The sequence below is a fragment of the Cryptomeria japonica genome, chromosome 3, assembly GCF_030272615.1.
Source record: "Cryptomeria japonica chromosome 3, Sugi_1.0, whole genome shotgun sequence".
Lineage (NCBI taxonomy): Eukaryota > Viridiplantae > Streptophyta > Pinopsida > Cupressales > Cupressaceae > Cryptomeria > Cryptomeria japonica.
Window position 1 is genome coordinate 464,884,646 of NC_081407.1, and position 144,179 is coordinate 465,028,824.

The 144,179-nt window shown below is 37.5% G+C and overlaps 1 protein-coding gene across 2 annotated transcripts; it reads right to left on the reverse strand.

Moving 5' to 3' along the window:
* Window positions 1-3,911: 3,911 nt before the first annotated feature.
* LOC131078408 (uncharacterized) lies at window positions 3,912-69,334 on the reverse strand. Of its 2 annotated transcripts, none has more exons than XM_058016096.2 (4): window positions 68,885-69,334; window positions 4,984-5,169; window positions 4,671-4,779; window positions 3,912-4,410 (listed from the first exon to the last, which is right to left on the reverse strand). In XM_058016096.2, exons 1-4 carry the CDS (start codon window positions 69,177-69,179, stop codon window positions 4,383-4,385), a joined length of 618 nt encoding a protein of 205 aa, XP_057872079.2. In that variant the 5' UTR covers window positions 69,180-69,334; the 3' UTR covers window positions 3,912-4,382. The 2 variants fall into 2 exon arrangements, with proteins under 2 accessions (XP_057872079.2, XP_057872080.2); XM_058016097.2 differs by having other exon boundaries at window positions 4,651-4,779.
* Window positions 69,335-144,179: the final 74,845 nt, after the last annotated feature.

A 144,179-nucleotide genomic window follows, 5' to 3' on the forward strand; every position in this document is an offset into this window, starting at 1 on the left:
TGTTGGTTTTGAGCATATTGGAGTTATTCTTGAGTGACTTCATAATGTCTTAGCTCTATTTGATCACATCACTTTCTCTTGGTAACCTAATATCCTCTAGAATGAAATAACAAATCTTTAAACTTCAGGGACACAAGTCCATGAGTGACATCAATTTGATTATGGTAAGTGGTGTTGTAAGAGTGTTCCCCCAAATAGAGCCATTTAATCCAAGTTTTTTGCTAATCAAAACATAATTTCTCAAATAACCTTCCACCAATTTGTTCACAATCTCAATCTAGCCATCTATTTGTGGGTGGTAATTGGTCCTAGGGGTGATCTTTGTTCCCACCAAATGGAAAACAAATTGCTAAAACAAACTCATGAAGTGATTGTCTCTATCACCCATGATGCTCTTGGGAAGTCTACGAATTTTCATCACTTCCTTAAATAATAAAATAGACACTTATAACACCTTAAAATCTTAAGAGAAAAATGTGCACACTTTAGTTTAACCATAACAACATATACACAGTCCTTACCTTGGACTTAAGTCCCATGATGAAATCCATCAAGACATTTTTCTATTTCTATTTTGAGATGGGTAAGGGCTACAAAAGAAAAATTGGGAATATTTGTTTTATTATTTTTGAACAAATGATGCATTCTTTGATGTGGGTGAGAACATTATACTTGTTCAAGCCCAGGGGCATTCAACACCCCCCAACCCACAAGTATGGCTCCAACTATCTCAAAGAGGTGTACTTGATGGTACCTCAAGCCTAGGGGCACTCAACACCCCCTGGCCCATGAGCATAACATTCATCTTGAGGTGGCATGCTTGGGTTTTGTTTTTGGATTTCACTTCTTGATTGATGCTTTCACCAATGAATCAATCTCCCCTTTATATCTTCATTGCGAGAGAAAAAGAAAAACACATTTCTCTACTTTTATTCTCAATATATTTCTTTTTTAATTTTTTAGATTCCACTTCCTGATTGATGCCTTCACCAATGAATCAATCCCCCATTTATATCTTCATTGTGAGGGAAAAAGTCACATTCTTTCACTAACATTATCCCCTTTTCAACAAGTACATCACCACCTAATTGGCCATTGCTTTTGCATACCTTATTAAATTGTTAATAATCATTTTTTCCCACTAGTCAAATTTGACAAATGCTTATATGTGGTCAGCCTCCATTTTGTTGTTGCCACCCCAGTTTAATTTATTTTGAATGGGGTTGACCTCCTAAGTATTATTGTCTCAATTGATATAAATAGAAGCTGCAATCTAATTTGAGGGCATGACATTATGGAAAAAGGATAATTTGGAATCTTTCCTTAGGAGTAGCTATTGTTTAGGAATTATAAATAATCTCAAAATAAAAGCTAGCTCTAATTGAGTGACCCACATATCAACTTCTTTTTTTTAATTTTTAATTATTCAAAATAAGAATAAGATTAAAAATTCCAACTTGAAATAACCTAACCTAACTACCTAAGTGTAAGTAAATGACAAATGAGGAAGGAACCAACAAATGTAAAAGCAATTCACATTGCTTATCAAAGGTTCTTGTTTAGAAGACATTAAGAATATACAATTATTTTGAAAAAATATAAAAAAATCCCTCAATATAAAGATATTCTTATTTTGTCACCACCTATTTTTTCATAGAAATGCCCAAGTAAATTAATTATAAGAAGACTAGTGTGTTATAGCCATTAAGTTTGGAACCTTATCCCATGTCTCCATGTTGTTCCTTAAGTGTGTTTTTGCTTAAATTTGAGTAGCCGGAGTGTTCCCATACAAATTTTAATTATAGGAAAAAGGATAAATTTGAATCTCTTCTAAAAAAATAGCAACCCTAACGTTTTAGGACTGCAAATTTGAGAAGGGAAAAAGGTGGGTGGCTAGAAATTGCCCCACTAGCTTAGGCTTTTTTTCTCCCATATATCAATCATATGAAGTTTTTCCAATTTATATCAATTAGTATTGTTATTTTTCATATTTATTTACTAAAGTAAATTGAATATTCTAAATTGCAAAATTCATGAGACCACCTACTTTAAAATAATCTTAAAAACCCTCAACAACAACCACTAAATTGTTTTAGGTACCCCCACTCCATGGGACCCCAGCCTAAGGACAGGTCCATTAAAACAACTAAATATTCATAATCAATAGTTGTTCCATTAAAATATCTAAATATTCATAATCAATAGTTGTTACATTAAAATAGGGAAAGATTCCAAATTATCATAGGAACACTCTAATTGCTCAAATTTAAATGGAAAATACACTTAGGCACTCGCATGGGAACATGAAACATGAGGCAAGTAGTGTAAAAGAAGGGGTTGGAAATAAGTGGCAACTGCATATTGCCAAAAAGGCCACATGGCTCCACAACATTTTCCCTTTTATAATACTTTCAATTTGTTTTTTCTAAATTTTAGCTACACATTGTTATTAATACTATTAAGATAAATTTAAAATGTTTGCTTAAAAATTGAATATTCATTGGGGCACTAGCTCAAAAAAAATTCCTTAAAAAGTTGTGCAGAGACTGTTAGCCAAAATAAACTAAGCAGTTCAATGTGGACCTGCCCTTATCCCATGTCCCCATACAGCTGCTTAAGTGTATTTTCCACTTAAATTTAAGCAGCTATAGTGTTCCCTAGTGAATTTAAAATCGTGTAAAAAAGATAATTCACAATCTCTTTTTTTTAGTGAAGCAACTACTATTTAGGCATTGAAAATAGGCTGTGGCAAAAAATAGAGACTGGACAGCAACTGTATATTGAGAAAAATCCTAGGTGCCTCCATAATTTTCTTTCCCTCCTTTTCATTTCCCTCCAAATTTTAGCTACAAAAATTATCTAAGTTGCTGGTTCTGGTGCTGATCCTAGTTTGGGTTTGTGGATTCAGTGTGGCAGTAGATCTAGCAGACACATAACAACAATAATTTATGAAACCATTGCATATCCAAATGATATAACTGTTTTGGTAGCAAGGTACAACATAAACTCTCAATTATTAATAATATTCAACTTTGATTTTAATTTGCAGACCCTTGCTAGTATACAGAACCCTGCTGGGACCACTAGGCGAACCAGACTGGTTCTTGGATCTGGGTTTGGTTCCACTAAGCTAGTGCAAACTGAACCCAGATCCAGCCTGGCAGCAAGCAAATCCGGCAATGGAAATAAGCAGCAAATGCATATTTTTGAGATGACTGCTTGGAAATAAGCAATGAAATTAAAAATTGGGTCAGCAGCTCCACAAATTACTCCTAAAAAATTTGAGGAATGACTACTAATCAAAATAAGCTAAGCAGCCACATGAGAACCCACCCCTAGAAACTGGTTTCTCTTCTTTTACCCCAAATAAATCTTGGCATACCTTTATCTTAAAATGGTTTTCAGTTTAACACACATGGAAGAGGGCAAAGTGTTAAAGTAGCCATGTACAACCTGCTACAGTTCAAAATGACTACTAATCAAAATAAGCTAAGCAGCCACATGAGAACCCACCCCTAGAAACCGGTTTCTCTTCTTTTACCCCCAAATAAATCTTGGCATACCTTTATCTTAAAATGGTTTTCAGTTGAACGCACATGGAAGAGGGCAAAGTGTTAAAGTAGCCATGTACAACCTGCTACAGTTCATAAGGAGAATCATAACATATTGGTTGATAATCTCATACTGCAAAAGGTCAGGGGGCTTGGCCATAATTCTTTCCAAGTGGTAGTTTCTCATCAATTGTGCTAGAATCATAAATGATCTTTTTTTTTTTTGTAAATAACGATCCCTCTCAAATATACAGTCACAATATAAGAGATCCACCAGAGCAAATTATTCAGAACAGAACCCAAAACACTGAAAAGCAGAGGATTCCAAAAAAATTGTTGTGCAACAGATTGAATTAGATATTGAAGAATTCTAAAAAGGAAAATTTTATATTAAATCTTTCAACAATTCTAATATACAAGTACTGGAAAATAGATCATGCTTTTCACAGGAAATTTAACAGGCTATCACTTCTTTAAAATTAGGTTTCATCTTATATACAATTGAATTAGACAGGTCAGAAAAGTTGCCATGGACAACCACTGCACTGCATCAATGTGGAGTGGAATCTCATATTTGAGGAAGAACAAATGATTTTCCAAGCACTTGCACAATAGATTGTCTGATCGCAGCTTTCAATGAATGACAAACGCTTGTTGCATTCAAAAACATCTCATTTCCCAATAATTCACTTGACACAGAGAAATGCCAATGAATTGTGTCTAGTTATCTCAGTTTTTAACAAGGAAAAGCTGCTAAAACGTTTCTATATCAATTTTTCATCTCCATATTATACACTCAGAGAATTCCCACCATCCCATACTATTTTCTTCTCATCTGCACGAGATTTGGAGTGCACATCTGGAAAAAGATTACGCACACAAATTAACATTACAGAACAATTTTATCTTCTGTTAATACAATTTCAGAAGGGCAGAAGAATTTAGATTCAAAATTTCTGCTAATCTTGTTTATTTCAAAATGATCAAATTTATAAGCTGTTTATCATAGCAAGAAAAGAAGACAGCAAACAGCTAGTTTTGGGAACATGTTAAGAAGAAACAATGATGAAATCAATGGAGTTCAATTGTATTTCCGTACCACAAGAATATTGAGATCACCTCTTTTTCTCTTTTGCATGCATTTCCCCAAGATCTTCATCACGACCCCTTTTGGTATAGCAGTTATCATATTTCCCTCCAAAGTCTTGGGAATGCTTATCATTTGTCCCTGTTTTCAGACCTATATCATTAGTGCTCAAAACAACAATTTGAAAAAATAAAGTGAAACCTTAGCATCCAGGCAAATTCAGTTGCTAGATGCCATCTTTGGTCCCTTTGAAAAATCTTATGGGAATCGCCTATATAGCAAAACAACCCAGCCAAAAACAGAATCAACTATGCAAGTAACTAGAAGAAATCGTAAGTAACCCACCAATGTCTTCTATGGTCTTGCTTATCGTAAGTGACCCAACAACATTGTCTTCTATGGTCTTTCTTTTCTTCGGCATGTTGGCACTTGTGGAACCCTCCCACGACATTTTTCTTTTATCACCAATGGCCATTGCTTTAGAATTTGTAGGGTTCGAGTCCCCAGAGCAATTGAAATTGAAGCGTGATCCTTAACAAATATTCCTTGTCAGGTTCTATAAAGAGAGAAAAATGAAAGATGACGAAAAAGCTTGTTGAAATGCTTGCTTAAAAAGGAAAGATAAATATGTTAGTGATTGATCTGACAAAGGTACAATCACTGATATGAGATCCATTCTCATACTTTACTACTTTCCAATACTTCATTTACCAAAAAACCCAAGCAGATCAAATAAGATTTCACATATCATCTTGACATACTTAATCCACGTATATCACAACAATACGAATGTCATGATTCATCTAAGTAACCAAACTAAGTTTTATTCAGAAGGAAAATGTCTTTAAGGGCAGAACTGGACTAAAATTAATCATCTCCTAGAAAAATATGGAAATAGTGCAATGAAAAAGGTACCGCTGCAACGAAAAAGGTACCACTGCAACTGAAAACATGGTGTAAACATTTATTACAAAGAACAAAGCCTAAAAATATTTCATATCTATTACAATTGGCATGTGAAATAGTCATGCAAATATACATGAAAAAGAAAATTAAATGCTGGAAAGATTTTAAAAAGAAGAGAAAACTGAAAAGTTCTAAACAAACCTGTCTGAACAGCATAGAAAATGAAACAAAATATCAACTGAGATGTTTATTTCTTGCAACAGGGGAAGGGAATGAGAGATGGCATCTTTCTTTGATTGGTTTCTTGATTCCCTTGATTGATTTGGGAAAGGTGTAACCTTTTGGCTTTTAGTGGTGGTACTTACTGGTTTTTCAATTTCATGCTTATATCAAACCATCTTTGTAAAGGGATTGGTACTCAAGGACATGGCTTATATTTGGATTTGTCAGTTCTCTTCAGACTCCCTTCATTCTCTGATCTATAACCTGTGTTGGACCCAATTCCTCATTCTATTCAGGAGTCAATGGAGAAGTACTTAGTACTAATGAGTATCAAATAGTGTTAAGACAGCACAGGTAATTATTATGACAGAAATGTGACAAATGTTGTTCTTCCACAATGTAGTCACTAGTTCTGACTTAGATGATGAATGGTTACTAGAAGTTTCATATATATATGTGTGTGGGAATTTAATTTACTATAATTGTCATTTAGAAAGGGATTTTCTTACATTATCACAAAGCTCTAGACTTTGGCCTTAGGTATTCCTTTAGTATCGGTATCCTCAATTTGCAACCGCAGTAAAAAATAAATATTTTATCTCCAGAGTGCTCAAGGTTGACCACTGGGAATACAAAGTTATGATTAACTTTTAGCATTAGGATTAGGAGTGTTGCAACCTAGTAGAGACATATCCTTTCTCATGTCCAATCCTAGAGACTTCATCCCTCTCCCCCGACCTCCATCTTGTGGTTAATTTGTGGAGAGAAGCAGACTTCCCTTCCAGAAGTGTATTGAAGGCTACCCACATAAATGACATGCACCAGTCATCGAAGGAAGTAATGCTAAAAGGCAGAATGATTTTCCAAACAAATCTAATGAAGTTCCACTACCCTATTACTAATCATGTGCAAAGGCATACATAGTCAATCAAAGAAAGCCTTATCTGCAGATTCACAGATTAATACAGCTCCTGACCAACTTTGTTGGTGGCAATATTGTACATGAAAATAAAACTAGTTAATTAAGTTGTAATTGTCTTGGTTAGTTGGCAACCGCGGGGTGGTAGTTGCGGTGAGCCGGTTGGCGCTCGCACCCCCTTGGTACCTTTAAATACTTCCGAATGTAACTTGTGAGAAAACAATTATGAATGGAATAGCATCTCTTATACTTGTCTGATATCTATGGCGTTATTATTCTGCATTACGTGCTTTATGCTTTAAGTCATTCACCCGAGAGGGCAAACATTTGGCGCCGTTGCCTAGACGTACTCGGGAACGGAAAACGCGGATGGCGCACGGACACGATGGGCCTACCCGTCGGTGAGATTAACCTAGAGGCCGACGACGCGCAAACGGAACAATCGTCGTGGGACGCAGAGCATGATGGCAAGAGGCGAAGGGGAAATTGAACCCTGTAATAATCCCGGCACAATGTTGAGATAAATTGTGGCCGAAAGGAAAAATAATAAAAGTTTTTTTTGTGTACATGGCGTGTGCTTACTATGTACGGAAGTGATTTATGCCCAATATATTAAATAGAGATAGAAATAAAAAAGCAGAAACGGACGAGTGGGAGGCCGCATAGAGGGCCTTGATTCTGGAGCAGCAAGTAGAATGTAGACGGAGGCTGAGGCAACTTGCCGAAGGACGAACTGCCGAAGGGTGGCCCGAGGGGAACCAAGGAGGTGTCACGGAGGGTGCAGAAGCCGACGAAAATTTCTACGCGTCACCAGAACACCGTAGGGTGCGGAGCCACGAAGAGTTTCTAGAGGAAACAAGGTTACGGAGAGATCTAGTCGAAGAGACCCGGGATCGGTTCAGAAACTTATCCCTTACACCACAAAGTGAGGATCACCAAAGGGAGCCAGGAATGGGCGCGGGTGACAACGAAGGGGAGGATAACCGTACGGTAGGTGCCACACTTGGCAAGCAAAACACCGTACCTCCAGTCACCCACGTAGGACACACCACCGGCACCGGAGGGACTGGAGGGAGCGGCGCAAGGGCACAGACACAGCCACAGCCACCTCCAGGAAGACGACCCCCATCGATGGGGAGTAAACAGAAACTGCCAAAGTTCAATGGCGACGAGAAGGAAGATCCAGTCCGCCATTGTCGAACGTGCGAAACCATATGGTCAGCGAACGGTGTTACCGACCAAGACGAATGGGTAACACAGTTCCCAACAACTTTAAGGGGAGTGGCCATAGACCGATACTCAGATATGGATAAGGCCAAAGTCGGCACATGGCCCGACCTGAAGGAGTTTGGGATAGAGTTCCGCCTCCTAAGAGATGACAACGAAATAGTCGCCGAAATCTATGGAACAAAGCAGAACAAGAACGAGACTGTCCGAGCCTATAGTCGGCGGCTAAAGGAACTATTGGGAAAAAGGGAGAGTCAACCAGCAAATGGGTTGAAAAAGCGATGGTTCGTAGAGGGACTAAAGCATTCCCTCCGAAAGAAGATGAAAATCGTTCCACCTACATCGTACGAAGACGCATACAATAGAGCAATGGATCTCGAGAGCGAGACCAAGACATCGAAGAAAAAGAAGAAGAAGGATAGCTCGTCTGAGGAGGATGACTCGTCACAGGAAAGCAGCAACGACAGCGAGGCTGGCAAACGGGTGCAAGCACTCCAGAAAGACATGGAGCGAATGAGGAGGGAATTCAAAACAATGAGAAGCACCGGTTGGACCGAAGGGGACATATGGTGCACTGAGTGCAAAGAGGAGGGGCACACAAAGGGTACTTGCTCGAAGAAGGCATTCTGCGAGATTTGCCAAGTGATGGGACACTCCACCAAGGAGTGCCCATACAACATGAAAACCCGGAATACGCGAATGAACCAGGTGTTGTTCACGGAGCAGGCCACAACGTCCGCACCAGCGGGTACAGGCCAACAAGCGAACAACAATGCAACCTCGAGAGGCTACCGAGATAACCGGTGGGGAGGACGAAACAACAATAACAACAATAACAACACAAGGAGCCGGATTCAATACGACTCCAAAGGTCGAACGATGGTACAATGCAGAGCGTGCAGCCAGTGGGGGCACTTCGCCCGAGACTGCTCGAAGGGAGAGGCCACACAATATTTGTGCAAATGGTGCGGACCAGGAGACCACGAAGATGCCACCTGCCCGAAGTCCGGCGTCAACTTGCTCAATGTCGAGGAAACCAAAGAAGAGGAAGTGCTGGTCGTAACCCGTGCCCAAGCCAGACATGCAATGTGCCCAGACCTGGAGATGGAGAAGCGAAGGGCACGGGAAGCACGGGAACAAATTGAGAAAGAGATACGAGAAAGGGTGAAGGCAAAGGGTACGGCAAGTACTTCCAGCCGACTAGAGGCGGAGGATGCTATACTAAATCAAATTTTAAAATTAAAACTGGAGGTGCCTGTGAAGGTACACGACCTCCTCCAGACGATGCCTCAATTACGAACGCCGTTACTGAATAATCTCTCCCAACCACGCACCAATACCAACCATTGCACAGATGTTCTTGGGGCGTCTGCAATAGACCCCATGCTGCTGGCAGTTAACACTGGAAGGAACCCGACCATTGTGGAGATGAGTATCCTTGGCACCATTCTAACCGATACCATCGTCGATGGTGAATCAGGAGTGAATGTTCTTCTAGAAGAAACCTAGCGGAAGCTGGGGAAGCCGACGCTGTGGCCATCTACATTCAATCTGCTCGGAGCAGATCAGCATGGAATCAAACCCATCGAGACACTGATGGGCCAACAAGTTACCATCGGGATGCAACCCTTCATACTGGACTTCGTGGTAATCCCACTAAAGAAAAAAGGGTATGATGCGATCTTAGGGAGAGGGTGGCTGGTGGTAGCCAAGGCCACCCACAACTGGAAGAAGAACACTCTGTCTACGGAGAATGGAGGAAGGAAGTTTATCATAGACCTCGGGACACAGTTAGTTAGTGAAGAACTGGCATCATCTTCAGAATCGGAGGGTGAAGGAGAAGGCAAGCTGAGGAACGAAGGACGAGGCTGCAGGGAGCCCAACGACGAAGGGATTCTCAAACTAGGAGAGTGCTCCGAGGATGAGACAGGGTCATTGAACGGGCTCTTCCATTGGTAAATGGAGGATTATGAAATGTTCCAAAGCTACAGGCTCGAAGTAGAGGAACCAGAGCAGGTAACAGAGGAGGTGTACCTGCCAGAATACATAGAATATTGGAAGGGAGATGCCCCAAACCTCGGTTACGTAGATAATCCGAAGACCAATTGTGTCGGCAACAATTGGAACCCTGTGTGGAAGGCCCCAGCTTTCAAAATCTTTATTATTCTTCTTCTTCTTATGTACGGGAAGGAGACCGTGGTCCCTGTAGAATTGGTGGTTCCAGGTCTTCGGATGGCCATTGAAAATAGACTTGCCACCAACGGATCCAAATTGAAACCCTACCACGCGAAGTGCGCAGGGGACCCAAGAGGCCGGAAGGACACCCGAGAGGATGGAAGGGGACTCGAGAGGCCGGGCAGGCGACTTGAGAGGCACGGGACCAACGCGGGAGACTCTTGAGCGAGGAAAACCGAGAAGGATGAAGGGCGATCCCAGAGACAGGGACCCGAGCCGACGACTCTCTAGACAACTAAATTAGGAAATTGGAAAGAAAATAAAAAAAAACACCGTACGACTGGAAAAAAAAAGCAAAAAAAAAGCGCACGACCCCGCAAGGGGCGCCGCCCCTGGACCCTGCTGGGGCGCTGCCCCTCGACCCCACTGGAGCGCTGCCCCAGACCCCCAATTTATTTTTGAGCTACAATACACTTTTTGAGTCTAGCGAAGGGCATCAAAGAAAGCACAGTAAGTGTTGGGTTGTCCCGTACTGTGAGAAAGAAGCCTGCAGCTAAGCATTGGCATGGAAGCCATAAGCCGTAGAGGGAGACGGATTTGGAGGTTGCGAACAAACAAAATTTGAGGGAAGGCATTGCAAGAATGTGAAGTCATACGACACCAGAGAGTTATTCAGTTTAGTTATCAGCCTTTGGTGAGTGTGATGGAGGATTTGAGGCGTCTCCTAGCCGTTGTGCCAGAGGGTTGTGGCCACCTCCAAGCAGGAATGGTACGCTTTGAGGAACTTGGAGTATGTCTCGGCTGGACGTGAGGTTGCCTTGGTGGATGCAGAGAGGGCTCGAGAGGAGCTGACCACCAGGTTGGAGACAGTACTAGCGTGAGACATAGCTCAGCGTACCCAAGAGTTGGATGCTGAGAGGGCAGCGCGGGTGGCTATCGAGGACAAATTGGCTAGGGAAGACAGTATCGTTTGAGTAGCAGTTGGTGGAGGCTGAGACTAAAACGCATGTTTTGCAGACAAGTTTGGTTTAGGCACAGGAGGATTGTGATGTCAAAGGAAGCACTAATGGTGAAATCCGCACTTGAGCATAGGATGGTAGCAGAAAAAGGTTTTTAAGCGAGGACGCAGCAGGTGTATAAGTTCCGGGCTCGACTGGCGTCAGCAGTTCTGTTTAATGTCATCTCTATTTTGTATTAAGTCGTCCGGAGACGACTTCTTTTCTTTTGGGGGGGATGATGTTGGCGGCAATATTGTACATGAAAATAAAACTAGTTAGTTGTAATTGTCTTGGTTAGTTGGCAACCGCGGGGTGGTAGTTGCGGTGCGACGGTTGGCGCTCGCACCCCCTCGGTACCTTTAAATACTTCCGAATGTAACTTGTGAGAAAACAATTATGAATGGAATAACATCTCTTATACTTGTCTGATATCTATGGCGTTATTATTCTGCATTACGTGCTTTATGCTTTAAGTCATTCACCCGAGAGGGCAAACAAACTTTAAGTCTAGAGATAAAACGGAAGTACTGAGTTGACCAAGAATATTCCTCACAATTTATTTTCTTCAAAGAAAGACAAAAATATTAATGCTCACAGGTGACACAAAGGAGGCCAATGAGATTCAAAATGGCATTCCAATATATAAATCTCAGTGTGAAAAAGATCCAAGGTATAAAAATAACTAAGTAATACCAATTAAAGAAATATGAACACAATAAGAAATGTAACTCAAAAGTGTTCAAACCCTCACCTACAAGAACTAAATATCAATCAAACCAGTGCTATATGGGAAGGATTCCTCCATAAAGCATGGAGTTGATGAAGATCAAAGTAGGAGACTATAACGTGAGAGTGGGAATGTCATGTCTTTTGATCTAGGAGAACCAATGATATCATCTGTCCCTACAAAATGTCCAATGCAGAATCCGATATTGCTCATAGAGGAATGTCAGGACTAAGCAAGCCGTGCTGGTCAATCCTACGCCAAAGCCAAGTACTCACCCAAAAGAACTTTGGTTGCATAGAAATATCTAGTAATGTACATGTGCCTTTAGCAATCTGGGTTGGGGATAATGGGCAAGGCCCTTGATACAAAAATGAAGCAAATCCACTTTGAGGAGTTGGGAAGTTATAGTAATAATCATATTAACCAGACTTGGACTCGACACAGACTTGGAAAATGAAAAAGACCATGAAATATAGAGATATTTTAAGGATTTAAAGGTTTTTTCTATACATTCACTAAATCAACTTTAAAGACATAATAAACTAATTAACTAAAAGCTACTTAATCATACACAAGGATGCATTGAGAAAATGAGTACAAACACAAATTTGAGATTAAAAAACATGCTTAAAATATAAATATTCTCAAGTGCTATACATAGTCAAAACTCATGGATTATGATATATATGGCATCAAAACCAAAAATTGTAAGTACAAGTATGGTTGAGAGTATCCTACATCATGCAGGCCAACAATAGCAGCTCTACAGTGAGTCCTATGCTCACATCTTAGAAAGGTCCTTAATATTGTTGCAGCCATGATATATGCTTATGCCAACAACATCCAAGGAATTTGTTTGTGCTCCCTTCATTCACCATGGTTACTACCATAGCCTCAAGATCAACCTGATCATCTCATGCGATCATCCTCAATGAAGATAGGATCCTTAGCCTCGATGATCCAATTTGATTGTTTAGTGCACTTCTTGGAGTATATATACTCATACATACTTCAATTACACTAGCATCCTAATTTGCAATGTGGTTGCCTAAAGACACCAATAGCAATCCTTTGAAGTTTTGGCACCTTAGCTAGTTTGAAAATCTCAATCTCAAGACAATCCTCACTCTAAGTTCAGAATATGCTTCCATCCCTTATATGACTATGTAGAGCCCACTCAAAACCTCCTAGTTGACCTTGCAACCTGAGCGAAATTGAAAGTCTGAATTCAAGAAACAAACAATTGCATGTAAAGGTTTGTGAATGACCTTGAAACCTGAGCGAAATTGAAACTCCGGATTCAAGAAACAAACAATTGCATGTAAAGGCTTGTGAACTTGATGTTGCAATCACCAATCAATAATTTTCCCTATGTGAAGATATTTGTCCTCAGCCTCACCATAGGTGTGATCCATAAACTAAGGTGGATATTCCCCCAATGGTTTGTCAATAACGGATTTTATCTTTATTTAGGACAGCAAAAAAATTAAACTTATAGAAACAGTCAATGAACAAGGAAATAGAAATTACAAAGAACAAACCACAATATTTAAAAGACAATTTTACCCTAGAAAATCCTACTTTAAATAAGAACTCCAGCTGAAAGTTGAGCGCTCACTCACTTAAATACTCCAAATGGATTTTACAAGAGGTCTTAGCCTTATAGGTTTACTATCAAAGGTAGAAAACCTCAGACTCAGCTCAAAACAACCCATAAATATGCTCATATTACTTCCCCTAGCTTTGATTTTATAAGTCATGTAACTCGAAGAAACACCACAAGAATTCTTCAGCTACTATACCTTATCATGCTACCCAAGCATCTAGAATGATTATTCCATGTCCAAACCTGGTATAAATAACATTTTCAATGCATCTAATATCTGAAGAGGCCAAGAAAATACACCAAGAAGAGGAAAAACTATGAACTACACATCATTAGATGCACACTTTCAAGAATAATAAATTCATTGCTTTGCACAAAGGAGAAAACATTTTTGCCGTAGTCTAAACAAATTCATTGGGGAGAGAATGTTTTCACCACTTAGTGCAAGAAGAATTTGTCACTTCTATCACTTCTAACAGATTTTTGTCATCCTTTTGGGAGCCATAATTTTTTAATACAAACTTGATACAGGATGTTTTTTTGACATGGCATAATTATTTGAAAGGAATCCAAATATGTAGAGAGATCGAGGTTTGATATAATGTATAAGACCTACTTTTGACCTACAACACAATTTCTCACTTTTTCATGTAGTGAAATCGAATCCTTTCACAAATCACACCTCCCCAATACAAGGGATTTTGTTCCTCAAAGTCTTAGACAAAATAGATGAGGAAAAAATCCTCAAATCATCGAAATAGGCCACCTCATCTTGCAGAACAAAATGAACATGACCCAAAATTTAGAACATCTTTGTTCTCAATTATCTAGATGATGAATTGGTATATTGCCTGAACATAAAGAAACATGTTCAACATTGGTTTTTTCTAAAGAAATGAATCATGTGCTACCACTCATCTTTCCATGAAGATTCAAGACCTCTTTAGGTTGATCTTTGCCATGGTAAACATTCAACATGAAGCACTTTCTATTCTTGATGACATGGTAATTGTTTGCCGTACTACAGAAAATTATCTTTTGGTCACATAAATATGAGCTGCCAAACACAACACCACAAATATACATGGGAGTAAAATCCACCACTATTTCATCAACAAATTTGAAAACAACTAAAAACTTCAATTTACATTGCTTCCTAACAATCATATGAAAAGCTTCTTTGATCACCCCAATCCATAGGGCTTAGGGTGTTGAAAAATTTTACGGCCAATTTTATCAGCCAAATGTTGAATGTCAACTTGATGAGAACATGAATCAAATAATGCACCAACCTGAACACCATTTATATGAATTTTGATGTTAAACAATGTTTCTTTTGCCAACAAAGCAACCTTTCTAGTAGTGCAAGAAATTGTAGAATCCACTTCCAAAAAGCAGTTTCTTTACCCTATTCAATGGAAATATTAGAGTTCTTTTTACTCTTCTTAACTTTCTTGTGAGATTTCTTTTCTAGATGCAACTTCCAACAAGAGGACTCTTAATGATCATCCTTACTACAATTGTCACAATGACACAAATTTCTTCTTCGTAATATTGGAATTTACCTCTTGTCCTTGGTTTTGCCTACCTTATCCTAAAGAGAGGATGAAGGACTATCTAGCTCAAAGTAATGGGCACGGCCATACGCTTCATTTGTGCCCACAAGTTTGGAAACCAAAACAACTCTTCATATATCACCATAAGACCTCCTATGTGTTTCATTAGAACTTTTTCATCTTGTACATTCTTTGCCATATGAAAGCTCTTCGATTAAATTCACTAGTATGATCTTGTAACTTAATCCATCTTTTTGTTTTAAGAATTGTCATTCCATAAATTTTCCTCTCTATGACAAATAAGATAAAAATGTAACTTAAACTTTTTAAATTGTTTCTAGAAACTTATCGGAGCTTGATTCCTTAACACCATAGAATAAAAGAAACTCGGACCAAGTTAGTGCATGCTTTGCCATTCTTGATCTAGCAAGGAAGATTTTTTGTATTAAGGTCAAAGAATGGATGCTAAAATATGCTTCCAATTGAGCCAACCAATAGTCAAGTTTCTCCATATTCCACATCACCTTCAAACAGCAAAATCTCAACATTTGCCTCTACTTCGAATAGAGGTTTATTTAGAAGATTTCTCATCCTTTGGGGTCTCTTCTTCATTGGATTTGGAATTATCACCATGGAACATCTCCATCAAGATCTCCATTTGACCTTTCATGATCTCCAATGATTGAGAAAGGCATGCTATTGAATTCTCCATTTTATATAACTTTTTTAGCATCTCCATCTCCTTCAACTTATGCTTCTAAAATCTCTAATCCACCTAAAAGATTCAATGTCTCTTTGTAAAATTAATATTACCTTTCCAGTCAATTTTGTTGGGACTTGTGAGCATAAACATACAAAACACTTAGAACAACCACTTCCCAAAAGGAATGAAACTACTCTAATACCAACTTGATATGTATATTCCCCCAATAGTTCATCAACAATGGATTTTATCTTGGTTTAAGAGAGCAACAAACTGAACTTAAAAAGTAGTCAATCAGCAAGAAACTAGAAATCAAAGATAAAATATCATGATTGTTAAGAGCATAGTTTGAGGACTTGGCGAGTACTCTTTGGAATTCTCCGAACTCCCGAGTCCTATCTTGTCCAATCTTCAATTATTTTTTGTCCAATCTTGTCCAAAACAGGTCTAAACAGCAAAATAGGAAAGGAAGGAAAGGAGAAGAGGAGCATTTGAAATCCGAAAAGACAATGTTAAAGAAACAATTCATCATCATTTTAATACTATAGCACCTTTAGATAGAGGGCTGACAAATTGAGTCACATTAGGAGGGGAAAGCGGAAGATATAGATTGAATTTGGTTGTTTTTCTCATTTTGACATATCATTATATATAAATATAATAATATTTATAAATTTATGATGCTGTTATACATTTGAAAGTTTGAAATTATGAGCGCGAATTATGAAATTTCAAATACTGAGTGTTTAAAGTCATATGACATGTGTAATGTTTGAATTATGACAAATTGATAGTCAAATTAGGCTTTTATGTTCTCTAAATGCATTAATTTCTTTTTTTTGGGTAAAACTACCTGTTTTTTTTGTTGAGTCCTAGCTGAGTTTTTTGCCTAGTCCATACTGAGTACCAATCCAAGTCCTATTTTGGGCTGCCGAGTTCGAGTTTTCAAAACTTGATTTAAACTATGCCTCTTATTTGTTTAATAAGGTAAGCCTTATATCTAAGCTAATATAAGCTAAATAAATTGTACAATGAACCAAACATAAACAAGCATTATACTCTCGTACCCCTCACACGCTTAATGTAAATTTAGATGACATTGGAAAAAGAAGATCTTTAAATCTGAGCCAAATAAATTCTTCTGCCATATCATCAAGGAGGATATCTGTCACCCCAGACGTTTCAACAAACCCACATAAACATCAAAAACATGATATAAGATTCATAATCAGATGGTTACCACTTGCATAGAAGGGGAGTCTCATGGTCTAGCATCAGAATTACAGACCTAATTTAGACAGCCAATTTTTTATTTATCAGATTAACTAAAACACAGCCATAAATATCCACAAAAGTATTCATCTATATTTCACCTTTAGTTAAAACAAGATCATCTCCAAGTTCATATTTAAAGAAAAAGTCTTCCCAAGGCATCACTCTTCATTATATTTTCACAAGAAAACTCCACAAGGAAACAGGAACCAAAATGCCAACATAAAGCCTCAGTTCATGATTCTAAGTCTCCAATAAGAGTCACCGTTTCAGAAAAAGTCTTCCCGCTACTTTTTATTTGTGTATGTCGTCTTCAAATCTGCATCTGCACAGGGTTTGAATTTCCTCTATTCTCGCTCATGAATATTCTCTAATAGAGTCTGCTCTACTCTACCATTAGACAAGTCCTCGAAAGTGTAGAGGACCATATGATACAGCCACAATATGTATACATCATATCAAAAAAATTCCAATATAAACACTCAGGTATTCTGCAGAACAGTCCTCGGGGAATACAACACAGGACCAAAAATTATATCATGGTATGTAGACCTTATGACAACATAAAGATAATTAACATTAACCCTATCTCATGCAGGAATTTCATTATTGTCCATACACAGCAGATAATTCATGTTGAAAATAGTCCAAGGGATTTATGCCCACTTCCAACATGTAAACTGTCAATGATATTACAGTTCATTGACAAAAGAGGTCCCAATAAAACCTTGAGCAGTTTTAAATTTCTTTTCATTTCAACCAATACCCATATGCCCAACACATACAGAAAAAAACACGATGTCAAACAAAAAACACAATGTAATATCCCCACAATTATTTTCAACTTATTTCCAGTTACAATCATAACAATAACCCATTAAGCTTAGGAAATCAAGATACAATAATGCTGAAATTGTAACCCTTCCACTTTCTGAACACCAAGTGCCCAATATGGGAAGGTGAGAGCATACAGTGTTGAGGGGATCGTTAGCTTCAAATAACTGGAAATATTACAATGCTTGGGCGGCAAGCCAGTCCCTTCCGCTTATACAACGGGTGACAGAAAGACTAAGAAATCACTTGGCGGTAAACCAGCCAAGGACAAGCCAAGAAACTGAAATAACAATCACTCAACCACTTATCCAGCGGGAGGACTGGGAATGAAATTAACAATCAACTCTATTGCTTATGCAGTGGGAGGACAGTAATACAAAATAAGGCAAGCCAGCCTCTTCCACTTGTTCAGTGGGAAGTGAAGAGCAATTCCAGATATAACTTGCTGATAGTACTACTATTTAGCATTACAATAATTATCATGTCAGCAACAAAGGTAAATCACTAAACACAGTTGCACATATTGCTCAATCAGCTCCACAAGGTACAAGGGACTCTCCACACAAGAAAAACACTCCAAACTCATAAATCTCTAAACCTGATAAACTCTGAGCATGCCGAAAACACATAGACCAACAACACCATATGGGAAGGTGAGAGCATACAGTGTTGAGGGGATCGTTAGCTTCAAATAACTGGAAATATTACAATGCTTGGGCGGCAAGCCAGTCCCTTCCGCTTATACAACGGGTGACAGAAAGACTAAGAAATCACTTGGCGGTAAACCAACCAAGGACAAGCCAAGAAACTGAAATAACAATCACTCAACCACTTATCCAGCGGGAGGACTGGGAATGAAATTAACAATCAACTCTATTGCTTATGCAGTGGGAGGACAGTAATACAAAATAAGGCAAGCCAGCCTCTTCCACTTGTTCAGTGGGAAGTGAAGAGCAATTCCAGATATAACTTGCTGATAGTACTACTATTTAGCATTACAATAATTATCATGTCAGCAACAAAGGTAAATCACTAAACACAGTTGCACATATTGCTCAATCAGCTCCACAAGGTACAAGGGACTCTCCACACAAGAAAAACACTCCAAACTCATAAATCTCTAAACCTGATAAACTCTGAGCATGCCGAAAACACATAGACCAACAACACCATATCCCACTAAAACACTCACAACTCTCTCAATTCTTATCAGAATGATATGAGATTGAAAGCATGACTCCTAGGAGGTAGTCGATCAAGCCTAGAACAACAAACTGACCCAAATACATTATGCATGCATCCCAAAGCACTCAGCCACATGGTACGGCCAGCTAAGGGGGTGATTTGCTAAAATAAAATCCAAGACACCAATTTAAGCTCTATAAACTCACAAAATGTATTGTCCAAACCAAACAGAGAGATAGAGGAAATACCCAGAACGAGAAGAATAACACACAGTGACTTACGAACAGAAACCTTCTTCAACACACCACACGAACAACTTGAACACTCTAAAACTCTTCCAAAGATCAGAAAACAATACTAAAAACTATGACATTATCTTCAATCCACTCCTCTAAGATGAAGTGCAGGCTCTGGCTCGACTAGTTGCTATATTGCAAGCAAGAAATCAAGCAATGGCTAGGAGGTAAGTGTTCCCTGAAGCTTCACTCTGCATTTTGACAACACTTCGTTATAATATTTGCTCAAAGATCCCAAAACAAGAGCCCATCACTCTTACTTATAGCTTTTTGTGTCTCCAAATTCAAATTCACATTCCCTCCAAATGGACGCCAAACCCAAATGCACATTCACTTCATATTATTTTGAAATTTACATTTCATTCCCCAAATCGACCTTCAGGCAAATATACTTTATAAAATATCAATAAAGCATAATGTGGCATCAAAAGGTGATAAAGTGCATTTGGAAGGATTATACCACTAAACATGGGCATTGGAGTATATTTATCACAATGCCCATGTCTAGTGGTATAATGTGGCTTCAAAATATACTCCAATGCCCATGTCTAGGAAATATATTGCAATGTTTCTCCCTTAGGTATCCATTATGCCTTGGCTAATATTTCACTTAATAAAACATTTTTCCTCAACAAGGAATAGCCCAACATAAGCACTTGTTTACACATTTTTAAAGATTAAAATCTTTATAAAATATTTTTAAGATGGACGCCCCCAAAAAGCAGAAATAACTAAGTCATTTAATTAATAAATGACTAGGTCCATTTGATCATATAATCAAGCTGAAGAAGCTGAATTGAATTTGCCTGCCTAAAATAGAACTGAATCTCTGGATCATCATGCCAAGCTGGACTGCCATAAATAGCATGTGTTGCACTGGCTCAACCCAAAACCCTAAAAATAGTAGGTGTCTCCAAACTCCGTTAGGGCACAAACCGGGAAGCAACTGTCACTTACTAAAAATAACATACTACTAAAAATAGTGTGTCCAAATGCAATTTAACCACATATTGAGCAGCCGTCACGACTTACTAAAAATAGTAAGTCCGAAAAAGTTGCATGTCACACCATTGCGAGGCTCTCTGAAAACCCAAAAAAGTAAGATGTCCTTGCCCCCACTTACTAAAAATAGTAAGTTTACCAAACTCCATTGATTGCTATGCATGTATCATCATTGCAAAGCTTTCTGAAAACCTAGAAGGAATCTAGAATCAAAACTGTAAAACTCCAACATGCAAGCCAACAAAATTGCCAAAACATCCTCCTAGAAAATAGGAAACCCTAATTTTGCCTCTAACTGACCAAAGGGTCTCGGAATTGGCCAACAAATCCCAAAACAAACTAGAGCGGGAAAGGGGACATTACACAACCCATGTATCCTATTCACCATAGAAAATCATTCTAGGGCCAAAAATAATAGTCCATTTATCGTCACCCGCAATGACCATATATTTTCAATTTTGTTTTGAACTACAATGGAAATTCAAAAAGCCACAATAAAGATGACAAATTCAAGCACGGAAATAAAATCTTAAAATTAAAGAGTATCATTAAATGGTGTTACAGTGTTACCTTTTACCTTTTATTTCTAACTCATTCTTCAATCGTGTATTCTCAATTCAATTGATCAATGGAATCATCTAAAAATAGGCTCAAAAAGCTGAATATGCTACTTATATATCAAACCAAGCATGATATCAAGTTTTGTTCCAACAGAAAGATAGACTGTAGTTTTTCCATTTGTCATATGCATTTACTCTCTTGATTACATGTGGAAGTATATGCTATTTAATGATAAATGTTTATCAATTTCTGAAAACTAGACACTTTCAAAATTCAAATTCATCAAATTTGGACACTAGTGTTCATCTGAGGCACAAGTGTTCTAATTAAGAGGACCTCAGCACCAATCATGGGTGGTAGGGTCTATTTGGAAGGATTATACCACTAGACATGGGCATTGGAGTATATTTTGAATCTCTCTAACACTAGACATGGATGTTGGGGTTTAATACAAGATTCTAGCACCCATGTTAGGAATTGCAATCCACTACAGTTAGGACACAAGTGTCCCACTTCAATATTGGAGTCTTGGAAAACTCAAAATCAAGTTTTGTTTTCTTATAGATCCGTTTGATTGGGTTTTTTCAGTCTTTGTGTGAAGTCACAATTCAAGTATGGAAACACGATAGATAGGAACCAACTTATTAAGCTTTTAAGGTTGAATACAAATCTAATCTGTTGCAAATTGAGTAATCCGAAAGTGTTTTCTAACAATGCCAAGAGATATTCACTTTTCAATTTATTCACAACATGCATTCTAGACCTCCAATTGTTCCAAAAATCAAAATTAGGTTTTACCATACAAAAGTGTAAAATCCCATCCAATTTGTCTAATTGCAAGTGCATGAACGTATAGTTGAGATTCTACCACATCCTAAATCATTCTACTACCTAGTTAGACGTGTTTCCCACAGTCAATTTGGTGATAGTTATTAATCCTAGCTTCAATTTCACAATCTAGGGTTTAGGGATTACATATTTCTATATCTTTTCAATCTAGGGTTTCATGTGTGGACATAGTTACATAGTTTATTTAATGATAACACATCAATTACAGTTTCCAAACCCTCATATCTATGTATTCTTCTAATCTTCCAAGATCTCCATGGTTTCTAGATTTTTTAATCTTTCAATTTCAGTCAATTAAACATATCAATCCTTCAAAATTCAATTCTCAATTATCATAGACATTATGAATTCAATTTACACATATATTCACAAGACCATATCTCTCTGTTGGTTAACTGATTTGTCACTTCAGTTTTAAACTCTCTTGCCCATATCAATGACAATCTGACCAACAATTGAGTCACTTGCAATGGTATTTGCAAGTACTCTCTACTTATTTTACAAGGCACAACTACCTTCGAAAGATATGCAATGAATGAAAACAGGGTATGCTTTTCACTAGAAAGCAAAAAAGGTAAACTGACACCTACCCATAACCATGAAAGTAGATGCGAAAGATTAAACTCAAAATGAAGTGAATGTAGATAAATAACACAAAGTTTACTTATTCCACACCCACGAATGTTATCTAGGAAAAGAAAGAACAACAGACTCTTTTCAATAGATGATTTAATTTGAATTCAAAGCTCTAGAATTAAATATATATACAGTTCATTATGACAGAGTAACATTGAAGAGTAACCACAAAGAAACATAGTTCATTGCAATTTAAAGAAAACATTAAGAAATTCAAAGATTTTAAAAAATCTTCTTTATCTCTCCACTGTCAAAACATGAGTTGATAGACTCATCTCTCTATACAACAAAACTACATGAAAAGATCAGTTCCCGCCCCCCCCCCCCCCTCTCCCCTTCTTTTTGTTAAGCATTATAATATATAGATTTCCCAGAAAACCTTTCAGTTCTTGGTAACCATTTCTTGAAAACGGTTCTTGGTTCCAAAATTTTCTCCCTTTAATCCTTTCACCTTCTCGTGAATATAGTGATAATGCTTAGTTCTTTAATGAATCAAAGATATTATGGAGAGTTTTAAAATGAAAATAGTCCTTTGTTGCAAAAATGACTGGCAAATGTCTTGTCTAGAGCCACTGGAAATCCTTTGAAATTATTACCAATTGGTACCGTGCTGACGTCACCGCACAAGTTGTCGATCATGGGGCTGCTACCGTCAGAGCATTGGGCTATCGCGTTCTTTAGGAAACTTGGAACAATAGAATGTGTGTGCAAAAAGATCCTATCGTGCGATCGACCGATACACAACTCATGAGGGACCCATAGGCATTGTCCTATCGAGAGTCAGAGTATCGGATGAAAAGAGATCGATGACAGTGTGAAAAACGAAAGGAATGACTTCCACTAAGGGACGATAAACCGATAAAGTATGGTGGGGTCCCTTTTGGACATAAACAAGACTTGACATCTAAAGGCTTATATCGGCCGATCGGAGGTTTTGAGAACTACAAAAGGCAAAAGACTTGGGCGATAAAAATGGTATTCGCGACATAAGGCATTATCAATGGGTTTATTGCTAAGGCGGGTAACACCCTCCCACTTTCTAAAATTGAAAGAAAACCTTTGATGAATCTCTTGATATTCTTTCCAAAAGCTTGAATTCTCCAATTGTAATCATAAAACTTGCATTCTTTGCGTAGACAAACTAAATCTTTCCATGCTCTTTAAATAATAGTGAGTGATCCAATTTCAGAATTACTTCTTCAAGAAAAACAGCTTAAAATGATTATTTAATAATAATTTTTCACAATATTCTTTTAATTCCATTTAAAAAATTTCCATAGTTATTCAAATATTTGTTATAAGTCTACTATTGAATAATAAATAAATCCACTTTATTCAAATATAAATATACAATGATAAGTTTGTTTTTTCAAGGAATCCACTAAAATAATATTTGTGAATTCAAAACCTATTTATACTGTTGTGAGGATAATTATTCAATTTATAAAATTCACCCTCAAAAGAAAAGTCAACTATCAAGGATAATTGATCTTAAAATAACTGAATAAAAATTCTAAATATATTCTTGATAATTAATCCATCTAATTATTCTATTTCTAATTATTTATTCACCTAAATAATTAATTAATTCAAAAGAATTCCAATAATGCAATTATCTAATTATATTGATCCACTCGGATTCATCCTACACAATGAATTAATATAATCAAAGATTAATCTAAAATATCATCCAAGATATATAAATGACCATATAATAACTTATTTCCATGATAAATCAATTTAACTAATAAATCATACGATCAAAAGAAAAATATAAAGAATTGTCTAAGGTGTGGAATCACACAATGTAGGATGGAATGAGGTGGGAGTATATTGGACTATTCTAGGGCATTTGCAAATAAAAGTTTTAGTGAAAAGCTTAGCTGTGATATATTGGTTAGTATTGACCCAATCTTTGTAAAGGTTTCCATTTTATTAATGCATGATAGAGTATTAATCCCATCATTGGTAATGATTTAGGCATTAGAAGTAATGCCAATGGTTGCTATGTAGGGCAATTATTGGTTAATTTTATATAGTTTGTAGATCTTGTTAGGAATTGAAGGTGTGGAGAATGTTTTCCATTTATGCTAGTATAGGGTGGGGGAAGGGGGAGGAAGATGATGACTAGGGTTATCAGGGTAAGTTGTTGAGTCTAGTGGTCATTTGCAACATTGTTTTTGTATTTGAAACATTTGGTTATTGGTTGTGATTTGCATTTGGCTGAGGTGATTCTAAGTGTTACTTTATTGTTTCGGGGGTATTTAAATCAATAGAGGTTGTATTTGGTGCTAAGGTAGGATGAAGAGTATAAGTGTTTGTATTGGCTTCTAAGATTGAATCAGGTACAAGTAATTCAGTTTCTTTCATGATGTTTTGGTATAGCTTTGGTCATGTTGCATGTAAGGGAGGAGTTAGTTCTTGCTTCAAGGAGGTCCGTCCATTTGATGTAATTGTCAACTGTATTATCATCTACACATTTTGAATGTTGGAATTTGGATGCAAGCCATAGGAAATATTTGAGGGATGCTTTGATGGAAAGAAAAGGAAAAGTGTAGCCCAATATATAAAAAAATTAACCTCAAGAAACTACAAAGGGAAATAAAAGAAAAAACGTAAATGATCCAACCAAAAGGAGGTTAAGATCATGTTAGGTATATCAATTTATATGCACTACTATATGGTCATTACTAAGTCAGCCTTTATGTAGGGAGAGGTAGAAAGCTTTTCTCAAGGACAAATAGTAGAATGGTTAAGCCAAAGGATGACAATGAAGTAATGACAATATCAAATGCAATAAGAAATATTGCAACAAACATGCAATATGATCAGATTGACATAAATTAAGGAGGTAGGGCAAAGAGATACTTACCTAGATTCAACCTGTTTGTGCTTTAATCTCCCCCTAGCTTTAACAGTTAAGAAAAGATTGTTATTGGAGGTTGAATTTTTTAATCTTAAGGGAGATTTGAAAACTTGGTGTACATTTGTGATGTCCCCATCCAAATTCTAATAAAACCAGTAGCAGAATCTTGTATGATCTATGGTGTGGCAAGCCAAGGACATTTCCAATTTAATCCAATTAGTTTGTCATTGATGACAAATGAGAATCAAGATTGTTAACATCAAATGTTATAGACAACTTTATGTCAAGAGTGGGAATATGTCATCAATGTCAATATGGAATGATGAAGAAGATTATCATTGACATGAATTGATCTACATATATTAATCTGGTTTGTTGTCCAAGACAAATGATAGATGATATAATTGTTGTCATTTAATGACACCCTTGGTCCATCAACAAGAACCGATTAGAGATACGATCCATGGACCAGCACTGCCCTAGTTGATCAAGGAGAAAGCAAAAGAATCATGAAGTGTGAAGTGTTGCCTTGTCCAGAGGAAGTTCTTCCCTTGGCCTTTTCTTCTTTCCCCGGAACCCCAAGGTTCTTTCCCTTTGCCTTCTCCTGTTTTCCTTCTCCGGAACTCCAGAACCACGAGGTTCCGAAGTTCCCTCTTCGTTTTCTTCCTCGGAACTCCGGAACCCCGAGGTTCCGAAGTTCCTTCCCTTTGTTGCCTCTCCTTTCTTTTCCAGGAACTCCGGAAACCCAAGTTTCTGAAGTTCCTCTCTTTCCTTTCTCTTCTTCTTCCCTTTCCTAGAACTTCGGGACCCCAAGGTTTCAAAGTTCCTTTCTCCTCTTCTTCCCTTCCCCGGAACCCCGAGGTTCCTTTGCTAAGTCTCGCCTTTTCCTTGCCTCCTTTTTAGTTCCCCGGAACTTCGAAACCTCGAGATTTCGAAGTTCCTTTCCCTTGCCTTCTCCAGGAACCCCGGAACCCCAAGGTTCCGAGGTTCCCTCCTAGCCTTTCTTCCTTTCTTTCTTCGGAACTCCGGAACCCTGAGGTTCCGAAGTTCTTTCCTTAGCCTTTTTTTTCAGTTCTCCGGAACCCCGAGGTTCCGAAGTTCCCTGCTTCTCTCCTTTCTCCTTCCCGGAACCCCGAGGTTCCGAAGTTCTTTCCTTGTCTTCCCACTTCGGGAACCCGAGTTTCTGAAGTCCTCGGACTTCTTTCTGACTGGCGACACTTCCGGATGGTGTGATCAACACTCAAAGCTTTAAATGCTCCGATAGCTTTTGTGACTTATGCACCTTCTTTTGTGGAGCCACAGGGGTGCATTTAATATTTTTGGCAGGATTTCCATCAAGGGAGGTACGGGGACATGCTTGTTGTGGTGACTTATGTCATGTCTACATACTCTGACTTTGGAAGGTTAGTCAATCCACCCTTCTCAGGGTTGCCTTTTCAAGGTATGGCTAGGTTGCTTGCATGTACAAAAGTCAAGTGCATGCACTTCCCTGCACTCCCAGACTGACATACAGGGGTCATGATCACTCTTGTAACCCATTTTCTATATAAAGGTTGTTAAGCCTCATTGTAAAGCGTTCTCTCCCTGTTGGCTTGAGCTATCCTATGCTCTCTCACTTCTCTTGTATTTTTCTGTATTTTGCAACTGTAAGTTGGCCATTGGCCTTATAATCAATTGAAATCACCATTCTTGCCTTCTTTCAACTTATGTATGCTGTGTATGTTTTCTTACCTTCATTATAGGTGTATGTTTTGTGGCTCTTCTCTCATTTATACTGTGTTAACTTATTTATGAGTGTGACTTGTGGGAAACCTTCTCCCCTCTTGGCATTCAATGAATTCTAACCTCCATATATGCATTGAGGTCACTCATACAACTGAAGTTTGTGCATCTCCTGGGTTTTTTAGTTGATTCTTTGTGTCATTTCGGGTAGGGAGAGGAACAATCTCTTCTTGGTGCATCACCTCCTTTTATTTCAAGCATTTCTCTCTTCCCTTTACCTCTGCAGTTTGTTAGGATAGGCCTAGGAGTTAGTTTTGAAGTGTTGAGTTGGTTCAACACCTGCACCTGGATTAAGAAGGAAGCCGACCTTCTCTGGAGATTCAACCCCCTTGCGCAAGGTCCCACACTTCGGGGTTGTTTCCATGTTTCACAAGGTTGCTGAGTTGATAGCTCAACAAGGGTGTGAGCTTTTGTGATAACGATAATCGACAAGCAATACTTACATGACAGCAATACTTACATGACAGCAATCCATAATAATTACTTAATATATGACAGGGCAAAATACCCTTATTGATATTTCCCTTCATCAATACTATTTCTGCAGTGACAGTTAATCTTCGACGAGTGTATAAAGCCATGATTTGTAAGAGGATAGAAAGCAGGGATCGGTACCAATATTAATCAGCAATAATCAAGAAGACATCAACAATTATAATATATTAATCATTAAGCAAATCTGATCAGATCAAATTAAGTAAGATGATCTTATCAAACAAAGATAGGTTAAGACTTTTAACAAATGATCAGCAATTAATAACTTGTGTTCATATTAAGGTGCAATTAGACAATAATAAATATTTATAAAGAGATACGATTAAGGGAAAGACATGACTATTCCCAATCAAAGGGGTGCAACAGTTCCATATCAAAGATATTTAAGGAGAATCAATACTCATTCCCAAGAAATCATCAAATCAGTTTCTCTTATTTCATCCAAATTGGATCACTCTAATTGAGCATTTGGCCTAAGTGTCAAAACTGGTTGCATATAGAACAAGTTCGTTATCAAAGAGAGCACCATCATTGTTGCAAGCATATAAAGTCAGATCAGGAACAACATCATGTCACTATAAGCGATACCATCATATATATTTGCATTGCATAACTATATCATTATATCAGGAATAGCAGATCAGCCATCGCTATAAGCAAAAGGAATACATACATACATATATATATTTCATTTTGTCATAGCAGAGACAACTACTGATCAGAACATCTTCTAGCATACTCTCCATTGTCGTATCAGAGAAGACTAAATTTGATATCAGAAACACATATTGATATTAAGATCCTCTTTGCATAGTTGTTATCAATCCTATAAGTGACAGCACAGATAATCTTATCATTGTTAGATTGTACTGAGTGCAGATATATAGACCAAATCATCTTGTATATGTCTAAGTGTTGAATCAGAGATAGCAGTGATATTGTTCTCATATATCATATCAATTGTATAACATAAGAACAATCTTTTAGAAGTGGTATTATAGACTAGTAATCTTCAATCATTATCATTTTAAGTATTATTAGAGACTTTAAGGAAAGAAGTCTCTTGCAATTGATTCTTTTGAAAGTTAACTGTCCCTATTTCTTAATTTTGAATATAAGGGGACATTACAGTTGTATCAGAGCTAATCATCCTACCAGCCAGTGGGAAAACATTTCAGATGAGCAGAAGATGAGGACAATTCAAGGGTTGGTACAAACTCAATAATTGATTGAATCCATCCATGGCTCAGTATAGGGTCACCTGAGAGAAACTGATTCAATTGTTGGGCATGCTAAAACAAGTAAATGATAATGGCAACAAAGGAGACAAGAAAACTCAATCTATCAATAATCAAACTCTAAATAAGCATATACCTATAGCAAGCTCAAAATCACTAACACCAAGATTTCCATCTAGAGTTGAATGTCAAGGCAATGAACCACCATTGGTGGATCTACATAAGCAATTTCGACAAGATTGGACATATGGAGGATTACAAAATGATATACCTCTAAGCAACTACATAGATCAAAGGATGAAGTACTCGCCTAAAGGAAGTAGAAAACAAAAGGACTATTCAGAGAGGAGAAACTAAAGGAAGAATCAATCACTTATCCAAACATCACCATTAAGGATGATGCTACTAAGGAGCTAACAACAAACCGTTATTTCATGCCAACATCTCAAGAAAGACAAGACAAGAAAGTAGTCTCCAACATCTCCAAAAATAAAATTTGTCTTCATATACCAATGAAATAACTCATGAGGATGATATAGCACTCACTCCATCCCAAGGATCGTGTATTGAGGATAACTTGTCTAGTGAATCTAGAAATCAGAATGGCACTCACGATTCTCCTTCATCTCTTGAAAAGTGCATGGCATCCATTGACAAGTCAATGGTTGTGGATGAGAAGGGTAACATTTCCAATGAGAGAATTAGAGGATACTTGATGTGTCGAATCTAATCACCTTAAAGAAGATAAAAGGAATATGACATGGAATGAAAGGGACAAACAAATGAGGAAACCCTTTTATGAAGCAATGGCAAACAAGGAACCCAGGAGATTAATGGTGTTGGTTGAAAATTTTGTACACCTAGGGGATGTGCAAAATTGTGGTTTCAACCACAGTGTGTGAGTATGATACTCTCCTAATTTAGGGAAGGCTCCCCCTATCTACAAACTAAACTAATCTAATATGGGTGGGACAACAGTCTTTCTTCTTCTTTCAAGAAAAACTATACTCTTTTCTCTTCATAGAAAAGTAATAGCAATTGGAAATAAATAACAGCAAATACCAAAATGAGACTTTTTTGTAGGATTTTTGGAACATGAAGGGAAGCAAAGTTTCCATGAAAGCACAAAGACCTCTATCACTTCCCCGAGACAGGAAAACAGAAATGAAAGCACAAAGTCTTCAACACTTCTACTGTCCTATCAACTTTCTCAAAATGATAACAATGTACAACACACAGCAGCTCAAAGTCTATCTATATGATGCACTTCACCTTACATGCACAAGTCTTAAAAATAGAAGCAACACAAAGTCCACAAGCTATCTTTCCACTTGAGCTTTCCACACTAGTTTCAAATATGATAAGCAACTCAAAGTATGCAAGACCAAATCTGAAAACTAAACATATAACTTTAAATACAATTAGTAGCTCAAAGTCTGCAAGATTGAATTTAAATCCCTCTTGAACAATAGAATCAAACTCACAATCAACTCCAGAAAATGTTGTCACATAGCAACTTGAATTGGCACAAAGTCTCAACACAACTTACCTCTTTTATTGAAAGCCATTTGATTTACATCTAAGCTCAAAGACTTAGAGTGCACATACAAACTTGCAGAATTTTGTTGCATTGCCAAAAGATAAAAATTACAATAGACCCCCTCAAGTATTTATAGGAGAGGAACCTTGAGAAAAAGGTAGGAGGATTCTAACTAACTTGAGAAATTCTCTCAACCACCATGACTTATTCCAATTACAGTCCTAATTGAATTCAACTTGTAGTTGCTTCACATGTAATTACAAAAGTGCAAGTGATGAGTTAACTTGCAATTACAAAGTTGTTTTTACATATAACTTGTCAAAACAAAATTACAAATGCATAATTGAAATTATTCTATGTGTCTAAAGACACGATTTCAACTGCATCATCCTTTGTCTATGATGATCTTCATGCTGCTTCAGGATGATAGAACTTGAAGTATTCTGGATCAGTGAAAACATCTTGAACCAGAACGGGAATTTGCATCCTTAATGATCTTTGTGTCCTTGGGCAACGAGCTTCAATCTTATCTTCTTGCTTGGGGTAGTACTGGCTTTTCAGGAGGGAAGTTCTTTGCAAGGCTGAAGTAAGAAACCTATCTCTATCTTGAAAGCATTATACGCTCTCAACCATGAATTGTTGTTGTATCTCTTCTTTGTATCATCCTCCAATCTTGAAATTTGCTTGCAAAATAAGGCCCATGCCTTAATCCATTGATTTGGTAGGTCGTGTGTGCAAACAAGACTGACAAGGGAAGGGATAAATTGATGCAAAAATGGGCTCACAAGTGAATTTCGGGTTCTGGAAGCTACATTACATGTGTGGAAAACCAAGAGCATTAACTTACAATTGTGGAGAACAAACATGCAACTTCATATGTGTAATGGGCAACTACAAGTTTGCACTTGTAATTGGACCTTTAAAACTCATTTTCAAGTGTTTTTTGAGTGCATTTTGGACCAATTTCGGGTTCTGGAAGGCTAATTGCAAGTAGACTTTAAATGGGAAAAACGAATGAAGGTGTGAAAAGAGTGGATGAAATGGTGGGAATAGGGATCTTGATAAGTGGGAAATGATGGGAATGAAGCTTGTGAACAAGGTTAATGAGTGCGGATGGATATGAATTGAATTTTGGCAGATCGTATTCATTTAAACCACATGGGAATGGGAAAAACCTTTACTTGTAATCAGGTTTTTAAAACCCGAAATTGGAAAGACAAGTTTTTTTACAACTTTGAAACTTGAAGTTTTGGCAAAAGAGGATTAAGTCTTTTCAACCAAAGGGGAAAAACTATCATTTCTATCCTACTTGCAATCGAATTTTAAAAACCCGAATGCAAGTAAAGAGGGAAAATTGTGAAGGGAAAGACAATACAATTCTCAAATTGCATTCAAGACTTGGGTAAAAATGGGAAGAACTCTCTCAAACCTTGCTTGATCAAGATGCCTTCCAAGAAGATGCAACAATCCTTGAAAGGAAGAATGTAGCTCTTAAAATAGACAACCACCAAACTCCAAAATCCTAGCCACGTCCAAAGAGAAACAAAATTGCAGCAAAAACGGCTTTCAATATGGAGGAAGGATAGGTCAAAACCTCATGGAAAACCTAGGTAGGAAGAATAGGAACCAAAACGCCTAAGTTGGAACTCCAAATCATGGCATTCCAAAAAACGGCTAATGAAGGAAAAAAATGCAGTCAAAGAACAACGCAATGGCAACCATACAAGCTGCAACGTGTTTCTAAAGCATGAAATCCGCCTTGAATTCAAAACGCCCCCTCGTCCCATAGATTCCTCCACCAAAATCGGTTAGAAGTTGTGGCAAAATCGAACTCTAAAGAGAGAAGAGCAAGTCGGGTTCTTGAGGAAAAGAAACAAGTTTAAAATGTTTTGTAATAGACATGTAATCGGGTTTCTAAAACCCTTTTACATGTTTTAATTTGCTCACTTTTTTCATCTCCCAAGCAAATTCGGGTTTGCAAGAACAAAAGACAAGGAGACGTCAAAATAACTTGTAATAGGGAAATAAAATCCCCTTTACAAGTTTTAATGACTTAACTAAAAGACTTGTAATAGGGAAATAACATCTAAAAATCACTTAAGTAGGAACTTTTAAAAGAAATTACAAGTTCTTTTTAAACTTATAATTTCTTAAATTCACTTGCAATTTGTCCAAAAAGTTCCTACAATGACTTAAAAGACATAAAAAGCAAGGGGGAAAATAAAAAGTAAGTTACAAGTGACAAGATTTAAATAGAGTGCACTTGTAATTGTTTTAAAATTTCCCTACAACACCAAAACAAGAGTAAAATAAAACTTGCAATCAAAAGAAAATTTCTCACCTGTAGTGACTGCTCTGAAACCCGAAATTGCACAAAAAGCTAGGAAAAAGAAGACCAAAACTCACCAAAATTTGGACAATGATGGCAAAGACACCCCCCAATGATTTGACACTAACAAATGTGAGTTTTGCACCTTGTAAAATGTGCCTTGGAGACGAAAATGACACATTTTGAGCAAAAAATTTGTATGGGTTGTCACATTTTTGAAAATTAAAAAAATGAGGACAACCAATGGATAGTGCTGAAGATGTGGAAAGAACTCTACAACTATGTGAATGGTGGAATGAGAAAGCTAAACATGCCAAGGTGATAGATTCTTGAGCAAGGGAGAACCTACAGCAGATCAAGAAAAGGCATGAACACCTAGATGAACAAGAGATAAATTTCCCAACTAAAAAGAGTGATTCAACTATTACTTTAAAAAATCTGCACATTCCAATCAAGAATCTCAATCAATAACCTTGAAGGATTTGAAGGAGGATTCACCGAAGGAAATAAGTTTGAAAGAAGGTAAAGTTGGTAATGGAAACAAGGACATCTGTCACCTTATTAGTAATCCCTTGTTTGAAGTTGAAGCAAATGAGGTTTATGACAACCCTCTCTTTGAACTGAATAAAGAAGCTCTTCATGAAGATCATGACATGATTGGAGACAATTGTAGATTTTGGGAGCCCGGAACATCTCCTTTTAATTAAGGGTTGAGAAAATATTGGAGTAGTGAGGCAAAACCTAGCGATGCTATCACCAATCACTCTCCAATCATATTACAAGAGATTGCAGTTCAGATCAGGTTCATAAAGAAGATTCCCTCCTTTGATCAAAGATTAAATGTTGAATGTTTGAGAAGAAGTAACACTTCTAGTATATATCCTACACAAAATAGTTAATGGTTATATAGTGATGACATCAATTAATGACCAAAGGATTATTGGACCATTGTTCACTTAATGGAAGCTAATTGTAAGAAATCCTAAAGTGTCATTCTGCTATTCATCTCCGCCACAATGAATGATAATTCCTATCATCATTTAAGGGATTGCTATACAATTCTTCCTAAAACATTGTGAAGGTTGCAATAGATTGGATAACTTGGAGGATTGAATCTCTGGATTTATACAATAAGCACTTTTTAAGGTTTCACCAAAGGCAAACACAGTTGGGACATGAGAATCAGATTGTTGTAATTAGAGTAGCGCAGCGTCATCATGATGGATCATCACTACAGTTAACTTGGAATCCCGAATCATTTGGAGTTCAATAGTTGTTAACAATAAGATAACTTATATTGCTTTTCATAAGCTTATGGTGATAACGTATAAGATAACTTATATTGCTTTTCATAAGCTTATGGTGATAACGTATATCCAAGAATATATACAATATTGGAGTGAACATCCTATTAGTAAACTTCAAGGGATCATTTTCACTAGTGTTCAACTAAAATGGTCCTACAGAACTTGGGATCATGAAAATTCTATAATGAATAAATTGGATGATATGGAATTGCCAAAGTCTAATAAACTTGGTGAGTTCAATAACATCAGCATGAAGTAAGGAATATAATTGAGGCATTCTACCAGATTATTTGGAACCCGGGTATCAACTTGACAATTTAAGAATGCTTGTGGGCAAGCATTTCCAAGGAGGGGAGACTGTGATGTCCCCATCCAAATTCTAATAAAACTAGTAGCAGAATCTTGTATGGTCCATGGTGTGGCAAGCCAAGGACATTTCCAATTTAATCCAATTAGTTTGTCATTGATGACAAATGAGAAAAGATGAATGAAGATTGTTAACATCAAATGTTATAGACAAGTTTATGTCAAGAGTGGGAATACTGTCATCAATGTCAGCATGCAATGATGGAATGACGTTGATGAAGAAGATTATCATTGACATGAATAGATCTACATATATTAATCTGGTTTGTTGTCCAAGACAAATGATATGATATAATCAACAAGCAAAACATACATGACAGCGATCCATAATAATCACTTCATATGACAGGGCAAAACATCCTTATTGATATTTCTCTTCATCGATACCACTTCTGCAGTGACAGTTAATCGTGGACGAGTGTATAAAGCCACAATTTGTAAGAGGATAGAAAGCAGCGATCAGCACCAATATTAATCAGCAATAATCAAGAAGACATCAACATTAATAAAATATTAATCATTAAGCAAATCCAATCAGGTAAGATTAAGCAAGATGATCTTATCAAACAAAGATTGGTTAAGACATTTAACAAATGATCAGCAATTAATAGCTTATGTTCATATTAAGGTGTGATTAGACAATAACAAATATTTATGAAGAGATACGATTAAGGGGAAGACCTGACTATTCCCAATCAAAGGGGTGCAACTGTTCCATATCAAAGATATTTAAGGAGAATCAATACTCATTCCCAAGAAATCATCGAATTAGTTTATCTCTTATTTCATCCTTATTGGATCGCTCTAATTGAGCATTTGGCCTAAGTGTCAAAACCAGTTGCATATAGAACAAGTTCAATATCAGAGAGCACCATCATAGTTGCAAGCATATAAAGTCAGAACAGGAACAGCTTTATAAGCGATACCATTATATACATTTTGCATAACTATATCGTTATATCAGGAACGACAGATCAACCATCGCTTTAAGCAATAGGAATACATATATATATAGTAGCATTTGATGTCCCCTTCTTGTTGACATTAGATATTCAGTGAGATTAGCCTATCATCCTGACCCTCGTAGGTTAATGAGTTTGGATAGAGGGTCTCCTGAGGATTGTATCATCTCCAACATGGTTGAAAAACTATGCGATTTTTTAGCAGACTCACGAGTACTCACGAGCCATATTCGGCCACGAGTCACTCGCTGCAAAACTCGCGGACGAGTTTTGCCCTAACTCGCAGCGAGTATAACAGAAAAAAGTTGCTAAAAATCGCAGGGTTTTGGGCGAAAATTGGCAGTAAAAACAAAACAAAAACGTTGACTCGCAAAACCTAAATTGCATTACTCATTTTGGACCCTTTCCCAGTCGCGTCGGAGGTGATTTTACAATTGCATTTCTAAACCCTAAAATTTATATGCCTTTTTTAGCGATTTACGCTGCGACAGGAGACATTTTTTTTAATGCAGAAATACTGCAGAGATACCAGGTGGAAAATGGCTCGACGGAAGGCCATGTCTATATAGTATATTTGTATTCGCAAAAAATTATTTCATTAATAAAATGATGAATTTGAATCGCGAATTAGAAAAGAGCTCAAAGGTAGACCGTAGACTCACAATGTATTTTAATTTTTATAATTAGGATGAATTTGTTTAAACGATTGGTAGTATAAATTTATAAAATATATTTTTTTATGATTAAAAGTTTGCAATATATTACTATTATAACTATGTGGAATTTGTTTCACGATTATGACTTATTAAATTATATATTAACAATTATATAATATGATTCCAAATTAAAATTAATATAAAATTTAAAAATTACAAATTAAAAAGTTGTATATTTATATATTATAACATTTTTAAAATGTAAATATACTTATTTTTAATTAATTTATAACATATATATTAAATTTTATATATATATATATATATATATATATGATTCTATATGTTTTCAAATGTTCGATAAAGTTGCCGAGTAATTGCCGAGTTTTTTCCCCGAGTTTTTGCGAGTCCCGAGTTATTTTAAAAATTTGGGCTTGTCGAGTCATTGTCGAGTCCGAGTTTTTCAACTATGATCTCCAATGTTCAATATACTTCAATTTGGTCTTCGTTTGGCATCATTCGAGCTTCATTTGCTATGGTAATTGCTATACTTACTATTTATAGTAAGTCTTGGGTTGTTCGAGAAGGACCCTTTCTATTTTTAGGGGGAGTGTATGGTCACATGGGGAAAAGCAGGGTGGACTCCCATTTTAGACGGCACAAAGAAATATTAAGTATTTTGAGAGTTATTAATGTTTATGTAGCCAAATTAATAATAAATCATCTAATAAAGCGAATATAAAGTTATAACTTGAGGGTCTAGGCATCATGAAAAGGGGGCCGAACTTTTAATTAATTGTGGGCACATAACCCAAGGTCATAATTACATTAAATGATGCCAACTTAATGTTATAACATTTAATGTCATTAAAATGATTTTTGGGAGGAATTCGAACTTTCTTGAGAGTTGTATATGCAATCAAGAAGAAGTTTGATTCATAGTTGTTTTGGCATTTATTTCATGACTTCGTGGAGAGCAGAGACCAAGGGTTTCAGTCTTCATCAACCATTGGAGAATGGGAAAATGTTCAGTGTTGCAACCATCTGAATTGGTGAAATATCCAGTGAATTTGGCTTACAATGGGGACTTCAATCAGAAGTTCTATTTGGGCTTATTTTGGTGTTGAATCAAAGGGTTTCAATGTATAAATCACTCAGAGGAATTCAGAGAGAGTGCAAATCATATTCAGGGGAGTTATTTAATTGTTTGCACACTTACTAGAGAGGGACGGATTGCTTTTTATCAGCAGCAATAACATCAGCCAAGACAGCCAGCTTGGGTAGGGCGAATTTTGTCAAGGAAGCCTTAAAAAATGTCAAAAATATTCTAGAAACGGCGCCTTGCTGTGGAGAAGCCTGCCATACATTAATTCCAATCAAATCTTCAACAAGCTTGCTGGTTCGAACTGTTCATTGGTTGCTTTTTGGTCTCCAACAGCCATTGATATCTCTATTTCCGGGTATGCATGTTGTAAAGGCTTATTATTCAATAAATGATTAAGTTGTGTGAATGAAGTTATCATTTCTTATACCTAGTTTTAGATTTTCAGTTGCAAATAGTTCAATCAGATTATATGCATTTGTTTTTTGCATTCAAACCCTTGCAAAACACAAAAAAATCACAAAATTACAAAACCAAAAACAAATACCACAGCGACATCAACGGTTGAGCCAATAGGGTTCTGACATTGGCATAAGAGCTTTGATCCTGTCATCCTAGAGAGTTAAAGATTTTGTATGTAGGCATTGGAAGTTGGTCCTCACAGATATTATAATACAAGCAAAAGGGCATTGTTGAACAGGGAACATAATTTTGATAACCAGCAGGACACCATTGGTGACAAAAGAGAGAACAGTCCACCACGTGATGAGGCTGCAAAAGTGAGGGCAACCATGAGGGGGTTACAGGATGGACAACAGCGGATACCTGATACGCCTCAGCAACTTACAACAGCCATTCAACAACTGGCTAATCCCCAAAGGCAGAACCTGGAACGGGCAAATAATAGGAGAAGGCAAAATCTGGAACCTGAAGATAATAGGAGTGCAGTTGGGACTCCCAGAAAACATCGAGAAGCTACCCGCATTGCGGATCGGCCTACAATACCTACCTTCTTGAGAGATGAACCAGAAGAAGAAGGAAGAGGAGATGGGGAAGTTGAGTTCGTAGACAATGTTATGACAGTGCATGATGAGTGGAGTTTGCTACCTCCTGATGTCAGAGAACATATGAACTTTGATCAATATATGAGGCAAAAGAGAGAGACTTCCAAAGCTAAGCAAGACAGAAGGCTTAGAGATCAGCACAGGGATTTGGAGTTTGCTACTAGCAAGCTCACTTTACCTTTCTTTAATGGGAGCGAAACAGTCATAGCACAGTCATGGATACATAAGCTGGACACCTACTTCACTTTGAGGCCTATGACAGAGGGAGACGCAATAAAATTTGCAACATTGCATCTAGATGGCGTGGCTCATGAGTGGTGGCATAACGAGATGGTTACTTTGCAACATAATCTCATATCAGGAGTTTGCTGGTTTGTTGGTAGAACAGTTTGATAAGAAGGATCTAGAATCTTACTTCAGGGACCTTGCTCAGCTTAGATAGGTGGGTAATTTGGAGACTTACATTGGAGAGTTCCAGAGGTTATCATGTTTGGTGACCAACATTTCAAATCAGAGGTTGGTAGTACTGTTTGTAGAAGGCCTATTGGAACCATTAAAGGGTTGGGTAAAAGCATTTGAGGCTCCTAAACTCCAAATTGCAATGAAGAAAGCGAGGAGTATGGAACTCGTAGCAACTCAAAGCAAGTTTTCATCCAAGGGATCCTCTTCCTATAAGGATAATAAATCTTTTCCTAAAACCAAAGACAAATCAGACTTTAATAAAGATAAAAAGGGAAAATCAGCAGCACCTCTAGATAGGGAAACATCGAATGATTTGAGGAAGAAGAAACTATGTTTTTATTGCAGAGGACCCTATGATGCAAACCATGATTGTCCCTTGAGGCCTAAGGGGAAAGCTAACCATGTTATGTGGGCATACTATGAAGATTCTGAATTTGAAAATTCATACCAACAATCTGATCCAGAGGAATCTAAGGTAGAAAAGGGTGAATTTGAACCTAGTAAACTGGAAAAACTTAATGCACATGAAGAGGATGTCAAACTTAAGGAAGCACGTCTCACCACTATTTAGCAAGAGAGCTCTTTCAAGATGTATGGAGTGTTGGCTAGACAAAAGGTTATCACTTTGTTGGATACAAGAGCCACGCACAATTTCATAGATGCCAAATTGGTGGATAGATGTGGGATACAAACTGAAGAATTTGAAGGCATAAGGGTGAGGGTAGCAGATGGTTACACCCTCAAATGTGATAGAATGATTTCATGACTCCCTCTACACATCAATAACTTTGAGTTCAAGGCAGATTTCTATGTTGTGATTATGGGAGATACGGACGTGGTTTTGGGAATGGGATGGCTTCATGACATAGGGATCTTCACTCTCAACCTTCGAGAGATGGAGATGAGATTCACAGTTGATGGCAGGACTCGTGTTGAAGGCCATCCGTGACAACAGTTTCAGGATGATATCCTTTGGGATGATGGAGAGACTCATGCGTCATGAAATGGTTTAGTGGGCAACAAAACGTAGATTGATGCCATCACCTGAGGGACAACAAAAATCAGAATATCATCCAGATATTCAGGAGTTGAGAATTAAGCATGGGAAAGTATTCAGTGACATTCCACCAAGCAGACCTCCAGATAGGGGTACTGAGCACATCATAGAGTTGGAGGGTGCAAAACCCATGATGATTACTCCTTACCGGCACCCAAAGCGATTGAAAGATGAGATAGAAAAAAACAATTAAGGAGTTCCTCGCTATAGGTAATATTAGGCTGAGTAAGTTACCATTTGCATCATCAATTGTATTAGTGAAGAAAAAAAAGATGGTACCTTGCGTATGTGTATTGATTACAGGGCCCTAAACAAGAGGACCATCAAATATAGATACCCTATTCTGCGGATTGATGAGCTGATAATTGAGCTCCATGGCACCTGTTATTTTTCAAAGATTGATTTGAGATCAGGTTACCATCAGATCAGGGTCATAGAGCAGGAAATAGAGAAGACTGCATTCAGATGTCACTGTGGACATTTCAAGTTCGTGGTTATGCCATTTGGGCTAACCAATACACCTGCCACCTTTTAGTCCACAATGAACAAGGTTTTTCAGGCGCAGTTGAGGCGGTATGCATTAGTCTTCTTTGATGATATTTTAGTATACAATAAATCATGGGATGAGCATTTGGTACACTTGGACACAGTATTGGGCATTCTGGATAAGGAGTCTTTGTATGCTAAGGAATTGAAATGTGATTTGGGTATGACAAAATTATTGTACTTGGGTCACATTATCACTGCAGAACGTGTACGTATGGATCCTGAAAAGATTTGTGCCATCATTGAGTGGCCCACTTCGGAGAACCTGACACAGCTGAGAGGATTCCTTGGTTTATGCGGTTTTTACCATAGATTTGTTAATGGGTATTCTCGACATGCAACATCTTTGACGGATTTGATGAAGAAGGGTGCGTTTATTTGGACTCCTTAAGCACAACGGTGCTTTGACAAATTCAAACAGATAATGACAACATGCCCAGTCTTAGCTTTGCCAGATTTCAATAAACCATTTGAGCTCCAATGTGATGCATCCGGTGAGGGAATTGGAGCAGTGCTTATGCAAGATAAGCACCCTATTGCGTTCGAGAGAAGGAAGCTCGAAGGACTGGAGCGCATTTTCAGTTTTTATGACAAGGAAATGTTGGCCATAATGCATGCATTGGCCAAGTTTAGACAATATCTTATTGGCAGCAAATTTTGCATAAAAACTGATCATAACAGCTTGCGGCATTTCCTTGGACAGCGGGATTTAAATGATAGACAACAGAAATGGGTAAGCAAGTTACAATCCTATGATTTTGACATTGCTTACGTCAAGGGAACTCAAAATGTGGTAGCTGATGCATTGTCCCGTAGACTTCACTTGAGCATAATGACAGATATTTCAGAAGACTGGAAGCATTTGATAATTGCAGAGTATGCGAAGGATTCATGGGCTTCTGGCATTGTTGATGGGTCTATTCAGGACAACAGGTATTCCCTTGTCAATGATCTTATCATTAAAGGGAGGATTCATTTGACCCCAGGGTCAGAGGTAAAGAATACAGTATTGAGGACTTTTCATGATATGCCTATGGCTGGTCATCCAGGTTACTTTAAGACCTATAGACAGATACGAGAGCGCTTCACATGGAAAGGGCTCAAAGCAAATGTGCTCTGATATGTTAGAGAGTGCCCTATATGCAAGCAGAATAAACAGGATCACACATACCCTACAAGCCTACTCCAGCCACTTCCGATTCTTGACAGGAAGTGGGAATGTTTATCCATGGACTTCATCACAAGCTTGCCGAAAGTCCAGGACAGAGATTGTATTTATGTAGTTGTTGATCGACTTACCAAATATGCCCACTTCTTCTCGATAACAACTACATACACAGCTACACAGGTAGCAGAGTTGTTTTTCCATGAGGTATTCAGATTACATGGCTTACCTCGGAGTATTGTCAGCGATAGAGGTAATCGGTTCATGAGCCACTTCTGGCAGGAGCTATTCAGATTGTGTGGAACCGAACTCACTCCGAGTACTAGCTACCACTCGCAAACAGACGAGCAAACTGAGATAGTAAACAAATGGGTGGAAGGGTACCTCAAAAATTATATTGCAGGGCACTAGAAGGCTTGGGTAAAGTGGATTTACCTATGTGAGTATTGTTATAACACCACTTTCCATATGTCGATACAGATGACACCCTTCTTGGCATTGTATGGATATGAGGCACCTAGTTTCCTGGATTACTGCTAAGTGATAGTAGAGTGCCTAGTTCTTGTGATTTACTACAAGAGAGTCAGGACATCATGAAGGCTCTCAAGGAGAATATTGCGAAAGCACAGAACTAGCAGAAGCAATATGCCCATCAAAAGAGGATTGAGTGATCATTCGAAGTTGGGGATATGGTGTATTTCATGCTGCAGTCCTATCATCAGTCCACTCTCAGGAAGAGTGGTATAGAGAAGCTTAAGCCACACTACTATGGTCCCTTCAGAGTTATCAGACGAGTAGGTGAAGTGGCTTACGAGCTAGAGTTACCAACGGATAGCAGAGTACATAATGTTTATCATGTATCACGCCTCAAGAAGGCGTTGGGCCATTGAGTTGTTCCTTCTGCAGTATTGCCACCCCTTGATGATGAGGGGAAATTGATTCTGATACCTGAGGCTACATTGGATGTCAGGGAGAGACAAATGCGAAGACAGGTTATCAGAGAATACTTGATTAAATGGAAAGATTTGCCGGTAGAAGATGCTACATGGGAGAGTGGAGAAATTTTACAGCATCCGGAGTTGAGATTGCTTGGGGGACAAGCAATTTTAGGGAGGGCGGACTGTGATGTCCCCTTCTCGTTGAGATCAGATATTCAGTGAGATTAGCCTTTCATCTTGACCCTCGTAGGCTAATGAATTTGGATAGAGGGTCTCCTCAAGATTGTATCATCTCCAGTGTTCAATATACTTCAGTTTGGTCTTCCTTTGGCATCATTTGCTATGGTAATTGCTATACTTACTATTTATAGTAAGTCTTGGGTTGTTCAAGAAGGACCCTTCCTATTTTTAGCAGGAGTGTATGGTCACATGGGGAAAAGCAAGGTGGACTCCCATTTCAAATGGCACAGAGAAATATTAAGTATTTTGAGAGTTATTAATATTTATGTGGCCAAATTAATAATAAATCATCTAATAAAGTAAATATAAAGTTATAACTTAACTTTATAACTTGAGGGTCTAGGCATCATGAAAAGGGGGCCAAATTTTTACTTAATTGTGGGCACATAACCCAAGGTCATAATTACATTAAATGATGCCAACTTAATGTTATAATATTTAATGTCATTAAAATGATTTTTGGGAGGAATTTGAACTTTCTTGAGAGTTATATATGCAATCAAGAAGAAGTTCGATTCATAGTTGTTTTGGCATTTATTTCATGACTTCGTGGAGAGCAGAGACCAAGGGTTTCAGTCTTCATCAGCCATTGGAGAACGGGAAAATTTTCAGTGTTGCAGCCATCTGAATTGGTGAAATATCCAGTGAACTTGGCTTACAGTGGGGACTTCAATCAGTCGTTCTATTTGGGCTTATTTTGGTGTTGAATCAAAGGGTTTCAGTGTATAAATCACTCAGAGGAATTCAGAGAGAGTGCAGATCATATTCAGGGGAGTTATTTAATTGTTTGCACACTTACTAGAGAGGGACAGCTTGCTTTTTATCAGCAGCAATAACATCAGCCAAGGCAGCCAGCTTGGGTAGGGCAAATTTTGTCAAGGAAGCCTTAAAAAATCTCAAAAATATTCTAGAAGGGGCGCCTTGCTGTGGAGAAGCCTGCCATACATTAATTCCAATCAAATCTTCAACAAGCTTGCTGGTTCGAACTGTTCATTGGTTGCTTTTTAGTCTCCAGAGGCCATTGATATCTCTATTTCTGGCTATGCATGTTGTAAAGGCTTATTATTCAATAAATGATGAAGTTGTGTGAATGAAGTTATCATTTCTTATAACTAGTTTTAGATTTTCAGTTGCAAATAGTTCAATTAGATTATATGCATTTGTTTTTTGCATTGAAACCCTTGCAAAACACAAAAAAATCACAAAATTACAAAACCAAAAACAAATACCACAGCAACATCAGCGGTTGATCCAATAGGGTTCTTACATAGCATATTTCATTTTGTCATAGCAGAGACAACTACCGATCAGAACATCTTCTAGCAAGCTCTCCATTGTCATATCAGGGAAGACTAATTTTGTTAGCAGAAACACATATTGATATTAACATCCTCTTTGCATAATTGTTATCAACCCTATCAGTGATAGCAGAGATAATCTTATCATTGTTAAATTGCACTAAGTGCAGATATATAGACCAAATCATCTTGCATATGTCTAAGTGTTCAATCAGAGATAGCAATGATATTGTTCTCATATATCATATCAATTATATAACATAAGAACAATCTTTTAGAAGTGGTATCATAGACTGGTAATCTTACTTCAATCATTATCATTTTAAGTGTTATTAGAGACTTTACGGAAAGAAATCTCTTGCAATTGATTCTTTTGAAAGTTAACTGTCCCTAATTCCTAAGTTTGAACATAAGGGGGCATTACAGTGGTATCAAAGCATTACAATTTGGGGGTTATATTGCATTGTTCCTAAAATGGGAGATTACAACATTGCTATTGGAGACCATATTTTTGAGACTCCAAAGCTTTTACCTGCAAATTATTTTCCTTTGGTGAAGCTTTCTTTCTCTAGAACCTTTAAAATCACTTAAGGAAAGTTATCTATTGAGAGCGAGAGAAAAGTAAATCATTAATTGTTCCTTTGAAAGTGATGATGGGATGCCTATAAATAAGAGTGTGATCCCTTAAACTATCTCTTCCATTTGATCAACCTCACTGACTCAAAATGACTATGGACAAGCTTATAAATATGGGTTTGATAACTAAAATTGTTATTTTCATTTAGCCTATGTTACTGGCTTAGTCTTGTGAGGTTGGTTGGAGCCATTGTTAAGGCAAGCAAAAATGAGCATTATCAAATGGGTAAGGTAATATCAAGTAGGGGAAGCTTGTTTGCAAAAAGGTTTCTTTAGGCCTTAAGTCAGTCCACAATATGGGGACATTAAGGGGTCAATAGAGGACTATAAACAGATTGAATGTAGACACACCGAGAGTATCATGGGGAAAGAAAAATATGGAAAACAAGGACTTGAGATACATCTATTGACAGGACATCTCAATCCAAACATACCCCATATAGAAAATGGGAGGTTAGGCTTAAGTACTCCACGATATGAGGACATTAAGGGGTCAATAGTAGGACTGGAAGCATATTGAATTTGGACACATTAAGGACATCATGGGGAATTATGAGAACAAAAAATATGGAAAGAAAGAATTTGTGATACATCTAATGACAAGACATCTCAGTCCAGCCAAATCCCATATCTAAAATGGGAGGTTTGTGTGGCAACATGTAATGTCCCCTTCCTAACTTGTTTAGTAGGTTGGATTGTTAGCCTATTTAGATGGGTTCCCATAGGCTAATGAGTTAGGGTTAAGGAACTTTGAAGGCAATTGATCCAACAAGATAGTAGTATCAAATGTTTATTTGGGCTCCAACAGTTATGATATGTCTAATGCCCTTTTCTGGAGTGAATTCAGATCAGTTTTTCCATACTATTTTTAGTAAGTCAATTTCAAGCACCAAGTGTGCCAGTTGCTTGAATTTCTATTTTTAGACATGTCGTGGGAGCAATGGATATCATTGGCTAAATATTTGGTATAATGTAAATTATTTTTTAATGTTAAATTAAATATTTAACTTTATCATTATTTAGTATTATTTGGGCACCAAGATTAAAGTGCAATGCAAATATTTGGGAGAGGCCGACCCCTTTTTCTTGGATGTTGAGTTTGATATTGTCATATAGCTTCTTGCTTTTGGAGGAGACTATTCTTCTCAATTTTGTGAGGATGAAACTCCTTGCAGGCGGCATTCTCCACATTGTTGAGACACAACTTGGAGAATATCTCGGTGATATCGTTTCAGAAATCACAAGTGAGCATATTTGTGGAGTTTTCATCTCAGTTTTAGAAGAGAGCATTGCATACTTGATTGAAAGAGATTGATAGGAGGTTTTGGGAGAGATTGTTTGCTGTTGTGACTTCCTTAGCTGGTCCTACCCTTCTTCCAGCTAGTCGTACCAGTTTGGGTGTGATGTTGGTTTTCTAGAGCCTCCAATAAAGGGTTTGGCATTGTTGGTTTGCCTTGGGAGTGGCACCTTATTGATGCATTGTATTTCAGTTTTAACAAAAAAAGAACTCATTTTTGGTTGTGGCATCCATTTCTGGGAGCTTACAAGAGTTGGTTTCAAGTACAAAAAATGATCAAAGTCTATCAAATGTTCTAGGTATGTTTTAAAAGATATGTAATGCTATTTAATGATTTGGGTTGCTCTTACATTTGAGAAAATATGTAATTTTCAGATCAGAAATAAAATTTGGAATTTTCAGCTATTTGTATTTCTGAAAATTGTCATATTTTTGAGTTATTTATTTGCTGCAAGTTACTTTATTATCTGCACTCTATTTGCCATCTCAAAACACATTCCAAACACACAGAAAAAAAATAAAAAATCTAAGGCAAACAAGGCAGCATATTACAGTGGTATTAGAGCAGTGTATCCTGCCATCCTAGAGTGTACAATATGACAAGAGCAGTGATATGATAGATTGGGATCAATCACCTTTTTCATTACATTATCAAAGAAATAGGTTTTTTCCACAATTAGTTGTAGAAGAATAGAGGACTTTAGAGAGAGAAACCATTGAAAATATGGGTGCCATGAATCCAAGAGATCCAAGAGGAGAAAGATTTCTGAATTTGTTGGATCCTTTGGTTAGAGGGCAACAAGCTGCAGAGAAAAGAGCACACCAACAAAATCAGTGTTTGGTACTTTTAACAGAGTTAATGGCTTGATAGATGGAGATAAATATTGGTGCAAACAATGTCAATAATGGAGGCAATAATGGAGGCAATAATGGTGGCAACAATGGAGGTAACAACGAAGGCAATAATGGCCAAGGGGAGAACTCAATTCATGGTGGTAATCCAAATCGACAAACTAGAACCATCAACTCGAGGCCCCGTATGCCTACCTTTCCACCTAGTGTACTAGCACAAGTTGATAAAGAGCCTCAGATAACAGATTTGCAGGATCAGTTAAAACATGATTGGGAGAGTGGAGGTCCTAATTTCCAGGCTGCTATATTATTGAGGGACTATATTGATGTCTGAATGAAGCATAGACCCTGCACTGGTGATTGAGCACAAAACAATGATTTGGGGAAGAAGGTGGGAAAATGTAATGTCCCTTTTTTGGGACATTAGAAGTCAATTAAATAATTAAGTTTTAAGTTGCCAAATTCTATCAAATTTAATGACAACTTAATTTAATATTACTTAAGCAGTTTGAGTGACTTTTACGTCAACAAAGAATAATAAAAATAAGTCACTTTATTATTATTATTTCCCATTTGTAAAACCAAATATAAAAGTGAGGGAAATATGAAAGGGCTTCCTGGAAGCTTCTTGTGGAGTTTTTATAAAAAGGCAGTTTAGGGCTTCATTTGGAGCATGCTTATGGATTTTGGATATGATGAATTGTCTGATGCTTTGCATTAGCTGAATCTCTGAAGACGCAAACCTTCAGTACATTGATTGAAGGGCCGAAACCCTAGTTCTTTTTAGGGGTGGATTCACGATGGAGTCTACAACTGTGCCAAATTTGTGAAAGTCTCCGATGGAGACAAATTGGCAGCAATAAAGATATTTGCAAGCTTAAGGTATTGGTCTTTGTTTGAACATAAGGGATATTTGTATCTGTATTCAAAATAAAATAGGTGATTTTACCAAGAAAGTATAATATAAAACAGACAGCATTATTCTCTAAAGTTTAATATAGCGGGTTGACACATTATTCATCGGGCTTTCAGAAATCCCCAAGATTTGTGGCCGATTTTAGATGGGTGGTCTATGAAATACTTCTATTATTTTTACCGTTGCCGTAAATATCAAATAACTGAAATTATCACTAAAGGGCTTCTGGAGTTACTTTGTCATGTGGAGGTAAAGATCAAATATTTTAATTAATGGTTATTATTGGGCCCCATCTTTATTTTAGCAGACTATTCTAAGGTTCGCATTGGTATTAATTAAAGATTGTCATGAGAATATTTCATTCTCAATAGTCAGCGATTGAGATTGAAAAATTGGGCCTTGAAGACTATCATGGAATTATACATTTCATCGGTGAACTATGAGCAAATGATGTTAATATTTGAAACAAATACTTCATTGGCAAATGTCAACGGAAGTATACCAGTATTGTCGTGAATAATTTTACCGGGCATCGTGAGTCATTTGCTAAGGAAAAGAGCACTCCTTTATCAGCGTGGGTTCTGTTAAGTTTATCTAAATTATGTGATCAAGAGGCTAGAACAGATGAAGATATAGTCTTACTTCGAACTGTAGTAGTGTGAATGGAATGGAAGGACAACACTTATCAATTTCAGTATTGTCCTTCTCCCATTGTATGCATGTTATATATGTGAATGAGAGGGTTCGTAGAGAAGAGATATGTCTTCCCACGTGGGAAGACACATCTCTTCCCTACATACCACTCCTAATATCACCGCTCGTTAACAAACAATTTGCTTGCTTGACTGATCGCGATTTATTATAAATCGTTTAACCCCAGCCCGTTAACATGAAGGGGTGTAACCGGTGGCATAAGATAACATTTATTGTTTATCATATAAACTAATATGTTAACATGTAAGCATCGGAATTATGAAATTGTACGACTGACGTTACCAGAATTAACAGGTTCTCCTTTCCTCATAACTTGGCCGCTGGTCAGTGGGATACAAGATTGGAGACGGGTAGAGTGCTGTGAAGAATAGGCGATGCTATTGAAGATATGATCTTGAATCACTGTGGGAGGGTAAAGCCAAAGATATCAACAAGCAGCTACTGCAAGAGCATTGACAGAGGATGGAGAATTACTTCAGATAGATTATTAGCAGCGAATTCATTATAGACTCAGACTAGAGAAGCCGTGATTATTCAGAAATACCTTAACCCACCGAGAGCTACTTGTGGTGGAACACTTTCATATTGTGAAGGGTGAGATAATATGTTGGCGACTTACAATGCAAAACATCGATCTGTATCTATCCAGCCATTACTTGCAGATCATATTGAGACTATATTGATTGGAAGGTGCAAGTCTGTTCTAAATTTTGAAAGCCTATACTCCTGGGACAATTGGACTTGTAATTCTCTGGTAATGAAATGCTTGATTCTGAAGGTTATATTCCACCAAGTGTTTGATCAAATGTTTGTTCTCAGCAATGGACTTTTGTAAACAAGTTTTAGTTATGTTAGTTTAGTAAGAGAACTTTGCTTTTTAAGGAAGTCTGACAAGTGTTTGATGTAATGTCTTTGCATTCTAAGTGATTATTTCAGAATGCTATGATCATACAAGTGTTTGTTAGAATTACTTTCATGGATAAATAATAATTTTTGAATGTTACAACATACAAGTGTTTGACAAATTGCTCTGAGGAATCAGTGATAATTACTGAATGCTTATTACACACAATTGTTTAACCAAATGTCTATTTGTGAACTTGTGGAATTTTGTTAAGATTTGAGTTCAAAACTAGTAAGGATCCTTACAGAAAATTCACTCTTCTTATTATGATGGTTCACGAAAGACTTCAACTCGAGCTTGGGTTCAGAAGGTAGATATTTATTTCCAACTCAACCGTATGCTAGAGGAAGAGGCCATTAAGTATGCAGCGATACATCTCAATGGTATTGCACGAGTGGTGGCATCATGGGACGATCACCATGGGGGCATGACTGGATTACCTCTTATGAAGATTTTATAGAGAGGTTAATTGAGAGATTTGATAAGAAAGATCTAGAGCTGCATTTCAAGGAATTGACATAGTTGAAGAAATGGGGTTCAATAGAGACATATGTTGCTGATTTTAAGAGACTGGCATGTTAAGGAATTTAGATCAGAGATAGAGAATACAATAGTTTGGTAATATGTAGTGAGGATAGACTTTAATAAGATCACTGCAATGAATATGTTTTACCTCCGATGTATATATATATATATATATATATATAATTCTAACTATTAATCTTCTATGATAATATCGACAGCTTGCTGGTTCGTGAAACTGCCACAGTTATTGGTTTCAGTTCACAGCAAGTGTCGATGCCTATAAATAAAAAGATGAAGAGTCATGTCCAAGTAGGGGCATGACTTCTACGTGGCTTATGCCACGTAGAGTCATGACCCTACGGGGACATGACTCTTCGTTCAATGTCGTTATATATTACTTGCTTCAATCCGAATGAAGCTATATCCTTAACATTGCAGTGCTAGTCACAGATATTTTAGAGAGAAGACTCATGGTTCTTTTCATGGATGGGTTGACAAATCCATTGAGAGGGTGAATTAAGGCTCTCAATCCACCTACCTTATAGAAGGATATCACAAAGGATAGAGATATGGAGACTTCTACTTCTATAAGAAAATTTTAGTCTAAAGGATTCACATATAAGAAGGAGAAAGACAAGAAACAATTGCAAAGGGAACCACATCAGCCACGCAATGACACAAACAAGTTGGATAGTGAGCATCTAAATGACCTCTGGAGGAAGAAATTATGCTCCCATTGTAGAGAACCTTGGGACCCATCACATAAGTGCAATATGAAAGCCAAAGCCAAGCAACTAGAGCATTGTTTTGCCGAGGAATCAGCATTAGAAAAATCAAAACAACAATTTGATTCGGAGTGTACTGAAGAAGAAAATTCATTCGAAGAAGAGTCTAAGGATGATAGGATCATTGCACAACTCACTAGTACTCAAAAGGCAATCACATTTAAGGTGAGGTGTAATACAGGGGCAGCCAGTAGTTGCTTTGATTGATATGGGAGCTACACATAATTTCATAGATGAAAGATTTGTAACTAAGAGAAGATTGCAAATTGAAGAGCATGATGGGTTTAAGGTGATGGTAGCTAACAGGTCAAGCTTCCTTGTACTCTAAGATCTCTAATCTGAGTGTATAATTGGGTGACTATGAGCTAAAAGATAAATTCTATATAGTTGACATGGGGGACAATGATGTTATTTTGGTATGACATGGATATTCACAAACAAACCAGTTGGACATTTCATCACAGGCTAATGAAGATTGGGTGAGAGATTTGCCACCATGTCAACCGGTCAAGTTGGAAAGTATCTTGGACACCAAGGTGATAAAGAAGACAAGGAAAGGAGTCTACAAGCATTATCTTGTAAAGTGGGCAGGGCTACCTGAATCAGATGCTATGTGGATGTTATAATCAGATATACTTCAGCATGGTGTGGAAATTGCAGACCTCTTAACTCAAGGGACTTGAGTTCTTTGTCCCACGGGAGTATGGTGCAGGGCACACATCACTCCAAGCAAGCAATTTTGGTTTTGTTCTAAGTTTTGCGTTGTCTTTCAAGTTGTAATAATGGACCAACCATTGGAGACTCAGTCGAGCTATGGTTGAGTTGTCCAAGCTTTGATATGTTTCAGGATGTTCGTCTAGGAAGTTGTAATGTTGATGTTGATCACAGGTGTAGTACTCTAAATCAGAGTCACCATGTAATAGGGGTCTAATGTATTGTATTTAGGTCTCTTAGGATGCTTAGAGGCCTTTGGGAGCCTTGGCATGCACTAGAGTGCAAAGTTGCATCCTAAGTGACAAAAATGTAAAAGTTGTTGAGCAACATTTTGCATCATTTTGCAAAAGTTGCATTTTTGGATGTTGGTGTTGAAAAGTTGGTTCAACCAACTAAATCATGGGCATATAAGCCAAAATCAACTCCATTGTACAGTTAGAGGATCTGGAATGCAAAAGCAATTTTTTGAGTTGTAAAGAAATCTTGTCTTTTCACCGTTTTGACGGTTTTTCCTTGTTTTTGTTGCATTGTACGGTCCAGTACGGACTTGACAGTAGAATCTCATTGCAGGGCATGAGAGTTTGTTGAATAATCTTTCCAGCAAGGTAGATCAGCAATTATAAGTGTGTTTGGTTGCAGAGATCTAATTCATTCTCTGTGACTAGGTGTAAAACCCTTGCAAAGTAGGGTTTAAGGGCAAAATGGCTCTAACCTGAGCATCCAGTGATGGCACCAGTTGTAATCATGTGGAATGCTAGGTTAGGGTCTGTACATAAGTTTAGAGTAGGTGTTTTGGTTTTGCAAGCCTTGGTGATGATTGTGCAATGAAGCCCTAGGCTCACAACTAGGAGTTGGTGAGTTAGGACAGCAGAAGATGTGGAGTTTCAAAGCACAAGTGGATTGGTAGAAGACAAGATGACACATGGTTAGAAAGCCCTTTGAGTGCCCTTGAAGAATCCATGATTAGCTTTGGCAGATGTTTTGACTGGTGAACTTTTCGAAGAACAAATTTGTGAGTCACCCAGTAGGCCTAGAACCCTTGAAAATAGGACAGTTTTGGTTCCCATATGTGTACGGAAAACCTAGATGCAAATCTTCAGTATAGTTTGTAACTCTGAAAAGGGTACTCAAATCTGCAATTTATTTGTGACCTTGTGTGGGAAAATTTCAAACTAAGTCTTCAATACCGCCAATGGAGGGCTAATTGTATTAGGCCTATTTGAAGCCGGTAGAGACAAAGAGAGGTTAGGAAGCCTTGGCGATGGGTTTGAAGGTGCTCAAACCCCTAAAAGACTTCAAAAACACTATGTAAATGCATTTTGAACACAAAGAACAAATTGGTGTATTGTGATCCTTTGCAGAGGTTGTTGGAGCCTTAGGAGTGGTGTTAGGGATTGAGGTGGAAGCCTCAATAGGAAGTGTTGATTGACTAAGATCAGTGGCTATACCTTGGAAGCAAGCCAAAGTGGACTAGACCTTGAAGGTCTAACTAGCAAAACCCCTACCAAGTGCCATTGGATGGGCTTAAGGAGTTAGAGGGTTGAGTAAGACAAGTAAACCAAGAAGGTGAATAGGATTAGCTCCAAGACTCTTTGCATCAGCATTGAACAAAAAGACAATTAAGAACAGGTATCCTATTCCAAGGATTGATGAATTGCATGGTGCTCAATACTTTTCCAAGATAGATTTGAGGTTCAACTACGGATGAGAAAAGAGGATATAGAAAAGATTGCTTTCAGGGGCCATTTTAGTCATTTTGAGTTCTTGATGATGCCATTTGGATTGACAAATGCTCCAGCCACTTCCCAGAGCTGCATGAATCAAGTGTTCAAGAAACATTTGAGGAAAATAGTTTTGATATTTTTTGATGACATCCTGATTTTCAGTAAGACTCGGGAGGGGCATATGCAGCATATTAGGGAAGTCTTGTGCATCTTGGAGAGTCTCTTTATGCTAAGAAGTCTAATGTGACTTCGGTATGACAGAGTTTCTCTATCTTGGTCAAATCATTAGTGCAAAGGGATTGAGATCTAATTTTGAGAAGATCAAGGCTAATGTTGAATGGCCTACTCCTACAAATCTCCCTTAGCTTAAGGAATTCTTTGGTCTCTGTTGATTTTACAGGAGGTTTGTTAGGGGCTTTTCATAGATTGTAGATCCACTTACAAATTTGACTAAGAAGGGATCTTTTGAGTGGTCTGATTCAACACGAAAGTGTTTTGCAAACTTCAAGCAGGTGATGTCTAGATGCCCTGTGTTGGCAATACCAAACTTCTCCAAACCTTTTGAGTTGGAGTGTGATTCTTAAGGAGAGGGGATAGGAGCAGTTTTGATGCAAGAGAAGCACCCCATCACATTTGAGAGCAAGAAATTAAGAGGTGGGGAGAGGAGCTACTCTATTTATGATAAAGAGATGTTGGCCATTATCCATGTTTTGGTTAAATTAAAACCATACCTAGTTGGGGGTAAATTTATCATCAAAATTGACCACAATAGCCTCAAGTACTTCATGAATAAAAAAGACCTCAATGATAGGCAACAAAAGTGGATTAGTAGATTGCAAGCATATGATTTTGACATTGTATATGTCAAGGGGAAGAAGAATACAGTTGCTGATGCACTTTCAAGGAGGCCTCACATATGTTCTTTGGTGAATAAACTGATTGGAAGGAGTTAATTGTGACAAAGTATGCCAAAGATTTATAGGTAGAAGGAGTTATTGAGGGCACAATCCATGATGACAAGTACACGACGACTAATGAGTTGATTATTTATAAGGATAGAACTTATTTGTTGCCTTCTTCACAGCTTAAGGTGAAGATGCTGAAAACTTTTTATGATAAACTTATGGCTGGTCACCCAGGTTTCTTCAAGACCTACAAACAATTTCGAGAGAGGTTTACTTGGAAAGGAATTAAAAATGAAGTCCTTAAGTATGTCAGAGAGTGCCACACTTAACAATAGAATAAGAATGAACACACTTATTTAGCTAGTCTATTTGTAGCTCCTACCCATTCCTGATCAGAAATGGGAATGTATCTCCATGGATTTCATCACAAGGCTACCTAAGTTACAAGGCAAAGATTGTATTTATGTGGTGGTTGACAAGTTGACCAAATTTGCACACTTCTTTGTTATTTCAACGACATATACAGCCACATAGATAGCTGATTTGTTTTGTAAGGAGATCTTTAGATTGCATGGGATGCCCAAAAGTATTGTGAGTGATAGGGACAACAAGTTCCTATGTATCTTTTGGCAGAAGCTCTTTAGATTGAGTAGGATTGAGCTCACTCCTACGAGCTACCACCCACAACAAGATGGATAGACAAAGATTGTTAACAAATGAGTGGAAGGGTATCCCAGGAACTATGTTCTTGGATAGCAAAGAGTGTGGATCAAATGGTTGCACCTTGGTGAGTATTGCCATAATACTACCTATCAAATGTCCATTAGGATAACACCATTCATGGCTTTGTACGGATACAAGGCACCCAACTTCGTTGATTTACTTTTTGGGGATAGTAGAGTGTCTAATGTAGGAGCATCCCCGGTTCATAGCAATCCTACATAATCCAAAAACATTTTCCTTTCTATTTGCAGTTTCAGTTTTTCCTTTCTGTGTGTCCCGGTTTTGGCTCACCGGATCCTGTGGAGTTGGATTCTACTTGAAGACTTGATCATCTTTCTTGCTTCAGACCGCATCGCATTTGGATCATTTTCCGGCAAGATATCACTACCGGTCTCCATGACAATTTCCTGTTACCGGTTGACAGTCCTTTTTTACTGGTTGCCTGGACCTATTCCGATGATCTACCGGAACCCCTTCCGAAGCTTGCGGAGCCTTGGGAGTTGATTTCGATGTTCCTTGGCGTGTGGCCAACCTTTTCCCGCGATCTACGTTTCATCCTTTGGATTTTCTGAAGGAATCTCTTGGCGGAGGCCGACCTTGTTATTTTACATGTTAGGTCTTGTTCTTCAAGTTTTGATCCCTTTTGGGCCGACTGGATCCTTTGGATCAATATATATAATTGTAATTGTGCATTAGAGTGAATCAATCAAAGAATCAAGTAGCTAGACTGTGCGTAGAAGATAGATCATAAGATTCAAGGTCCAAGTTGTGACCTATTCTACCAGGCCTATGAGCCGGTGTGTTGTAACTCGGATGTTACCGGTTGGATGTAATCAAATTTCATGCAATAAGATAATTTGTTCTGCATTGCCTCCATCATATCTTTGTGTTTCCGTTGTGTTTACTCTTGCTGACCGGTCCGAATTGATCCCTTTGAGGTCCCTCCTCACCGGTAACTGCTTCAAGTGGTATCAAAGCGAAGTTTCGTTCCAGAGGTTGCGTGTCCTAAAATTTTGTTGCAGGGTGGCGGATTGCGGATCCGACCTACAACTGCAGAGGACTAGCGTGAACGATGGCGCGAAGAGGAGCTAGGAATGGTGGAGTGCGTGGGAATGCAGACCCTGTTGTGATGGAGATGTTGCGAGGTATAGCAACCCAGTTGGAAGCCGTGGAGACAACCCAGAGAAGAGGCTGACATATTAAAGGTGTGAGTGAAGATGAAGGAGAAGAAGCCCCGACAAAACAAGCAAACCTACCGGCGGTTGATCCAGATGAGGAAAGGTTTTTGAGGGTTTTGAGTAGGGCGAATACTAAACCTCATTTTACCCCACCGGAATATGATGGGAAGTTAGATTCGAATGAATTGATGGATTGGATCTCAGAGATGGAGAAGTATTTTGATTTTGAAAACACTGCAAAAGAGAGGAAGGTGAAATATGCCTGTACTCAGTTGAAAGGTCATGCATCTCTTTGGTGGGAACATTTGCAAGTTGATACACAAAGAAGAGGTAAAGAGAAGATTAAGACATGGGATCGGATGATTGCTAAGTTGAAGTCAAAGTTTGTGCCGGCGAATTATCAAGTGGATATGTTCCGGAAGTTGCTGAATTTGAGACAGAAGGAATCTAGTGTGGAGGAGTACACCGAAGCATTTTACAAGTTGAATATCAAATCCGGACATGTTGATGATGAAGTTGAACAAGTTGCAAGATATTTGAATGGATTGTGGATGTCTATACAGGATGAATTGAGTTTGATCAAATTGGAGAGTGTTGAAGAGGCTTACCAGTATGCCCTAAAGGCAGAAGAGAAGTTAAACAAAAGACATGAGCAGAGGCAGAGAGGCAGAGGTTGAAGGTTTATCGGAGGAAGATGTCAAGGAGGAAGAGGATATACTAGAGGAAGAGGAACATCTGTACGTCCCGGGGGACCGAACATCCCCCACGGTTGGGGCTACTTAAAAACATTAGAAAAATGTCATATTTTTAAATTTGTTTTCCTAATGTGGGCCCCAAATTATTTGCCCTAAATCGTTCCAATTATTAAAAATTTAAAAGGCAACGATATTATATTATTAAAATTTAATATAATCTGAAGATCAAGACTGCGATAAATAATTAATATAAGGCAACGATAAATATTTATGTTTCATATCGAGGCATATTATATGTTTGACTATATGATATATTTAAAACTTTAAAAGGGAATGATATAAATATTTCATCTCCTACCATATGATATTCATATACTTAATATTTAAAAGGGAAGGATATGCAATACGGGCAATAGAAACAATTATTTCCGACAATAATTGCTTGAGCAGAGCGATCAGATTTTCAGCAAATCAAACAAGTGTTGGCATATTGGCAATGAATTTTCAATTATGAATGCATATTGAGTATTAACAAGGAATTATGAACACAAATGTGGTATTTTAAGGTTCTATAATGTACCTATAGCTTCTTTATCCATGTTTTCGTATGAATATAATGTATATATACATGCTTTATCTATTTTTCATATGAAAATTTAAATTTCCCTATATATTTTAAATTTTCCCTATATTTTATATAGTCATCCCCTTTGCCGTCACCCCGTCGTCCCCAAAATTGGAAAAATATTTGCCGTCCTAGAAACTTGTTCCGCCATCCCTTGCAATCCCCATCCCGAAAACTTGGGGTAACATAGATAATATCCTATCAATGGTTATTGATGATATTGAGTTGAGATTTTAATAACCATTTGCGATTATTAATTAATTTATCAATAAAGTTAGCTATAAAGTTAAATTAAAATATTTAACTTTATTGATGTGGGAACTTAGGTTAAAAGAGAAGGTAATTTAAATATTAAAAGTTCCCTTTATTAAAGTATGTGGAGACATGAATGTTAAAGGGAAAAAGTATATCTTTTATCCAACATTGGTTGGAATGTGTGTGAGCTCTTCCAGGAAAGTTATAAAAGGTTTTTAAGAGCTCATTTATGGATATGCTTGGTTTATTATTTTCTCTTGGAGAATTTGGGAGCTTCTAGCTTTCAGTTTCATGCCCTAGGACAGAAACCCTTGGGTTCTTTTGGATTGGACGAAAACCCAATCCCATCTATCGATGGATTTATTTCAAAATTCACATTGTGCGTCAATGATCAATTTGAGGAGTTATTTGGGCTTCAAAGAGTTTAATTCTGCATGTTGGCATTGGAGGAGTTTGGGATTATTTTTAGCTGTTATTATCTTCAGACAAAGGGCAAAAAGTATCAGACCTACATAAGGAGTTTCAGACATTATCTTCAGCTATCCATGTCATCAAAATGTGCCTAAAGGACACATTGAACTTCGGGTATGTTGATGATCCATCTATGTAATGCATTTGCATGTTGTTGAAACATTTCTATAGGTTTATATGTCTCAAAATTACTGTAACAGACCTGATAAACATTGTACTCAGATTTGATATGACGATAATAAAATGAAGTTGATAGTGAGAAATTGTTGTTTTGGTTTACACACTCTATGTTATCAATTTTGTATGTTCTTCTATGTTTGGCATTGTAAACATACATCAAACACAATCAAAACTCAGAAATCAGACATCAGATAGCTAGCATGCCAAGTGTTTGACGAAATGTCAAATCTACTAAACGGAAAAAATCATACCAAAATTAGTTGGGGTTCTTACAGTGGTATCCTTTGCAATCTTGTTTGAGTAATTAAAGTTGTTATGTATGAATGAGAGACTTCTTAACAATCATATGAGCACATGTGCAAACAATCCCAATCAGCCAAAGACATTACTAAAAGCAGCAAACTGTGTGATAAATTGTCTAATCCACTAAGGTAGAATTGTTGCAAAAAAATTGGTTGCAAACAAGGGGTGGTCTTTACAATGGTATCAGAGCAAAAAATCATGTCATCCTGCGTTTGCATGTGAGCGAATAGTGCTTTCATGTGTGATTTACGGATACTCAATTGCTTGCATGTCAGTTTGGAGGTGACCCAAGGTCTTGCATGTTGTTTTCTATTAGTGCATGTCTTCTATTCAAATACCTAGATAGTTGCATGACAGTTTAGATCAATTTTATTAAGTGGATTTCTTTTGCATGCCATTTTTTAGCAGTATAGATTTGTGGGTTTGATTGCTTGGCAATTTTGATCAGTTCCAGAAGGTGGGTTTACTTTGCATGTTAGATTTGAGAATACCTAGATGTTTGCATGTCGTTTTGGAGCCTTGCATGTTAGCGGGTTGGCAATTTTCGAAAGTGAGTAACTCTTGCATGTCAGTTTGAAGCTATTTGTAGTGGGTTCACATTGCATGTTAGTTTCTAGCAGTTTTGAGCATGTTCTATGAGAGCTAGTGATGGGAAAAGGAATTACCAGGAGAGATTAAGGATAAGTGAAGTTGAATAGTGGTTAACATCTGACAATCATTATTAGAATTTTCTTATTAGTGCAGCAAGTTGTTTTGTATTATCATTTAGGAAGATGAAGACTTTTGAAGAAGAATTGATGGAATTGAGGCATAGATGTGAAAGATAGAATGAGTACAAACATGTGCAACAAAGTTATAGTGAGTGCTTGGAGCACTTACAGTATTTGCGTGAGCATCCTGGTTGGTTTAGATCCATCTTTAAAAAGAAATCAGAAACAAATGAAAAGGACTTCTTCAGTGACCAAATCCAGAAAGTTAGCGAAAATGAAGAAAGGAGAAAAGACATGATGAAGGATGGACTAACTACTTCAGAAGGTGATAAGGAGTTAGGCAAAAAGGTGTCTATTGCAAGAGAAAAGTTGGGACACTTATCTCCATCAAAAGAAGATATTCTCAACTCATTGGAGGAAGTGGTAGAGTATTTGCAATTGGTAAAACAATCACCCCCTCAGCAGATCAAAATAGCAATAGCTCCAATAGTGAACTCTTGAAGAGAACATAGATTGCTAAGACACCTAGATAAGGAGCTAAGACTAGTTGTTTCTAATTGTCTAAGTGAAATTATAAGAATTACAGCTCCTGAAACTCCTTACAAAGATGATAAAGTGAAAAAGGTTTTTCAAGTAATCATTGAAAGTTTTGATGGGTTAGGAGAAATTAGTACTCCTTTTAGCAAAAGAGCTATGAATTTAGAATTGATGGCAAAGGTGAGATCATGTGTTGTCATGATTGACTGCAGTTGTGATGATCTTATTTTTCAAATGTTTCATCATTTTCTTTTTGCTATCAGTGAAGATCATGTCCAATTCATTCATGATTTCATGAGAATCATTATGGCTACAATTATTGATGAATATGATGTCATTTCCCGACTTCTTATAACTTTCCTATTGGCTGTATATAAACAAGAATTGGTTATATCTACTGCTGCTTACAATTTGGTCAATAGCGTATTCAGTCAATGTGATAAATTTAAACCTCTCATGGATAAAGAGAAAGCAAAGGAAATTGAAAAAGATTTCTTTAGTGTCAAATTCTGAAAGTGAGCAAGAATGAATTGAGGAGGCAAAACTTGTGCTTCTCTTGCAATAAGGATTGGAAGCCTAATCACCAATGCATGGGTGAAAAGGTATGGGAAGACATTCCATCTACTTCCAAATCTCTCTTGTCATCATTTGAAGAGAAAATACAGGTTGCCAATACAAGTTTGCTTTTGAATGATCATTTGAACAAGGAAGTTGATCCTAAGGATGAAGTTGATTCTCCATGTGCATCTATTGTTAAATATATTCCTGAAGATGAAGAAGTTTGGTCCAGCAATGAAGAGGATAGTTCTAAATATGATGAGTCAATTTTTGCTTCAAGTAATGGTTGCATGAACCTATTCGTGGGTGATTTAGAAATCATGCTTGACAATTCCGGAAAGGTAATGGCTTCTTTTGGTGATTCCATGACTCATGTTATTGCTGCCCCATTTTCTCCACATGAAAAAATTGGTCCAAACGTTGATGATGGTGATTCTATGTTTGATTCTAATGCTGCCTTAGTTCTAAATCAGCAAGAGTGCAAAGAAGATATCATAGAAGAAGTTTGCTATGAGAGTCAAATCCCTCAAGGTAAATCAGCTATTTCAACATATGAATCTAATGTTGTTAAGTCACACAAATTGGAGAACCAATTCAAGGTCAATGAAGATAAGATAGTTGCAGTGTTAACACATTTTGATGACATGCACAAGTTGGTTGAAAGTCACCTTTGGAAGGGACAACTTGACAGTAGAGAAAAAAGGGGTAAAGATGAATCTACTCAAGCTGATTTGCAGGTAATCAAAGAAGGTATAGAGACTATGAAGTCAAATTATTTGCACTTACTTTCAGATCATGACCACCTCCTTAATCTCACAGAAATTTATTGAGAATCATTGTATGGGAAAGAAGAAGTTGACAAACTCGCCTATGAGCTTGTGGATACTAAGGATATCTTGGAAGATACTCAAGAGGCTCTACAAAGAACAGAAAATCAGATTGACAAGCTTAACTTAGAGCTGAGTTTGGCACAATCTCAATCAGAAACTCAGTCTTCTATGGCAGCCACATTGGAAAGGACAACCACCATTGATGAATGACCGATGTTTGAAGAAGAATTGATTGAATGCTATGAAGATTCTATGAAAGAATTTGTATCAAATGATGATTTGTTGATGGTGAACAATAGTCTTTGTGCATTTGTTTGTCATAAGATGTCAAATATGAATTATCAGGTTGACATGGATTTGGAAAATCACTTTGCATATACTCAAGATTGCAAGCCTAAGCATGAGGATGTTTTCATTGTTTCAAGTTTCTCACAAGGTATGAACTTCCCTTGCTATTTAAAGATTTGCATTAAGGAGCATGAGGTATACCAAGTTCTTGTTTGTATGGATATACCAAGAAGCTTGAATGAACATGGGAGTCATAGCATTGAAGAGTTGACAGTTAAGGTTAGCAAATGATCACACTCTCTCTCTAACCAATAAGAAAGCATTATATTAGTTGAATGAACCATATTCTAGTAGCCTACAACCAATTGGGAATGAATTTTCAGATTTGGTTCCTTGGCCTCCATCTCACATTTCAATGTATAAAAGTTCTCCTATGATGCAAATCATTGAATAACAACTGATTGTATGGATTTGAGTGCACATAATGATCTCTACAACACTTGGGAATTGGATGTTGATGAGAATTTACCAATCCATGAGAGCAAGACATTAGGGAAGTGAGTATAAATTAGATTTTCAGACTTGTTGCCGCTGAAAATTGTGAAGAGATGTGCGTGATTACATTTGGAGATACGCTGAAAACTATTCTCTATTTCATGTTGAGTATGCTTAATGACATAAGAGATTCAGGTACATACATGGGTGACAGGCTTGCACATAATAGCAAAGTTTTAGTTTATGATTATATCAAAGTGGCACAACATCAACATGTTGGTTTCTTTTAGAGATTGATTTGGAACCCTGGGATCACTTGGGTTTGCAGTTCAACAATTGAGGATGAGGAAGCCAATGTTGGCTTACTGGGGTTTACTCCCATGGTGTTCAAATTTAATTTTTTCGGAGAGCGATTTCCTGAGGAGTTGACAGGGATGGTACAGTATTTGATTGCTCTACTTACTAGTTGTTATCAGGAGGTCTCTTGTGTTGGCATCCAATAAGGTAGTGCTTTCAGGGGTTGGTGCTATAGATCTCCTAGGTTGACTTGGGACACTAGGATCATACTCAGTTTCAGTTTGGTTCAACATAGTGATCTTGGGGCAGCATTGGAATTGCTCGAGGACAAGCAATTTTGGGAAGGGTCAACTATAATGTCCCCTTTTCTAGCACGCGTTGTATGATGTTGTCGTTAGCCTATTTCTCCATGGTCTCATAGGCTAACCAAGACTTTTAAAGAATCTTGATGCTATTTGGCCTAGGCAGTTTCAACTTCAAGCGATTTTGAGGTGTCTTGATGTGTTTTTGGGATACTTACTATTTATAGTAAGTCAATTGGACCAAGTCAAGATCATCAGCAGTTCATGAATAATCCATCAGGGTTGGATTAATTCTAATCCATTAAGGTAGAATTGTTTCAAAAAAAATGGTTGCAAAATTACTGACTTTAATTGTTGATTTAGATGTTGATTGTCTAATATTCATAAAAGATTGGAAAACATATAATCAATAATATTAGAAATCCTAATCCTTACATCACCATTGCAAATTACATGATTTGCATGTGGGATTCAATTAAAGACTTTCCCTAACAACCAATCCACACTATGGAAACCCTCAAGAAATCATATAAGACGCCGAGAGCCTATCCTTTCCAACCTGTTGTGATGTATTCACACATCGCCCCATTGCAAATGGGGACCCCTACTTTTTGCTTTCTAGGGTTTGTTTTCTAGGTCTTTTAGGGTTTTGTCTATTAGCCTTTGCATGATGAGTGTTGTCAGGGGGATCGCTGGATAGCAGGCTCTGCTTGAGCTAGGTTGAGTCAGTAGATGCTCCAGGTTAGGGTTTCTTTGAAAGTCTTCCTTGGGGCCTGGTTTTGCTCTTATTGCTAATTGTGTCTTGCTTTGGTGAGTAAGTATCATTCTTGAAGGTCCGAGCTAGGTCAAGTTGGTGAATGATGAAGTCTGGAATGTCATCTTGATCTTCAAATGCCCTGAAATTTGGCTAAGTTTGGAATGCCCTAATCCTGAAATTTGGCAAGTTTGGAATGTCCTGATCCTAAAATTTGACTAAGTCTGGAAAACTGAAGAACCCTCCAAAAACTAGATTTTGCAATATAACCCCTGGAGGTCCAAAACCACTCTCAAACATCCTGAAAGTATATATGGAATATAACTTAAAGTATAAGTGTACTTAAATGTTATATTCCATAAAATGATCCTGACGGAGAGACCAAAATGTCAAATTTCGCTCCTGACCCTTCCGAAGGGTCCAAAGCGAATTTCGCTCCTAACCCTTCCAAAGGGTCCAGAGCGAAATTCTCCATAAGACATTCTACTTTGACCAAAACCTAGAACTAACGCATTCCCAAGCTTGAATGAAGGTAAAAACGCTTGTTTGAATGAAGAAATGTGAAAATGAAGTTAAGGATCCAACCCAAAAAGTGATTTTTGCTCTTGACCCTTCCAAAGGGTCCAGAGCGAAAATCTTTGTAGCTCTCATTCCCTTTCAAATTTTGACTAAGTGTTGGTTTCTAGGGCATGTTGGAGAATGAATTGGTATGTTCTTGCCTTGAGATGGAGTTGGATGATTTTGAAGAGCAAGATTTTAGCCTAAAAGAGAATTTCGCTCCTGACCCTTCCAAAGGGTCTAGAGCGAAATTCACTATAAACCTCTTTTGCTACTTTGTTTGGGATCCAATCCTTGTTCCTTAGGTGGAGAATGATCTAAGTTTGCTTCTTGAGGTGGTTTGAAGTTGGAAAAATGAGTGATCAAGCCTAAACTAAGATTTTCGCTCCTGACCCTTCCAAAGGGTCCAGAGCGAAAATCTACCTAAGACTCATTTCTTCCATAGTTTGACCAAATTTTGATTTGCAAGGCATTTTGAAGGGAAGAGTAGACATGTTTGGACGTTGGAAATGTTTGAAAGCATTGAAAATGAAGGATTTTGGACCAAAAAGGAAATTTCGCTCCTGACCCTTCCAAAGGGTCCAGAGCGAAATTCCTAAAAACTCTTATTTTTGCATTGAAGAAGGTTAAGTTCTTGGTCTTTTATGAATTGAATGGAAGGGAGATAGCTTGTCTTTGCCTCTTGAAGATGTTTTGAATTGAAAAAATGAAGAATCTAGCCCAAGTCAAGATTTTCGCTCCTGACCCTTCCAAAGGGTCCAAAGCGAAAATCTCTCTAAGAGGCATTTCTTTCCTTGTTTGGCCAAATCTTGACGACCAAGGCATGCTGAAGGAGAGAATTGGCATGTTGGAATCCTTGGGGATGCTTGGAAGTTTTGAAAATGAAGGATTTTAGCCAAGAAAGGAAATTTCGCTCCTGACCCTTCCAAAGGGTCCAGAGCGAAATTCCTTATAAGCCTACTTTTTAACCTTTCTTGGACATGAAACCTTGTTCCTAGGGCAATGAAGGATGAGATTCTACCTTGCAAAGAAGTTTCAAGCTGAAAGAATGATGATTTTGGGTCAAGAATGAGATTTTCGCTCCTGACCCTTCCAAAGGGTCCAGAGCGAATTTTCTCAAAACCTCTCTTTGCTATCAATTTTTTGCTAGATCAAGTGTGGGCTAAGGTAAATTCAAGGAGAAGTTGCCCCTGAGAGTGACTTCAAGTTGCTAGAAACCATGAGAGATGAAGGAATTGAGCCTAGAAGTGATTTTCGCTCCTGACCCTTCCAAAGGGTCAGGACCGAAAATCCTTAAAACCATCTTTTTTCCAAAATTTGAGCAAAGCCAAGCTTGGACAAGGGTGTGAGAAGGCATTTGGATTGCCTTAGAGTGGATTTTGGTTGCCAAGAATGCAAATTTTGAAGCCTAATGAAAATTTCGCTCCTGACCCTTCCAAAGGGTCCAGAGCGAAATTTCTAAGATTCCCCTTTTTCTTTGCAAATCAAGACAAGATTTTGGTTTTTATACCCTAGAGAGGAGTGAGACAAGATGTCTATGCCTTGGAGGAGATTTGAAGTTGAAAGGATGTCAAAATAGCCCTAAAACAAGATTTTCGCTCCTGACCCTTCCAAAGGGTCCAAAGCGAAAATCCTAAAATCTACTTATTCCTTTCAAATTTATGCTAAGCTATGCCTAGACCAAGGTAAAAGATGCCCTTTTGATCGCCCTTAAGTTGATGGTTGTCTCCAAAAGTGATGATTTTAGGCCAGAAGAGGAAATTCCCTCCTGACCCTTCCAAAGGGTCCAGGGCGAAAATCCTTCAATCACCTATTTTGCCTTGCAAAATCAAGATAAACTTGGGTTGGATGAGAGAAGAAAAGTGTTTCCTTGCCTTGTGAGGTGGATTGAAGTTGAAATGATGAAAAAATGAGCTCCAAACAAGAAATTCGCTCCTGACCCTTCCAAAGGGTCCAGAGCGAAAAACACTAAAACCATCCTTTTCTCCAAATTTTGTGCTAAGTCAGGCCTGGACTAGGGTGAGAGAAGCTATTTAGAATGCCTTGGAAAGATGTTTCACCTTCAAAAATGTGAATTTTGAGCTAAAATTGGAATTTCGCTCCTGACCCTTCCAAAGGGTCCAAAGCGAAATTCTTAAAACCTCCATTTTTGCCTCAAATTTACATCAAGCGTGGTGTTGGTTCTGAATGAGGACGTCCTTAGGCATGTATCTAGGCAAGTACGGTTGCAAAGTGAGAACAATTTGAGCCAGGAATGCAAAATTCACTCCTGACCCTTCCACAGGGTCTAGGGCAAAATTCTTATAGGGCCTGTCCCTGGAAAGACTCTTGAACAAACTTAATTTTGATGTCTTCTTGTTGATGATTTAAGGTATAAAATGCTATGTTGAAATGAATTTATTATGTGTCCTTAATCATCTTTTTGTTTGTCTTGCAGTTAAAAGAAGACTAGGGCAAGACAAGGACGACCTTCTCCAATCCGGCATCAACAAGGACGACCTTCTCCAGTCTAGCATCATCAGGGACGACATCTTCCAGTCCAGTGTTCCAAGGAAAGGTGCACCATCCATCCTACACATCAAAGACAAAGGAGGTCAAAGCAAAGGTCCTTTGGAGAAGCAGACAGTTTCAGGAGAGTTAACTAAAGTTAGCTTCTCAGCATCATCAAATTGAATATCTACCAAGTTGCAAGTGTTAGACAAGGCGGCATCCCAGTCATCACTCCTCCAGTCGGATTGGTCCACCTCAACGTGTCCAGATTCAATGTACCTGACTCATCAAAGATGGCACAAACTTCGATGTACCTACCCCGGTTATCCATTGGTCGAATATTCCAAAGAAGACGTGTCCAAATAATGCAATTATTTCATTGACCAGAATTGAGTTTGTTGTAACAAACCCTAATTAGGGTTTTCATTGTAAAATCTCGGCCATTGATCTCAAGTTGAATCTGAGCCATCGAATTGTATTAAAGGCGCTATATAAGCCCTGGCTCCTCATTTTGTTAAGGCTAATAGTTAGTCAATAATTGATAGTAGGTGAATAGTAGCTAATAGTGAATAGTCAGTTGATAGAATAGCAATTAGAGTAGAATAGCAAGAGAAGGCAAAGATTGTTGCCAAGATGTTGTTGTAAAAGACTTGTAAAACTTCATTGAAGAAATGGTGAAATCTATGGGTCGATTCAACAATTTGCATGGTCTTTATACTTCTCAGATTTGATTTCATGTTGTTAGATGAGTGGAAGAAATGTGTTTGATTGATGGTGAAATTTGTATATCCATACTACTAGCAGTTTGTTGATTGCAGACTTGCCTTGTGTAGTCAACTGGAATCATTTAGCTTAAGCCTAACTTCAATTGTCACTTCTTCACTAATATGCATCAACCTGATGGTGTCTATACCTGTAGCGATGATCTGAACATCATAAAGCTTTCCTCCGAAGATTGCACTAATCTTGTGGAGATGGTCCTAGGATGTCAAAACAAGACTTAGTTAGAATTTCATCAAAGATCATTCATTGCTCCTACATTCTTAGTGTCAGAATTAGATCCTTCCCTCGCCCTCATCCTTTTTTTCCTTTTTTCAAAAATCTAGGCTAGTGAAATCCTATGATTCCAGCAAATCAGACGTTTAGGTCGTCAAGTGTAAGTCCCCTTGTGATTCCAGCAAAATCACATCATACCACAAAGAGCTTATCCACACGTAGAGATCCTACATAACAGAACCTTGGAGTTACTCTGACTGATCCTTCAGCGAGATCTTCAGCAGTCAGGAACTTTGTTCAAGAGAGGATAAGATACTTCGGTATTTTATTCAGTGTTTGGTCGTGTACAAAATACACATCAACACAACCAAACCCAAAAGAACGAAATGAACGCCCTATCAAGCTCAAGAGCATACAATGAACACCCAATCATTCAGCCTCTTGGCCCCACCTAGAGATTGGCATACTTGATGGGGAACTCAAAGCTGCTGCCTCCTTATCATGTATTTCATCCTTCACTCCACAATGGGATGGTTGATTTCTACAACAATCTGATTTGAGAGGAAATCGCAATAGGGTGCCCAGAAATCCTCCTTTCTAAGCCCAAGAGCAGACACTCACCCTCTTGGCCCCAAGTGGTAGGCACATTGGACATCCATCATGAGGTGGTCTACTTAAACAGTGATCTCATATCTGCTCCCCTTCCTTGCATTTCCTCCTCTTCTCTACAAGATTGCTTGTCAGTTATAAATAGATTAATGTTTTAGGATATGTATTTCACATTATTATTTATGCCTAACACATAAGAGATTACATGTTAGATGATATCTTCATAACACATACACTAGGCATACATCTCTTGCATAACAAATACTTGTTAATGCATACGCCTGCTATTTATATCTATCGAATCTGCTTCTTATACTCAGATATATGTGTAAGAGAATCCTCTCCTATTTGTTCATTCTATTCCTTTGCATTATGTATCCAAAATCAGACTTATAACATATTTTCAAGAATGTACTTACTAACTCTAGGCTGATGTAATTTACTCAGATTTCTGCTATAATTTAATTATTATCTGCTACTAATAAGTTCTGAACTTAATTCATTTTCACACTTCTCCGCTGCCCCCCTTATCCTTCCACTTGATGTCTTTTATACCTTCTTCATGCCTCTTCACAAGAGAGGCGATTCTTTACAAAGGTCGGCCTCAAAACAATATAGTTTTAAATTATTTTAATTCACCAAACAGGTCGGCCCCTACATATATTTAATTTTAATTCCGATTTCTTAAAAGGGGTGATTCCTCAAGGATTCGGCCATAATAGAAAGTGATAATTTCTTTTCGAACCGCCTTAAATTGTAGGCGGCTAGTAAATGGAAAAAAATTAATTTATTTAATTCTAAATTCTTGAAAGTGGCGATCCATACGAGGAGGGTCGCCCTAAGAAAGATGGAGATTCCTTAAAGGGGTCGGCCCCAACAAAATCCAATAATACATTATTTGTTTTCACCCATATTATACGCAATACTTTAGGTGTATTATCAGTGCCAGGCAATCCATAAATAACATGAAGTCGTCCATCATATAAATCTGCAAATCTATCAAAAACTGCGATCTCATACACTGGCAGGGGACATGACACCAATTTTGTCTATGACATTGCTTGTTTACTATATTAGGATTCAAATTGGTAACCTCTGTTCATTTATTTTCATCAAGTGAAGGATAGGAACCCATTCAACCCCTATTTCCTCATATAAAACAATTAATTGTATACATGTACATATACATATATATGGCAAATACATACATTGGCAATAAATAAAAACAAAGAAACATACTGCAAATGTATTTATAGGCAAGTAAGCGGCAATGACTGACTTAAGCAAAGATATGGATTTTATCTTACATGGGATAAAAAAGAAAAATGCGTACCTTGACAGGTATTGCCATCCACAATTATTGGGTGTTGATGGGAGATGCCAGTGGGGTAGCCCTTGTTGGCAAAGTAACGAAGAACATCGTTCCAGGTGAGGCAGGAGGAGATGAAATCAGGGCCCCTACTAATATAGAGGCCATTCAAATTAAGGCTGAGTGGGTTCAATCCAAAGGTGGCAGCAATACTGCCCATGTCCAATTTAGAATCTTGTGTGGCCACTAATTCTACCACCTTGCCAGAACCTGAACGCTGTAACTTAACTACTATTCCCTCTCTCATACCCATTGCCATTGAAGGAATTATTTCATGATATCTTCATTATATTAAGAATCTCTGTGCTTCACTCTGGTAACTTCTCTGAGTCAGGATCAACGAGTAGTTTCACTTTTCTGGTACCTTCCGGAAGTTCCCTTCTTACCTAGAGAAGTGCGTAGTTTGGAGCGGAACTGTTGTAAGCAGAATTACAATTTAATTTAACCAGATAATTTATTGATGAAAATATTTTAAAAATCAATTATTATGTATGTAATATAACTATTTTAAAAATCAATTATTATGTATGTAATAGAACTATAGCAATCATGCACTCATTATTAAAAGTTATATTTTCAACATATCAAATTTGTTTTTAATATTATTATTTTTACTTCAAAAATATTATTAGTTAGTATTATTGCAATATGTTACACCCAATTTTCATTAATTTGTGATTATTCAATTCTTTTTCTATCAATCATATTTATGAATTTTTTCATTCGATTCTTTTTCTAAATTTTTAAATAGTTAAGATACAAGATTTTTTAAGTTTTCAAATTACACAAATTGTTTTTCTCGAATTTTTTAGGCAAATTTTTAGATCATTAAAATAATGTTTAGTATAATTTAATTTTTTTTTCAAATTATTTAAACCTTTTAAAGCTTTATTTTAGTTATCCTCATAAAATTTGATAATATATTAATATATATTTTCTATATAGTATATAATTAAATTAAATATTAGATAAAAGATGTAAATAATTTTAATATTATAAATATTATTCATATATTTTTATTTTATTTTTTGCTCGATAATGGGGCGAGGCCATAAATTTTATTAATTAGGAGAAATTTTTACAAATTTGTACAAGTTCGGTTCGGTGTGGGCATCGGTAGGAAAGAACCGAACAAAGAAAACCTTCGGTCTTGCCCAAGGATAAATCCTAGAATAACTTACATATCCCTGAGAGCCAACTATCCAATGGGTGGCTACTCAGGGGATTACATAATCATAACTTTTGACTAAATTCCTCTAATCATCGATTTTAAACATGATCCTCTACGGTGAGGTACCAAAGCATAGGTCGGGACCCTCAGGTGGCAAGTGACGGTCGATAGTGTCTGAGAGATACTTTCAATCTGGTAACACTGATCAAGGAGAGGGGCTCCTAGTTATATTTGAAACCTGCAGAATCACAGAAACATGGTTCTCCTGCAAATTGAAAGATCAAGTTAATCCGAAAAATTTAACTAGAAATATATAAAGAATGACAAGCAAGGTAAGGTAATGACCCTGCCATCTTCAATTCAATCCAGAGACCCAGAGCCAAGTATCCTGAGGGTTCCCAAAATTGGGTTACCCTGGAAGCAAGTCTGGAGCTGAAACCTGCATTGTCGCTTATCAAAAGGAGATTGAAACAAAATAATGTAAGTATAAAACAAACTAGGGCCATTACAGTCGTGGCCGATGGAACCTAGAGCGAAAAAAATGGAGAGTCGCTCGAGGTGAGCTAGCTTCTGAAATAGAACATGGGAAATCATTTGAGGGAAATCCACGAAGCAAGCACCAAAGGAAGGAAACCCAATGAATGATGCGAAACTAAGACAAATTAAGCTTAACCCTTGTTAAGGAAATAACTAGAAGTGGGTCCCCGTAAAGGAAATTTCATAAACGAGAAGGTGTTATATTAACCTTTGAGTATATAGTTCTTCATATATATATATATATATATATGCAGATGTGTATATATCTCTACGGAGTAGTATGTGTACACACCTATATCTATGTGTTTATACTTATAATGAAATAGATACTTCATTTATGAATCCTTTAACTGAGAAATTTGCGTCCGACCTGGTTCCTAATTAAAATGATATGATAATGTGAAAACAACTAGAAATAGGAGTATTAAACGTATAATAGTATATATCTTATATGAGCCTGATTGTATCCATATTGTTGCAAGAAACGTCTAGAGCTTCAAAACAAAAGTCAGCGACTAACTATAGATAGCTAGGTATAACAGAGTCTTTTAAAGTTTTAGCAGAGGATCATAATCAAAATTCTCGCTTAAGAGACGAACCCTTTCCCTTGGGGCCCTGCTTGGTCTGGTGGTGAGCTCTTCGACGAGGCAGGAAACTTTAGGTTAGAGTCTTCCAATACTTTTGACAAGCCCATGTTAATTCCTTCGTCCTGAAGGTATACAACTAGCCAATGCTTGTAGGGAGGGGATTTCACATGAAACCACCACATGAGGAAATTAATATTCCTCTGAATGATGGGGCGCCTGTTTGCAAACTTTGCAGGGTTGTTGATAATCGGAATTGGGAATCAAGGAACTTGGCGGTTATTCCACATTAGAATGTCATAGTGCCTGGGCTTAGGGGCCAGAAGATCATTGGTGACATTAACCATTACATAGTCAAGTTCTCCCAAAATATTGTGCTTAAAGACCTTTAAACAAAGCTTCCTGATAAACTCCCTGTTAGGCTCAAAATGAAACACTATAGCTAAAAACGTGGAGGAGATATCAGAGTTTGCTCTGGTTCTATCCTCATTGTTGATGAAATCTTCCCCTAAGATTTGTGAAATGCCATTAATGACCAGGTCATGAGGGGAATTTACAATACCTTTCAGTCGAGCTGCCTTAATCTCACCAGAAACTATCATTTGTCTCTTAGAGCATTTGAGCTTTAGAATAGTGTCCATATCGCCTGAATTACGCTCTCTGTCAAGAATAAATGCAAAATAAAGGGGGGGGGGGGGGGGGGGGGGGGGGCTATATAAAACCAGAGGGTTGGTTTAGGAAGTGGAAACTGGGAATGAAATTATATTATTTGAGATTGAGCTGAAATAATTATCCTTCATAATGAAGCATTGGGTTGAGGTACTTGATATCCTTGTCGAAGTAACAAATTGCGGAATAATGAATGCTATAGTTTCCTCGTAATTCCATCATCTGGCATCGCACATGCTTAGTGTCTAATTAATTCTTGCATGACTGGCATGTGTGAAGGGATGATTGATATAGCTCAGCCAATGAAATGAAAATCTCAAGTGCGGGTACGGTAGAGTATCAAAATTCAATACGAATAAATGTGTGGCAGCAAGATGAGGTTACCCGAGAACACCAGGGAAGGAGTAGTAAACGAGTTTGAAGGAAGCTAGATAGGGTTTGATAAAAGGGAGAGTAATTTCCTTAACAATCTTGGCTTGTTAGGTTATGCTCTAAGATGGGAGTGAGTGAGTGAGAGGATGGAAGAGTATTTTACAGAATAGAATGTCTAATTATCAATGTTTAATATAAATATATACATGTCCTTACCTACATATATATAATTACAGATGAGTACATATACTAACAATATATGTGTCAAATGTAAGTACATGTATATAATTACATGCATATAGATATATTAGTATATGTATAATTATATATTACATTTGTCTAAGGATAAGTGAATGAAAGTTTATATATAAAGGATGAATTGATTTGAGTATTGGTGAAAAAATAAAACTAGATGTTCGAGGGTGGAAGGATTAGAAGGGGTTGGGAGTGGAGAATGAGAGAGAATGAGGTTGTTCTTGTTGAAGAAGGGGAGCAGAGATTGTGTAGGAATGGTGACACATTCCTAATTAAATTTTTGCCTATGCATATAGATATACCTAAAGAGGGAGTCCTAAAATGAGATGTGGCTGCATATTGAAAATTGAAGACTCATAGTGTGACTGAAAATATGTTTATGCTTGAAGAGTGTGAAATCGTCTGACTATTTTCTGCTTTTGAGAGAGAAAGAGAGTGGGGAGAAATGAGGAAGTGAGCCTAGTTAACCGACCTATAGAGGTTGACATGTGTACAATTTGTGTGATATCTTAAGAGGATGAGGAGAGGTGGATAACTGAGTCAGTTGGGCTTCTAGCTTTGCCTTGAGTTTCGAGTTCCTTACCATCTACTCCTACATTGGCAAGTTCATCTGCTCTACGATTTCCTTCTCTATAGATATGATTGATGATTACAAAATTAAAATAAGGGAGTAGATCCCTGACCCTTTTGATTATATTGTTGATTCTCCAATTGCAAGAGTTTCCTGATCTAAGAGAGTTTATGATGATTGCAGAATCTCCTTCAATTTCCAAATTTTGAATTCCTAATTTGTGGCAGAGAAGCAGCCCCTCTACTACTGCATTGGATTCTGCCACATTGTTAGTGGTTGTCCCTATAGGTTTAGCGAGAGCAGCAACCTCTTCCCCTTCCCAAGAGTGGATAACACAACCTACATCTGCTATGCCAGGGTTGCCCTGGGAAGCTCCATCGAAATTGAGCTTGAACCAATCAAGGGGTGGGGGGGCCCAAAGACACTGCTTTCTGGCCAATAAATTGTGATTATCTCCTAGACCAACAAACATAGGAAGAATGATACCGTCCCATCTTTTCCTTATGGCATCGTCCCTAAGAGAAAATTTTGAGTTCTTCAGGGGGCATTTCCTGATAAAGTTATTGGTGATCTCAATGATAGATGCCTCAATTTTGATAAGCAAGGATTCCTTATTAAGGGATTTATCTTTAAAAATTATTCTGTTCTTTTCTTTCCAAACTTCCCAGAGGAGGATCAAGGGAGATATGATCCAAATATGCCCATAGTGGCCGAAATTTTGGGAGAGTGGCCAACTCTGAAGGAAGGAAAGAAGGTCCGTTGACATGCCAAACTTAAATTAAGTTTGTTGAAAAACTAGTGCCAACATGATAAAGTAAATTCACAATTGAGTAATAGTTGGTCCACATCTTCCTCCCTTTTGCAACACAATGAACACTTGAGGGGCCTGCAAAACCTAATTTCCAAAACCGCTCCTTTGTGAGGATCCTTTTTTATACAACAACCCAAAGAAAGGTCCCAGCTTTTGGGGAACGAGATTTGTGCCAACATAGGGACAGAGGGAGGTTGGAGTTCGGTCTGATTTCTAGCTTATGTGCCGACCTATAGCCCCATTTTACGTTGTATTCCCCATTCAGAGAACCTAGCCAAATTAATTTGTCTTGGCTTGAGTTGAAAGAGAGCTTCCTAGACTAGAGAATTGAGAGAAGGAGAGAACATCCTCTTTGATTGGGAGGAGATACTATAAGAGGCTTCTAGCTTGATCCTAAAGTAGGGTCCGATTTGGGGAAGGAAACATTGTCTCTGACTAGCTTACCTATAGAGTTTACCAGCTCCTGTTTTAGAGAGTCGTCATGAATTAGGCTGCTAAGAGGGGGATATCTACCCCAGGAATCCTCCCAAAATATTTCTTTGTGTCCTAATCCAATATTCCAAGAAATTTGTTCAGAGATAAATTCTCTACAATAGGAAATGAAGTTCCAAATTCTAGATCCTTTGGGTAGGGAAGGTATTCTGAAGATACTGGTTGGGGCGGAATTGCTTAGATACTTTCCCTTAATTATTTTGACCCATCTCAAATGTGGCTCTTTATAGATTCTCCATACTAGTTTGGCTCCAAGTGCCCTATTCTGACTATCTAGACTTCAGAAACCTAAACCTCCATTCAGTTTAGGTAGACAAAGAGTATCGCATGCAATTAATGCATTGTCTCCCAAACCTTGCCATAGAAAGGACCTCAAGATCCTTGTGAGTTTGTCCCTGATACATCTGGGCAGTTGTAGATAGGACATGTAATACTGAGGGATTGCCGAAAGGACAGAGCAAATCAAGACAATTCTACTTGCTAGCGACAACCATTTACCTTTCCAAGATTGCAATTTTGAGTCCATTTTAGACAGAACGTTGTCCCAAAGCTTGTTTGCTCTAGTCCCTCTATCCAAAGGGAGACCTAAATAAATACATGGAAGAGATCCTGAATGGAAGCCTAGAATACTAAGAATTTCCTTTTCTATATTCTCTTTAGTATTGAGGAAAAAGACCTTGGTTTTTGCTTTGTTTACCTCCTAGCCAGAAGCTTTCGCATACCAGTCCAGAATTGTTTTGAAGTTTCTAGCTTCAGAGGAGGATCTATTCCCTAGAAGAAGTGTGTCGTCTACAAATTGCTGGTGAGTTACTGGGTTGACAGTTCTTTTAACTCTAATCTCTTCTATGTTACTAAGCTCTTGAGATTTCTGAATGGTTCTGCCTAGGGCTTCTGCCATGATAATATAGAGGAAGGGGGATATAGGGTCCCCTTGTCTCAAACCTCGAGAGCTGGTGAAGAAACCATGGGGGAGCCGTTAACCAATATTGAGAATTGGGGAGTTGAGATGCATTCAAATATCAAGTTGACCTAACTTTTGTTGAAGCCAAAGGCTGCCATACAATTGCATAGGAACCTCCAGTCTACTTTATTGTAAGCCTTCTTGATATCTTGCTTGATGAGCATAGAGGGGCTGGATTTGGATTGAGAGGAATGGATTGCCTTGTGAGCGAGAATAACTTTGTCCAAGATAGATCTTCCAGGAACAAAACCAAATTGTTCTTCTGAGATGATAATTTGAAGGAGCGGTTTGAGTCTATTAGCTAGTGCTTTTGTAAAGATTTTATAGAGTGTATTACAGAGGGCGATCAGTCTAAACTCGTCCAAGGTGTCAGCATAATTTTTTTTTGGAATGAGGGTAATGAAGGTGTTGTTAATCTCTCGAAAGATCCTACCTGATTTTTTGGCGCCTTTGAGAGCGTCCACTAATTCCATCCCCAAAAAATGTCAGCATGAGTGAAAAAAGGCAGTTGGGAAGCCATCCGGCCCAGGTGCTTTTTTCGGGTGCAGTTCTATTACTGCTTTCTCAATTTCATCTACTATGAAGCTCTGATTAAGGGCCATATTATGTTCATGAGAGATTATTTTAGGGATATTCTGGAGGAGACTTTCCTGGGAAGTCAGATTGGAGGAATCCGAGTTGAGAAGAGATTGAAAAAAGTTAATAGTATGTTTGGCTACTCCTATGGGATCTTCTATCAAGCGGCCATTATCGTCAACGATTTTGGTTATTTTGTTTATGCTCCTTCTAGCTTTAGTACTAGGATGAAAAAATTTAGTGTTCTTGTCCCCTTCAGCTGACCAAGTATCTCTTGATTTTTGTTTCCAGAAGGTTTCCTCTTTGGACAGGATATCTTCATATTTTTTCATGAGTGTTTATTCTTTCAAATATCATTCTTGGTCCATCCCAAATTTGATCACAAATTCATTTAGCTCTTTTAATTATAACTCGATTTTGGCTTTGGCTTCAAAGATATTGGCAAATTTTTCCCGATTCCATGAGAGGAGAGATTGTTTGATCATTTTAAGCTTAGATACAAAGCATAAAAGTTTGGATCTAGAGACCTCAAATGAAGACCACCATTTTTATACCATACCAATGAAGTTTTCTTCTTTCGGCCACATGAACTCAAATTTGAATGGACATTTCATTGGCTTGAGGTCTTCGGCTATAGATAATTGGATCGGGAAGTGATCAGAGCCTGAGAAAGGGAGGATGGACGCCTTGACTAAGTTATTGTTGAGGGTGCCTAAGTTGTCCTTGATAAGGAACCTATCTAATCTCTCTGCTATCATACTGAACCCAAATCTTCTGTTGGTCCATGTGAAGACACTCATTGTCTATAGGAATATCCATGAGGTTATTCTGGAAGGTCCACTCTCTAAAATCTACTAAAGACTGAGGCTCTAGAAGCCACCTGATTTCTCAACTAGACTACCTATTGCATTAAAATCACCGCCTATTATGCAATTTCTATTCTTGTTCCTGTAGTCACATAAATTTGTCCACTTAATTAAATGAATATTTAGTATTTATTTGATTATTTAACCATCAATTAATGAATTAATTAAATTAATATTTAATTAATTCATCTTAACCCTCTTCTCCTATTAATTAAATAAATTATTCAATTTATTTGATTTAATTCACTTAACCAAATTCAGACCATTAATTAAATAAATAAATCATATTTATTTAATTAAATACTCTCTCACATTTAAATAAATTAATATTTATTTAAATCCCCCAAAATCCCACCTCTCACATTTAAATAAATTAACATTTATTTAAATCACCTTTATCCTCCACCCACTTGTATTTTCCTACAAAAGCAAGTTGCACAATTATTTTAAATAAATAATTTATTTAAATCACCTTTATCCTCCACCCACTTGTATTTTCCTACAAAAGCAAATTGCACAACTATTTTAAATAAATTATTTATTTAAAATCATATTTATCCTCACCCACTTGAAACCTTTAATGGTTTCCCTTAAAGTATTCAAACTTGATGGCTTTAAAGTCTTCAAACTTGATGGCTTCCTTCTATAGTCTTCTTAAGACTTTAATGGTTTTCCTTAAAGTCTTCAAGCCTTTAATGGTTTCCCTCAAAGTCTTCAAGCATTTTAATGCTTTATCTTCATTTTTCTCATTTAAATAAATTAATATTTATTTGAATATTTATCCAAATGCAAATTACACCACTTAATTGAAATAAATGATTTTATTTTAATTGAAAATACCAAAATTTCTCCCACTTGCATTTTCCTACAAAATCCACTTGCATGCCTAAACCCCTTCTAGAATTTTCTAATCACTTCTAAATAACCTAACCCCTTCTCTAAACTTTGTCACATTCCTAAGCAAAAGGGAAGTCACTTCTCAAACCCTCAAAGTCTTTGATAACCATTAAAGGCTTTCAACCTTCAACCACTAAATGGCTCAAAGTCTTTGATAACCATTGAAGGCTTTCAACCTTCAACCACTTAATCCCCAAAGTCTCCAATAACCATTAATGGTTACCTCAAACCCTCCCACATGGTTAAAACATTTGTTTTGACTCAATCTCTACCCAACCCAAAGGTCTCATCAGGCCATTAATGCTTTGACCATGATTATCTCTTAAACATTTGCACAAAGGTTTATCCTTGGATTAACTCTTAATCCAGTGGGTAATCTTAATTTGGACTTGACCCTTAGCCTCTAGATAACCATGAGGTCTTCTCAGGCCTTTAATGCCTCCAACCTCTTCTCTCAACCCAATCCTATGTTGACACTTGTCACCATTTTATTGGTGCCAATTGTGCACATGGATCCCCAACTTTCAAACTTGGCCCTTGATTAAACCATTCAATCTTAACCCTTCATTTCCCCATGTCTTCTATAAATAGAACCCTTCTCCTCAAGCAAAAAAGGAGCATTAGAGTATTGTTGTTATACTGGCATTAACATAGAGCTTTCTCATAGCATCACTATCTACACTTGCATAGCATTTGCTTATCATATTCAACCATCTTGAATCTCCATATGGCATCCATGGCTAGTGCTAAAAGCTTAGAGCTATACTCATGTGGAACTTGGAGAGGAGAGGAACAAGGGAGGAGCAACTATGAGCATCTTGATTAGCATTTGGAGGAGTATAGTTTATCTATTCTATGTTTGTATGCTTTCTATTTCATGCTTAATATCTCTCTTGATATGCCTGTTTAGGATAATCTTTTGTTGCTAACACTAACGTTTGTTTCTTGTGCTCTTGTGTGTGTTGCCATCAAACAGATTTTCTAATCCTTTTTGCAGAGCATCATTTGGTGAACCCGACGTGAATCGAAACACCAAAAAGATCAACTTTTTTTTTTAACCAATAACATGTTTGATTGTTGAAAATGTCACACAGGTTGCGTTTTTGACACTGTTTTGGTGCGTTTGACATTATTTTGGCGCTATTCACCCTGTTTCAGTGCTTTTGCCTTCTCTGTCTTTCCCTTTCTTTTAGTGTGTTTGTGTTAAATAGCGCCTCTGTTCAAACGCAGACTAGCGCTATTGTAACAAAACGTTGTACAAATCACCTTGTAACCAAAAAAAAAAAAAAAAAACCAAAAAACGAATTAGGCTTGTAGAAGCCCACCAAATAGGCGGATTTTACTAACTATTTTTCTCTTTTGTGCAGATTTAAATTAGATTAAAAAGTAGATTTATATTTCTTACTAACTTGTTTTTGAAGTTGGTTTTAAAAAAATGAATTCACTTTTTATTTTGGTTTAAAATTAACTTCACATTTCAAATTTGGGCTTTTAAAAAAAAGAATCACACATTTGTTTGGGGCTCTTAAAAAGAATTTCATTGTTCCAAGGTAAAAAGAACCACAAACTTATACAAAAACAACTTTATTTTTTTGCAAGTTAGGAAACAAACTTCGTTTTGGTGCTTAAAATCAACAAGGCAAATTTTATTTCTTGCATCAAGATAAAACTCACAATCCACACTTCCATTTTTGGTGCAAATAAAATTCACAATCAACTTGTCTCATTTTTAAAGCAATTTTACTTCATGCAAACGTGTTTTTCATTAAGTTGACCAGGATTTTCAAATTCTAGTTTACTCAAACAATTGCCTTTGAAAATTAAAAAGAACACCATGGTTGTTGGAGCAACATCTCCAAATAGTTAGATCACATTTGTAATGGTGGATTAAAAAGAACAATTGTCTTTCATACTTGGCACACTTGTGCAAAAAGTCAGTCGAGTGGTCCTACCTCTAACACACACTATCCTCTCCCTTGGCTTTCGTGGTCCTAGGTGCAAGAGAAAAGTATTAGTAACACTCAAAATTTTATCTTTTTAAGAGAGGCCTACCAAGGGATCGATACTCTTGGGAACGACCTCGAACGGTAAATCCTTCGAGCCGCTATAGAAATCAGGTGAGAGCGAAAGCTGTAGCCTTGGGTATAGCTGTTCCTACAGTGTAACTGGCCGAAAGGACAAATGGGCCCCACCACCAGTTACAAGGCTCTTAAGTGAGTCACTGCAGAATGAACTTATGTCCAAAAACATCGAACATGACTAAACACCTTTTAGTAGTAGCCCACCCGTTCTATTGATTGAGGATATTTGCGATATAATTTAGTGCAAGAGCATAGATGGTTTTGCTCCCAAGATACTCACCATACATATTTCCTTGAGTAGAAACATAAATTTTTGAAACGTCACTTGTGGCTTGATAAAAGTGGTGACTCCCCCATCATAGGGATCATCTATTTGTTATGCTCGTGCAAGACTTAGTATATCACATCCTTACCTACCACAGCGGGATTCATAAGGTATGTAGTACCAAAGTCGAAGAAATATCAAGATGTGGGCTAAATTTATCACAACTGGCCATTTGACCTTAGGGATAAAAAGTGTTTGAAATGTGTTCATTTTAAAGACCAAGTGCAAATTGAGCCGACTTCAGGCTTTGGAAATACACCTTAAAATACATCTAAAGGAAGGGTCATATACAAGTCCAAGGATTGGGTTGATCTAGACCCATACTCATTTGTGCCTTTGGGGCAACATTCTTGTGTTTGTGTGCTTGCTTTGTTTTCTTGTCAAAGAAAAATTAGAAAATCAATCCCAAAAACAAAGTATTCATCCAACATTTCTCAAAAACAAACAAAAATACTAAAAACAAAGTGCAAAACAAAAAAGAGTCAAAATTTTATGACCATTCTTCACATCTTGCGAAAGAAGAAGCGTCATCAGAATATCAACTTGAAAAGAAGACCATTAAGCTCAAAAGCTTTGATCAAAAGGAGGAAATTCTTCTATATAAATAGACAAATCTTTGTCTCACATATTGTCTTTCTGCGTCACATGCGTCTCTACCTTCAAGGAAAAACAAACGAATTTGATTCCGAATCATTGAACCGTAGAGCTTTTATGCAATATAGAGCTCTGAGTTATCACAAAAACTAAGGAGGAAAGATTAATCCCAACTTCTTCCCAAACGTCTGTATCACATACAACACAGCTCGAGAAATACCTCCAACACCTGAAAGGGAAGAGGTAGAGTTTGTCCCATTTGTGACGCAAAGTTTTTATTGAAGTTGAAAACATTTTCATCCATCATCTCACTCATACATCATCACTTCATCATCAATCCATTCCAACTCTCAAAACATTAAGAGGTTCTTGCTCCAAGTTCTCTTTTTAGATATTGCTTGAATCAAACGCATCACATCACTTTTTAGATTGTTTCTACATCTAGGATAAGCTCATCCTAAGAGACACATCTACGCAGGTTAAAACTAGTTCATGAGTGAATCCTCTCATTACTAGGTAGTTAAATTTGTAACACATCTCAGATTTCTCTACACCTTATCACATCCAACCTTATCAAAACAAGCAAGCAATTCAAAGAAGGAATTTCGGTTACATCTACCTTAAAAGTGCTAGAGATCCACATGCAACACAAATCACCAACCATCAATCTTTCATTTCATCAAACAACTCATCATCATCTTCAATCAATTTCAACAAAAGCTTGCAAGCAAAATGGCTCAAACCCGATCACAGTCAAGGCAACGAGAAATAGAAAGGGAAGAAGAAGAAGAGGAAAATCTCAATGAATTTCAAGAAGCACTTGGAGGAAATGCAAATGACGAAAACCCAAGTACTCCCACTCCTGCAACAATAGAAAGGGCTTAGCATAACCCTCTCTTTAACAGACTTTTTGACGAAATACTTAGGAGCAATGCGGATGCTCACTTCTTAAGACTCGCTCAAGAAGGAGCAAAACTCCCCTCTGACTTTGATCTTTCCCAATTAAGACAAGCATCAGAAAGAGCCATGAAGAGGAAAGAGGTAGAGATCCCATCAGATATAACATTTCTCGAGGTAACCCACCACCTCCTCCTCCAAATGAAATGGAGATGTTGCGGCAACAAGGCGAGAATCTCGCCCAACAGCTTCATAGTGGTGTTAAGACTAACCAATTCTCACTCAATGACATCTCTCCCTATCCTTTTGATAGGAATCTTTACATGCCACCATTTCCACGAGGATTCGAAACACCCAAATTTGAAAAATATAGAGGAAAGGGGGATCCCCGCGATCATGTCCGAGAATTTCATTCCACTTGCCTCGAAGTGGCATATGAAGACACCTACCTAATGTGCCTTTTTCCCCAAAGCTTGGGAGGAACAACCACATCATGGTTTTCCCGACTACCAGGTGGCATTAAAACATTTGAGGAACTTATCCAAAAATTCCTCACTCATTACTCTCATAACATTGAACGCGACATCACCATGGCTGATCTGTGCAACACCAAACAAAAACCAGGTGAACTATTCTCAGTATTCCTGCAACGATGGCGCCAAATGTCTAGCAGATGTTCTCTTCAGTTACCTGAATGAGAACTAGTGGAAATATTCATTTCCAACTTAAACGAAGAAATGGAATTTCACCTGGATGTCAAAGAAGACACAGACTCTTTTAATGATATGATTACTAAGGGTTTGAAATGTGAACGGGCACTTATCAAGAAAGGACTCATCAAAATCTATAATGAACCAAAGGATGGTCCTCGCCCATGCTTCAATAGTGATAAACCAAGCTTCTGGAATAAAAACAAGAATATCGTCAACGATGGGGTTGTGGATGCCCGGACTATCCAAAATGCACAACCTGTGGTTCGGTTTGCAGGACAAAATCCTCCACCTCAAAACAACACAAATGTTCCTTCTAATCAAGGTCGCATCACATCTCACGATGAACCTAGACCTCGTCAGCAAAAATAGAAACGCACATACACTCCCTTAGGGGAACCCATTGAAACAATATTGCGACAACTCATTTCTCAAAATTTGGTCACTCTACCTAAACTATCAAACTATGAGCCTCAGGTCAAACCGGCATGGTGGAGAGATACTGAACACTATGAATTCCATCAAGGAAGAGGGCACAAGACAAGTAATTGTCACCGATTGAAAGATCTCATTCAGGATCTTATTGATCGAGGAGAAATTGAAATTGAAGGACATAACCCAAAAACAACCAATAATGATCATCTGATGTTCAAAAATCCACTTCCATCACAAGATCAAAGGGATCCTTCCACTTCCAGACGAGGCACTGATACCACTGATTATACGCAGGCTACATATAATTACACTGTAAATCACCTGTATGATGCCAATGAACAAGTTGCAACAATAACCTTCAAAAATCCTAACTCAAATTGCAATGTTGTTACACGTCATGGCAAAGTCACCATAAAGGCAGCTCCACAAGGCACCACCTCCATCCCAAAGCAATACAATCTTGTGGAACAATTAGATAAAATGCCTGCGCTTATATCCATTTTAGAGCTTTTGCGTCTATCGCCATCTCATAAAACTATCTTGGATCAAGCACTCCAAGAAGCGTCAGTCCCCGCAAATCTAAATACGGACCAATTTCAAGCCATGGTTGGAAGTCTAAAGTCATCACCTTGTCTCACTTTTTCTGAAAGTGACAACTCTTCCTTCCAACAACCACATAATGCCTCACTCCACATCGAAGGATTTATTAACCAGCATAGGATCAAGCGAGTCTTGATAGATAATGGAGCAGGCCTGAACATTTGTACACTACAGTTGGTCACAGCATTGGGCTATGCGGTAGATTCAGTGGATCCTTGTCAGAAGATCACAATCAAAGCCTATGACGATGCAGAGCGTTCATCCAAAGGAGTTGTGGTACTACCAATCCGAGTGGGCCCCGTGGTAAAGCACATCATTTGTCAGGTTCTGGACCTTCCTCTGCCATACAATCTATTGTTAGGAAGACCTTGGATACATGCCATGCAAGCCGTTCCATCTACCTACCATCAATGTATCAAGTTCCCACATAACGGTGTAGAGATCACAATTCTGGGTGACGCAAATCCCTTTGCATATTGCCATAATATCAACCATCAACCAGAGATTACCGTTCCTAATAATAGAGAAGCCATTTCCTCCACATCATATATAAGTCCCGCCTCTCTTGCCCGTTCAAACACCACTATACCCAAGCAAGAAAAGCTTAAGATGAAGATCGCAGAGGAAGGTCCTGGGGAATACAACTTGAGTCAACTCTTTCGTGTGGGACAAATGCCCACTTCTCCCAGAACTCATGGTAAACCACAACAGGTACTCCAGCAACCACTAAACATACCAGCATGTGCTTTGACACCTTTCGTTCTTGGAAAGAGTCAAGAGGAAGAAACACAAGATGAGGACCTAGCGGAATGGATCTATAAAGATCCCATCGCCACTGATAAACCACGAGTTACACTTCCTATAGAACAATATGGCAAAAGTCTCCTCATTATGCAAAGAATGGGGTATGATGGTCAGAGTGCTTTAGGATATTGCAAACAAGGACGACATGAACCTCTGCTGCCAGAATTAAAGCCCAAAGGTAATACAGGCCTAGGCTTTGAGAAAGAAATCTTTCCTAAACTCAGATTCAAAGGAAAACCCAGCAAACCATTATGTCAACCTACTGCAAAAAGGAGACCTTTCATCATTAAAGCAGCCTCAAGCACCATCCCGACTGCCCCATCAAGGCTCACAACCCCAACACAACCATCTACAATACCAATCATCCCACCAATCAAACCAGTAATCCCATTCGCAACAGCCATTACATCCATAGTACCATTAGCAGTAGCAACTATATCAGAACCCGCAGCAGCATCTATGGTACCAGTAGTTCCCACAGAAGCCACTGAGTCAACACTGCCGATACTTCTTGTGCCAGATTCTTTTATCCCCATCAAACTTCCTGCAGCACTGATCATTACAAAGGTACATCAACCAATCACACCTGCAGTGTTTAACTCAAAAGACATCCCAGTATGGTATAGCAATCGGATGCTGGAAAGTGATTCAGAGACCGACTCACATGAATGGGAATTTGATTTGGTACAACTTAATACTTCAGATGAGGAAGATGCATCACTACCTCTGCCATGCAAAGATATCCCTATTTATGGAGAAGCACAGATAAAGACCACTTGGGTTCCTGAACTGGAAACATCTTCCACAGACCCTATGTCTCATCCTACGCCTGATTCTGACAGGGAGAGTACCATTAATGACCTTCACCATAACGTCTTAACCCTCACTGATACATCTCCTGCACTTAACATAATCGATGAAGTAATGCCCATTATCCACCCTGAACTCATCGAATGGAACCAACCAAATCCCCCATATCTTGACCTCTTCCAAAACGATGAGGCCATCATTGACTTTTTGGAATTAAGGGATAACCTACCAAGCGGGGATCACAAAGCTGGATTCGCCATTGAACTTAATAGCGCAGCATACTTTGGGGCGGATGCCAAACCTTTTAGCTGCAAAAATATAACAATAAAACATGGATCTTCCAGTGAAAACCACACCGTGGCACTGTTTGATCCGACAAAAGTAAAAAGAAAGAGCGTATCCAATGGTGAAAACCTCTCTGAGGTGCTTGAGGATGAAGGGTTTGACATTCTCCCTGATAGTACACAACAGGAACGATCAATGATTCTCATCGAGGAAACCAAAGAATACAATGTGGGGACTCCTGAAAATCCTCATCTCATACATCTGGCATCTCTTCTCACTCCAGAGGAACAGCCTAAATTTATAGAGTTCTTCCAGAAGCGTCAGATCAACTTCGCATGGTCATATGCAGACATGCCTGGGCTTGATCCTGATTTAGTCATGCATCACCTCACCGTAGTAGAAGGAGCCAAACCTGTCAAGCAGAAGCTTTGTAAGATGCATCCTCAGATTGCAGTGCTAGTCAAAACAGAACTCAAGAAACTCCTAGATGTTGGTTTCATTAGATCAATTGATTATGCAGAATGGATCTCCAATATTGTGCCAGTTGGCAAACCAAAAAGGGGCATCCGCATTTGTACTGAATTCAGAGATCTAAATAAGGTCTGTCCTAAGGATGACTTCCCCCTACCAAATATCGAAATCATAGTGGATCTAACAGCAGGACATGCCATGCTTTCACTCATGGATGGCTTTTCAGGATACAATCAAATAAAGATCGCACCAGAGGACCAACATAAGACAACCTTCACATGTCCATGGGGCACATATTGCTGGAATGTAATGCCCTTTTGTCTAAAGAATGCAGGAGCCACCTATCAAAGAGCAATGACCACCATCTTCCATGACATGATGCATACCATGATGGAAGATTATGTTGATGACTTACTAGCAAAATCACTCACCAGAGAAGGGCATCTCCACATCTTAGATAAAATCTTTGATAGACTGGAACAATACCATGTTCAACTCAACCCAAAGAAATGTGTCTTTGGAGTAACCTCCGGGAAACTTCTAGGATACATTGTCTCAAGCAAAGGTATTGAGGTCGATCCAGCAAAGGTTAAGGCAATCATGGACATGCCACCTCCAAAGAATATCAGTCAGCTAAGGACATTACAAGGGCAACTTCAATCCATCTGAAGATTCATTGCACAATTGGCCGATAAGTGTCACCCATTTACACATCTGCTACACAAGAACATCCGCTTTCAATGGGATGCCCGATGCCAGCAAGCATTTCAGATGCTTAAAGACTATCTCATGAATCCACCATTGTTGATGCCACCAGATCCAAGTAGACCATTGTTACTCTATATCTCGGCAACAAGTACAACATTAGGTGTATTACTGGCACAACATAATGCAGAAGGCAAAGAGTGTGTTGTATACTACATCTCTCGCACACTGGTTGGCTATGAACTCAATTACACACCTATTGAGCGAGCTTGCCTAGCAGTAATCTTAGCAGCCACTAAAATTGAGACACTATCTATTAACACACAAGGTACAACTCATTGCAAAGATTGATCCACTCAAGTATTTACTCAGCAAAGCAACATTGACAGGTCGCTTGGCCAAATGGGTGATGATTCTAAGTGAATTTGACATTGAGTATGTGGACCGAAAGACTATCAAAGGGCAGGTCATTGCAGATCAGTTGGCCGATGCACCTCTCATAGGTGATCATCCTCTCATTTCCAATTTTCCAGATGAAGAGATATTCATGATCACAACAACACAACCATGGAAACTATATTTTGATGGTTCATACACTAGGCACGGCTCGGGGGCAGGCATTCTATTTATCACACCTCAAGGTGATAGAATCCCGAAGTCTTACAGGCTCACATTTCCATGCACAAACAACATAGCAGAGTATGAGGCCTTGATCACAGGACTCAGGTTAGTCGTACAATGGAAATTACAAGAACTGCAAGTATATGGAAATTCCCAACTAGTCATTCGACAAGAAACAGATGAATATCAGACCAAAGATGATAAACTCATGCCATATAAGCAAATGGTGGACACTCTAAAGACATCATTTACTACTATCACTTTTGAGCAGATACCAAGAGATCAGAATCGAGCTGCTGACGCTATGGCTACCATCGCATCTCTCCTAGATCTTCCACAGAATTCAACACGCTATGAGTTCTTGGTAGAACAGCTTTGGATCCCCGCTTATGATATCCCTAAATCTGAAATGATATGTCACCTTGTCAGTTCTGAATCCCCATGGTACGATGAGTTCTACACCTATCTCCGCGATCACACCCTTCCTCCCAACCAATCAAATAACCAACGTAAAACCTTCATTCGCCAAACTGCTCGATATACCATTATTGTCGAAACCCTATACCGACGCGGTCTTGATGGTACTCTCCTTCGATGTCTGGAACAAGATGAGATAACAAAGGCTTTGGAAGAGGTACATGAAGGAATTTGCGGGACTCACTCAAGTGGTCCATCACTCGCCAAGAAACTCCTGCGCAATGGATACTATTGGCCATCTATGGAAAATGATTCCTACTACTTTGTTAGAAAATGCAAGAAATGTCAAGTTCATGGCGACCTGATACATGCACCAACCCAGGAACTGCAACCAATCACAACACCATGGCCTTTCTGTCAATGGGGCCTTGACCTTATGGGTAAGATTCATCCATCTTCATCCAATGGCCATAAATTCATTATTACTACCACTAAATATTTCACAAAGTGGATTGAAGCTGTTCCACTTACCCAAGTCACCGGCAAGCAGATCACCTCATTCATCCTTAATTACATCATCTGCCGGTATGGCGTACCCATGTCCATCATCACAGATAACGGTCTTCCTTTCAAAAATCAGGATGTCCGCGAACTTTGTGAGAAATTTCATATCCAACACTGCTTTTCCACTCCCTATTACCCACAAGGCAATGGTCAGGCCGAAGCATCCAATAAAAACATATTGAGGATCCTAAAGAAGACAGTCAATGATGCTGGTCGTGACTGGCATGTTCAACTAAATCCGGCACTATGGGCATATCGAACTAGCATTCGAACCCCTACAGGTGCAACTCCTTGTTCATTGGTCTATGGTGCAGAAGCTATCTTGCCTATTGAGGTCGAGATACCGTCACTACGGGTTTCCTTGCACAATCTCATTGATTATGAAGCTTACAGAGTCTCATGTCTTCAGGACTTAGAGTTACTTGATGAGAAACGACAAGCTACATACAATCACCTCAAAGCCTATCAGCAGCACATGAGAAAAAGCTACAATCACCGAGTTAGACCTCGTACATTTGAGGTAGGTGATCTTGTTCTACGAGAGAATCCTCGCAACCAACCAAACCGAGAACATCAGGGCAAGTTTGAATCAAACTGGCTGGGCCCATATGTTGTCACTGCTGTGTTCGGGTCCGGGGCATATCAATTGGCTACATCAGAAGGAGAACCACTTGCAAATCCAATCAACAGCATGCACCTAAAACGGTTTTATACCTAAGGTGTATAGAGCATCAGGCTCCCCTGCATATCAGAAAATACCAAAAACATTCAGAAAAATGTCTTGAAGAAAATACAAAAACATTTAAAAAAAGTAAAGAAAAATCATGCATCCAAACGGTGAACAACCACTCCGGTGGCACCTTGGGTAAGTACGGTGGTGAAAACCTGGCAAATAGGTGCCACTCGCAAAGGCTATGGCTCCATTGTCTTTCAGACTTGTTGCGATCACATCTACTTCATACATACATCCATCCATCCATCAACCATGGCTTTTTATTCCTCTGCAATTATGATAGTACTCCATACATCTTGCATCCCGCTTTTTCATAGTCATGTCTAAAACTGGGGGCAATGCCTTTAACCTATTGATGGAAGTGGATTCTACATTGTCTTATGATTCATTAAGTTCTTCATTCAAACAATCATCAAAAATCCAAAAACATTCAAAAATATCTCGCAAAAATACCAAAAACATTCAAAACAATTCAAAATCCACAAACATCGACAAAACCATTGAAAAATCACACAAAAACATGGCAACACCTTGTACATACCCATCCATGTAGATACCAAAATAAACATTGACAAACTACTCACACAATGACCATTTACCAATCAACATCAACAATCAAACTGTCTTCAAGAAGGATGCATCCTTCCTTACCAAAACAAAGACAAAAGTGACGTTTTCTTTGACAAGAAAATTATGTTAAGCTATCAAATACTTGGTTGATTTGTGAGTACAATCGTTTGTTTATCTGTATCAGGATCTTGCGGCATTGTTTGTGTATCTTCGACACATTATTCCGATGAAGTTTTGGGGCATGTACTAATGGTGTCTACGTGGGAAGTTCACTAAGCTATGTGATCATAGGCAAAAATACAGTCATAGATCACTACGGCTTGCTGACTACAGCGTATACCTCGACCATATGAGCATGAACCATTACCAAGGATCCATATTCTTTATTCTTTATGTATATATTGTTTGTTTGCAGGTACAATGCTCTTTCTTTGGTTCCTCCTACCTCATCCAAACTGGATAAAGGTTTTATCTCTTATTACGGTATGCACTTGTCTCAGGATATGATCAGTCTAAGATCAAGGAGGACGATCCAAGTCATGCATGAAAGGAGATAATCCTTGTCTGTTCCGCAAGCAATACTCAGGTCAACTTGATCCATTATATCAAGTTGCTTGTATTAACTTGCTATATCAAATCCATGTAAGAAATCCTCTGGTCATCTTGAATATTTATGTCAAGTTGCTTGTATTTTCTTACAACATTTTAAAGCTCAATGATGAAAAATAAAGCACCATGGATCATCATTCCATCTCATCTGTATATATTGCATTTCGTTGCATTCCACCCATCCCTACATTCATAATAGCTGCATATCATGCATACATAGTCATAATAATGCATACTCTATTTTACTCATCTTCTTCCATAGGACTCGGTCCTAGTCCTCCATATCTTCTATCTAACATCAAATCCCTCCTCACCCTCCCTATCTTGATCATCAACATCATCCTAATCCCTTCATCGCTTCCCATCCTCACTCATCCACAAAATTAAGCCAGTTACTCTGTCTACACAGATACATCAACTCCCACACACCTAGACTATCAACAGATACTCTGATCAAGTATCTTCGGGTCTCAATAGGTAATCGATCATGGTAATCCTAGACTACATCAAGCATTTATCATAATGACCTAGTCTCAACAGGGCTGCTATGATTCACCACAATCATCCATCCCACGCACACACTATCAATTGATCAACCAATCAAACACAATCCAATGGACAATTACATCAATTGTCTACGTCTCAATGAGTATTTTGCTTCATATACCTTGACTTCATCGGGCAATTATATCAATTGTCTAAGTCACATCAGGTCACTTTGATTCACTTACTCAGACTTTATCATGTCCAAGCGACCAACTGACATCAACTGTCACGCTTTGACTTGACTGGGGCAATTAAACTGATTGCACCAGATTGTCCAACCAATTTTGATCAATTGTATAGCATCAATCCAAACCCCACACTACATCTGCTATGGATCTCTTGCATGACCTCAGGGTACTCGCTGGCTTGTTGTTTCTTCATATTCACTCCATTTTCTCCCATTCTTTCATCATTAGTTCTAATTTCTTCTATTCTACATCCCCTCCACTTTTCATTCTTTTTCGAGAGACCGCTCGATTTTTCAAAAAAAAAAATAATAATAATAATAATAAAATTCGGCCCATCTCTCGAGGGGGCATACCACCCATTAAATTTACATTTTATGGGGCATTTCTTCACACCTATTTTTCTTTCTTTGAAACGATGCGATAAACCGCACCGTCTCAAAGAGGGGCAAATGTAGTCACATAAATTTGTCCACTTAATTAAATGAATATTTAGTATTTATTTGATTATTTAACCATCAATTAATGAATTAATTAAATTAATATTTAATTAATTCATCTTAACCCTCTTCTCCTATTAATTAAATAAATTATTCAATTTATTTGATTTAATTCACTTAACCAAATTCAGACCATTAATTAAATAAATAAATCATATTTATTTAATTAAATACTCTCTCACATTTAAATAAATTAATATTTATTTAAATCCCCCAAAATCCCACCTCTCACATTTAAATAAATTAACATTTATTTAAATCACCTTTATCCTCCACCCACTTTTATTTTCCTACAAAAGCAAGTTGCACAATTATTTTAAATAAATAATTTATTTAAATCACCTTTATCCTCCACCCACTTGTATTTTCCTACAAAAGCAAGTTGCACAACTATTTTAAATAAATTATTTATTTAAAATCCTATTTATCCTCACCCACTTGAAACCTTTAATGGTTTCCCTTAAAGTATTCAAACTTGATGGCTTTAAAGTCTTCAAACTTGATGGCTTCCTTCTATAGTCTTCTTAAGACTTTAATGGTTTTCCTTAAAGTCTTCAAGCCTTTAATGGTTTCCCTCAAAGTCTTCAAGCATTTTAATGCTTTATCTTCATTTTTCTCATTTAAATAAATTAATATTTATTTGAATATTTATCCAAATGCAAATTACACCACTTAATTGAAATAAATGATTTTATTTTAATTGAAAATACCAAAATTTCTCCCACTTGCATTTTCCTACAAAATCCACTTGCATGCCTAAACCCCTTTTAGAATTTTCTAATCACTTCTAAATAACCTAACCCCTTCTCTAAACTTTGTCACATTCCTAAGCAAAAGGGAAGTCACTTCTCAAACCCTCAAAGTCTTTGATAACCATTAAAGGCTTTCAACCTTCAACCACTAAATGGCTCAAAGTCTTTGATAACCATTGAAGGCTTTCAACCTTCAACCACTTAATCCCCAAAGTCTCCAATAACCATTAATGGTTACCTCAAACCCTCCCACATGGTTAAAACATTTGTTTTGACTCAACCTCTACCCAACCCAAAGGTCTCATCAGGCCATTAATGCTTTGACCATGATTATCTCTTAAACATTTGCACAAAGGTTTATCCTTGGATTAACTCTTAATCCAGTGGGTAATCTTAATTTGGACTTGACCCTTAGCCTCTAGATAACCATGAGGTCTTCTCAAGCCTTTAATGCCTCCAACCTCTTCTCTCAACCCAATCCTATGTTGACACTTGTCACCATTTTATTGGTGCCAATTGTGCACATGGATCCCCAACTTTCAAACTTGGCCCTTGATTAAACCATTCAATCTTAACCCTTCATTTCCCCATTTCTTCTATAAATAGAACCCTTCTCCTCAAGCAAAAAAGGAGCATTAGAGTATTGTTGTTATACTGGCATTAGCATAGAGCTTTCTCATAGCATCACTATCTACACTTGCATAGCATTTGCTTATCATATTCAACCATCTTGAATCTCCATATGGCATCCATGGCGAGTGCTAAAAGCTGAGAGCTACACTCATGTGGAACTTGGAGAGGAGAGGAACAAGGGAGGAGAAACTATGAGCATCTTGATTAGCATTTGGAGGAGTATAGTTTATCTATTCTATGTTTGTATGCTTTCTATTTCATGCTTAATATCTCTCTTGATATGCCTGTTTAGGATAATCTTTTGTTGCTAACACTAACGTTTGTTTCTTGTGCTCTTGTGTGTGTTGCCATCAAATAGATTTTCTAATCCTTTTTGCAGAGCATCAGTTCCTATTCATGAAGGAGGAGAGTTCCTCCTAGACTGCTCATTTTAAGTCATTTGGGGTGGGTCCATAGAGATTAATCAGATTAAAACTTAGGTTATTACTGATACATTTAATGTCTAGTCCCATCCAAAATTTGCTGGTCTCTATAATTTCTAGAGAGATACGAATGGGGTCCCACATAATACCTAAACCTCCAAAATCCCCAATCGCAAGACTACGTGACCAATTGTACCTTCCCAAATGTTTCCCAAAAGTTTCCCCTCCAAGACCGTCTAACTTAGTTTCCTGAATAATAGTAATTTTAGCTTTGACCTTAAAGATGCAGCGCTTTAGAACGTGCTGCTTGTTAGGGGTGTTGATGCCCCTAACATTCCACATTAATAACTTCATGGCGACATGGGAGGGAACTTCCCCCTCCCTACATTGAAGATGTTTGTAAGCTTGGTTTGGTCCAAATCCTTCCCATCCAATAGTCTTAACTCCGAATTTGATCTTCTCCCTCTCCACTTTTGGGAAGATCCACAATCCGGTTTATTCCTACCATCCATATTAAAGGATAAACCTAATGGGCTTGCTTCGAAAGGGTTTTCCTGACAAAGAGCAGGGGAAGCCTCTCCAGGAGTCTCTATCTTAGGAAATAGCTGAGGAGAAGGAGGAGGGAAAGAGGAGTTGATTACCGAGTCTAGTTGAGCCTCTTTGTGAATAAAATCCTTTGAGCCTCCCAGATCCGAGAAATGATCTAAGTCTCTGAGATCATCATCATCAGCCAGGCTGCATTCCACAATATCTATCTGATCAGCTATATCTTCTTTCAAGGAGTTGGTGAATTCAAGTAGGTCGCCTAAGGCTTCTTTGTTCAAGTAGATAGATTGCTTGTCCAATTTACTGTTGACCTGGACTAAATTGGGGGAGTGTTGCATGTTAGGAGAAGAGAGGCTTGAAATCCGCTTGTCCAAGGGGACATGAGATGGGTCTAAAATAGGATTCCTGAGAGGGGAAAATGATCTACTATGCCAGATGAAGTATATGGTGGGGTTTTGGCTTTCTTGGATGCTGAGACTGAGGTGTGAGAAGATGTGCCAGAAGTAGATAATGCGGCCTTGGTTTTATTGAGAGAGGGTGAACCTACTATGGTTGTAGTTATGAGAGGGATGAGATGAGTCTCAGGGCCTGAAGATGGCTGACTATTGTCGATATGTTGTTTGTTTTCAACAAAATTGGGGTTGATTATTGTCTCTTTGATATAATTGCTCTTGTGACAGATAAAAATTTCTGAAGTGTCAATGATGTCATCATAGATTGAAGGGATGATCTCCCACTTCCCTGTTGAGGAAATTAGATCAAGAGGGCTCAAATTAGGGTTAGTGGTTTTGAGATCAATTAGTATTTTTATATCTCTCTCAAAGTTCCTATCTCGAATTCCTCTAAAAACCAGTCATTTCCCTAGCCCTTCCGCAATTGATTCTATAATTTCTAGGGCATGAAATTTAGCAGGAAGAGGGTCGATATTGACCCAATATAGGGAGCTTATAAATGCAAAGATTTTAGGGTTAAAGTTGGGAATCCAATCAATGCAGTAAAAAATACAACTGTTAAGCAATTTCTCGTTGCATCTGAGAAGGTCCTTCTTTACACTAGAATTAATGCATGTAATTAAAAAGCACTGAGAGCCCAAATTGAAGGTACTTACTAGTTTGTGGAACTTTGACTCCCACCAACCTTTAACGTCTTCGAAGGAATGATAGGGCACTCTCCATTTGGCAATGAAACTATTGCTCTGATGAAAAATGGTGTTCTTCTTAAGAAAATTTGATTCCACCTTGATCATAAGTTTCCGATCTTTAGGGTTAGAAGGAGGCAAGCATGACCAATCTTTTTGCTTCACAGAGTGAGAGGAGGTTTCTCTTATGTTTTTGTTTGTTGTGGGATGCAAAGAAAAGCCTCGTGAAGCAAGATTTGCCTTAAGCCAACAATTGTTTAGCACCTTCTAAACTCCCTGGCTTGACCCACCGATTTTTTGAAATGGCCTTCGGGAGGAGGGAAGGAGGGGGGAAAATAGGCATATTTGGTGCCCCCGAGGAGCGGCCTTGAGGAAGAAGCAGAGTAGGTCATCGCCCCCAAGGGTAACGAATTAGGGTTTGACATAATGTGGTGGGCGTTCCTATGGCGTCTGGACTTCCTTCTTTCCACCACCTGCCAAGTCCCATCTTCTTCGCTCAAGGAATGCTTGCATTTAGGGGGAGAGAAGATAGTGAGTCACATGGTTTGTGACTGCTTGAGAATTTTGAGCATTCGCTGGAAGCCGAAAACTTGTAGAGTAATATTGATAGTAAAGGGTTAATGAGTAGAGTATATTGGGCAAATATTTTGTTATAATTGAATTTGTAGATATTATTCATATATTTACTTCTATATATATACAATTATATAATTAAAATTATTATATTAAGATTAAATATATTTTTGATATTAAAAGAAAATCAAAATTAAACATGTTAATTATATATAATCAATGAATAAATTATATATAATAATATATTAGTAAGGTTAAATATATTAAATTATTAAAATATAAGAAAATTTGTGATTAAGGTTTGAGATTAAGGTGTGAATAAATAATTTAATATTATGCATATTATTGACCAATATTATTAACATATTTAATTATAATCTAAAATATTGTATATAGATTAATATTACTAATTATAAGTAATTTATTATCTTCAGACATGTAGTATCGTGGTTTAAACACTCCGTTGGTGAAGCGGCCACTAAGGTTCAAATCCCTGTTGGGCCATTGTGCTCGCAAGGCCTTGTGCCTTCGCTGGGCCATTGTGCTCACGGATTTGAACAAGTGAATAGTGGGGAAGAGGTCCCCCGTTTGTGGCCTCGCCGGTTCATAGCTCCTCCGGGTCAAAAGCGTTCACGTGGAGCTGGAGGGCGTGTCGTGTCAACGTCACCGGTCATGTTAAAAAGTTTACCAAGCATATTTTTAAAAAAATTATAAATAATTTATTAATAGTAACATTACCCAAAATATAATAATAATAAATCTACTAATCTTATTTTTATTACTTAAAGTTATTAAATTTGTTAATTAGAATGAATAATAAAATAACACCCAAAAAATATTTTTAAAATATATATAAACTCAATCAACATAATACTTTAATTATTTTTAAATTTTTTAAAATTATCAAACTAAATTATTTTCAAATCAATACATTAATTATAACAAATATTACTTAAAAAATGAATTAAATTTATCACTTTATCATTAATCAAGACACTAGATTTCTTAGCCAACCAATATTGTTATCATATTAACCAAAAAATAAGATTTTTTTTACCATCAAATAACAAAATTGTCTTGAAAAGAAGATGGATATAGCTATCAAGTGAAACCTACTAAAAGTGAAGATGTGGTAGATAATGAGGATGTTGAAGATGACACATGGAAAGTTGAAAATTCTGTCAAATTTTCCAGTGAGGATTTTGTACATAGTGACAAAATGAACCCTTGGACCTAGCCTAGGATGTGATGCCAGAGGAGGTGGACAACAAAGGTGTGAGTGCGAGTATATGTGCCACGTGCAAGACAACTGTGAAGGAATTGGATGCCCTAAAAAAGCAAGTGATGGAGATTGAAAAGAAGATGGTGAGTGTGTCTAAATTTAACATGTGAGTCATGCATAGTTCAGCTACCTTAATGTGCCTAATGTAGAAAAGGGTTCTTGGCAAGGATGCTGAAACTGAGGAGAATTGCAAGGAACTTTTCAAGTTTGTTATTAAAGACTAGAGCAATGTGCTCAAGTAGTTTGTTTTGCTAGTTTTTTAAATATGATTTTTTTGTTGTATCTTTTCTAGTTATAAGACTCGGCTTTGTCTATATATGTTGCTAGGATTGTTTATGATATTAGGTTACTTTAAGTAAGTTTCTATTAGTTTACTATTAAAGTATTCTTCCTATTAATGTTGCCTATGGGTTGTTAGTGTAAAGGGCCAACACCCTTGTTTTTTTTTGTTTTTTTTAATATCAAAAATAAAATTGTATTGCCACAATTTGATAGAACTTTGTAGCAAGCAGCCTTGTGGATATTTTGGTTGGTTAAACAATTTCATTTTTATGAGTATTTTTATGTTGTTTAAAGTAGATAATAATAATAATGATTATATTATTTCAATTTGTTAGTATTCATAAAGAAATTTGATAATAATGATCTTTATATATTATAACTATTTTTCATATAAATTATACTCTCTAAAACATCATATTATCATATAATATTTGCTCAACATAGCATAATGAATCCTAAGCTAACAAAATACATGTAAGATTCCACATTTTCTATTAGCCAATCTCATGTTTTGAAATCAAGTTTAAATTTGCAAATAGATTTTTGTTTTCATTATGCACACAACATAATTGATTTTATTTTGGATTTTGCATTTTCTAGTTTTCAAGGAAGCAAAAATATGATGATTTGTAGAGAAGATAAGAGGAATCTAGATTTATGATACATTGTTTCAATACAAAAACTAGTGATTGTTGTTGTTTTTTTTTTCTTTTTTTTTCTTCGATTAATGTAATATTCATGTGGTTGTATGTAGTGGAAAGATTTACAATTTTTTATTTTTAGGAACTCAATCTATTACGAATTCAGGTACATTTTTAATATGAAACTATTGTTTTGTGTTCTTTTCTAGCCTTTTTATAATAATGTAATGCTCATGTGATTGTTCATGTTTGTAGAGGAGGGAGGTTAGTAGAATGAAAAAATCTACTTAAAAGCCTCTTTATATGTTTCTAGGCATTATATCTCAATCTATATTGTTATTGTCTTCTAGTTTGAGTTTTTATGTGCACCCTAGATCATTCCATGATCATCATTCCCTTGCTCCTAAATTTCTAAAAGAAAAACGATAAAAAAAATCATACAATCTTCATTTTTAAGACTTTTTTTTTCTTGCTTTTGTTTGTGTTGCTTTTCATAGCTCAACCTTAGCATGTGTTCTTTAAAGAATTCATTATTGATATTTTTATTGGTTAAAGAATTTTTTTATTATGTTTTTTTTATGTTCTTTAAAGTATTTAACAATAATGAGTTTTTTATATTTTTTAATTTATTACTATATATTTTAAAATAATTTAATAATAATAATCTTGATATATTCCAATACAACAAACATCGCTAGCTATTTTTCATATAAATTGCACTCTCTAAGACATCATGTCATCAAAATAATGTTTGTTCATGTTAAAATCTGAGAAACAGATTACAACCCAGAATTGAATTGAAAGAGATAGATCAAATAAATTGTAAATACAAATGAAATAAACAACATAACAATGATACCGAGAGAAAACTGATGTGAAGTTCTCCAAGGCAAAATAACATCAAATTACTATCTCCAACTATATGAAAATACAAGCAAGGTAGCATGTTTATATAGACTCAAGAGAGGGGTGGAGGTGGCAATACCGGCCAATGAGGAGAGACCACCATGATGGTCTAAACATAGTAAATGCACCTCATCATAGCATGTCGACACCTCAATGCCCACTTGTCTGAAGTAAATATGATTTATTAACCTAAGCAAGCTTAATTAAAGTGTAGGAAAAACTTAGGAAAAGGGAAAATAATAAACCCAACTAGGAAAATAAAAACCTACACTAACACCCCCCCTTAAGTATAGCTTAGATGGGTGAAAATATGGGTCCCGACAAATGAAGCCTGATGAGGTACCCATGTACATAGTCCTCCCCCCAAACAAAGAAGAAGCTCCCCCCAACAAAGGAGAGTACAACCCCTCTAGAATAGAGAGAGAGAAAGAGAGAGAGAGAGAGAGAGAGAGAGAGAGAGAGAGAGAGAGAGAGAGAGAGAGAGAGAGAGAGAGAGAGAGAGACTAAGAAGCCCCCCCAACAAAAGAGAACACCTGCCGCACCCCAAACAAATCTCTCAAATGAATGAACTTGCTTTTAGTGAAGGGTTTGGTGAAGATGTCTGCAGTTTGATCTGATGTCAGACAATATGGAAGATCAAGAACCTGCTCATGAATCAACTCTCGAATATAGTTCATGTGAATCTCAATGTGCTTGGTTCATTGATGATGGACTGAATTGCGAGAAATCTGCATAGCACTCTAGTTGTCACAAAAGATGACTGTAGGCTTTCAAAAGGAAATGTCAAACTTAGTGAGAATGTTCTGAAGCCAAATGGCCTCAGTAGCAACATTAACTGCTCCTCGATACTTAGCCTCAGTAGATGAAAGAGCAATAGCAAATTGTTTCTTGCTCTACCAATAAATTGGACCAGAACCAAGAGAGAAGCAATACCCTGAAGTGGACTTGCGATCCTGAGAATCACCTACCCAATCTGAATCTGTATATCCCACCAAGTCAATATCTACGTCCGCTATATAATGAATCCCATAACTATGAGTACCCTGTACATAGTGAAGAATCTGCTTAGTTGTTTTCCAATGCAGCTCATGTGGCTCCTGCATTAACCTGGAGACTAGGCCCACTGCATATGAAATACCAGGCCTCGTGTGAGTCAAATATATGAGGCTTCCAACTAATTGATGATACAAGGTAGCATCCGCCAAGGGTGAAGAATAAGAAGCCTTAAGTTTGACTCTTGACAGAAATGGAGTCGGTGCGGGCTTACAGTCAGCCATGCGAAATCTCGAGAGCATATCAAGAGCATACTTAGGTTGTCCAATGAAGATACCAGAAGGCGATTGAGTGATCTCAATCCCTAAGAATTAGTGGAGTAGGCCTAAGTCATACATCAAGAAGCGATCATGAAGGGCAGTTTTGACTACCTTGATACGAGATGAGTGACTCCTAGTGATCAACAAGTCATCAACATAGAGAAAAAGGAAGGTGAGAGTATCATCTTGCTGCAAAATGTAGACGTTTGGATCATAATGGCACCGGGTGAACCCAACTAATAGAAGGAAGGATTCCATCTTGGCATACTAGGCACGAGGGGCTTGTTTAAGGCTATTGAGAGACTTCCAAAGGTGACAAACAAGTGAAGGATCCTGGATGAACCCCTGTGGATGCTCCATATATATTTCCTCCTGAAGGTCACCATGAAGAAAAGCACTCTTCACATCCATGTGATGAACTTCCCAGCGATGGGAAGCAACAATAGCAAGGACTAGTCAGATGGAATTCATCTTGGTAATTGGTGCAAAAGTCTTAGAGTAGTCAATCCCAGCAACTTGGGAGAATCCTTTGGTGACCAGGCGAGCCTTATGCTTATCAACTGACCCATCTGCAAAAAATTTTGTTAGGTAGATCCACTTGCACCGAACAAGTTTCCTTCCCTTAGGAAGAGGGACTAAATCCCAAGTATGGTTCCTCTCCAAGGAATTGAACTCCTCCTGCATAGTTGCATCCCACTTGGGGACACCTGAAGCTTCCTAAAAGGTCCATGGATTGGAAGCTATAGAAAAGAAGAGATGTGGAGCATGCTCAAATTGTGACCTTGTTCTTCTCTCGTTTGAAGGATCACCAACCTAATCACCTGCTAACTCCAATGTTTGACGATCCCAAAGAGGCCCAGTAGCTGGATAATGAGGAGAATCTGAAGGAGATTCATCACCCTCTGAAGGATTACTAAGAGAAGAGGAAGATGAATCCTCACCATCATCATCTAAAGTGGAGGAAGAAGACTCCTCAAAAGGATTAGGAGGATTAAAATCCTCAGAAGATCTATCATCATGAAGTTGCAATGTCTCCATAGGAATGAAAGATGGAGAAGTGGTAGAAGAAGAACTGGAAGTATCCTCCTCAAAATGAACACTCCTCTCAATGAAAATCTCATGTGTGGTAGGATGGAGAAGCTTGTAGCCTTTAATACCATCTGGATACCCAACAAATATGCAAGGCTTGCTCTGCGGATCCATAGCCTTGTGTTTCTCTGCTGGAATGTGGGCCCATGCAGAAGACCCAAACACTAAGAAGTGTTTGACTATGGGTTTCTGACCAGTCCAAGCTTGAAAAGGAGTTACCCCTTTCACAGCTCGATGAGGAACTCGATTCTAGATATAACATGCACATTTGATGGCCTCTGCCCAATACTGATGTGCCAATGATCTAGAGTGGATCATAAAATTAGCCATTTCCTTCAAGGACCGATTCTTACGTTCTACAACTCCATTTTGTTGTGGAGTGTAGGGAACTGTGTGTTGAAGATCAATGTCTTCTGAGATACAAAACTGCTCAAACCTCTGGTTGACATATTCCCCCCCATTATCGGTGCGCAGAACCTTGATGGTTTTCCCTGATTGATTCTCTGCAAAGGCTTTGAATTCCTAAAAAGAATCAAATACCTCAAACTTTTGCTTGAGAAAATATACAAAGGTGTACTAAGAAAGATCATCAATGAATCTCAAGACATATTTGGCCCTGCTGAAAGAAGGATTTGGAAATGGTCCTGCTAAATCACTGTGAACTAGCTCCAAAAGCTGTGTGGCTCTCTATGCTTTGCCTTTATCAAATTTTTCTTCAGGGTGCTTGCCAAGAATGCATCCTTGACAAACTCCATCAAGAAATCGAATAGAAGGCAACCCTATAACCATGTCATGCTGACTGAGTTGCTACAAGTAGTGGTAGTTCAAGTGGCCAAACCATTGATGCCACAAACAACTCACCTCATCCGAGTGAGTAAGCAATGCAAGTGAAGGAGAATTAGGAACAAAGTGAGAAAATTGATACAATCTGGGCTGATGATCTGCCTTTCCCACTACAATTGTAGACCCATTGGGCATCTCACTAATTACCATTGTGCCTAGAGTGAACTCAACCCACTTGCCAGAGCTAGTGTGAGTGATCTGATAGACAGATAGGAGGAGAGTAGTTGACAAAGATGGAACACAAAGGACATCCTGAAATATTCCTTTTCCCACGTCAACAGACCCTCTCCCATGCACTTCAATAGGAGTATCATCACCCAATAGAATAGATGCCATGGAACATGACTCCAAGGAGGAAAAACTATCCTTTGATGAAGCCATGTGGTGCGAAGCACCCAAGTCAATAATCCAGGAATTGGGCTGGGAAGCAACAACAACTAGGGCCTTTCCCTTTCCTTTGCCCTTACTTGTGTCCTTTGAAGATTCCTGAGATGAACTTGGTTTGTTAGAATCAGGCACCTTGATGTTGTTCTTTTCTAGAAGATGAGTCAAATGATCAATTTGCTTCTTTAGACATTTATGTTAATCATGACCAGGTTTCTTACAATAGGAACACTTAGTTTTCTCCTTCTTGGGCTCGTCACCCTTTGAAGAAGATGCATCATTAGTTGCTTTTGAAGTAACTGGCTTTTGTTCTTTCTTCTTTTCTCCTTGGGTCTTTTGTTTCTTTTCTTGCTTAGAAAGCCCATTTTGATCTTTTGTACCTTGGTTGGAAACCAAGGCTTGAGATTTAGAGGGCTTAATTGTGCCCATTTGAATCAACTTATCCTGTTCTTGTGTGAGTTGTTTTGCAAAATCATCAAGAGAAGGCATTTTAAAGTTGGTTCCTAAGGCACTTTTTGTAGCATAGAAAGTAGACACAAAAACTGAATAGTTTGGTCCAAGTTTGGAAAGAATGCTTAGAATCAATTGTGAATCTTTCTTATCTATCCCACACGCCTTCAATTGCAATCTTACAACCTTTAGTTTTGTGAAGAAGTCCTAAATTGTATCAAAATTACATGGATTTATCCCTATTAACTCATTCTCCAATTGGTGTCCCCTTACCTCACCTTGTTTACCAAACAACCCTTCTAATATTGTCCATACATCATTTGGAGTTGTAGTAGATTCAACATGAAAAAGAAGATCAGAAGATACAGACATACATAGAGTACCATAAGCTTCATCACATTTGTTAAACCATTTTGGCTTTTCTGCAATTAGTGTTGGTTCAGTTTCAAGTCCCATAGTTACTCTAAACAACCCCAACTTCTTAAGATAGATTGCCATTTTTTATTTCCACTCATAGTAGTTGTAAGGTGTGAATATTGGTACTGTATTTTGATCTATTTTAATGTAGAAAGTAAGATTGCTTATGTAGAAAAGACAGATGAAAAACTTAGAGAGAACACACTAGACCACCCCCCCTTTGTACTAGATCAGAAATAACCCCCCATATATGATAAGGTGGAACTTTATAATTTAGTGCATTTACAATGCTGAAGTTATTTTCCAAAGTTTTACAAAGTCCAAAAAATGGACACAAATACTGAAGGCAAAAATAATATCTCATAATATGAGCATAAACCAACACCAATGTATTCTACTTGAAATAATATCCACTTTCAAAAAATGAATTACTTTAATCCGAGATCATATGTGAAAGTTATAGTGGTTTGAAGTTCATAAAACGGGGACTACCCTTCAGATCTACTGATAAAACTTAATTTCTATAAAATTGGAGAAAAAATTAATTGTACCACTACAAAAAGCACAAAAAAATACCCTATTTCAAAAAAAATTGCACTGAAAAATACCTCCGTATGACTGAGAAAACCTCATTTGAAGATCAGATGCAAAAATGAAAACTGCAATGGTGAGGGGTCTGTCTGAAGCTTTCGAACGTGATTTTCAAAAGATCTGTTGACTGAATAAAAAATATGGTAATGACCTAGATGGTTTTTTCTAGCGGCAAAACAAACTCAGAAAGCGTTTTTCTTTATCACCTTTGGAAGATGGGGCCATAGTGCAAAAAAATGCCTTCAACAAGGAAAAAATGACATGTAAAGCTTCTGGTGTCTGATCTGCACACACTTTATATGAAAATAGAGGTTTTTGGGCCTTCCAAACACAAACGAAAGGTTTGTTAGGCCTGAAAACACACTATTTGAAAGTTCCTTCACAAATTTAAGCTTCAAAAACCTTGTTTTACAAAAAAATCATATATGTAAAACAATATTACTGGATCATCATAAACCTTTGCTGGTTTTTCAGATCATGCAAAATGCAAAAGAAAACATAACAAGATTTTACAAGATCTCTATAATAATCTAATCTTTCAAAACAGGCTCTGATACCATGTTAAAATCTGAGAAACAGATTACAACCATGTTAAAATCTTTAGTACATGCTCTACATGTATAAATCTTGTAAATACAAATGAAATAAATAGCATAACAGTTATATCGAGAAATCCCTTCATGTAGAGCGAGGTGGAGAGCGGTCGGGTCCAGAATTCAAATTTTTTGAGCGAAAGCTCTAGTTTGGCGCAAGGACAACTTGTTGCAAAAGATTCAGAGAGTCCTGCAGAAGGGGGGAGCTCAGGTTGTAAGGATCCTGATGCTCCCTTGGATTCGGGGGACCCAGGGGGAGGACCAAGACCATGTGAAGAGCGGATAGCAGGAGGTAGCGGGAAAGGTCAGGTTCAAATTTCAAAATTAGAAGGCAGCAACTTGGAAGGAGCTCTAGGACAACAAGCGGCTAGCGGTTCAGAGAACATAGTGGAAGGTAAAGTATCTTCTAGAAGGGATCTTGAGAATCCAACGATCCCAAAGGATCTTAAGGGGGGGACCCAGTTTGAATGGGCATATTGGCAAGTGGTCCTCTTTGTTTGGGGTCAAACCCAAAGGTAAGTCTTCACTGCCCCCGGTTAAAAATACCTCGAATGTCTCTCAGGGCAAGTTTGCCATCTTTGTTCCAGACCAAATCATAGACCATAATATTGCTAGAATGGGAAATAAATTGATTGGTAAATTTTTTGGGACGAGACCGAATATAGAGATCATCCGCAGATTTGTTAAAAGAAAGTGGAACTTGAACGGCCAGGTAGATGTGGTTGCAATGAACAAAGGTTGTTTGTCCTTCTCTTTCTCTTGTGAGGAGGATAGAAGAAACATTCTCTATAGTGGATCCTGGGCAATCAGAAAATATATCATGTACATCCAGAAGTGGTACCCTAATGCGGGAAGAGAAAAAAAAAATTTGGTTCAAGTTTCGGTCTGGATTAAACTCCCTAGGCTCCCAATGGAATACTGGGAGGAAGATGTGCTTGCAGGAATAGCCAATACCTTCAGGGAGCTTATTTCTATTGATCAGGTCACGACATCCAGAAGAAGGCTTATTTATGCCAAGATTTGTGTAGGAGTTAGACCTAATACGAACATGCCAGGGGAGATAGAGATAGAATCTAAACTTGGGAAGTGGAGGCAAAATATTGTTTATGAATCAATCCCTTTTGCTTGCTTTCATTGTAAAAAAGTAGGACACTGGGCTAAAAAATGCCCAAATAATGAGGTCAAATCTCATCCCCAAGCTAAGGTTTGGAAAAAAGTAGATAGCTCTCTGAAAGCTTCAGATTCTAATAATCTAGATCAGGAAAAATAGTCTCAGGTTGGAAGGACAGAGGTAGAGCTCATTAGTGAAATGGGAAATGAATTGAAGAAAGGAGATAGTACAAAAATAGATCATTAGGAGATGGAGCAGAGTGACAAGGATCCAGGGCATGGAGAAATAAAATCTAAAGACAACAAACAGAATGAGGAACCAGAAGAGGATAAGATAGAGTTAATCTCAGATAAGCATGAGAGTAATGGAGATAAAAAAATCCAAAGGAAACAAAGAGGAAGGAGATAATTTTAACCTTGTATCTAATTCTCTTGAAATAGATAAAGAAACAGACTGGATTCAGGATGCCCAACCTGATAACATTCTGGATCAAGGGTTGACGAAGATCTCATTAGCTTCTCCAGTAAAGGTAAAGCTGACCTTTCTGGAGGAAAAAGAACCAAAATGGGGAGATGAGGAAGACATCAAAAAGGCACTGGGGAAGAGTGAATCAAAGCATGAGGAAGAAGAAGGAGCAGAGGACAAAAGAAAGACCAAGAAAAAAAAAAGAATAACAATAACATTAATAATAGTACACTGACTAGAAACACCAGAAGCAGGCTTGGGGATGTGGGGGCGCAACATACTTCTCCAAGAAGACATTCGAATACTAAAAAGAGGTCAATGGAAACAAGAAGGAATATTGCAGATGGGAGTCAAAGAACCATCTTTGAGGCAGGTATTTCTAAAAAACCATGAAGATCATCTCTTGGAATATTCGAGGACTGAACAGTCCTCACAAACATGATTTAGTTAAAAGTATGATTAGAGATAAAAACCCTGATATTTTTTTGATTCAAGAAACCAAGATGGCAAAAGATAAAGTAGAAAGTTTGAAGATGTTCAAAAATGGAGGAGTTAGTGGAGGGAGTTCAGAAGGTGCCTCGGGAGGTATTGTTACTTTCTGGAACAAAAACAATGTAGAAGGAGAGGTGTCGATTCTGGACAACAAATTGGCTTGTATCAGATTTAAGCATCTTAAAAATTGCACTACTTGGGTCTTAACTAATTTGTATGCTCCTAACACTAAGACCAACATAAGTTATTTTTGGAGAAATCTTACTTTGTTAAGAAGCAGGTTTGCTGAGGATAGCTGGGTTATTATGGGAGATTTCAACACCCCTTTGAAGGAAAATGAGAAAAAGGGAGGGAGTCAAACTAATCTGGACAGTAGATTGGACTTGATGGACTTTATTAACAATAATGCTATCCATGACTTGGAGTTGCAAGGAGTTAAATTTACCTGGACCAATAGAAGGAGTGGCGAGGATTTAATTCAGGTTAGACTTGATAGAGCTCTTCTATCCCTAGATTGGTTTAACCTTCATGTCTGTTCTTTATCTTCTCACATAAGGGCAGGATCAAACCATTACCCAATTACCTTTATGGCAGAGGCAAAGAATAGAAGGAGGCATTTCCCTTATAGATTTGAAAGAATGTGGACTAAACACCCGGATATGGAAAGCAAGATTAAGGATTGGTGGCAGGTCAGTATTGAAGGAAATGTCATGTATAGAGTGGTTAAAAAGCTTAAGATTGTAAAAGAAAATGTTAAGAAGTGGAATAAGGAGTTCTTTGGGAATATCTTTGCCTCGAAAGCCACAATCCTCTTAGAGATAAAGGATATTCAGGATGAGATACAGAATAATGGTTATACTAATACTTCAAGAGATGCCGAAGATGTTATCCTTATGAGATATCATGACATAATAGCCAAAGAAGAAACCTACTGGAAACAAAGATCAAGAAATATTTGGTTGAAGGAAGGGGACATGAATACTAAATATGCCCACATGTCCACCCTAAGACATAAGGCCATTAATAGAATATCTTAGATTAAAGTGAATGGCAAAAGTGTTGAAGAAGAAGAACCCATGAGCAGGGCTGCTATGGATTTTTTCTCCAATCTACTTGCTAAGGATCAAAATTTGGATATGCAAGCCCAAAGGAATCTTCTCGAATGAATTCCTACAATCTTAGGGGATGATCAGAATTCTCACTTGACTGCTATCCCATCCCATGATGAGATTCTGAAAGCTGTCAACTCCTTTGAAGGTAACAAGGCCCCTGGCCCGGATGGTTTTCCCATGTTCTTTTTTCAAATGTACTGGCATATTATTGGAGATGATGTGTCCAGAGTTGTGAAAGAGTTTTTTGGTGCTAGAAATTTTTTGAAAGAGGTAAATGGCACTTTTATTTCTCTTATCCCCAAAATGATGGGGGCTAATTCTATGGATCTCTTCAGACCTACAAGTCTATGCAACTCTCTTTATAAGATAATTTCCAAGGTTCTAACTTCTAGAATCTTGAAGTTGCTTCCCTCTATCATATCTCCTCAGTAAAGTGGTTTTGTCCTGGGTAGACAAATCATGGACTCGATCATCCCAGTCCATGAAAATATCCATTCTTTGTTTAACTCTAAAAAAGAAGGCTTTTTTTTTCTGAAGCTTGACCTATCTAAAGCCTGCGACATAGTGGATTGGGATTTTATGATGGATGTGCTCTCTACTTTTGGCTTCAGCTCTAGAAGTATTAATCTTATCAGACAATTAGTTTCCTTGGCTTCTTTCTCTATTTTAATGAATGGATCTCCTTCCCCTTTCTTTAAAGCATCTAGAGGACTGAGGTAGGGAGATCCCCTATCCCCGTTTATCTTTATTATAATGGCGGAGTGTCTAGAGAGATGTATTGGGAAGCTGGTTGAGAAAGGGGAGTTTTGTGGATTGAATCCATATTTTGTGGATCAAATCTGTTCCTATCAAGAGTTTGTTGATGATTCTATAATAATGGGGAAAGCTATGGTGCAAGACTCTAGAAGTTTAAAGAATGCTCTGGATGGTTATGGTTCAGCTACTGGACAACTTATTAATTGGTATAAAAGTTTTGTTTATTTTATCAACACCCTAGAGAGAAGGAGGATTAAAATAAGTAATATCTTGGGTTGTCAAGTAGGGAGTCTTCATTCTTCCTACTTGGGGCTCCCCTTATGCCATGATCCACCTGACACTTTTTGGGGAGCTTTGGTGGATAAATTCCACAAGAAGCTAACTAGCTGGAAGGGTGCTCTTCTAAGCCAATCTGGTAAGGTCTGGCTGCTGAAATCTACTCTTCAAAGTATCCCTCTTTATGCTATTAGTCTCTTTAGAATTCCTGCCAAGTATGCGGAGGCTATTGAAAAGATTCAAAGAAATTTTTTATGGATAGGGGTTGAGGAGAAGAAGAGAATGAATTTGATTGCCTGGGATAAGGTATGCAAGCCAATAAGAAAGGGAGGACTGGGTCTTAGAAGAATAAGAGACATAAATGAGTTCCTTATGGCCAAGCAAATTTGGAGAGGGTATAAAAATCAGGGAGAGTGGAAACTGATATGGGACAACAAGTATAAAAGACAATGTCCAACTCTTTAAAGCTTCCTTAAAGCGGAAAATATTCCAATTGGCTCCAACATTTGGAAAAATGTTTCTATAACAAGAGACTTAATTGCCAGAGGTGCAAAATGGAAAATGGGGAGAGGGAATCTTATCCAATTCTGGGATGATTCTTGGTTGTTGGAGTCCCCTTTGACTGAAAATCCCAAGTGGAGTAGATTTCAAAACCAATGCAAGGAAAGATTTGGATCTATGGTGGGTGATTATTGGGAAGATGGATAGTGGAAGGATTTATCTCAGGTGGATCAGTCCTTGGGAAGTCTGAACAGAGTTATGAACTCTATGGTAAGGGTTGATGAGGAAGAGCAATTAATTTGGAAATTCACAACAAGTGGTACATTCACTGTGGCTTCTCTTTATTATCAACAATACTCTAACATGGAAAGCCCAGGCTGGGCTAAGGCATGGGTGAAAGGCCTCACCCCTAAGATTAACATTTTTTTCTGGACAACCCTTCAAGATAAAATTCTAACAATTGAGAATATCAGAAAAAGAGGTATGAGCATGCCTAGTGTTTGTATTCTATGTAAGTAGAATGAGGAGACCATTAATCATATGCTCTTTCATTGCCCTTTCTTTGCTGATGTTTGGGGAAGATGTCTGGACCACTTCAAAATCAGTTGGGGCTTCCTAGAGTCAATTCAAGAGGTTTTCAACTCTTGGCATCATCCTTCAAGGAATAACTCTACTACTTTATTGTGGAAACTTGCCTTACCTCATATGTGTTGGGGTAAATGGAAAGAGAGAAATGATAGAGTTTTTAGAGAGAAGGTTTCTAAGGTTAAAATTATGTTTGAGAAAATAAAAAGAAATATAGTGGAAAATATGAATATCATAGGAGACATTGATAATCCTCAAGACAAGGATGATCAATTTATCTACAATAAGTGGAGATTAAAGGGTCGAGAGCACGTTCAGATCAATCCTAGAGAGGGTGTGATATGGGTCAGCCCGCCCAATGGGTGGATGAAAATTAATTTTGACGGTGCTTCAAAGGGTAATTTGGGTGTTGCAGGATGTGGAGTGGTCCTTAGGGACGAATGGGGAACATGCAAAATCATAAAGAGCATCCCCATAGGAAACTAGACAAACTATGTAGCTGAAGCTATGGCGGCTTACCATGGGATGATCCTTGCTAAGGAAGCCAAATGCACTAGAGTCTGTTGTGAAGGAGATTCATTGAACATAATCAATTGTTTAAATATGAAATTCCCGCCTTCTTGGTCAATTAGCAATGCTATTAAAGCGATGAAAAGTAGTGAGGAATTTGAAATGTGTGTTTTTACACATGTATAGGGAGGCCAATTCCTACGTTGATTGGGCTACCAACCTTGCTTGCCAATCGGAAGACATCATTACTAGTTATGGCGAAAGTGAGATTGCAAGTGAAATGAAAGCCTTGCTTAATCTGGACCGCAGCCAGGCTAGGCAACATGGTACTTTTAATCATAGTTTCTAATGCCTCTACCACTTTTTTTGATGCAGGGTTATTTCAGAGGTAATGAGCATTTATATAGGTGTCTTATCATAATTGTCTGGCACGTATTCTGGGCGTTTTTATAGGGCTCCCACAAAAACCAGAGAAGAGGTTTTGAAGCCGAGAGAAGGAGTTTTAAGGAAATGGCTGAAAAAATGGGAGGTAATAAGAAAAGATTCGAACCCACCTCTTGCTCAGACTAGAGAAAGAACAATGAAGTGTGGGATATCCTTTTGCAGGGGGTCTGAATGTGTTTATGGAAAGGCTAAGTGAGAAAGATCTCACAATTGCCAACTATTTCATCAAGAACTGGAAAAATGCCAAAATCTTGGTCGGGTCCCAGATGATGAATGTTGATGAGGAGGTCATTGATGAGGCTATTGGGATGATTACTGAGGGCATGAAATTTTATAGGGACCGCAACATATCAAATAAAGCAGCGGACAAGTTCCTAGTCATGGATGATGAGAGGAGAAATATGGTGAAAATCGACAATTCCTACCATGCCCCAAAGAGGATTTGTAAACCATGGAGGTTTGTTTTATTTGCTTCTATCACCTACATTACTTTGGATGGTAGGTTTACTAGAGCCTACGATCATCACTTTGTCCTGCTCAACCATTTCCAACATGGGGAAAAGGCGAGCTTGCCTTATTACCTAGCCTGTTCTATAGACCACACTATCAAGGAGGTTCAGAAAGATCCCAAAGGTGACCATGCCCTCCACCAGGGGCTTATGGTTCTGGTATATAAAATGCTTAAGGGGAAATGCATTGAAAAGCCTATTAAAGGTAAAAATACAAGAGATTAGACTACGGAGAGTGAAGCCAGCGGATTCAAGTTTGATTTGGAGACTGAGGGAGATTCAAAAGAGACTAGTAAAAAAGGAAGGAATAAGGCTAAGAGGAAAAGGATTGTGGTGGATTTAGACATTTCGGAGTCTGAAACTGAATCCTTTGAGAAAAAAATTATTAAAAAAAAGAAAGGGAAAGCAATTGGAAAGTAGATTCAGAGGAAGAACACTAAAAAGGGAAACAATAAAGACATCAGCCTTGTTCTAATTGATTCTAAGGAGGAAGTTGAGGAGAACAAGAAGGATGAGGGTTAGGATAAAGAGGGGGAGGAAAACCCGGTGATGGGCAACATTGAGGGTTTGAACACTATAAGTCTGCAAAAGGAGGATAAAGGGGATAAAAGTGGTATCAGTGATAATGATACTATAAAAGCTTTCTGTGATACCATCGAAACCATGGTGAAGGATATTAACAGTTTGAAGACTGATATGAAGGCTATTACAAGAGTTATGGTTGGTGATAAACCCCTGGCGGAAAATGTTAAGGAACTGGTTGTTGTACTTCACAATGCAGAAGCTATTGAATGTATGGTGGGTAAAATCATAGCAACGGAAAAAAAGGTCAATGAGATGGAAGATAACAAGGAGATTAAAGGAATGGAAAATAAAATGAACAATCTGGGTAGCAGAATCGATAGACTGGAACTCAATGTTAAGAAGATAGCAGATCAAAAAATTTAGATCCTCAAAGCTTCGGTGGATAACATGAATATCCTGATCAATAGATTTGAGAACAATGCAGAGAAGGATGGTGATAAAGATCAGTCAGACAAGAAGGGTCATGAAAAGAGGACCAAAGCTAATACAAGGACCAAGGGCGACATCAAAGGTCGTGAGCTAGAGGAATTAAAGACCTTGGCGAACAACATGAAACAAATGGTTGTCCATGCCGAGGATATCATGAAAAGTATTTAGGTCTCTGTCTCTGTATCTGCAAGGGTTCTAGGTTCTATCTTTTTGTTGTTGTTGTGTTGTCCTTTCGCTGTCTGTTTCTGGTTTTTTATGTTATGTAAGTTGATCCCTTTTTGTTCAAGTGGGATCTTTCTATTTTTTGAAGTGATCAGGCACGTTTCTTTCATGTTCTTCTGATCTCCTGGATTGTAAAAGGTTTGAGTACCTTTCAAATACTTGCTTTTACTTAATCAAAACAGTGATATCGAGAGAAAACTGATGTGAAGTGCTCAAAGGCAAAATAACATCAGATTACTATCTCCAACTATATGAAAATACAAGCAAGGTAGCATGTTTATATAGACTCAAGAGAGGGGTGGAGGTGGCAATACCAACCAATGAGGAGAGACCACCATGATGGTCTAAACATAGTAAATGCACCTCCTCATAGCATGCCGACACCTCAATACCCACTTGTCTTAAGTAAACATGATTTATTAACCTAAGCAAGCTTAATTAAAGTGTAGGAGAAACCTAGGAAAAGGGACAATAATAAACCTAACTAGGAAAATAAAAACCTACACTAACAACTCAATTTACTATACAATAGCATCATAAATTGTCATCCGACATAATGAGCCACACAAAATGCATACAAACTCCATATTTTTCATTAGCCACCTCATGTTTTGAAAGTATCTATATTGGTGAAAAATTAGGGTTTCTACCATTAGATGTATGAAAACCACTCATTTTTACTTAGGGACCATTACATTGAAAGAGGGGTAAACCCAATAGATCTAGCCACAAATCAACAAGGATAAGGGTTGAGGATTCTATTGGATTTGAATTGATTTCCCTCTTTTCAGATTGAATTGTGAAAATGTTGAAATTAGGGTAAATGTGTTGGAATTGATGTAAAAATGCATGAACAATGAGCTATAGTCGTCAGATCGAGGAACAAACCTGGATCTACAAAATGCAAATGTATTTGAACCTATTCCCAGAAGGAGATCCTGATTTGTCAGGATCGGGATGGTGGTCGCTCTGGTCCTCTGTACTTTTTGCACTCTAATGGAGGATTGATTGTCACTATAAATAGAACCAATTATGGAGATCACAACTTTGTACCTGTTCCTATGCACAGTAAAGAAGGGAAATAGGTTGGGAATAGGGGTTTGCCTTGGGTCAAACCCGAGTTTTGGAATTAACCATGAAATATAAATGAAATATAATTGAATTACAATAATGGAAATGTTCTCCTATTGAGAGAGATGTTGAATAATGACTGAAACACTGATAATATACCTTGGTATGGAATTTCGGTTGTCTCCACATAGAATTAGGGTTTCATGAAGTCTTCCTAAACATAAAACATGAATGTCAACTCCAATGCTTGAATCTTGACCTTATCTCTTCTCCAATGCTTGAAAGAAGATCAATTGCTTGCTCACTTGAATTGGAATGCTTGATTGATTGATGCCAAATTTAATTGATGTGTGTCTATTTGAATGTATATCAAAATGAGAGGGGTAGAGCTCCATTTATACTTACCCATCAAAAAACAAGTTAATTTTCTGACATGAGCCGATACGAAGTTAGAATTCCTGCTCAAATGGTTTGACCGTTAAGGGGCCAAAAAAAGGTCCTAATTGGGAGGACCAAGGCACTAGGCACTTTGGTCCCCTAAGGACCAGGGCACTAGGTGCCATGCCCTAGTCCCGACCAATCGGACACCAAAAATTAAGGGGAAAATGAAGTGTAGGGTCAAAACCATGACAAATATGCATGGTATGAGCATAATAAACTCTCCAACCAGGCTTCGAGACATGAACACCAAGATGAGGGCCCAAATAAGGGAAAAATTATAAGGGAGTACAATTTAGGATGCTACAGTATCAAGTTAAAACTTCTAGCTACATCGTTGTTTTCATTACCCACATGTTGTAATTGATTTTATTTTTTATTTTTTATTTTTCGATGAAGCAAAATTTGTGACAAGTTGTAAATGAGGTGAGCATAATTTTGATTCATACTACATTACTTTAACACAAAAACTAGTGATTGTTATTTCATTTTTTTGTGGTTTTTGGATGAATGTAATGTTCATGTGGTTGTCTATGTGCATCGAGGAGATATTTACAATATTTAGTTTTTAGGGACTCAAAATATGTTATGAGTTACAGATTAGGCAAGAATAATTCATGGTACATTATTTCAACATGAAAACTTGTCATTCTATCTTCTTTTGTGGGGTTTTTTTTAATAAAAATGTAATGTTCTTGTGATTGCTTGCGTTCATAAAGGAGGAAGATAGTTGAATGGAAAAATAATTTGTCACCTAAATATGCTTAAAAACCTCTATATATGTGTCTACGTATTATATCTCAATCTACTTTGTTATAATCTTTTAGTTTGAGTCTTTAATGTGTAGCCTACATAATTCCATATATGTCATTATTTACTACTAATTTCTAAAATACACATGTATATAAAAAAGTAACACTATCTTCATTTCTAAGACTTGGTGTTTGTTTGGCCCCAAAAATCGTGTTTGATGTTACATGTTTCTTTTAATATTGTTTGTGTTGATTTTAGAACACATGATTTTTGGGCTTATAACCTACCCTGTTGTGACGGGTGTAGACACCTAAAAATGTCCTCACTTAATTAAATAAATATTTATTATTTATTTAAATATTTCCTTAGCCTCTTCCTCTATTAATTAATTAAATATTTTTATTTATTTAATTAATTCATTATCCTCTTCTATCTAATCCTAGCCCTCCAACTTCTTCACATGGATCATAATCTAAATTCGTAGTCATGTGACAAGTGTCTCATTTTTCTTCATTCCCCTTTTCTCTCTCCTTCCTACATGACTAGATTCATTGAACCAACACATATCCTAAAAGTCAATGCACCTCTTAATCTTATGCATTCATCCACTTTAACCTCTTAATCTTATTAACTCTCCTTTCACCTCTTAATCCTATTCATTATCCTTCCATCTCTTAATCATGGCCATTCATCTTTTAAATTCTTAATCTAAGCCCTTGATTCTCTCAGAAATTTCTATAAAAGAGAAAATTTCCCCCATTTTACACCCATCTAGGAGACATATAAAGTGCTTTCTTAGGGCTTCATACAATCCATTCTAGCTATCATTGCTTTCTTTATCATGCTTGCATCATTTATCAACCATGATTCACTCTTTCATGTCATCTTGTGCTAGTACTTAATGTTGCAAGCAAACACTATTATCTACAAGGTCTTGAAAGATTGGACAAGAATGGTGTCAAGCTTATCATGTGTGTGAAGGTATATTTATTTTGTTTCATTTACATGCACTTGACTTAGAGCTCTTTTAGTGTTATTGATTTACTTGTAGATTCTAGACATGTGGTTGGGTTGTTTATGAGTTTACAATAGAGTTACATTTCAATATACAATTTTGGCATGCCTGGTGGGATCCTAGTCCTATTTTTTAGATGATTTTGTTGAGTTTTTAGTGTTTCCATAAGTTACAAGTCGAAATTGCACATTTGATACCTACTTTTGCATATTTGATGAATTCTATTCTGCAATTGCATCCTATATCAACACATTTGATCATCAGTCTAACACATTTGATACATAGACCTATGTGATTGTATCTAAGGTTTTTATGTTTCTAATTAGGGTTTTTGTTCATGTGCATTTGAGACATATTTTTGCGCATCTAAAGCATTTTGTTGTGTTGTTGAATAGTTTTATTGCACATCTAAATTTTGTTATTTGTATTATCTATTTTTGTGCATCTAACCCTTGTTTATGCGTATTTGACATTTATTTTTGTGTGATTAATGCATTTTTTTGTGTTATTGCTTTCTATTTTTGTGCTTTTGTTCTCTATTTGTGATTTTGTAGGTTTTGTATTCAAAAGCTTTTTTCTATGCATTTGATCACCAATGTTGTTCATCTGCATTATATTTTTACTCATTAGACATGTATACTTGTGTTTTTGTATTATGTTTTTGTGCATTTGAACTAGAAAGTGTCTTTTATAGTTTTGATTTATTTTTAGCTAACCTTTTTGGTTAACTAAGTGGTGTAGTGTGTCTCATTTATCAAAGGCTTAATTTTCAAACTACTAACATATTTGGTGTTGCCAATTTCGTTGGTGGAAGATTTTTCAATCAAACATTGTGTCTTTTATTTCTAGATTAGCCCACACTTGGTTTTCTAAGGTTAATAAACTTTATTTGTTGTGTTTGGTGTTCTTGTACATCTTTGTGTTACATAGGTTGTTGTGTGCATATCCACTCCTCTCACATACCTATGCAAACTTGGGTGCAAGAGAAATAAACAACAATCTCTTTTTCTTTTTGGTATGAGGCTTGCCTAGGGATTTCATCACACTAGGGTTAGACCTCAACCACATTTCTTGGTGGGGTATATAAGGGGGTAAAGCAAAATTTGTACCTCAAGAAGTGGCTAGCATCGTTCAAAGTCAAGTTGTAAGACACTCGGTCTAATAAGACTTGTGTGGTGAAAAGGAGGAAACCCCTTTGATCTCAAACTATATTATATGGGCTCTTTGTTCATGGTTGTCCCCCACTAAGAACCTTTGTGAGGAGCCTTTGGTTGTTACTTAGTGTGGTGTAGAGGATATAGATTGTACTATGAAGTTACAATGTAATTCCTTGAGCTGAGATAGGCACCCTTGGGATTTGGCTTATTTTTGCCTCTCTAAGAGATATAAGGTGAACTCCTTAGAGCACTAGATCTCTAGCTATTCGATCTCAAAAGAAACATGTCTTCCACCATTATTGAGGTATTAGTGCTTGCGTTGTGGGCCCACATTGAGTGTACACTCCCACTTGAATAAGTGCTTGCTTATGAGTGTCTTTTTATTGTGTTATACCAGTGAAGCCATTAGCCTTGTTAGGGTCGTATTCTTATCACCCTTTAAGTCAAGAGTCAAAACAACCATTATATTTTCAAGTATTGGATGTGTCTTCTTGCCACACTTTTCACTCAAACAACCTAAAGTTTAAGAAAAACAATGAGGTTTTTAAGGTAAAAAACTAGGGCTAAACTTGGATTGTATCATTCATATGGAATTGATTATTGTTTCTATACAATTAAGCCTTCTTTCTACACAAATGCATTTTGTTTTAGCTTAGTTGAACTTTCTATCTACATAATTGAGCCTTGTTTTGTATGATTAAAATCTATTCCTACACACATGATGTTACAATCCTATGCAGTTGAGCTTTTTGTCTCCACAATTGATCCATTTTTATGCACTATTAAGCATTTAACCTATGCAATTGACTCATTTATCTGCTCTTTTGAACCAACAATCTATCTCGTCCAATTTGTCATTTGTAAAATCCAGTTTGCCCACTGTAATTGCCCTTTTTAGATTGTTAGACATTTGTTGAGCTTAGTATTTATTATAGACTCCAACTTTTAGGCTTAGTGACTTTAGGATAAATTGACACATATTCACGTTTGACAATCTAGGTTGCATACTATTCCTATGCCCTCACTTGTTAGTTTGTTGTTTTTGTCAAGTAGTTTGAGGCATTTGTTTAGTATTTTAATGCACTTGTACACATTTTTGGTGCACTTGGAGCATGTACCTATGCATTGACACGTGTTCTTATATGTTTGCTTCTTATTCATACTAACTTTTAAATTTATGTGTAAATAATTGAGCTTCTATTATTGTGCATTTGAGTTGTCTATTTATGCAATTGACTCATGTTACCGTGTGATTGAACACATATGATACCGAGATAGGTCTTGATCTTTAACTCTACATTTTTGGAATTCTTGAGTTTCAAGCCTATCCCAAAACAACCATTTCAAGTCAGTAACCTGATCCCTTTATTTTATGTTTAGACTTGATACCACTCATAATCAAAACCAAACTGAAACTTCCAGCCAAACACTCATCCTCAAAAAAACAAAAGTTGTCTTTAGTTATCTCAATCTACACCTTTGTAATCACTAGTTGGTCTTTATTGCTTGGGATTTATCATCATTGAGTAGGACATCATTCTAGTCCTTTTTAGTAGGATATATTGGATTAGAGTTCATTATCTTGTTGTTATTTCACTCCCTCTCATACCCATTGGCTTGTAGCTATCTATCATAGTCCAAGTTAGTTTTATCATCATCAATCTCTATCCAAGATTTAGAGAAACTTTTGACCTCTTTTTATCAACAAGAATTAATCTAAATCTCTCCCAATTTTCTCTCATACACTAAGCCTATAGTCATCACCTTGATTCCACCTTTGAACCTTGTCATAACCTTCATATCCCCTCATTACATAGGTTGAAAATCTTGCACGCCTATTAAGATTGGATCTTAAAATAAAAAGGAAATGGAGCAATAACAAAATCAAGATTTTATCCCTCCAACAAGTATTTTTAATGAAAGACCTCCTAGGAATAATCCACCACCAAGTGATGGCAGAGAGGAGCCTACTCTATAAGACATATAAGGTGGCCAACAAAATCCTAGGTTCAAGATAATCTTTGAGGAAGTGTTGAGTTCAAATCCAAATAATTTTTTGTCACGTGATCAACAAGGTACCAAGTTACTTTCAGAGTTTGATGTGTCACAAATTTGAGACAATGCAGGAAAACAGAGCAAAAAGATAGATCAGTTGCAGAAGATAATCTGAGCCTAACCCGAACTGCATTTGGCATATGCAGATAATATAATTTCATTCATTCATTATTGGAATCAATTGTAATAGCCAGTAAGGTAGTGAGCCTTCCTTCGGGTTGTAGCCCTTTTGTAATTGAGCAGTGAGCTCTAGGCAGTGTGCCTGAATGCAAGTGAATTTCCCTCATGTAATATTATCATACTTCTGTCCATAGTAGAATAATATTGTGGGTTTAAATCCCATCGTGGTTTTTCCCTTTCCGGATTTCCATGTAAAAATATTGGTGTTATGGTTGTGTGGTTAATTTCTTTATGTTTCTACATTTTGCTTTCTTTCTTGTGCATCCGGTGGATTAAGAATCAGATTAATAAGTTTGCAAATTATGAAACATTAATTTAACCCCCCTCTTAGTGTTCATTGATTCCAACAATTGGTATCAAATCTTAGTTCCTCAGAAGAAGCCTAACAGCTTGAGGAAGATCCAAAAAATTGAATCAATGGACTCCGGTTTGCAGAGACGACTTAGTGTGGTACTTGAAGATCTTGATGCAGCAAGAAAAGAAGTAAGTTCCCTAAAAATAAATTTGAATGTAGATGAAGACTTCATTGAGACATTGAAAGATTAAGTGAGAACTTCTAGAGAGAAGAGAAAGGAGCTTATGGACAAACTGAAGGAGAAAGAAGAGAAAAGCATTGGCAATCAAGCCCTACAAGACAAGACAGATGAATGTGAGAAGTTGGCTAGAGAGAATGAAGTAATGAAGAATGAAATGCAATCCATTGTGATGAAGCTGACAAAGGGGATTGAAGACTGAAAGAATAATGAAGAAACTCCAACTTAGTCACTAAAGGATAGATCTGATGAATGTTGCAGATAGACATATGAGAATGATCAGTTGAAACTTGAATTGGTACAAACAAAGAATGATGGACAAGAACTTGAAAGGCAAATCATAATTCTGAGAGATCAGCTCTCTACTAGTAATGAGTACAAATAAAAATTCAAAGCTATCTCAGCCCAATTAGATGAGATGCTAAAAAGTCAGAGACATGAGAAAGATATGCAAGTACTTGGATTTGAGAAAGGAGAATCTTCGGTTCTAGACAAAGTAATCATCATAAGAACAAGAAAGATCTGGTAAGATAGCCTAATGCCTATAAATTCAATGGTAAATGTTTTTTTTGTGGAAAATTGGGTCATATGAAAAGTCAATGTACAAGTAAGATGAATAATGGGATGATGAATAATACGATGAACAACAGTTCTACCTTTACCGATCAATGTTTCATATGCAAGAACTTTGGTCATAAGTCAAACATGTGCAGAACAGTGATAAATAATTTCCAAAATAAGAGATGATAGATGCTTGTGGAATGTTTGGGCACGTTAACCAATAGAGGATGAGACCAAATCAGATGAATTTCAGGCCTGTGCAGAGAAATGTTGTTTGCTATGCATGTAATAAATCTGGTCACGTAGCAATTTTTTGCAGAAGCAAGAACATGAGCAACAATACTTCAGTAAACAAGAATAAATCGGATGAAAAGGGAAAAGCTAAGGTGGAAGAGATCAGTGATCAACATAAGAAGATGTGGGTTAAGAAGGAAGATTCAAATGTGCAGAATGGATCCACACCTGAATCCAGTGTTGGAACCTCATACATTAACTAAGGCACTTTGGCCTTAGGGGGAAGCTTTTCATGCAAATCTTTAGAACCCCCTTTTTGGAGATCTGTAACCTATCGAGGATGGTTGCAGATGATGAATATTAGTTGTGCAATTGATATCTGAAATATTTCATGCCTATCTAAGTATTCGGTGATGAATTCTTAGATAAACAAGGTATCTAGAAGCTTTTAGGGTCGTGCATTTATTACAACTTAAAGTTAGGTTTTTCAGTGGATAAAAAGGCATTTTGATCATTCATTCTTCACATTGCGAATGAAGAGAGAGAGCAAAAGAGAAAGGTGAATGAGATTAAGCAGTGAAAACTGAGCTTTATGCGATCAGTCAGAGATTCCTGGCATCCAATTGAGATTGATAAGGTATTTATCTGTTTGCGAACTATCTTTTCATACCCTAATTTTGTAATGGCATCTGCATCTGGTGTTGCGACTCCCTTGGTAGTTGAGATCATTGAGAGAGCAAAACTTGTATTCAAAAGGCATCCATTTAAATCAATTGAAGATGATCCAGAAGGTTCTTTTTCCTCTGTCCTGTATGGTGTGCTTCATAACGAAGATATTAGGGCATACATCCACTACAACATCAAAGAGCTTGGAAATGCGGACATGCTATCCCTATATACCAAGCATATGATGGATGGAATGGGAAATTTGAAGCCGGAATTCAAGTCATTACAGGATAAGGCTTCTATCCAATTTGTTCATTTTTCGGTGTTTGATGAACCCGAATGGGTCTGATATATCCTGAGCATAATCTACAATAAGTTCATATGGCTAGACCGACCTCATAAGATCACAAAGAAAGCCATTCAAGGAATTACTTGTTTGAATGCAATCAGTAAGATTCCTGACCTAGAAAAGTACATAGCACTACAGTAAGATTTGTTACCGAATCCCAATATGACAGCCCATCGATGACAATCAATGATATCATAGAGCATGATGTAAGATTTTCCTCGATGGTGACGGGATACAAGGTATATCAATCTAGCAAGCAAAATTCAGTATCCGGTACTGCTATATTTGTTGCCCACCAAATGCTTAAGGAAGACAAAAGGTATGATCTCTGTGGAGTACTTCTCAGTGAGCTACTGTGCAATCTAAAGAAGATAGAACAAGACAAGAAACATGTTTTCAAATTTGGTTCCTTGATTGTCTGTATAACACTTTATTTCCTGAATGAGATCCCCAGAATTGGAAAGATTCAATGGGATTATGATAAACTGGTGGCAGTTTAAATCCAGGAAGGATTGCAGGGTTTGGGTGATACAGTTGCACGAAAATCTGCTTTGTGGGGATACTTTAAATATTTTCAAGCCATGATGCAAAGTAGAGAGAGGATTCCAAAAGATATAGTTGATAAATATGAGAAAACAATCTGCTTTATAGTGGTCAAGGACCAATGTCACATAGAGGCAGTTGAGCCTAAGACTGTTTGGATCATGCCCATGGGGTATGAGGTGGATTCATATGCTCAAAACCTATTAAGCCAACCGATAGATGATAAGGAGGAAAGGTTCAGTACCTGCAAAGAAAAAGATCTTGATTTGCACAAGAAATTTACCAGACTGGAAAGAAAGAGGAAAGTAAGAAAGGAAGTTGTGGAGCTTGCAAAGCAAACCGGATTATCAAAGGAGGTTGTAAAAAGGGCAAGATAGAAAAAAACCTAAAGGAGGAAGACATGGAAAATCCCAAGAAGATTAAACCAGTCTCCAATCCTTCCAAGAAGGCCAAGCCTAGACAATCTTAGTCTGCACCTACCTTTGGTGTGCAGAAGCCTGCTCCTCCACCCAAGTCTCAAACAACATCAACCAGTGGATTTGAGAAGAGAAAGAAGGAGAAACCAACAAGAAAATATGTAGCTGCTGAGGAAGAAATTGAATCGGATGAAGAGGTCAGAGAGGTGAATAAGACAACCACTTATGCTAGAGTAGTAAAGAAGCCTCAATCTAGTGGAGCCCAGTCGATCAAGAAGCCAAGAGTTGAAGTTGAACCATCCAGAAAAGCCAGAGCGAGCAAGAAACATAAGTCATAATTGGATGCAACTCTCAAATCTGGAAAAGTATAAGGTACATATGAAGTTGTGCCCCCAATGACCCTGAAACAAATAATTGATGATGTACTTAAGGATGGGAATTCGAAAAATGTGCCTATATATTATGAAAATTTTGATGATAAAGATCAGAGGGCTATAGAAGAGGCAGTGGTTTAGTACATGGATGTTTATAGCAGGACATTAATAGAACTATCATCCATGATCCACAAGACCCTGTATGACATTTTGGATGTAAGGAGGCATACAACTAGTTTGAAGGATGAAAGGATAAAGGAGTATGTACTAGTAAATCTATCCTCTGTCATTTCTAAAGATGAAGTTATTAGATTGTTAAAGCTTTCCAAGGGTAAATTTTTTAGAAAGAAGAGAGTTAATAGGATTATGCTAGGGAAGATAGATGAGGTGACTAAGGAGACAAGGTCAATTTAAATGAGACAATTTTTGATAGATCACAGGTATGATGTGAATCTAGTGTATGATGACACTCATCCGACAGAGCAATCACATGATACATATGTTCTGGAAGTGCATATAGTTGTTCCTGACAAACAAAAGGACCAATCATCAAAGAAAACTATTCCAGAAGAGCAGCCCAAGGTACAGATCACAGTTGATAATCATGTTGATAATGTTGATGACTCCGGTGAAGCTGTACAGGATCCTCCGGTAATTAAAGTTGTGTCAGAGAAAGCAACTGAGGAGACAAATGATGCAGAAAAGGGAGAGGATGATGGTAAGGATGAGAGTGTAGAGGTTGCTGAAAAGGAGAAAGGCTAGGAGAAGGAATATCAGGCTCTGGTGACAGTTGCAAGAGACATTGTACCTGATAAAGAAAAACAAGTTGCTATTATTTCAGATGACTTTGGTCAGGGACCTATTGATCTGAGCTCTTTTATCTCCGATACAAGAATTAAAATTGGCAACTCTTGCACACGCCAAAGCTAGTGAGGACTTACTTAAATCCCATTCTGCAGATAGAGATTTGATAACATTGGATGGAGACATGTTGCAGAAAATCATGCCATCTTTCAAACCGGACTCATTTGATCCCTTTGGTAAGCTTAAGATTTTGTTGAATGTTGTAGGTTCTCATTTTGAATCTTTCGAGAAGGAAACAAATACTAAAGTTTTGAATCAGTTTAATGCTATGATATTGAAGACATTTTTGAAGATGATTGAGGATGATAGGGTGACCTTAGTTACTTCTATGAAGAACATTCAAGATGAATTAGATGAAGGTGGTTTTATATACAAGTCATGTCTGATTTTGCCAAAGTTCACTATAGCCATTGACAAGAAAATTAGAGAATATGAAGGACAACTAGCTAGCATATCATAGCCATATGCGCCCCGATCAATCTCGGCTAGCAGTTTTGAACCACAAGTTTTGAGCATAATAGATAAGATCAAGAGTTTAATTAGGATAAGGAAAGAGTTTTGGGTAGAGTAGCAGAATTAAGGAGTCTTATCACTCCCCAGATAGATTCTTTGATGAGTAGTATGCAGGATGCTAAGGATGCTCTAGATTCAAATGTTCCAACCGATAGAAGAGGAGATAAAATGATTGCTTATCTTTTTAGTCTAGGATGATAAGAATTTTGGAGAGTTTAAAGAAAGCATGGGATAAGCACTTGCTATCCCTTAGGATAATTTTTGCAGACATTCAAATTTTTGTAAGCAATTGTGCATATACTTGTATATAAGTTTTGGAAGATTCCTATCTTTGGCATTATTGCCAAAGGGGGAGAGAGAAGAGTGAAAATTGGTGCAAATTCTCAAGGGGATCTTAAATATTCTTTGTGAGTTTGAAATTTTAAAGTTTTGCAGTCTTGAGTGTACAGTTCATTTTTCATGTGTTGCCATCAATGCCAAAGGGGGAGATTATTGGCAAGAGACATTGTTCTGGTAAAGACTGATGCATGGAGGATGCTTAGGGGTTGTCATTGATGGCAAATCAGTTCAGAAATCATATCCGATGTACATAGATTTGGTTTACTGGAAGTCATTTTGTTCATAGGCATAAGTCTGGAAGGAGGAACTCAGTAATCGATAAAGCATGAGATCATTGTGTATATCTTGATTTTGTTGATGCAATTTTGGTTGCAGTGATGAAGGCAAATGATTCGAGGTTCGAGGAAAATTATATCATGATCTTGATATTTGGTGTTGATTCATGAGTAAGTTTAGAGGTCCAGTATCCAATAATTCAGTCATAATAGAGCTATTTTGGTGTAACTTGTGTTGCGGATTTGTTAGGTTGATTTCGGTGATTGATTTTGTGTTTGAGGTGATTGGGACAACTTATGGAATCTTATTATCTTCCTATTTTGGTCTGCATTTTGATTTGTGGACGGATTGAGCCGACTTGGTGATACACATTTCATGTTGCGTGTTATGCGATTTTTGGAAGCCGACATAGTTATTGATTCTTTTTGTTGATGCAGATATATAAGATCGATTTTGTTGATCATTTTGTGGCATGCAATGAGCGAGGGAAGTATGTATGAGCGAATTTGCAAGGTTTGTGAATGTAATTGAATATTTTGGTTCTCCGGTGTGAGACAGTGCAGGAAAATAGGGCAGGAAGATAGATCAGTTGTTGAAGATGCTACACTTCAGTTCATTCATTATTGTAATCAATTGTAATAGCCTGTAAGGTAGTGAGCCTTCCTCTGAGTTGTATCCCTTTCGTAATTGGGCAGTGAGCTCTAGGCAATGTACCTAAATGCAAGTGCATTCCCCTCATGTAATATTATCATACTTCTGGCCATAGTATAATAATATTGTGGGTTCAAATCCCACCGTGCCTTTTCTCTTTCCAGGTGTCCACGTAAAAATCTTGGTGTTATGGTTGTGTGGTTAATTGCTTTATGTTTTTGCATTTTGTTTTCTTTCTTGTGTATCTGGTGGATTAAGAATTAGGTTAATAAGTTTATAAATTACAAAACATTGATTCACCCCCCTCTCAGTGTTCATTGATTCCAACAACATGCTTAGCCATCGAAAAAATCTCACAGCCAAAATTGACCCTCTAAAGTACTTAGTTGATAAGGTTGTTCTTATTGGTTGACTTGAGAAATGGGTTATATCCTCAGTGAATTTGATATTGAGTATGTGGACTGAAAAGATATCAAAGGACAAGTTTTAGTTGATCAATTTGTGGATGCACCCATAGTTGATGATTTTCCATTGGATTCATATTTTTCTAATGAAGCAATCTTTGTTGTCACATCTACACAACCATGGAACCTATATTTTAATGGGTATTTCACATGACATGGATCAAGTGTTGGTATCCTCTTTGTCACTCCACAAGGGTATTATATTCCTAAGTCATACCAATTGGTATTACCATGTATGAACAATATTACAAAATATAAGGCACTCATTACTGGTCTTAGGATGTTTTTTCAAAGGAGAATACAAGAGATATAGGTTTATGGAGATTCCCAATTGTTTATTCGATAGGTGAATGATGAATATCAAACCAAATATGAAAATTTAATGCCAATGATCAAGTAGATTGTAAGGATTAATAATAGAGTTGTTGATGCCATTGCTACTATTGCATCTCTCTTGGATATGCCACATAATTTTATGTGTTGTGAATTCTTAGTGGAACATCTATTGGTCACCACATATAATGTTCCTTAGTCTGAACTTGTATGTCAGCTAGTTGGTCCTAATTCGCCTTGGTATGGTGACATCGAAACCTACCTCTATAATAACATAGTTCCCCCAACATATCCTATAACTAACTCAAAACCATATGTCATCATGGTTGATACCATATATGGATGAGGTCTAGATGGTACTCCCCATAGTAAAAGGAAGCCAAATGCAAAATAAATGCTTCCAAATGCTAAATATAATAAGAGAGATGATGCAAAAATTTCTTACAAACCTGTAACTACTACAAATTAGATAAACACATACAAAAAAAGATTTAAACAAATAAAATCACAACACCAAATATACGCGGGAAAACCCTTTTGGGAAAAAAACCACACTCCAAAATCTAGAATCAATTATATTTTCAACAACAACCAATAGTTACAATATCATGCCTAGAGCTAATGATCTTCAGAAGTAAATGCAATAGCAAATAATTCTAGATAATATCTAGCACATAAAATCTTCTTAGAAGATATTCAACCTCAATACAAGAAAAAAGTTCCCATGGTTTTCAAAACTAACTCCAACACTAAAGAGGTATGCAATGTCATAAACAACAACATGCTAAACCCATGACATGTTGCACACAACAACTTCCAAAGCAACAAATCATAACTCATTCACAATTCTCATCTTTCCATATGAAACACCTACCTCACACCACTTGTCAAAAGTGAACTCCACCATTAATACCAACTGCCAAATAATAACTCCCTATAACTCTTCCACTGAACTAGTAACTATCATGTTCCAACATAGCAACTGATGACACTAGTCCCCTCTTTTTAGGACTTCCAAAGTGGGTGTAATAAAATAAATTAAAAAAATAAACATGTTTGGACTCTAAGTTTGAGATACCTTAATCCCAACATTCTCCTACTTGTTGAAGACCTATCAAGAGTAAAAAAATTGTCATCTTTTCAAGGTCCAAAGGCCCATAGAACAAGCACACCATCTGAACTTCTAAATGCTCATTGGCTTCGTCAGTTCATCTACAACATTCGCCAAAGTATCAACTTTCTCTATCTTCACCTTTGCATCTTCCACTGTATCACAAATAAAATAAAATTGTACATCAACATGCTTTGTTTTGGCATAAAAAGTAGTATGTTTATTTCTAAACGAATAACACTCTAGCTATCACAACAAATAGCAATTTGACCTACATCAAAACCAACATTTGAACATAATCTCTTAAGCCAAATGGCTTCCTTACAAAAATGAGTAGCTTCCATGCACTCTACTTATGTAGTGGACAAAGCGACTACAACCTACCACTTACTCATCCAATTTATAACATAACCAAACATCATGAAAACATATCCACTAGTGGATTTTTTTCTATCAATGTCACCTGCCTAACTTGAATCCACATAACTACGAATGCAAACTAAATGTAGAGGTCCAAAATGATAACCATGAAAACATAATGAATACTTGGAAGTAACCCTCAAATAATTGAACACTCTCTTAATCACATTTGAATGCACCCTACCAGGATTAGCCATATATCAATCAAGCACTCACACTGCTTAGGCAATGTATGGCCTCATATAGACCATATCATACATCAAGCTATAAAAAAAACTCACATAAAGTACTCTAGACATGTCCTACATCTCAGTAGGAGATTTTGGACAATTCTCCATAGAAAGCTTCATCCCCTGTAGCACTGGAACAACTAACTTCCTGCAAGTTGACATGCTAAATCTCTCCAACATAGAATTAACATACTTACTCTAGCTCATCCAAATCTTTCTGCTACCTCTATCTCTAATGATCTTTACCCGAAGAATATATCTTGTTACACCTAGATATTTCATCTCAAACTATGCTTCTAATTGAGACTTCAAATCTGAAATCATTCTTCTACGATTTCCAATAAACAACACATCATCCACATACAAGACTATGATAAGAATTTTCAGATTTATAATATACACAATAGTCAAATTTAGATCTCAAAAATCTCATAGATAGCACATAGGTGTCAAAATTTTGATATCACATTCTAGGAGACTATTAAAGACGTAGAGATCTCTTCAACTTACAAACAATCTTCTCTTTACCTTTTTCAATGAAATACTCTGGCTGTGAGATGTAAATTTCCTCCTACAAATCACCATGAAGGAATGTTTTCTACACATCCATTTACCTGAATTCCAAGTCATAAGCTCTTGCAATTGATAACAAGAATCAAATGGATGTTAACTTAGCTACTGGAGAGAAAATTTCACCATAATCAATTCCCTCCACTTGAGAATACCCCTTTTGCAACTAACCATATGTTATACTTCTCAATGCTGCCATTTTGACCCAATTTCTTTTTCAACGCCCATTTAAATCAAATGGATTTTTGTCCTTCAAACAAAGGTACTAGATCCCATGTAGCATTCTTCTTTAATATAGTAGTTTCTTCATTCATAGTTTCAACTAGGAATTTGCATCACGCATTCCCATAGACTCTCTTATAGTCCTAGGCACATCAATGTTAGCAATCAAAGCAAATATGCAACTGGAATCCAACAAAGAATATCCAAACCTTTCTGGTGAATAACCATATCTTTTCAGGTTGCTACTTATTACAGGTAGACCTCCTTAATTGTTTAGGTTGAGGTTCTTTCTCTTCTAAATAACTTTTAGAACTACTTGAGCTCTCCTCATCATTAGGTCCAATAGGAGTGCATAGTTCATTTATTATCAAAGTAGAGGGCACCTGAACTACCTCCCTTTTCTATTTCTCTTCCTTCTTTGGTTGGAAATCAATTGTGGAAGGTTTCAAATCATAGAAGATCACAATTTTACTATAGAAAACCTTATCAACAACTAGATCCCAAAATTGTATCCTTTCATACTAACACCATAATCGATGAAGATACACTTAACCGCCTAGTTCTCCAATTTTGATCTTTTCTCACTTGGCACATATGCATATGCCTCACAACGAAAGACTTTGAGATGTATCAATAAGGGCTTCTTACCAAACCATGCCTCCATGGGTGGCTTTTCAACTAGAACCTAATTAGGAGGTATGTTAATCAGATAACATTTAGTGGCCACAACTTTAGCCGAGAACTTCTGTTAAGGCGAAACACAACTCAACATACCCCTAGCCCTCTCCATCAACAGTTTGTTTATCCAATTTGCAACTCCATTTTTTTGTGGGGTGTATGGAGTCATCTTATGTCTCTCAATCCCACGGTGCGTATAGAACCTATTGAATTTTGTTAACAAACACTTAATTTTTCTACTAGTTTGGTTTTCAACCAAGGATTTGAATTCTATAAACTAACTAAAAACTTCAGATTTACTTTTGAGGAAATACACAAATGTTCTTCTACTATAGTCATGTATGAAGGAGACAAATACATAGATCTAGATATCAAAGGAAAATTAATAGGACCAAACACATTTGCATGAATATAATCCAATACCCTAGAAGACTTGTGAGAACTAGAATAAAAAGAAATACAATATTGTTTACCATTACCACAATGTTCACAAAACTCAAACCTGAGATTACAGTCATCAAGGCCTTCAACAATTCTCTTATTTTTTTAGGGCTTGAAGACCCTTTTCACCAATGTGATTGACCCTTTGGTGCCATAACATTGTCTTCTTAGTTGGGAGCTTCATCTCCAAATCATTTGGACCCTTAAGTACCCAAGAAAGAATTGCCACCGGGTGGAGGAACAACAATCTTCTTTTTTGCTTGAATTGATGGTGATGATGAAGATTCCAAAGCTCTTTTCTTGGACTTCATAGAAGAATAATTGCACTAAATTGTGCATGCATCCAACTTATACAAGGTGCCAATCTGAACACCCTTAGCAAGCACCATAGAGCCTCTTATCATCTTACATCCACTACTCGAGAAAATAACCTACACACTCATGTCACTCAACTTGCTAATTGAAAGTAGGCTTCGTACCAAACTAGGGATATGTAGGACACCATCTATCCCCTTCAATATACCATTATGTAATTAGATCTTAACTCTTCCATGACCAATAATTTTTAGGTTAGAGTCAATACCTAGATACACCTTCCCACCATCAAACTCTCTGTACTTTGAAAATAAACCTTTGTGAGAGGTCATATGGAAAGAGGCACTTGAATCTATTAACCACACATCTTTCGAGACATGTGTTGCCAAGGCTACCACAAAAGCATCTACTTCATCATGAGAGGATTTATTAGAGTTAGAATTGGAGAAATCCTTTTTACCTTTCTTTTTCTTCTTCTCCTTGGAATCTTTTTAGAAATGACTTGATTTGTAGTCGTTCCAACATTTTTCCTTGTTCTTTTTACTAGAAGACTTAGATCTCCCCAGAGACTTGGATTTACCCTTATTTTCCTTCTTCTTACCTTTTTGGACGTCATTCTTGTTAGCAACAACCAAGAAGGAAAACTGAGAGGGGGGGTGTGAATCTGTTTTCACCGGATCTAACAATTTAAGCACAATCTCAGATCTAAACAACTGCAACAAAAAGAAAGATATGGACAATGATACCACAACACATAAGACTAATATTTTGACGTGGAAAACCTGGTTAAGGAAAAAACCATGGTGGGAACCTACCCACAATATCATGGTACTCTGCAGTAGTATGTGTAAATATTACAATGGGGAATGCACGTGCATTCAGGCACAATGCCTAGAGCTCACTGATCAAAATAAGATGACCCAGAAGGCTCCAACCCTTAGGGAAGGTTCACTACCTTACAATATGATTCAGACTACAATCCAGATTACATGAACTGCAAATATAACATCTCCTTATGCCTGATGATAGTTCTGGTTAAGCACATTTGTCTTCCCTGCAATAATCTCTGCTCAATACACCACACTGAAGGATAAATTTTCTTATGCACACATACATCACTCTTTGATAATGCAAACACAACAACAACACCCAAATTACATGACTATACCACCTATTTATACAATTCATCAACCTTGACTACAAGGTCGGTCAAACCCTAAACCCTCAATTACAAAAATTACATCATACGATACATAAGTCAACCACCATACCAATATAAAATCATAGACAACATAGCATGGAGCTAAATAAAATCTCCAAACATGCATCATCACTGGAAATCTCGCTAAGATCAACCACAACACGCTACACCACCAAGAATACCACATAACATGAAGAATATCACCAAACCCATAAGCTCTTCAAGAACGCGCAGAAGGATCAATGTGGAACACCAAGACAAATAGGACACAATTAGGAAACACCAACAAGCATGTTAGAACCATCCGCAATAGCTACACCAACACCACTTATTCAAATTGTCATTGATCAACATGCTAACTTATAGGAATACTCAACAACAACAATTCAAACTAGAAAGATAGCTTGCGGAGCACCAAATCATGAACCATTTGAATTGAAGATACACATGAACATCCAAAACATTCTCCCAAATCCGCAACCAAAGATATGATCATAATGGAGCATAATGGATCAAATACCAAACTCTGCCAACCACAGAACAAAAAAACTAAACTACAAACCAGATCAATAATATGATCAAGTAAGCTTCTAGATCACTAAAAAAAATAAGAAATAAAGTATTCTAGCATCCCAAATAGATAAACCAACCAGATCAACTCAATACAATCACTGGAACACCAAAAAACTCTCTGCAACACCAGAACATAGGAATATGTTGACATCAATGATAACAACATATCCTAGGAGCAACAATATCCAACAATTCTACCATGAGAAACCAAGGCCTCCTTAGCTATATCAGAAGAATTATTTCACATCTCTTTAGACAACAACAAATACACCACATCCCCCATCTTGAAAGTGGTTATTGTGCTTCCAATGGCCATCACATGGTTATCCCACAAATCTGAGAAATAACATAATAGAAGCATACATTTCTCTTGATCATTAATCTTAACACCAATAGAAGTTATCTAAGAAATTAGCATGTTGAATTCATTCATGTGATTTGTAACGGATCCTACTTCCTCCATCCTTAGAGAATACAACTTATTTCTCAAGAATAACTTATTTACCAAGGATTTCTACAAATAAATATAGCCAAGCTTCTTACAAATATTAGTTGCAGTCTTCTCTTCATGGACATTCAAGAACACTGAATCAACCAAGCAGAGTCTTATCACAATACTTGGATTTTTGATCTATTGTATCCCTTATATCTTGTACTACAGTTTGAGGTTTTGTTAAAGAAACCACAACCCATAGATCTCTATCCATGATCATGTCCTCCATTTTTCCACAACTCAAAATTACTGCCATTAAACTTCCCCATCTCTATTTTGTTGGATATGCTTTCCATATAAAACCTGCAACAAGGTTATGAAATCTTCCTCTAAAAAACTCCCACTAAATCTAGATTAACACAAAAACCTATCGACCCAACAATAATAACAAAGATGGCCATTGTCTAATACCAATTTAAAGGAAGCCAAGTGCGAAATATATGCTTAGCTCTAATAGGAGAGATGATGCAAAATTTTTTTACAAACCCTTAACTACTACAAATTAAATAAACACATACACAATCATATTTAAACAAATAAAATCATAACTCAATTGTATTATCAACAACAACCAATAGTTACAATATATTGCCTAGAGTCAATGCTCTTTAGGAGTAAATACAACATTAGATAATTCTAGAGAACATCTGACACATAAAAGATTCTTTGAAGATATCCAATATTTCACACAAAACACACTAAGAAGCCACATATTTATAGAGCTCAACACAAGTGAAAACACGTATGGTTTTCAAAACCAACTCCAACACCAAGGAGGTATGTGGTGTCATAAACAACAACTTTCTAAACTCACGAGACAATGTGTTGGTTGAAAATTTTGTACACTTGGGGAAATATACAAAATTGTGGTTTCAACCACAGCACGTGAGTAAAACTCTCCTAATTAAAGGAAGGCTCCCCCTATCTAACTACAACTTTGAAAATAAAATAGGATGGGACAAAATTTTTTCTTCTTCTTTCAAGAAAGACAATATCCTTTTCTCTTCACAGAAAAGGATAGTGATTGAATATAAACAACCGTAACCACTTTCAAATGAAATGAGAAAGGAAATGAAGTTTCCTGAAAGCGCAAAGACTTCCGTCACTTCTTTCGGGACGAGACAACAATACCAAGCTCAAAGACTTGATTATATGAAGTCCTATCTACCCTTTTCTATACTAATTGTTGGTGTAAATAATTATTCATCTTGGATATTATTACACTTAAGTTTACTTAGGAAATGCAAGGAAATGCATTTCATAGTAGTTTGGGTATGAGACACTTGGGTGTTTGTGCCACATTGGGATAGTGTGTGTAGGAGAAATTCCACCTTTTATGGTGTTGATCTTGTTGTTACACTCCACATTCAGTGGGTGATCTACCTCATGTGGACTATTATATTATTTCTCCTACCTACCCACACCTATTTCCTACCTACCCTTGTTTCTTATTGAGCCACATGTCATGTTTGTGTGCTCACATATCCCTAGCCTTGCCTATATAAGCAAGCTCATCTACATTGTATGTAATTTTTTATATTATTGATCATTTTCTATTGATGAGAATACAGTTTATTCTTGTCCTATATTGTGTCTCTATTTTGTACATTTCATTGAGCTCTTGATCTTGGCAAAATCTCACATGGTATCAGAGCCATTGGGGCTTCATTGATTCGTCTTGAAGAGGCATTATTGCGACGTCAAGAGGCAGATCCGAGGAGCAGCATCTTTTGGAGGCGTCCTAGACCAGATCCGACCTCGTCATTATTGCGTTCAGGTGGCCGTTTCCATGAATTTTGGTTATAAAGTCGACCTATTTTGGTGAGAAAAATTTTTTCGCCAATTTTGCAATTATTGTATGAATTTCGAATTTTTTTTTATATTTTTCAAAAAAAAAAAAAAAAAAACCAAAAAAAAAATTTTCGGAAAAAAAAATTTTGTCAAAATTTTTCGAAAAAAATTAAATTTCAAAAATTTTCAAAAAAAAAATTATTTTGGGGGTTCGAAGACCCCCCCCTAACCCACAGGGCTCTCCCGGCACCGCCGCTCCTCAGCCTCCCACGCGGCTCAGTTCCCCTGCAGTCGCAGCCCAGCGACTGTCGCGCCGCCCTGAAGACTCCCGCCGACCACTCTCTCTGCCTGAGCAATGCTATCCCTCCGCTTCCACCGACCAATCTCCAGCGGCCCCTGCAGCTACCGCCCACACAGCCGCTCCGTCGCCGCTGCCGCCCGCCCCACCACCACTCGCGTAGGCTGCCCGCTCTGCCGCGGCCCGCGCAAGCTGCCCCGCCGCAACTCCCGCTGGCAAACCCTCCCTCCGGCAAACAATCGTCGGCCCTCCGACAGGCCCTCCTCCGCCACGCAGACAGTTGGCCCTGTCAGCAGGAAACCGGTGAATCCACGCCCGCCACGTGGTAGGAGGCCAATGGCCCGTGGACACATAACACTGCCACGTCATTTTTTGGCCCAGTCAGCAGCCCAGTTGGCTGCACGATCACACTGCCACATCAGTTTTTTTGACCAATCAGATTGCGCCACGTCAGCAGTCCGTACTGTACGGACGCCCAGTCAGCAGGGAGGTGAAGTTTTCGCAACGGTCATACGGCCATCAAATTTAACCCCACAATTTTCTGACGTCATCATTTTTCAAAAATTTTGCAGGCCCCTCTCATTGAGCTTTTTGATTTTGCAGTTCAACTTCAAATGGCCATAACTTGCTCATTTTTGCTCCTTTTTGGGTGCAATTTTTTTTGAAATGGGCTATAATTTCATTTACTTTCATGTGATGGAATTATTTTCTGATTTTGATGGACAAATTTTTCAAAATTCTCAGTTTTTGGTGACTGTACCTGTCCAATCCCCGTTTATGCAACTTCCAGGTCTCCGTTCGGGCTCATACAAACTCCTTTTTAGGTGCCATTTTTTTTGAAAGTGCGTTATTTTTTGTCTACTCTCAGAATATGCTATTAGTTTGAAGCAATTGTGGGTAGAAATTGTACTTGCATCATATGGTCTTATTTGGCCAATTTGGCATTTGTATTGCATAGATCTATCTTCTGATCTTTTGCTTTGTAGTTCTCAGCCTATTGGGGCAGTTGTAAAACAAAATCAGAAGTCCACCTTGCCATTGTTTGCAAGTGGCCTATTGTACACGCACTACATATAAAGTGCCAAAATCATCATTTTTGGGGGGGTACTTTGATTGAGTGAATTTGGGGGGGTGTCTCTTGTGCTCTTGTGTTCCTTCCTTTTTTCTGCTATGGGTTCTTCTAAGTTTTCTCTCTTAACTCCTCATAATTATGCTACTTGGAAAATTGATGCATGGAGTAAACTTATGGAAAAATGACTCACTCATTACATTGATGGAACTATTGTTGCTCCCGCTGATCCTAAGGTTGATCCAGTTGGTCACTTGGATTGGCTCACTAAAAATATCATGGCAATTGGTACCTTAAGAAAGTATGTATCAAAGGATCTCATTTTTCATATTGAGAAGTGTACTCTAATCAAGGATGCTTGGCAAAAGTTTCAAGACTTGTATGGTCAAGTTGATGAGATTAGGGGATATCAAATTGATAGTGATCTCACCATGTTAGATCTCAAGAACTTTGATACTATACAAGATTATGTCACCAAGACAAATGCGTTGAGGGCACAACTCAAAGATTGTGGCATTGATAAGAAGGATACTCAATTGATATTCAACTTGATAGGCAAGCTTCCACAAGAATATGCAGCATTTGTTTCTAGTTTCCAAACCCATAGGATGACAATGGGTTCAAGCTACACAATGCCTACATTTGATGCTTTCAATGAAATATTGATGATGGAACAAACTAAGTTGATAAGCCTGGGCATTCTTAAGGCTTCTAAGTCTCAAGCATTAGTGGCAAATCAAGGGAACAAAGGAAATCAAGGAAAGGACAACTCAAACAAGAAGAAATGGCAATCAAAGCCTAAAGAAAAAGCACCATCTTCTCCACAACAAGGAGATTCATCCTCTTCCAAGAGAGATAATTCACCAAAGAGGGAGAGACCTACTTGTGCTTATTGTAAAAAGATTGGTCATGAGAAGCATCGATGCCATTCTAAGAAGATTGATGAGCTTACACATATCATCAAAAAGCATAACGTTGATTTGCCTAAAGTCTACAAGAAGGATGATTCATCAACTTCCACTTCCTCACATTCAAAAGGAAAAGGGCAAGCATTCATGGCTTCTACAAGTGGGACGACTCACTCTTTTGGAACAAGAAAAGGAAAAGCTCTATGTGCTACTATTAGTCATAATTCAGAGAGATGGCTTCTAGATTCAAGGGCTTCTCATCATATGGCATCTTCGTAGTCTATGTTCTCTACATTTGAGCCTTGCACCATGCCACAGATTTTGATGGGCAATCATACATACATGGATGTGATTGGGAAAGGATCTATTGACTTTGGGGATAACTCCTTCAATGATGTGTTGTGTGTACACCACTTGACAAACAATCTCCTTTCTATCTATCAAATCACACATGGCGCAACTAAGAGAGTTGTGGAGTTCACACCTGACTCAGTTTTCATTAGAGAATTGGAGACTAGAGCTATCATTGCAACTGGGGTGGTTGATCATGCATCTTGGTTATACTCCTCTTCAGATTTTGTTGATGATGATGATTTCACATTTGATGATTCTACACATGATGATCACACTTCTTGTGATGGTTCAGATTTTGAGGAGAACTTTGGGCACTTGAACATGGGGATTCTCACGTGACCCCATTCTTGAGCCTTGTATTTCATCTTCTCATATTGATATCACGTCACCTATTGCACCTGATGATGCGGATAGTGCGACAGTTGTGCCTTCATGTGATTCAGTGCAACAGGATATTCATTGTCTTCCAGCTTCATATTCATGGGATGATTACTTGACAAATATTGCAGGTTTGTTTGTGGAATCCTACATTGCAGATTTGGGAGACATCATTGATGACATTCATCTTCTCTTTGATGAAGGTGATCCTTCTTCGATTGTTGCGAGGCCACACTCTGACCATCTTGTTCATTCTCTACATGATCATTATTTCGAGGTTGACATGATTGTGGATACTTATGTACAACAGTTGGAGGAGGTCTCTTTATGTTTTGAGGAGACATGTGAGTCTTTGGGACATGTTCTACATCCATCTCCACTAGATCTTGGAGTGCCTTTTTTAGTAGTGTGGCACAGTTTACCACCTTTGGAGGGGGTATCTTTCAGCATCGACATGGGGACACTTGAGCAGTTTTTAGAGATTCCTTTCATCATGAGTTTTCTTCATACATGTTCCCTTCATGATTGGGGAGACTTCATGGATACACCTTTGGTTTTGTTTCTTCCTAAGGGGAGGAATGTTGTTCGACGTTCGTGGAGCAGTTTCTTCATATATCGAGCTTCTATCATTGGTGTAGATTCCACATTGAGGGGGGGCTTCCTAGCTTCTCTTCTTCTCTCATATGGGGGGGACTTTTTCCTCACATGGGGTTTTGTCCTTCACATACTTCTATGAGAGTTCTTTGTATCTAGTTTTTCATCTCTCTTTTGGGGGAGGGTTTTTTCCCATTGGGTTTTTCTCTCTTTCCCCACTTTGTGAGAGTTTTCATTGCATTGGTTTTTAGGCATTTGCATTTGTACATGGGTACCTAACATGGCCTCGTAGCCGAGACCCATCTTGCATTCCTTAGTTGCATTGTAGACTTAAGTGCATTCCCCTAAGTTGCACTTAAGGGGGGGTGTTGGTGTAAATAATTATTCATCTTGGATATTATTACACTTACTTAAGTTTACTTAGGAAATGCATTTCATAGTAGTTTGGGTATGAGACACTTGGGTGTTTGTGCCACATTGGGATAGTGTGTGTAGGAGAAATTCCACCTTTTATGGTGTTGATCTTGTTGTTACACTCCACATTCAGTGGGTGATCCACCTCATGTGGACTATTATATTATTTCTCCTACCTACCCACACCTATTTCCTACCTACCCTTGTTTCTTATTGAGCCACATGTCATGTTTGTGTGCTCACATATCCCTAGCCTTGCCTATATAAGCAAACTCATCTACATTGTATGTAATTTTTTATATTATTGATCATTTTCTATTGATGAGAATACAGTTTATTCTTGTCCTATATTGTGTCTCTATTTTGTATATTTCATTGAGCTCTTGATCTTGGCAAAATCTCACACTAATGCTATAAAAGACAAGTTATAATAACTCAAAGACTAGAATATCTCATTCTTTTCTACTTAAAAGAATGGGAAGTAGTATAAGCTCAAAGACTTACAACTATTTCTCACAAAATCTACTCCTAAATTCTCCTAAGAACAAGTGAAAGCACAATGACTTACAACTTCTCTCAACAAAATATTTATTTTAATCTATACTAACCTCAGCTAGTTGCAGCACAAAGAATCCAAATCAGATATGATTAAGCTCTTTAAGAAACACTTGCAAGAAAGATAATATTGAACACAAACTTAAGAATGTAGCACAAAGACTCAAAGCTTGAGCAATTTCCTTCTATTCCTTTCAATTCTTGAATTCGCACATTGAAGCTCAAAGACTTCTTTGTTGTAAATTTGACAGAGTTTTTAATTGTTTTTCCAAAAGATAAAGATTACAATAGACCCCTCAAGTATTTATAGAAGAGGAGCCTCGAGAAAAAGCTGGGAGGATCCTAACTAACTTGAGAGATTCTCTCAACCACTAAGACTTATTCAATAACTAACTAAGACTTCAATAACTGACTAAGACTTAAATAACTAACTAAGACTTATTCCAACTACAGTCCTAATTGGACACAACTTGTAGTTGCCTTACATGTAATTACAAAAGTGCAAGTAATGTGTCAACTTGCTTTTTACAAAAAATACTTTTACATGTAACTTGTCAAAACAAAATTACAACTAAAGATTACAAAAAGGAAAAATACAACTAAGTGTTGAAAAACGCTTAAGTTGCATTACGTTAAGAGACGAATCCTTTAAACTTCTGGATGCTCATTTGTAGTTCCTCGAGATTCGGTTCATGGGTGTTCTTGGCAAAAACCATGGTCTTCACAATAGTATCATGACACCGGAGGAGCGCAGAGTTGTTTTTATCCAGGATGGAATGGATTTCATGCAAAAAGGCTTGGTGTTTCATCAATATCTGAATTGAAGCAACCGAGAATTGTTCACTCCTCCATTCATTATGAATCCTCATCTGTAAATCAGCAAGAACTTCTTCTTCTGGAATCAGCTCTCCATCCCGACTTACTATGTTGCAAGAAGTCCTTTCACAATGTGAGACAATATCTCAGAAAGCTTCACCCCAAAATCTCTTTACATCACCGATCTCCTCAATGAGGGATTTAAGAACAAGGGCCTTATTTTCCAGGAGCTCTTCAAATTCCAAGTACATGACCCTAGAAGAGACGATAGCATGCTCTTGTAGAACACTCAACTATTGTTGAGACATGGTACGCCAGATTGTCAAACTCTCTTCAACACTTTCCAGATTCTTTTTGAAAGAATCGGAAGTCTGATCTAGTTTTTCCTCAATGGTTTCCAACTTAGACATCATCTGAAAAATGTCTTTTATCACCTGTGCACATAGATCATGAAGCTGATCAACCCAAGAATCTAGTGCTTGTACCTTCTAAGCAGCCCTTTCCACTCCACAAATTGATTCTTGGGAACCAGAAGAGCCTATGGAGTTACTCCCTTCAGCAGTAGGTTTTGTGATTTTATGAATGGCTGCCATAAGTTGTCGGTTTTCCTCTTCTAGCTTGTCTTTCTTTGCTAGAAGTTCATCACACCTTTGTACCAACGAAGCTACGTAAAACTGAGCATCATGTTTAATGAGCTCATGCGTTTGTTTGCCCAACTCTATCCTTGTAACCTTATAATCGGCAACTAACATTTCTTCAAGTGCCTTATCTGCAATGGGTTCCACAATTTCAGCTACCTTCATCTTGTTGCTGTCAATAGTTACTCTAGAGATAGTCTTGGCCTTCTTAGCAACTTTGGATCTGGACTGTTTCAGTTGCTAATAATCAAAGGTATCAGATGAGATTTCTTGCTTCTTCCTTTTCAAAGTAAAAGAGCTGAGCCATGGAGGCAAAGTCATCAACTCTCCTTCAGTAGCAGTTGTAGGCAAAGGAGAAGCAGTTTTTGTTTAAATCACCGTGGTTATCCTGGGAGGAATATTTGTTTGGACAACGACTATGGTTTGCTCAGTTACCAATGGGAATGAAGATTGCCTCATAAACTCTTCAAAATTAGAAGTGGAAGTATCAATTTCTGATAACTGGATGCAAGTAGGAATATTCTCAGGAACTTCCAACACACTCTCTTGTTGATGATCGGAAGGGGGCTCATATGCTGAAATGGGAATAGCATTCTGAGGAGATTCATCCACAAGCAAATCAAGAGGAGAAAGAGGCATCTCAATGGAAACTGAAGGAATGATCTCATGAGGCGAGTCTGAAACTGGAGACTTAGGAGCATAATCAGATTGTTGCCCTTCTTCTGGATTATCCAGATTGATCACCTAAACATGAAATCATGATTTTTCCTTCCCACGAACTATCGTCTCCTCAAGAGGAAGCACTACTACCCGACTAACTCGCAACTTGATCCTCATGCCCGAAGATGATGCACCTTCCTTGTTTTCAACCTAAATCTCAGACTTACATCCAAGAGGCCCTATAGAATCATCTTCTTTTCCAACCTTGATTTTTATAAGTCTAACAGTATTATTTTTCAGCCATGCGTTGGTGTTAGCCAAGATAGGCTGAAATCTCTTAAGGATGGATATGCACTCTTTGTGTGACCATTGGATCAAAGGAAGTGGAGCTTCCTCAACCCTCCATGAAATGTATTCAAGATCAAGTATGTGCCCATCATCAATCATCCCTTGTGGGATATCCACCAAGTTCAAATCAACAATTTGCTCAACAGTGAGTTTGCAGTAATCCATATTCAGAACTTCGGCTTCTGTGCAGAGATCTACCTAGATGTCTTCAATGCGATGCACATGCACAAAGGATTTGTTGATCTTCTCCTTCATACCCCTGTAATCAAAATCAGCTTTATGTTTAAACCTTTTGAGCTTGATTTCCTGCATTTTAGTCTCCATGGCCTTAGCTTTCATAGATGTGACAAGGGAATACCGACCAATTTTCAATGGATTTGTGGTAGAGATCCCCATTCCAACCTTGTGTCTAGCAGACTAAAAAGTGTGGATAGCCATTATTTGTCTTCCCAACTCCATAAGAATGATCTTGTCAGTCAAGTATCTAGGAAGCATATGGCTGACCACCATAACATCCAATTCTCATATAAGTGAAAGTGGGGAACTGTAGAAACAAGCATCCATACTCGCTCACCCTTTCCCATGCCTCATCTAATACTCTTTTGTTTCTAAGAGTTCTATCAAACTGACACATGAAATATCTGAAGAATGCATCTTGGACTCTTCTAAAATGTAGTCTGTTGGGTCTCAAAGGCGACTGATCGTAATATTCCCAGGCTGGTATAAGTGAGTGATCACCCTTGGTAGAAAGACCTGGAAAGTGTCTAAGTGATGATGCCAAGTATACCAAATATGAGTTCATGTAGAAAGTCATGGTAGAAGGGACTACTGCAAGTTGTTCACACAAGGCATTGCCGATGACTTCTCCCCATGATATATGGTGTGATTGCCTTATGAACATGATGAATTGGTACATCCATGTCTCAAAGACATTAGAATACTCGAGGCCCATCATCCTGCTGAGAAGGGTTATGGTGTCTCCTATTTCCCATTTGAAATTGCAGTGGTACAACTTATACCACCTTGATAAGGAGGCTCGTGGCTCTTGGATCCACCTGTTGATATGTCGCTTACAATCTTTTTCCCTTTTCACATAGTAATCAGCTGCACTTTCTTTGGAGATTTCCATATAAACAGGTACATGAGGTATTCTAAAGACGTTCTCTATTGTATCTGCGTCAAGACAAATTATTGCCTCACCATCATCATTTTTTATGATTCTTGTCTCTTTGTCAAAATGATGGGTGCAGGCAAGAACAAATTCAAGTTCTAGGGCAGCCACTGGGAAGGAAGATGCATGATGAATATGGCTGTCCAAAAGCCGCTGCATGTTATTATTTTGTGGATCTTACACCCTCTTTATAAATTATGACATATCCACATGGCCTATTTCTGTGTCTCTGATACGATCCAAAGGGGAAGAATCTTGGGAAGGTGCCACCTCATTCTGATACTTGTCATACTTGTACTTCATCTTCTTTGGAACCGGAGATGATGGCAAATCAGACATTGATTGGAAACCTAGAATACTGTGATGAAGACTTAAAAGTGTTAAGGTAACACCATAGTCAGCTGCAAATAACATTCTTCCTTCTTCAAATGGGAAAAACTTCGATTCTTGAACTTCACAATTTTGTGAGAGGAAGAGGGGAAATATATGGAAATGGGAAAAACTTGACTTTGACCAATTTCGGATCTTGGGGAAATTTTTGCAAGTATACAAGTTGATAAGAACATACATGCAATCGGGGTTTTAAAACCTGAATGCAAGTACACTTGTAAATTTGCAAATGGAGAAATGGACGAAAAATTAGAATTTGACTTGCGGAAAATGATGAAAATGAAAAGTACGGATATGCGAAACATGAATGGATAGAAATGGGAAAATCCAGGAATGGGAAAATCCAGGATAGAAATGGGAAAATCCAGGAACTTTTCAACATGTAATCCGGTTTTTAAAACCCGAATTTGAGAGGGGGGGTATTTCACATCTTTTCAATTTGGAACTTTAACCAAAAATGGTTAAATTCCTTAACTGTAAGGGAAGAACAATAATTTCCAACCAACTTGTAATCGGGATTTAAAATCTCGAATACAAGTAAAGAGGGAAAAAGGGGAAGAACAATGCAATTCAAAAATTACATAAAGGAGAAAATCTCTCTCACAAAAACCGATTTTTGGGGGAAGAACAACATATTTACAAAAATGCAACTAGAAAGGAAAACTAAGAAAACAAGAAAATAATAAAATAAAACAAAGAAAGAAAGAAAAACATACCTTGATTCAAACTGAAAATGCCTCTCCAAAAGATGATCAATCTTTGAATGAAGAAGACAATCCAATAAATAGAAACAATCCACAATGCTAAACCCGTATCACATTTTTGCAAAAATGCCACAAACTGAAAAATGTGGCAGCAATCCCAAATTTGGAGGGCCAAAATGCCAATGAGAGAACACACCCAAGAGAGATAAAGCAAAATGCCTAAGGAGGAGATGGAGATATGGCATCAAATCCTTTCAAAATGCGGCCAAAGGAGGGTCACATGGTAAAAAACGTGGCATTAAAACCTTCTTGAATGGCCCTTTAAATGACTGAAAACTTCTCACAAACTCAACGCCTAGGTAAGATAGGTAAAAATGATTTAGGAGTTTGCTGATTTGCAAAGAAAATACCCTCCAAAATGCAGATTCAAAGGACCACGTGATTGCTGATTTAGACCAAAAAATCAGTAAATGCAAACCCCAAATGGCGTGATAAGTGTTTACAAATGCATGAGAATAGGATGAAATCCCAAATGCCTCTCCTTCCTAGAAGATCTCCACAAAAATTGCTTTAAAATTTCAACAAATTTGCTTCCAAATGAAAATCGGGTTTTTTTAAGACAAAGACAAGTTTGAATTTGCATATACATGTGAAAATCGGGTTTTTGTGAAGATATAACAAGTTTAATTTCACTTTTTCCTCAACAAAGCCAAAATCGGGTTTTTGGGAATGAATTGCAAGTTAAAAACTGTCAAAAATGCATTTTATGAGCAAAATCGGGTTTTTTAGACCAAAGTGCAAGTTTTAAATTGTCACTTTTTCACTTACAAGGCAAAATCAAGATTTTTGGAGAGAGATGCAAGTTTTATTTACTTGTAAAGGGGAAATAAAACCTCTACAACAAGTCATAATTTACTTGTACACATGTAATAGGGGTTTAAAATCCCTATTACATGTAAAAACCATTAAAGTAGGGTTTTTTGGAGAGAGATACAAGTTTACTTGTAACTTAACAAAAAAATCCCTATTTTAACTGAAAAAGCCAAAAAACAATAA

Excerpts from the sequence above, each read along its gene's own strand:
- LOC131078408 (XM_058016096.2), bottom strand. The coding sequence starts at position 69,179 with ATGGCAATGGGTATGAGAGAGGGAATAGTAGTTAAGTTACAGCGTTCA. Across the intron at positions 4,780-4,983 it reads CAAGACCATAGAAGACATTG|GGACAAATGATAAGCATTCC; the intron begins GTGGGTTACTTA and ends GTCTGAAAACAG. Across the intron at positions 4,411-4,670 it reads CATGCAAAAGAGAAAAAGAG|ATGTGCACTCCAAATCTCGT; the intron begins GTGATCTCAATA and ends ATCTTTTTCCAG.